At 44.0% G+C, this 144,179-nt stretch overlaps 1 protein-coding gene across 7 annotated transcripts; it reads left to right on the top strand.

Moving 5' to 3' along the window:
• The first annotated feature begins 18,262 nt into the window (after positions 1–18,262).
• Positions 18,263–109,712, top strand: LOC139280080 (golgin subfamily B member 1-like). 7 transcript variants are annotated; one of them, XM_070899569.1, is made up of 30 exons: positions 18,263–18,509; positions 24,790–24,856; positions 25,244–25,390; positions 26,513–26,659; positions 29,509–29,631; positions 29,724–29,891; positions 31,936–32,130; positions 33,571–33,693; positions 36,536–36,649; positions 38,243–38,570; positions 47,466–47,581; positions 48,292–48,409; positions 48,491–48,582; positions 54,090–54,234; positions 61,145–61,251; positions 62,021–62,144; positions 65,706–65,836; positions 66,445–66,492; positions 73,256–73,365; positions 75,680–75,848; positions 78,015–78,119; positions 79,189–89,598; positions 89,945–90,120; positions 93,975–94,134; positions 96,249–96,401; positions 96,603–96,767; positions 99,268–99,365; positions 103,268–103,402; positions 104,212–104,326; positions 108,746–109,712. In XM_070899569.1, the coding sequence occupies exons 2-30, from the start codon at positions 24,809–24,811 to the stop codon at positions 108,902–108,904; spliced, it is 14,229 nt and encodes a 4,742-aa protein (XP_070755670.1). In that variant the 5' UTR covers positions 18,263–18,509; positions 24,790–24,808; the 3' UTR covers positions 108,905–109,712. The 7 variants fall into 7 exon arrangements, with proteins under 7 accessions (XP_070755670.1, XP_070755671.1, XP_070755675.1 ...); XM_070899570.1 differs by having other exon boundaries at positions 62,021–62,111; XM_070899574.1 differs by lacking the exon at positions 96,603–96,767.
• The last annotated feature ends 34,467 nt before the right edge of the window (positions 109,713–144,179 follow it).

Genomic DNA, 144,179 nt, shown 5'->3' on the forward strand with positions numbered 1-144,179 from the left:
TCATTACAATAGACTTCTTGAGCTTCTGGTCACTAAAATATTTTCTTTGCTGAGCTCTTCTTTATGACAATTAGGCACTCTACAACCAAACTAACAAAAGCTAAAACAATTTGCATTTATACAGTACCTTTAATGTGGAAAAACATTGCACGGTGCTTCACAAAGGCATAAAATAGCTTAGTCAAACAGATGGGTTTTAAGGATGATCTTAAAGAAGGTAGGAAGGTGAAGGGGCCTCGGCAGGGAATTCCAGAGCATGGAACCTAAACGGTTCAAGGCATGGCTGGCAATGATGGGGGGAAAGAAGGGAACGATGCACAAGAGGCCAGATCAGAGGAACAAAGAATTCAGGCAAGTTGGAGGAGGTTACAGGGATAGGGAAGGGAAAGGCCATGAATAGATTTAAACACAAGAATGTGAATGTTAAATTTATGGTGTTGGGTTGGGGACGGGACTGGGAGCCAATGTAGTTCATTGAGAACAGAGGAGATGGGTGAGTGGGACTTGTTGCGGAATAGGTTACGAGTGGCAGAGTATTGGATGAGCTGAAGTTTACAGAAGGTAGAGAATGGGAGTCCGACCAGGAGAGAATTTGAAGTAGTCAAGGATGGAAGTGACGAAGGCTTGGATAAGGGTTTCAGCAGCAGATGGGGTGGAGATGGATGATGTTATGGAGGTGAAAGCAGGTGGTCCTTCTAATGGAGAGGATATGACGCAGGAAGCTCAACATAGGGTTGAGTTGGACGTTGAGATTGCAAACAGTGTGGTTCAGCCTGATGGAGGAGGATAGAAGTGACAGCAGGAATAACGAGTTTGTGGTAGGAAGTAAAATGTTTAGCTGAAAGAAATTGCAAGTCATCCAAAGCTGATGTCAGACAAGTAATCTGACAATTCAGAGGCAGCGGAGAGGTTGAGGTACCAGGTGGAGCTGGGTGTTGTCAGTATATATGTGGAACATGTGTGTTAAAAAGACAAGCCTGAAGGCACTATGCCTCAATGCGAGGAGTATTCGTAATAAGGTGATGAATTAACTGCACAGGCAGCAATTAATGAATATGATATAATTGGCATCACGGAAACATGGCTCCAGGGTGACCAAGGCTGGGAAGTAGAAAGAAATCAAAAGGTGACGTCACAGCCAACGTGGTAAGTGATTGGCTGCTGATTGGTGAGTAGTTTTTCTTTTTCTTTATTAGTCAGTAACTTTTAACATTGTTGTCGGCAATTTAAGTGTATCTAAGGGTTAAGTCATGGCAGGACAGCTCGGTCACGTGATATGCTCCTCCTGTACCATGTGGGAACACGGGGACAACACCAGTGTCCCTGACGACTACATGTGCGGGAAGTGTGTCCACCTCCGGATACTGACGGTCCGCGTTGCGGAGTTGGAGCTGAAGGTGGATTCACTCTGGAGCATCCACGATGCTGAGAATGACGTGAGTATCACGTGTAGCGAGTTGGTCTTACCGCAGGAGAAGGGTCCACAGCCAGCGAGGGAATGGAAGACCAGCAGGAAGAGTAGTGCAAGGAAGGTAGTGCAGGGGTCCCCTGTGGTCATCCCACTGCAAAACAGATACACTGCTTTGAGTACTGTTGAGGGGGATGACTCATCAGGGGAGGGCAGCAGCAGCCAAGTTCATGGCACCATGGCTGGCTCTGTTGCACAGGAGGGCAGGAAAAAGAGTGGGCGAGCGATAGTGATAGGGGATTCAATTGTAAGGGGAATAGATAGGCGTTTCTGCGGCCGCTACCGAGACTCCAGGATGGTATGTTGCCTCCCTGGTGCAAGGGTCAAGGATGTCTCGGAGCGGGTGCAGGACATTCTAAAAAGGGAGGGAGAACAGCCAGTTGTCGTGGTGCACGTTGGTACCAATGACATAGGTAAAAAAAGGGATGAGTTCCTACGAAATGAATTTAAGGAGCTAGGAGCTAAATTAAAAAGTAGGACCTCAAAAGTAGTAATCTCGGGATTGCTACCAGTGCCACGTGCTAGTCAGAGTAGGAATCGCAGGATAGCTCAGATGAATACGTGGCTTGAGCAATGGTGCAGCAGGGAGGGATTCAAATTCCTGGGGCATTGGAACCGGTTCTGGGGGAGGTGGGACCAGTACAATCCGGACGGTCTGCACCTGGGCAGAATCGGAACCAATGTCCTCGGGGGAGTGTTTGCTAGTGCTGTTGGGGAGGAGTTAAACTAATATGGCAGGGGGATGGGAACCAATGCAGGGAGATAGAGGGAAACAAAAAGGAGGCAAAAACAAAAGACAGAAAGGAGATGAGGAAAAGTGGAGGGCAGAGAAACCCAAGGCAAAGAACAAAAAGGGCCATTGTACAGCAAAATTCTAAAAGGACAGAGGGTGTTAAAAAAACAAGCCTAAAGGCTTTGTGTCTTAATGCAAGGAGTATCCGCAATAAGGTAGATGAATTAACTGTGCAAATAGATGTTAACAAATATGATGTGATTGGGATTATGGAGACGTGGCTCCAGGATGATCAGGGCTGGGAACTCAACATCCAGGGGTATTCAACATTCAGGAAGGATAGAATAAAAGGAAAAGGAGGTGGGGTAGCATTGCTGGTTAAGGAGGAGATTAAGGTAATAGTTAGGAAGGACATTAGCTTGGATGATGTGGAATCTATATGGGTAGAGCTGCAGAACACCAAAGGGCAAAAAACGTTAGTGGGAGTTGTGTACAGACCTCCAAACAGTAGTAGTGATGTTGGGGAGGGCATCAAACATGAAATTAGGGGTGCGTGCAATAAAGGTGCAGCAATTATAATGGGTGACTTTAATATGCACATAGATTGGGCTAACCAAACTGGAAGCAATACGGTGGAGGAGGATTTTCTGGAGTGCATAAGGGATGGTTTTTTAGACCAATATGTCGAGGAACCAACTAGGGGGGAGGCCATCTTAGACTGGGTGTTATGTAATGAGAGAGGATTAATTAGCAATCTCGTTGTGCGAGGCCCCTTGGAGAAGAGTGACCATAATATGGTGGAATTCTGCATTGGGATGGAGAATGAAACAGTTAATTCAGAGACCATGGTCCAGAACTTAAAGAAGGCTAACTTTGAAGGTATGAGGCGTGAATTGGCTGGGATGGATTGGCGAATGATACTTAAGGGGTTGACTGTGGATGGGCAATGGCAGACATTTAGAGACCGCATTGATGAACTACAACAATTGTACATTCCTGTCTGGCATAAAAATAAAAAAGGGAAGGTGGCTCAACCGTGGCTATCAAGGGAAATCAGGGATAGTATTAAAACCAAGGAAGTGGCATACAAATTGGCCAGAAATAACAGCGAACCTGGGGACTGGGAAAAATTTAGAACTCAGCAGAGGAGGACAAAGGGTTTGATTAGGGCAGGGAAAATGGAGTATGAGAAGAAGCTTGCAGGGAACATTAAGACGGATTGCAAAAGTTTCTATAGATATGTAAAGAGAAAAAGGTTAGTAAAGACAAACGTAGGTCCCCTGCAGTCAGAATCAGGGGAAGTCATAACGGGGAACAAAGAAATGGCGGACCAATTGAACAAGTACTTTGGTTCGGTATTCACGAAGGAGGACACGAACAACCTTCCGGATATAAAAGGGGTCGGGGGGTCTAGTAAGGAGGAGGAACTGAGGGAAATCCTTATTAGCCGGGAAATTGTGTTGGGGAAATTGATGGGATTGAAGGCCGATAAATCCCCAGGGCCTGAGGGACTGCATCCCAGAGTACTTAAGGAGGTGGCCTTAGAAATAGTGGATGCGTTGACAGTCATTTTCCAACATTCCATTGACTCTGGATCAGTTCCTGTGGAGTGGAGGGTAGCCAATGTAACCCCACTTTTTAAAAAAGGAGGGAGAGAGAAAACAGGGAATTATAGACCGGTCAGCCTGACATCGGTAGTGGGTAAAATGATGGAATCAATTATTAAGGATGTCATCGCAGTGCATTTGGAAAGAGGTGACATGATAGGTCCAAGTCAGCATGGATTTGTGAAAGGGAAATCGTGCTTGACAAATCTTCTGGAATTTTTTGAGGATGTTTCCAGTAGAGTGGATAAGGGAGAACCAGTTGATGTGGTATATTTGGACTTTCAGAAGGCGTTCGACAAGGTCCCACACAAGAGATTGATGTGCAAAGTTAGAGCACATGGGATTGGGGGTAGTGTACTGACATGGATTGAGAACTGGTTGTCAGACAGGAAGCAAAGAGTAGGAGTAAATGAGTACTTTTCAGAATGGCAGGCAGTGACTAGTGGGGTACCGCAAGGTTCTGTGCTGGGGCCCCAGCTGTTTACACTGTACATTAATGATTTAGATGAGGGGATTAAATGTAGTATCTCCAAATTTGCGGATGACACTAAGTTGGGTGGCAGTGTGAGCTGCGAGGAGGATGCTGTGAGGCTGCAGAGCGACTTGGATAGGTTAGGTGAGTGGGCAAATACATGGCAGATGAAGTATAATGTGGATAAATGTGAGGTTATCCACTTTGGTGGTAAAAACAGAGAGACAGACTATTATCTGAATGGTGACAGATTAGGAAAAGGGGAGGTGCAAAGAGACCTGGGTGTCATGGTACATCAGTCATTGAATGTTGGCATGCAGGTGCAGCAGGCGGTTAAGAAAGCAAATGGCATGTTGGCCTTCATAGCAAGGGGATTTGAGTACAGGGGCAGGGAGGTGTTGCTACAGTTGTACAGGGCATTGGTGAGGCCACACCTGGAGTATTGTGTACAGTTTTGTTCTCCTAACCTGAGGAAGGACATTCTTGCTATTGAGGGAGTGCAGCGAAGGTTCACCAGACTGATTCCCGGGATGGCGGGACTGACCTATCAAGAAAGACTGGATCAACTGGACTTGTATTCACTGGAGTTCAGAAGAATGTGTGGGGACCTCATAGAAACATTTAAAATTCTGACGGGGTTAGACCGGTTAGATGCAGGAAGAATGTTCCCAATGTTGGGGAAGTCCAGAACCAGAGGTCACAGTCTAAGGATAAGGGGTAAGCCATTTAGGACCGAGATGAGGAGAAACTTCTTCACCCAGAGAGTGGTGAACCTGTGGAATTCTCTACCACAGAAAGTTGTTGAGGCCAATTCACTAAATATATTCAAAAAGGAGTTAGATGAGGTCCTTACTACTTGGGGGATCAAGGGGTATGGCGAGAAAGCAGGAATGGGGTACTGAAGTTGAATGTTCAGCCATGAACTCATTGAATGGCGGTGCAGGCTAGAAGGGTCGAATGGCCTACTCCTGCACCTATTTTCTATGTTTCTATGTTTGTAACTCAACATCCAGGGGTATTCAACATTCAGGAAGGATAGACAGAAAGGAAAAGGAGGTGGGGTAGCGTTGCTGGTTAAAGAGGAAATTAACACAATAGTAAGGAAGGACATTAGTTTGAATGATGTGGAATCTGTATGGTTAGAGCTGCGGAATACCAAAGGGCAGAAAACGCTAGTGGGAGTTGTGTACATTCTACCAATAGTAGTGAGGTTGGGGACAGCATCAAACAAGAAATTAGGGATGCGTGCAATAAAGGTACAGCAGTTATCATGGGCGACTTTAATCTACATATAAATTGAGCTAACCAAAATCAGGTGAATTTATAATGGGGAACAAAGAAATGGCAGACCAATTGAACAAATATGGTGAAGGAGGATTTCCTGGAGTGGTTTTCGAGATCAATATGTCGAGGAACCAACTAGAGGGCTGGCCATCCTAGACTGGGTGATGTGTAATGAGAAAGGACTAATTAGCAATCTTGTTGTGCGAGGCCCCTTGGGGAAGTGTGACCATAATATGGTAGAATTCTTTATTAAGATGGAGAGTGACACAGTTAATTCAGAGACTAGGGTCCTGAACTTAAGGAAAGGTAACTTCAATGGTATGAGACGTGAATTGGCTAGAATAGACTGGTGAATGATACTTAAAGGGTTGACGGTGGATAGGCAATGGCAAATATTTAAAGATCACATGGATGAACTTCAACAATTGTACATCCCAGTCTGGAGTAAAAATAAAACGGGGAAGGTGGCTCAACCGTGGCTAATAAGGGAAATTAGGGATCGTGTTAAATCCAAGGAAGAGACATATAAATTGGCCAGAAAAAGCAGAAAACCTGAGGACTGGGAGAAATTTAGAATTTAGCAGAGGAGGACAAAGGGTTTAATTAGGAGGGGGAAAATAGGGTATGAGAGGGAGCTTGCAGGGAATATAAAAACTAACTGCAAAAGCTTCAATAGATATGTGAAGAGAAAAAGATTAGTGAAGACAAATGTAGGTCCCTTGCAGTCAAAATCAGGTGAATTTATAATGGGGAACAAAGAAATGGCAGACCAATTGAACAAATACTTTGGTTCTGTCTTCACTAAGGAAGTCACAAATAACCTTCCAGAAATATTAGGGGTCCGAGGGTCTAGCGAGAAGGAGGAACTGAAGGGAATCCTTATTAGTCAGGAAGTTGTGTTCGGGATATTGATGGGATTGAAGGCTGATAAATCCCCAGGACCTGATAAGCTGCATCCCAGAGTACTTAAGGAAGTGGTCCTAGAAAGAGTGATGCATTCGTGATCATTTTCCAACATTCTATTGACTCTGGATCAGTTCCTATGGATTGGAGGATAGCTAATGTAACACCACTTTTAAAAAAATGAGGGAGAGAGAAAACAGGGAATTATAGACCGGTTAGCATGACATCGGTGGTGGGGAAAATGTTGGAATCAATTATTAAAGATGAAATAGCAGAGCATTTGGAAAGCAGTGACAGGATTGGTCCAAGTCAGCATGGATTTATGAAAGGGAAATCCTGCTTGGCAAATCTTCGAGAATTTTTTGAGGATGTATCTAGTAGAGTGGACAAGGGAGAACCAGTGGATGTGGTGTATTTGGACTTTCAAAAGGCTTTTGACAAGGTTCCACTCAAGAGATTAGTGTACAAAATTAAAGCACATGGTATTGGGGGTAATGTATTGACATGTATAGAGAATTGGTTGGCAGACAGGAAGCAGATAGTCAGAAGAAATGGGTCCTTTTCAGAATAGCAGGCAGTGACTAGTGGGGTGCCGCAGGGTTCAGTGCTGGGACCCCAGCTATTTACAATATACATTAATGATTTAGATGAAAGAATTGAATATAATATTTCCAAGTTTGCAGATGACATTAAGCTGGGTGGCGGTGTGAGCTGTGAGGAGGATGTTAAGAGACTGCAGGGTGACTTGGACAGGTTAGGTGAGTGGGCAAATGCATGGCAGATGCAGTATAATGTGGATAAATGTGAGGTTATCCACTTTGGGGGCAAAAACAGGAAGGCAGAATATTATCTGAATGGTGACAGATTAGGAAAAGGGGAGGTGCTGGGATGGCGAGACTGACATATCAAGAAAGACTGGATCAACTGGGCTTGTATTCACTGGAGTTCAGAAGATTGAGAGGGGATCTCATAGAAATGTTTAAAATTCTGACGGGTTTAGACAGGTTAGATGCAGGAAGAATGTTCCCAATGTTGGGTAAGTCCAGAACCAGGGGTCACAGTCTAAGGATAAGTGGTAAGCCATTTTGGACCGAGATGAGGAGAAACCGCTTCACCATGAGAGTTGTTAACCTGTGGATTTCTCTACCGCAGAGAGTTGTTGAGGCCAATTCACTAAATATATTCAAAAAGGAGTTAGATGTCGTCCTTACTACTAGGGTGATCAAGGGGTATGGCGAGAAAGCAGGAATGGGGTACTGAAGTTGCATGTTCAGCCATGAACTCATTGAATGGTGGTGCAGGCTCAAAGGGCCGAATGGCCTACTCCTGCACCTATTTTCTATGTTTCTCTGGGCCCAAGTTTCCACATGATTTGCGCCTGATTTTTAGGAGCAACTGGTGGAGAACGGACTATCTTAGAAATCGCAATTCTCCACATTTTTTTTTCTGCAGTTCTAGTCAGGTGGAACAGTTCTACTTTGGAACAGAAATTTTCTTCAAAAGGGGGCGTGTCCGGCCACTGACGCCTGATTTCAAGGTTTCCACAGTGAAAACGTACTCCAAACTAAGTTAGAATGGAGCAAGTGAAGATTTTTGTAGAACTGAAAAAACCTCTTCTACACATTTAAAAATCAGGCGCAGGTTACAAATTAGGCGTCCAGAACGAGGTGGGGGGGGGAAGGGGGGGTGAAGGGAAGTCATTAAATTCTACAATAAATCCTTATTTATACTTCTACAAATATTATACAAATAAATCCAACCTGAATAAACATTTATAAGCAAAGAAAAGATTAAATAAACCATCTTCCTACCTGTGTGAAAGTGCTTCAGGCACAGAGAATGCTGCAGTCAGCCTGAGGCGCCCGTTCTTTCCCGCGGGGGGGGGGAAGCGCCCGTTTTTCCCACGGAGGGGGGGAGGCGTCCGTTCTTTCCCGCGGGGGGGGGGTAGGAGGCGCCCGTTCTTTCCCGCGCGGGGGGGGTAGGAGGCGCCCGTTCTTTCCCGCGGGGGGGGGGAGGCGCCCGTTCTTCCCGCGGGGGGGGGGGTAGGAGGCGCCCGTTCTTTCCCGCGGGGGAGGGGGGAGGCGCCCGTTCTTCCCACGGGGCAGGGGAGGGGAGAGGAGGCGCCCGTTCTTTCCCGCTGGGGGGGGGAGGAGGCGCCCGTTCTTCCCGCGGGGGAGGGGGGAAGGAGACAGTGAGAAGGCTGCAAGTGCTGATGTGCTGATGCCAATGTGCTTTTATTAAAAAAATGTTCAAAAATTAAACAGCTACAAAGAACTACAAAAATGGCCGAGTGCCAATGTTTTTTTCACACTGCGCGTGCGCGAACGCTCCAACGCATACGTGCAGCGTTGCCGGCAGGAAAAAAACTAATTTAAATAGTACCCGCCCCCTCCCACTTACAAAATCGGCGCGAGTGTAGGCTCCGCCCACCTGGGCGCCGCGCCAAACAGACAAGAAGCTGCAGACGCTCCAGAATCGAGATTTTTTTTTAGGTGCTGTTTTAGGCGTGAAAAACGGGCGCCCAGCTCAGAGGGGCGCCCGTTTTTTATTGTGTGGAAACTTGGACCCTATGTTTCTACATCAGACATTGAAAGTTGGCAAGCAGGTTCAGCAGGCGGTGAAGAAGGCAAATTGCATGTTGGCCTTCATAGCTAGAGGATTTGAGTACAGGAGCAGGGAGGTCTTACTGCAGTTGTACAGGACCTTGGTGAGGCCACACCTGGAATATTGTGTTCAGTTTTGGTCTCCTAAGCTGAGGAAGGACGTTCTTGCTATTGAGGGAGTGCAGCGAAGGTTCACCAGACTGATTCCCGGGATGGCAGGACTGACATATGAGGAGAGACTGGATCAACTGGGCTTGTATTCACTGGAGTTTAGAAGAATGAGAGGGAATCTCATAGAAACGTACAAAATTCTGACGAGGTTGGACTGGTTAGAGGCAGGAAGAATGTTCCCAATGTTGGGGAAGTCCAGAATCAGGGGTCACAGTCTAAGGATAAAGGGTAAGCCATTTGGGACCGAGATGAGGAGAAGCTTCTTCACCCAGAGAGTTGTTAACCTGTGGAATTCTCTACCGCAGAAAGTTGTTGAGGCCAGTTTGTTAGATATATTCAAAAGGGAGTTAGATATGGTCCTTACGGCTAAAGGGATCAAGGGTATGGAGAGAAAGCAGGAAAGGGGTAATGAGGTTGAATGATCAGCCATGATCTTATTGAATGGTGGTGCAGGCTCGAAGGGTCGAATGGCCTACTCCTGCACCTATTTTCTATGTTTCTATGTTTGTGCAAATCTGCAAATTTCTCAGTCGCCCATGGGCGAATGGAGAATAGTAAAGGTTATAAATTTGCAACATGCTATTTATAATTTAACTGTACCTGAATCTTGCCTTAGATAAGAACAGAAAACTGTTGTGTATATTGAAAATTTTAATGTTACGCTTGATTAGAAAGGTTCAGAAATCAACATGGAGCCACTTCAATGCAAGTGCACCCTTTTGTCATCACATGATTTCAAGTTCGGACAGAAGCACATAGATATATGGGATTAACTCATTTATTTAGTTTACAGAAATAGAACCTGCTTAATTTAATAGAAGAGTACTATGATACCTTGAGACACAGTAAACACACACATCAGCACAACATCGCTTCTGAATAAGAATTGTGCAAGCACATGACTTTATTGTTATTACATCAGTAGTCCACTAGGTGGAGTAGTCCACTAGGTGGCTCGACAACACTTCTCACTCCTTATTGAATACATTAATTATAACAAAAAATCATCGTACATGACTTGCATGGTATACAGAACTCTTGATATACATTTCTCAAATGGAAACCACTGTATGTTTCCAAATTCTGCTGTAAAATTCTGTAACACAAAGATATGAACTTATTTTCCATATTTACAGATTAAACTTAACCACTTGTTTTCTGTTTTGAAGAGGATACCTTATTCCTTGAACAGAACCTTCCAATCTTGTTGTAGGACATTGACTCATTCTAGGCTGAGCGTGAAGAGAGTTTTTCTCCCAGAGCTCACCTTGATCTACATTTGGACTCTCTACACTTTCAGACTGTTTGTCTGCCTAACATAGACTCAGACTTAAATTCTGACTTTCTTTTAGAAGTTTCTAATACAGCTTATGTAAGATTTGCTACTGGTACTCTACTTGTAACAAGACTATTTGACTCATCAGAATAAATTGAATCTTCCCAACTTTCAACTCCTTCCACATCTGTAGGCAAAATATGATCAATGTGAACAAACCTCACCTTTCCATGATCAAACAACTTGACCATATATAAGTGAGGGCCACTTATCTTCACCACTCTTCCTGGTAACCATTTTACCATTTATGGTGATGCTTCTTTACTCGAATCTTCTGATTCAACTTCACACTTCTCTCTCTTATCATGACTCTCTGGCTGCCTTGTTTCTCTTCTACTGTGTCAAATTTGGCTTCAACAATGAGAATCTGGTTTGTGGCTGTCGTTTAAGAAACAACTCTGCTTGTGTTCTACCAGAAGTTGTATGAGGAGTATCAGAAAATTTGCCAGTCTGTGATCCAATGACAACTGATGTTTCTTTGGATTCGGATCCAACACTTGCTTGATGAGGGCATGTTTTACATGTTTTACAGGTTTTACAAATGCACCATTTGAAGCAGGGTGGTACAGTGGATCTTTGGTATGTTTCACCTTATTTCTGCTCATGAACTGTGCAAATTCTTCTGAACAAAATTACAGCCTATTATCAGATACGATTTCTTCTGGGAGGCTGCATGAAGAAAACAACCTTCACAAAGTGTCTAGTGTTTTGCCTCTTGATATTATCTGCATCGGAAACACCTCGACCCACTTCGAATGACTATCACAGTTAACAATTGCTGTCCTTCTAACTCAGCAAAATCTACATATAACCTTTGCCACATCCTGGGAGGCCATTTCCATGGCTGTGATGGTCCTGATGGTGGTTTCTTGCTTACCGATTGACATGTTGTACACTGACTGACGATGTACTCTATCTCTTTATCTAAACCTGGCCACCATAAGTAACTGCGTGCAAAACTCCTGGCAAGCACATTGCCAGGTGCTTGTCATGAAAATCTCCTCACAGTTTAGATCTGAACATATTTGGGATGACCACTCTTGCTCCCCACATTATACAATCTTTAGTCACTGACAATTCATTCCTCCGAACGAAGTATGGATTAATATCTTCCTCGATTACCTGGTTTGGCCATCCATTTTCTATGTAATCATACAGCTTTGACATGGGTCACGTTTGGTTGCCCTACCAATCTGTTCCACTGTGACTGGCAGCTTATCAATAGATGAGAAATAGAAGATTTCTTTCCTATTAGGTGTAACTTGTGATGGGGATGGCAACCTGGACATAGCATCAACATTATTGTGATCAGCTGATCATCTGAACTCAATATCATATGTATATGCTGACAAAATCAAAGTCCATCTCTGCATTCAGGCTGCAGCTAAGGTTGGAATTGGGGACTCTGAATGGAGGATTGCTGTCAGGGGCTTATGGTCAGTAACTATGGTAAACTTAAGACCAAACAAGTATTTGTGAAAATTCTTGACCCTAAAAATAAATGCCAAAGCTTCCCTTTCGATCCGCGCATAATTCCACTCACTGGCACCGAGAGTGCATGAAGCAAAAGCAATTGGTCTATCCTCCCCACTACCAAGTACATGAGAGGTCACTGTTCCAACTCTGTACAGAGAGGCGTCACATGCTAGTGTGATCTCCTTAGATACGTCAGAGTGAACTAACATGCTATTCTCTAATAAGTGGCTTTTACACTCTTTGAATGCTGTGTCGCATTCTTTTGACCACTTCCAACGGACCTGTTTTATTAACAGCTCATTCAGTGGATGTAATACTGTAGCCAAATTTGGGAGGAAGTTTCCGTAACAATTCAAAAAACCCCAAAATGATCGAAGTTCAGAGACATTCTTGGGATTGGGTGCTTTTCTGATTGCATCCAGCTTTCCCTTGCTTGGATGTAAACCATCTTTGTCTACTCTGTGCCCTAAGTACTCCACTAAGTTTTTGAAGCATCTCACATTTGTGAGCAGTCACTCGTACTCTATGCTTCTCTAGCCATTTGAGCACCTCATTCAACACCTTTGCCTGTTTGGTGCTGAAATAAGTATGTAATCTAAATAACAAACTACTCCTTCAAACCCTTGCAAAATTTGGTTAATCACCCTCTGGAATATGTCGGGGTGGACGATACTGCAAATGATGGCCTATTGAACTGATGTCGGCCTAGGTGAGTATTTATAGTCAGGCATGACTTTGATTCTTCATTTAACTCATGTTGCAGGTAAGCATTTGTTAGATCTAACTTTGAAAAGATCTGGCCAGCTGTCAGCATTGTGAACAAATCTTCTACATTTAGTAACTTCTTAGGTAGGTTGCACACCAGAAACTAGTTTACGGTTACCTTGCAATCACCACACAACCTTACCTTACCATCTGACTTAGGTACAACATCAATGGGTGTCGCCCAATTACTCAGATCTAACTTCGAGATAATGTTTTCAGTTTCTAGTTTTTTTGAATTCTTGCTCAACTTTCTCGAGTACATATAGTACGGGACGTGACTTACAGTAAACTGGTTTTGCGTCCTTCTGCACTCTGATACTCGCCTTAAAGTCTTGGATCGGACTACCTGTCTCACAGAACACCTTCAGATACTGCTTGATGACATCATCTTTCAATGCAAATTTCGCTTCCACATGAAAAATCTCAGTCCAATCCAGCTTCAGTGATCCCAATGAGTTTCTACCCATCAAGGCAGGCTTGTCTCCTGCCTTTACTATGAGAGGCAAGCTCTGAAACTAATCCTTGTATTTCACCGGTACGGTGATACCATCCTACCGCAGGGATTTGCTCTCCTGAGTAGCCTTGCAGCTCTAGCTTTGATTTCTCTAATCGATAATCACGCAACTTGTCGCGATATAGCGATTCCGGTACTACACTCACGGATGCACCAGTGTCGATTTCCATGGGTATCCTGGTTCCTACGACGTCTACTTGGATGACGATATTTTGCGAATTGCTGTTCGATATTTTGTGCTCCTGATTACATGAATCTGCAGAACTTCCTTGTCCTGCTGCTTCTCTTCAATGCTATGTAATGTCTGCCGATTTCTACTTCTAACATTGCCAGTCGGTTTACTCTTCTGTTGGTAAGCCTTTTCAAGATGCCCAGTTTCCTTGCAGCAGAAACACTCTGCCTTGATATATGGAGTTTTGAGCAGTGTGTTGTTCCAGGCACCAATAGCATGACTTTAATGCACTTACCTTGGACAACTGCTGAGGGCTTGGGGCCCAATTGCCTTTACTTTGAGCCTGCAGCTGATTCACCTCAGTTGTCTGATGTCTGGAAATGGCGCAAAATTCTCGGTATTGGTCGGCCTTATCCATCGACATAGCTGTCTGACAAACTAAATCAAAAGTCAAGTTGGCGGTTGTCAACAATTTACCTCTGATTCCTTCATTTTTCATCCCACAAACAAAATGGTCACGCAATGCTCGTTCCTGAAAGTTTGAAATGACAGTCAATGGATAGTTTTTTTAAAGCTACAATGTACTCACTGATACCCTCGTCATTTGATTGGTCGTGTGTTCCAAAACAATAACCTTCAGAAATTTCCAGGTGCTCAGGACTGCAGTGCTGTTTCTCCTTCAATGGCGTGCCCTTTGGCTTGGTGGGAATATTGTGTCTTGTAAGCACTCTAGTAATGACTCCATGAGGTAAGGTGTTGTACTTGAACTGTTGTGACCTTAGTCCATTTATTGCAGCTCTGAGTGAGGGTACAGCATGGTGAGCACCCTTTTATACCTGATTACCTGTAGTGTACAGGTGACCCCTAGGTCTCCACCAGTTGCACCCTCTGGTGGTACAAGCATAGTATATACAGTGTGAAGTTACATGCAATAGGCTTTTGTAACTGTACATTGAGTGTACAGGGATTATACTTATACATACACAACAGGGAACAAGCACATTTTTCAGGGTTTCAGAAACCTTGGGGCCTGTTTCAGTCAAGAAAATAGCCCGTTCCTTTCTAAAACTACTTGTTATTATTTACATCATCGAGGACTTCGACAATACTACTCGCGGTGAAGAACATTTCTTGCCACTCCACATACACTCCGGAAGTCTCTTGGTCACGATGGAAATGACCCATGCGCCCTATTGTTCCCATAGGCGCAGATATCTGGACTCTGGCAACGTTGACCGTTCAGCCACATGTGCTCAAAATTTACCTTGCATTTTTAAGCTTTTCTGCAAAACGAAGAACCTCTAATAGTCCCTCCATTGGTTGACAGGATTATCCTGCAACAAAAGTTTCAGCTAGGGAATCCAAAAATCGCATCCTCATCACCAATCTGTGATATCTTGAGACACAGTGAACACACACAACAGCACAACATGGTTATTACATCAGTAGTCCACTAGGTGGAGCAGTCCACTAGGTGGCTCTGCAGCAATTACCAAACTGACATTTTCATGGGTGTACAATACAGTCAGTGCTCGACTGGTTTGGTCCTTCAAGTGAAGCCTTGGGTGAAACTTCCAATTGGTGTGACTTTATGACAAATTATGAGCAGCTTTGTACTGTGGACACAAGTTTATTATGCTCTGATTTGAGACACATGTTCACACAGGATCCTGACGAGCAATAGAGAGATTTGCAAGTTGCCATGCAATGGTGGGTTTGTTATGTTGTTTACCTCAAGTGGTAATGATTCTACCTTGCCAAATAAGCATTATAGACCTATCAAGCCTTATATGACTTTTCAGCATTCGACTTACGCACGTAATCTAGGCTGACATTCCAGTGCAATACAGAGGGAGCACTGCACTGTCGGAGGTGATCTTCTTCGGTTGAGACGTATAACAGAGGCCCCATCTGCCCTCTCAGCTGGGTGTAAAAGATTCCACGGCACTATTTTGAAGAAGAGCGGGTGAGTTCTCCCCGTGTCCCGGCCTACATTTATCCCTCAACCAACACCAAAAACAGTTGATATGGTCATTTATTTCATTGCTGCTTGTGGGAGCTTGCTGTGCATGAATTGGCTGCCATGCTTCCTTACTTTACAACAATGATTGCACTTCAAAGGTAATTCACTGGTTGTAAAGTGCTTTGGGACATCCTGAGGTCATAGAAAGGCACTATAAAATTGCTCGTTCTTTCTTTTTCAAGATAAGTTGCAAGTTCTGAGACTGGATAGTTCAATAAATAATATAGAATCATAGAAATTTACAGCATAGAAGGAGGCCATTCGGCCCATCATGTCTGTGCTGGCCAAAAATGAGCTATCCAGCCTAATCCCATTTTCCAGCTCTTGTTCCATAGCCCTGTATAGTGCAGCACTTAAAGTGCATATCCAAATGCTTTTTAAATGTGATGGGGTTTCTCCCTTTACTACCCTTTTGAGCAGTGAGTTCCAGACCCCCACCACCTTCTGGTTACACATCAGCCACCACATGGACTTAACAGAGCTAGGTCTTGGTCCAGTGTTAAGGATTAACCAGCACGACTGGAGACCAGCTCTGCTGCACGGACCTAGTGCGCACACATATTGCAGTGTGGGCTGGCCTATGCTGCCCCTGGACCTCACCTTTTCTGGGCCTGAACTCTCACCTCTCCTGGGCCCCGATCATGTCCCTCTACAATCTCTCGCCGCTCCTTCGCCCCAACATCGGCGCTCCTGCAGTACCTGCCCACGCTCCAATCACCGACATGGATCTTGGTGACGTCCCACTTCACTGCCGTTGCTTTCCTGCTCCAGCACATGCTGCTCCCTGGAGTGGTCCTTCCGCTCCCCGGCCTATTCCGATGATGCTCGCAGGCTGGGGGTGCTACCCACAGAGCCACAGCTGACACTGAGCTCCGTAAAGAATTTATATAGCTCCTTTATCAAACACCGGACATTCCAATGAAGTACTTTTTGAAATAAAACCAGAAAATGCTGGAAATACTCAGCAGGTCAGGCAGTATCTGTCAGCTGTGGCTCAGTGGACAGCACACTTGCCTCTGAGTTAGAAGGTTGTGGGTTCAAGTCCCACTCCAGAAACTTGAGCACATAAATCTAGGCTGACACTCCAGTGCAGTGCTGAGGGACTGCTGCACTGTCGGAGGTGTCGTCTTTCAGATGAAATGATAAACTGAGGCTCCGTCTGCCCTGTCAAGTGGATGTAAATGATCCCATGGCACTATTTTGAAGAAGAGCAGGGGAGTTCTCCCCGGTATCCTGAACAATATTTATCCATCAATCAACATAATTTAAAAAACAGATTATCTGGTCATTATCACATTGCTGTTCGTGGGAGTTTGCTGTGCGAAAGTTGGCTGCTGTGTTTCCCACATTACAACAGCAACTACACTCCAAAAGTACTTCATTGTCTGTAAAGCGCTTTGAGATGTCTGGCACTCGTGAAAGGCGCTATATAAATGCAAGTCTTTGTTTATCTGTGGAGAGAAAAACAGAGTTACCATTTCAGGTTGTTGACCTTTGTCCGATGAAAGGTCATCAACCTGAATCATTAACTCTATTTCTCTCTCCACTGCTGCCTGACCCACTGACTATTCCCAGCATATTCTGCTTTTTATTTCAGATTTACAGCATCCGCAGTATTTTGCTTTTGAAGCACTTTTTGAAGTGTAATACATAAGAACATAAGAAATAGGAGTAGGAGTAGGCCATTTGGCCCCTCGAGCCTGCTCCGCCATTGAAAAAGATCATGGCTCATCTGATCATGGACTCAGCTCCACTTCTTTGCATTGTCCTCTTAACCCTTTATTCCCTTATCATTCAAAAATCTGTCTAGTCACTGTAGCTCTGCTAAGGTCATCACCATCATAGGCAGTCCCCCGAAATCGAGAAAGACTTGATTCCGCTCCAAAAATTAGTTCACAGATGACTGTACAGTATAATACGGGAATTACAGTCTCTGTCACAGGTGGGACGAACAGTTATTGAAGGAAAGGGTGGGTGGGGAGTTTGGTTTGCCACACGCTCCTTCCGCTGTCTGTGCTTGCTTTCTGCATGCTCTCGGCAACAAGACTCGAGGCGCTCAGCGCCCTCCTGGATGCTCTTCCTCCACTTTGGGCGGTCTTTGGCCAGGGACTCCCAGGTATCGGTGGGGATGTTGCACTTTATCAAGGAGGCTTTGAGGGTGTCCTTGAAATGTTTCCTCTGCCCACCTGGGGCTTGCTTGCCGTGTAGGCGTTCCGAGTAGAGCGCTTGCTTTGGGAGACTCGTGTCGGGCATGCGGATGACGTGGCCTGCCCAACGGAGCTGGTCGAGTGTGGTCAGTGCTTCGATGCTGGGGATGTTGTCCTGGGCGAGAACACTGATGTTGGTGCGTCAGTCCTCCCAATGGATTTGCAGGATCTTGCGGAGACATCGTTGGTGGTACTTCTCCAGCGCTTTGAGGTGTCTGCTGTATATGGTCCATGTCTCTGAGCCATACAGGAGGGCGGGTGTCACTACAGCTTCGTAGGCCAAAGGCCTCTGGTAGGTGATATGCATCTCACTGTTGATATATAAAATCAAATAAACCAGCTTCCAATGTTTAGTGGGTTTGCTATCGATGCCATTCTTGCAGCAGTGGGATCATTTATCCCCATTGTGAAGGGTTCTGCTCCATGCTCCTCCTTGTGGCCAGGTGTCTGCAAACTATGCATGACGCAAGCTGCGTTTCCGTGCGTGCCACAACTGGTCGAACGTGCTTGCGTCACGCGTCGGCCAAGCTCAGCGCTTCGGAGCAGCGGTTCGTCGTTCGGTCGGTGACCGGAGAGGAAGGGGCGGCAGCGGCGGAGGGAGGAGGAGGTTTCAGCTGCCTGGCGGTAGCCCACCCTCCACTGGAGCAGGGAGGGCCGCGCACGGGTCCCGACGATAACAGCGACATGGCGCTGTGAGCCTTCCCCACCTCCCACCCCCCCCAGAGCCGCCGACACGAGTTGAAGCCAGGCCGCGCTCCGCCTGCAGCAGCCTCAGGTAGGGCTGGCAGAGCGCATGCGCAGCTTGGCCCAGGTGTGGGGCAGGGGCAACCTGTGCTCATTCCTGTTTAAGTGGCAGGGGCACTTGTATTCATGCAGCCCAGGTCAGCTTTCACCTTTGGATCTTTATGTTTTTTTCAATGGTTGCAGGAATGAGGGGGTTTCAGTTCCGTGGATAGACAGGAGACGCTGGGGTTGTTCTCCTGAGAGCAGAGAAGGTGGGAAGGAGATTTGACAGAGGTGTTCAAAATCTACTTATATGGCTTGGTGTCAATTTAAAAAAAAAATCTCATAACGCTCCTGTGAAGTGCCTTGGGACGTTTCACTACCTTGTCTGAACAGAGTAGATGGAGAGACACTGTTCCCATTGGCGGAAGGGTCGAGACCTAGAGGACACAGATTTAAGGTAATTGGCACAAGATCTAAAGGCCACATGAGGGTAAGGTTTTATTGCGCAGTGAGTAGTTAGGATCTGGAATGAACTGCCTGAGAGGATGGTGGAGGCACGCTCAATTGTGCCTTTCAAAAGGGAATTGGATAAGTACCTGAAGGAAAAATATTTGCAGGGCTATGGGGAAAGGGTGAAGGATTGGGACAGGGTGAAGGATTGGGACTAGCTGAAGCAGAGAGCCAACATGGGCTCGATGGGCAGAAATGGCTTCCTCCTGTGCTGTAAACATTCTATGATTTTGTGATCATGCCAGGACTGTGATCAGTGGGTAGCACTCTCGCCCCTGAATCAAGGTTTTGGGTTTGCACCCACTCCAGAGACTTTAGCACAAAAATCTAGGCTGTCACTCGTTTTAACAAGGAACTTGTTTATGAGTAAAAATAATCATCAATGCTTCTTCAGTTGTTAATCTGATCAACATGCTCATCATTCGTTAGGACAGTTAAATGAAATTATGCTGAGACTCTTTGAGTCTGAAGATCATGCGTTAATGTGGATAAATATGAGGTTATCCATTTTGGGGGCAAAAAGACAAAGGCAGAATATTATCTGAATGTTGGCAGACTAGAAAAAGGGGAGGTGCAACGAGACCTGGGTGTCATCATGGTTCATCAGTCACTGAAAGTGGGCACGCAGGTACAGCAGGCGGTAAAGAAGACAAATGGTATGTTGGCCTTCATAGCTAGGGGATTTGAATATAAGAGCAGGGAGGTCTTACTGCAGTTGTACAGGACCTTAGTGAGGCCTCACCTGGAATATTGTGTTCAGTTTTGATCTCTGAGTCTGAGGAAGGATGTTCTTGCTATTGAGGGAGTGCAGTGAAGGTTCACCAGACTGATTCCAGAGATGGCTGGGCTGTCATATGAGGAGAGACTAGATCAACTGGGCCTTTATTCACTGGAGTTTAGAAGGATGAGAGGGGATCTCATAGAAACATATAAGATTCTGATGGGACTGGACAGGTTAGATGCGGGAAGAATGTTCTCGATGTTGGGGAAGTCCAGAACCAGGAGACATAGTTTTAGGATAAGGGGTTGGCCATTTAGGACTGAGATGAGGAGATGTTGACTTGTGGAATTCCCTGCCGCAGAGAGTTGTTGATGCCAGTTCATTGGATATATTCAAGAGGGAGTTAGATATGGCCCTTACGGTTAAGGGGATCAAGGGGTATGGAGAGAAAGCAGGAAAGGGGTACTGAAGGAATGATCAGCCATGATCTTATTGAATGGCGGTGCAGGCTCGAATGGCCTACTCCTGCACCTATTTTCTATGTTTCTATGTTAAAGTCCCACTCCAGGGCACTATCTGGATTCGAGCACAAAAATCTAGGCTGACCCTCCAGTGCCGTACTGAGGGAGTGCTTCGCTGTCTGTCTGAGGAACTGTCTTTTGGATGAATCATCGTCTGCCCTCTCAGGTGGACGTAAAAGATCCCACGGCATTATTTCGAGGAAGAGCAGGGGAGTTATCCCCGGTGTCCTGGTCAATATTCATCTCTCAATGGACATCACTTAAACAGATTATTTGGCCATTATCACATTGCTGTTTGTAAGAGCTTGCTGTGTGCAAATTGGTTTCCTACATGACAACAGTGACTACACTTCAAAAGTACTTAATTGGCAGTAAAGTGCTTTTGGAACGGGGCTATATAGGTGCAAGTCTTTCCAAGTGCAAATATTTTAATGTAATGGTTCTGGCAGGATCACTGTTATTATTAAGTATGCATGAGCGTACTAGTTGGGTTTGACTGTGTTGCTGATTTCAAGGAGGATCTGACCTCCTGCCACCTGGGCTCCTGTCATCATGCCTGCACTCCTTTACGAGGCGAGATTATACAAACTAGAACTGTATTCCCTGGAATTTAGAAGGTTAATGGGTAATTTGATCCGAAGTTTTCAAGATATTAAGGGGGCCTGAGAGGGTAGATAGAGAGAAACTTATTTCCGCTGGTTGGGGAGTCTAGGACTAGGGGACATAGCCTAAAAGTTAGTAAACACCTTTATACGCAAGTGGTGGTAGGAGTTTGGAAAACTCATCCTCAAATGACAATTGATGCTAGATCAATTGTTAATTTTAAATCTGAGATTGATAATTTTTTGTTAACCAAAGATATTGAGGGATATGGGCCAAAGGTGGGTCGGTATATGGTATGGAGTTAAGTCACAGATCAGCCATGATCTCATTTAATGGCGGAACAAGCACGGGGGGCTAAATGGCCCAGGGTTGCCATTTCGCATAATTGGCAGAGCAGACTCGTTTCGTGTGAGCCCAGGCTGTTTGTGGGTACTATAAATTTAGTTACTGAGGCTGTCTCAGATACAATATGGAAGGAATTGGAATTGGCTAGATTAGCGGATCAGTTGTGTGTATACGATTAAATTGCTTTTGAAAACTGAGTAATTTTGCAGCCCAGAAGAGAATGAGTGTTATTGAGTTTGGCTCGAGTAGAACCTTTCTACGTGAATAATGCTGTCTGGATTTAGTCAGTGTTGGGCAAGACCATCTAATTTTTATATATTCATATTGTGATTTTGGGGGCGAAAGCAACGTTGCAAAGTTTCAGCAATGCACTATCCTTCAAAAAATATAAGAATACCATTTTTTTCTCCCAAATTCATTTTGTAGCTCATAATAATGTAATGTCTCCTGTAAATTATGTTCACTCTTGTACGTGCTTGGAAGTGCCGTGAGTCAGAAGTTACAAGGATTGTTTCACTGGCAAAAATTGACACAATATGGAAGATAATTTGCAAGTAATTTCCATTCCATTAGCTGAGGAACATCCATTTCCCGGCTCTTAATTGAACTAATTTTTAGTGCAAAACCAGTAGAGTACCAGCGATTCACTTTACAGTCATTTCAGTGTCTGTTTTGACTCCTGGGTCGGACACCTGCTTCTGAGTCAGGCCACAGGTTCATGTCCCACTCAGGGCTGACACTTCAGTGCAGTGGTGAGGAAGTGCTCCACTGTACGAGGTTCCATCATTTGGATGAGATGTTAAACTTCTCTCACGTGGACATAAAATATCCTATGGCATTATTCAAAGAAGAGCAGGAGATTGGCCAGCATTTATCCCTTAACCAACTCCATCAAAATTTGCGGAACCTTGCTGTGCACAAATTGCTGCTACGTTTCCCTACATTACAGCAGTGACTGGACTTCAGAAGTACTCCAGTGGCTTTGAAGTGCTTTGTAATGTCCTGTGGACATGAAAGGTGCTGAAGAATGCAAGTTCTTTCCTTACATCCTTAAGTTAAAATGGAAGCACCAATAATATGTATATAAGCATAGGAAATCTATAAATAATAACAGTGAATGTTGTTCACAGAATTAGATAACAGCTGTTCCGAGTGCATGCTGTAAAGCTGTGCCTGCGCTTGGATACCACGGTAACCCTACACCAGCTCTGCCCACTGCAGGATGGTTAACTTTATTCATACCGACTGAGCTGCAGTGAGGCTGAGCAATGGATTTGTTTGAAACTAGCTGATCAGCTGTGGCATTCTTCACTGGGCATCTTGGTTCTGGAACATGGTTGCGACGTTTAGCTGCGAAGATAGAGCTGTGCTTTAAACTTAGCCCATTTCTTCCATGCTGCTACTCAAGAATTCCCTTGTGGGGAGGGAGCCTAAACTGGCAAATGCAGCTAACTGCAGGTGCTTGGGAAGTCCTTGGAAATACAGATGCTGGTAAATTTCTGGCTTCAGGCCAGAAAAATACAGCTTTATTGTGAATTGGTTGACATTTATAACCAAGTGCGGAGTGTATTGGATACGTGATAGATGCACAACCTTGTGTGAACTTGCCCAGTTTCTGCTTCGCAGCTATCTTTCAATTGGGCTCAGAATCCAGTATTTACAGAACAGCAATCAGCATTATACTGTATTTACAGCACAGAGCTAGGCTATTCGGCCCAACCGGTCCGTGCCTCCTCTCACCCCTTTTCCTCTAATCCCATCACTCAGTCAATCCTTCTACTCCTTTCTCCCTCGTGCGCTTATCGAGCTTCCCCTTAAAGGCATCTCTGACTTGACCTAATAAAACCTCACTGCCTTAAAGGGACAAGCATTTAGACTTTACATCATATAAGTGCGCCATTCTTAGACTTGTCGTGAGCTGTGCTGCATGTGGTTTTGCTATTACAAAATAAGATACATGAGACATTTGTGAAAGATACAAAACAATCTTAAAATGCTTCTAACGTGCACTTCTAATCTCCAACCTGAGATTGACCAGCATGCAGTCGAACTACACTTAACGAATCTCCTCGGGACCAGTGGAAAGGATCATTCCATCAGGGCGTTCACAATTGTTTGGCAAGCGTTGCAATTGCCATGTCCCATTTGCATCAGAAAAATTACCGATTTGAATTGAGCATCACTTTATTCTGTTTTAAATTTTTAAAACTATACAGTGGAAATTGCTCCCTATTGTGCTTTTCTCATCGATCGTGGTTTCTATCTTGTTAACCCATCCAAAACGATCCGCAGTTCCAGGTAATGACTGTGTGAAGTTCCGCATAGTTGCTGTTGCCTTTCTGAACTCATCCAGTAAAGGGAACTGGTTCATAGAATCATAGAAATTTACAGCATGGAAGGAGGCAATTTTGGCTCATCGTGTCCGCGCCGGCTGACAAAGAGTTATCCAGCCGAAGCTCACTTTCCAGCTCTTGGTCCATAGCCCTGTAGGTTACTGCACTTCAAATGCACATCCAAGTATTTTTTAAAGGTGGTGAGGGAGTTCCAGACCCGGTGAAGAAATTTGCACTCAAAACCCCTCTAAACCTTCTACCAATTACTTTAAATCTATGTCCCTTGGTTGCTGACCCCTCTGCTAAGGGAAACAGATCCTTCCTATCCACTCGATCTCGGCCCCTCATAATGTTATACACCTCAATAAGGTCTCCCCTCAGCCTCCTCTGTTCCAAAGAAAACAGACCCAGTATCTCCAATCTTTCCTCATAGCTAAAATTCTCCAGTCCAGGCAACATCCTCGTAAATCTCCTCTGTACCCTCCAGTGCAATCACATCTTTCACATGGTTCTGTGCCTTCCACATCCTCGTTGCCAGAAGTTTCCTCACTGTCTCCCTGACTCAACGGCGCTCTTTGCTCAGTTGAGCTCTTTGCAAATAGTGGATTGCGATTTTCCTTCATGGTGCAGATCATCGATGATTGGAAGTTTTGTTTTCAGAGACAAAGGCGGCCTCTTCCTTGCCATCTTCACGCACGTTGCCGGATTGCGGTTTCCACATGCCAGTTTCTTTCTCGCGTTTCGTTGTGAGCAGACGGTGGACCGTCTTATCAGATAGCAAATGCACAAGCTGTGTGAGATTCGCGCAACAATAGGTTATCTTATAGTTCGCCTCAGCTTGAATTCCATCATCGTATCTGAGTCAGTCCGGGTATATCCTGTTTTAAGTGTTCCTTGTCGGACTGCTTTTGATTGGAAAAAAATCATGTCCTGACATTGGGAGCAATAAAACCGGGGGTTCATTACAAGCAGTGTTTGTTACAGTGAAGTTACACTGTATTTTAATATTCAACTTTCCCTGACCACTGAATGTTTGAAGCTGTGTTTACTAAACAAGAACATTTCCTGGTCTCTGCAGGTGCACGCTCCACTTTAGCAGAAAGATTTATTATGTATTACATCGTCGAATGCTTCCCATCCTTTATTCCAAACTTCTATCGCCATCTTGGAGCCACCTCAACCACAGAGCCTCTAGCCACTGCTTCCAATGAGGATAGTCACTCGTTGGCTGTTAAAATTATATTTAAATAAGCTGTGTTTTGGAAGGACCTAATTATTATTTTGGTTGATTTGCAGCCACTTATAAGAAAAAGCCATGTGGAAGTGGTACTCTCCAGACGAGCCGGCCCCTGCACCAGCAGGGGTAAGTATGTCTTAAACAACTGTGCCCTTTCCTGTAGCTCCATTTATGTTGACATAAAGATGATTTGTGATATATTTTGTTTGCTACAAAATGGTTTGTGGACTGCAATTGCATGCTTTTGATTACAGTTTTGAAAAACATGCCTATGAAAGTGCTTTTTGATGTATTTAACTTGTGGATGTGTCTTATAGTTTGTCTCCATTCTCTGGTCATTATCAACCCTCTTTCACTAAATTGCTCGTATCTTGTCTTTTGTAACTGACTTAAACACTATTGTTTTACAACTCAACTAATTTGGAAGGATTGTAGACATGTGATCGCTAATGCAGGATTCACATGCTGTTTATTACTGTGTCGATACTAATTGCGTCCAATCCACACAAACAGGCACCGAGCTCCCAGCAGAGTGTTGGCAATCATTCTGTAGCAGATTTAACCGAGCAGCTGGCCCAGAATGAACAACTGGTATTGCAACTGAAAGAACTAATTCGGGAGAAAGATAACCAGCTTCATGTGAAAGATCAGCAGCTGAAGGTAATATAGAATCCAAGTCATGTGCTTTTAGCCTTTTTTTTGAGTGAGTTGTTGCAATGCACTGTATACTTTACCTTCTGCGAGTTGAATTCCAATTTAAAACTTAAGCTCCAAGACTAAAATAGAGGGTACAAGACTGTTGCCTTGTACATTTTATCATTTGACCAAGAACCCGTTTGTGAGTAAAAATAATTAACAATGCTTCTTGTTCATTTGTTCACCTGATCAACACGCTCATGTTTAATTAACACAAGTGCACTGACACTCTCGCCTCTGAAGCAGAAGGTCATGGGTTCGACTCCCACTCCAGTGGCTTGAGCACAAAATTCAGGCCTGCAGTACAGTGCTGAGGGAGGACTGCACTGTCGAGGTGCCGTCTTTCGGATGAGACGTTAAACCGAGGCCCTGTCTGCCCCCTCAGGTGGACGTAAAAGATCCCACTGCATTATTTCAAAAAAGAGCAGGAAAGTTATCCCTGGTGTCCTGGGCCAATATTTATCCCTCAACCAACACAATAGATTATCCGCTGATTATTGCATTGCTTTGTGTGGGACTTTGCTGTGAGCAAATTGGCTGCCGCGTTTCCTACAATCAAACAGTAACTGCACTTCAAAAAGTACTTCATTGGTTGTAAAGTGCTTTGGGACGTCCTGGGGTCCGCTATATAAATGCAAGTCTTTCTTTACATCTAGAGATAAGGTCTGACTTGACCCCAAGACTCCCACCTCCAGAGAGTCTGCTTTGCTGTCGTTTCATGTTGGGCCCTGATACAGGCTGCAAGCCATGCTGCATTTGTAGTGTGAGTGCACCCTTATTCACGAGGCTGTATTTCTCCTGTAAACCTGCCTAATGTGAAACCTACAAGTCTCAAGAACAAGAGTAGGCCATTCAGTCCCTCGAGCCTGTTCTGCCATTCAGTTAGATCATGGCTGATCTGCATATGAACTCCATCTGCTCTACCTGCCTTGGTTCCGTAACCTTTAATACCCTTGCCTATCGAACATCTATCACCTGATGGTCCTGATAAAACATTCATTCAAATCCTTGTTCTGTAATACTGGATTTCAAAACAATAGAAAGATCATGTAGTCGCAATGTAACGTTTAATTTATTTGACTGTAGGAAGACAAGGATGCCTTTGAGGCAAAGGTTTCCAAAATGAAGCTCCAGTCAAAGGCAAAGGTCACATCACTTACTGCTCAGCTGGAAGATGTGAAGAAGCAACTTGGTGCTTCTGGATCGAAGGACCAGGCAACAGGGAAGCACAAGGTGTGGCACATTACTGACATTATCTGTACCTGGTAACTGATGCTAAGACAATGGCCTACTGATGAAGTACATCACAGGCATCACGCAAAGCAGAATTCTATGTTGAATATCATTGCTTTATAGTTGGCAACATATGTTTTATCCTCTCAAAGTTTTGACTGAGTTACAGTTTACATATTTGTATAAGTGTGTATAAGTATGTGCTATGTGATGTGTGTTCAAAGGCATGGCCTAGCAAAACAACCAAAGGTGCAATGAGAATTTCTTCTAAGTTGTTAGGATCTAGAATGCACTGCCTGAAAGGGTGGTGGAAGCAGATTCAACAGTTACTTTCAAAAGGGAATTGGATAAATACTTGAAGAGAAAAAAAATTACAGGGCTATGGGGAAAGCAGGTGAGTGAGACTAATTGGATAGCTCCTTCAGAGAGCCAGCACAGGCTCAATGGGTTGAATGGCCTTCTGTGTTGTATCATAGCGAGAAGGAGGAACTGAAGGAAATCCTTATTAATCAGGAAATTGTGTTAGGGAAATTGATGGGATTGAAGGCCGATAAATCCCCAGGGCTTGATAGTCTGCATCCCAGAGTACTTAAGGAAGTGGCCCTAGAAATAGTGGATGCATTAGTGGTCATTTTCCAACCTTCTATAAACTCTGGATCAGTTCCTATGGATTGGAGGGTAGCTAATGTAACACCACTTTTTAAAAAAGGAGGGAGAGAGAAAACACGGAATTATAGACTGGTTAGCCTGACATCGGTGGTGGGGAAAATGTTGGAATCAATTATTAAAGATGAAATAGCAACGTATTTGGAAAGCAGTGACAGGATCGGTCCAAGTCAGCATGGATTTATGAAAGGGTAATCATGCTTGACAAATCTTCTTGAATTTTTTGAGGATGTAACTAGTAGAGTGGACAAGGGAGAACTAGTGGATGTGGTGTATTTGGACTTTCAAAAGGCTTTTGACAAGGTCCCACACGAGATTAGTGCGCAAAATTAAAGCACATGGTATAGGGGGTAATGTATTGACGTGGATAGAGAACTGGTTGGCAGACGGGAAGTAAAGAGTAGGAATAAACGGGTCCTTTTCAGAATGGCAGGAAGTGACTGGTAGGGCACCGCAAGGTTCAGTGCTGGGACCCCAGCTATTTACAATATGCATTAATGATTTGGACGAAGGAATTGAATGTAATATCTTCAAGTTTGCAGATGACACTAAGCTGGGTGGCAGTGTGACGAGGGATGCTAAGAGGCTGCAGGGTGACTTGGATAGGTTAGGTGAATGGGCAAATGCATGGCAGATGCAGTATAATGTAGATAAATGTGAGGTTATATACTTTGGTGGCAAAAACAGGGAGGCGGAATATTATCTGAATGGTGACCGATTAGGAAAAGGGGAGGTGCAATGAGACCTGGGTGTCATGCTACATTAGTCATTGAAAGTTGGCATGCAGGTACAGCAGGCGGTGAAGAAGGCAAATGGCATTTTGGCCTTCATAGTGAGAGAATTTGAGTATAGGAGCAGGGAGGTCTTACTGCAGTTGCACAGGGCCTTGGTGAGGCCACACCTTGAATATTGTGTACAGTTTTGGTCTCCTAATCTGAGGAAGGACATTCTTGCTATTGAGGGAGTGCAGCGAAGGTTCACCAGACTGATTCCCAGGATGGCAGGACTGACATATGAAGAAAGACTGGATCGACTAGGCTTATATTCACTGGAATTTAGAAGAATGAGAGGGGCTCTCACAGAAACATATAAAATTCTGATGGGATTGGACAGGTTAGATGCAGGAAGAATGTTCCCGATGTTGGGGAAGTCCAGAACCAGGGGTCACAGTCTAAGGATAAGGGGTAAGCCATTTAGGACCGAGATGAGGAGAAACTTCTTCACTCAGAGAATTTTGAACCTGTGGAATTCTCTACCACAGAAAGTTGTTGAGGCCAGTTTGTTAGATATATTCAAAAGGGAGTTAGATGTGGCCTTTGGCTAAAGGGATCAAGGGGTATGGAGAGAAAGCAGGAATGGGATACTGAAGTTGCATGATCATATTGAATGGTGGTGCAGGCTTGAATGGCCTACTCCTGCACCTATTTTCTATATTTCTATAATTCTATGTTGTCATTTGTGATGTGTGAGCGGAAAAAATGCAATCGGCACCTTGGCTCGAATTTTCAGCAAAAACGGTAGCGTTGCGTGAAACTTACTGTTTTTGCTGCGTTACCGTTTTTAGGCCGAACTTTCGGGTTTTACGTCTGTGCCGGGGCGCATTGGTAAGGGTGGGGGTGTTACATGAGGATTTGCCGCTCAAAAATGTGAGTTTTGGCAACTTTATACCGGGGCCGGGAACGTTGCGAGAGAGGCCTTGGGAGGGGGGGAAAAAATCCAAAAAGTATTCAAAAGAACATTTACAAGACACTTATCTATTGAATTGCTGAAAAAAAAATTAAAACTTGAACTTAGCTTTTTTGCAGGTTTTCATACTTCCCGTTGCTGGCAGGGCTGCACCGACAGGTTTGACCTGTTGGTATTCTGGGCATGGCGCACGGTTCCGGAGAGAGCGGAAAGTCCGACACAAACGCAATCCGCGTCGTTGCACGCCGGCGCAGCTTTCCCCGGTGGTACGTCCCATTGCCACCGCCAGCAACGAGCCAAAGATCCTGCCCGAGCTTTACGACTGGGTTTTTGCTGTGGAGGGTCAAATCGTGGCGAAAACCCAGTCGTAAACTTTGCGAAAATCCAGCCCCAAGTGTTTAAGCAGTATTTAATAAAAGCCTACAGTAAATTGTTAATAATAAAATGTGGATATTTTAATGAGGACAGATGGATTGAACGTGTGATTTTAAATCCAGCAATCCAGTGATGGCGATCAGGAACATGCATCTGCAAATCGAGGTAAAATTTTGATGTTGAGGAAAAAGATTGAAGAGCTAGAATCTCAGGTTGGCAAAAAAGATTCAGAATTGAAGAATAAGGTAAGTTTTGTTTTTATATATCTGCTTAGTTTGCTTGTGCTGGGATATTTGACTTACAAATCATGACATGTCTCATTTTTAATAACGTGCAGCTTAAAGAGCTGGAAGCCCAGCTGCAGCGTGGCTCCGATATGGACATGATGCTTGCTGAGAAGGATAAGAAACTGGCTGAAAAAGAGGCCTATATTGTTGAGCTTCAGTTAGCTACAGCTTCAGATCATGCACCTCAAAAAACAATTCTGCCTAGTGAAGAAATTAAGGTGAGCTTTCAGGAAAATTCATTACAGCAATTTGCCTTTGCTTCCTCATTAGGTTTCATTCGAGTAAATTTGACTTCTCCATTCGCAACACAACTTTGCTATTCCAGTGTCTGCCACGATTAACATGGGCAAATGGGCTGCGCAGCATTTAAGGATTTTGCTTTTTTTCTGTGTCGAGATTTGAGAGCTAATTCAGTTTTCCTACACTCGTAGGCGGTTAATGTTGACTCATACAAAAGGAAAATACTGCGGATGTTAGAATCTTAAATAAAAACATAAAATGCTAGAAATACTCAGCAGGTCCCGACAGCATCTGTGGAGAGAAAAACAGAGTTAACGTTTCAGGTCGATGACCCTTTGTCAGAACTCATTGTTGACTCATGCCTTACATTAACCCTCTTGATTACCAATTGCCTAACCTGGCATTTAAATCATTCCATGTGGTCTGCAACAACAACAACCAACTTGCATTTATATAACGCCTTTAACTTAGTAAAACGTCCCGAGGCGCTTTACAGGAGCCAAAATTTGACACCGAGCCACATAAGGAGATATGAGGACAGATAAAGAAATCGTTTTTTTAAGGAGCATGTTAAACTTCTTTTCTGTAGATTTTAGGGATTGAGTTTTGTAGAGAAGAATTATTGAACTATGGTATACTCATTTGCTAAAGAAACTAAATGCATTGTATTCCTTGATGAAGTCATTAAAGGTTTAAATGTTATTGTTGCAGCTGAAGGGGAGGAGTCTGTGCTTTTATTACTGATTGCTGGTTGTAACCTGTCTGTGTCTATGAAATGCATGTTCAATCTCGTGTGGTGATGCCAATTCAGAAGCCGACATCACTAGGTGGACCTCTCAGCAAAAATTTAGAAGTTAAATTCACCAAGATGTTGGAAATAGTTAATACTGATTACTAAGATACAAGGCGGCAGAGCTAATTGTTTAAGGTTGCTGACTCAATAGGGGTATAAAATTGTTACAGCAGGTGTTTTAGCCATAGTGTCTGATAGACAGCTTCATGCTCTGAAAAAGTTGCCGGATAGAAATTAATATTGGAGCCTTTTCCCAGTTTGACAGTACTTTTGCTGCATTGATATATGGTGGGACGTTAACAAAGGATTCAAAGGGACTTTGGTTTCACAAAGCTTTTTCTATCAGATGTGTATCCCAAGCTGTGAGAACTACTAAGCCCTCGGGCTTTTATTATTTTGGAACAGTGGGTTAAAAGAATGCTCTTGTTATCTAGTGACATCTGCTGAGTTTGCTCCAGTTTCTGTTTCATTTTGCTTAATCAACCTCATTCGTAGTTTGAGATATGAATGTCTCTCAGTGTTATTAATCCCATCGTTTTGATCTGGGGCTTGTCCATGTCATCTCCAGTATATACCTCTTTGGTAAAAGGTTCCTTATTCAACCTTCTATCCCACATTACATCATGTATAGGGGACACCCTTTGGTTCATTTGGACCGTGGGCTTGTCTGTGGAAATGTACCTTTGTGTTGGGCATGAGAAGTATCTGGAGAACACCTGAATTGTAAGCAAGAGTACAGTACAAAAGCACAACTATCGACTTGACATCTGTTGGGCACAACATTTTCAGGCTAATGGCATTGTATTTGTTAGGTTACTTTTAAAGGCCTCTATCAGAGCATCCTTCAGCCATCCCTTTTCTAGTCAATCTTTCCTGATATAACCTTTCAGTTCTAATATCCTGTACTACTTGGTGAACTTGTGTGTGCATCGTTCTCTCTGATAAACTCAGAAAACCTTTAATACTCATAGGATTAACTTATTTGTACGTCCACTCCCATGTACATAATTATTCGTAATTTAGTCTATTTGCCCATACTTTCAAACTTACCTTTACTTCCATTCTGGTTTGGGGAGACTTATGATTGCAGACTGAATCTGGTATGCATGGACATTTACAGTAATGCATTTTTTTTAATTGCAAATGTAATCGTGATTGTAGGTGTGATCAGATGTAATCTGTGGATATTACTGTAAAAATCTCAAACTTGTTTTCATTCTCTTATTCAGACGGTGCAGGATCAGGTTGCAGGGAAGGATTCTTCTGTCAGTGACTTGCAGTCAATGGTTCACAGTCTGACCAGAAAGGTGGAGGAGAGTGAAGAAAGATTCAGCCTTCTCCAGGAACAAGCCGACAGTCTGAAGGACCAGCTCAACAAAGAGAAAACCCAATACCAAGAGAAGGAAGCAATGTACATGAAAAATGTAAGTACAAGTAAACTGCAATCAGGATAGCAGTTGTGTGAAGTGACCTACCTTCACAAAAGCACATAGATATGTCTGTGGTTTGCCTTTGTAGCTTAAAACAGACAGGTGACAACCTCCTCTATCTAGTTTTATGGTGCTAATGTTCTTTATGATCAAGTTTAACATTAAGTTTAACTTTGTGTTGAACAGTTTTGGAGTGGATATTTCAAGGTTTGATTGGTGCATGGTCCAGCTTTTTTTAAATGCTGTTAAAGGTGCATTATTGGTCAAATCTTTTTTTCAGTAAGATAGCTGTGTAGGCAAGCAGTCAAGAGCTTGTCAGGTTTCTTTTAAGTGTCAGCATTTGGTGTGTCGTGTTTTTTTCAAAGGAAAGGTGTCTTGCAGCGAGGCACCTTTTTAGATAAGTGCATTTGGGACCTAAGTGAACAGGGAAACCAACAGGGGTAGCTCCTTAACCAGTTAGATTTAAGAATTGGGAAATAAACAGAATGACTGGGAAGGAGGGTGAATTAAAGGGGGTGAATTCAATGTCAAATTAGGTAAAGAAAGAGAAATAAAGAGAGGGAAAGAAAAATTGGATTAAGAGAGAAAGAAAAGAGACAGAAAGGAAAAGTATGGAAAAAAAGATGTCAAATTTAAAATTTGACATTTTAAAATATCTCCTGAAACAATTCTCGACCTGAATGAAGGTTACTCCACACTTAGAATTACTTTTCAGTGCCAATCAACCTCTCCGACAGTCATTAACACTTACCACGCCATTAAAAGGGTGCTTACACTTGTAATTATGAGCCCTAAATATCTGCGGTGGGCTTAGTTCATATTTACCGCACAAATACAAGGTCTTCACGTCCTTCAATGCATTTCAATGGTGAGGCAGACAGCGAGACGCCGTTTTCGCAATGCTAACGACAGAGCTGCGCAACCCAGACAGCAACGTTTGGATAGTCGCATTTAATCCTGCATCTGCTCCTTGCCTGAAGTTGCTGTACCATTTATGCATAAGTAATGGCGAGCGCCATTAGTCTCATGGGTATTTAGGACACCCTCAAAGCCTCCTTGATAAAGTGCAACATCCCCACCGACACCTGGGAGTCCCTGGCCTAAGACTGCCCTAAGTGGAGGAAGAGCATCCGGGAGGGCGCTGAGCACCTCGAGCCTCGTCGCCGAGAGCATTCAGAAAACAAGCGCAGGCAGCGGAAGGAGCGTGTGGCAAACCAGACTCCTCACCCACCCTTTCCTCCGACCACTGTCTGTCCCACATGTGACCGAGACTGTAATTCCCGTATTGGACTGTCAGTCACCTGATAACTCACTTTTGGAGTGGAAGCAAGTCTTACTCGATTTCGAGGAACTATCTATGATGATGATGATTTTGACGGCACAATCTGGCCCATTAATCAGTATCCCCTTGTCATGGTGGAATGTTTGTTTCAGATTCGTGTGTTTCAGGAAATGATTCAAGCAAAGGAAAACAAACTTGCTGAGCAGGCACAGAAGCACGAACAGGAGCTCTTCATTGTGGCTGCAAAATCGGATGCCAGTGCAGATTTTGAACAGGTTAATATTTTTTCATATTTAAAAAAAATAAAATAAGTTATTGTATTTAACATGTGAATGAAGGAATCGGAGGTATCGATGTTCACGTTTAAAGGTACGAAGTGGATTCTGTGAGGAAGATTCTGTGAATGCTGCTAAAAGTCCACCAAAGTAAATTGCAGCTTTCAGTTGGTGAAAATTGTGTCGCATTCATTTTAAAATAACTTCCATGTTGCAGGTTTATCTGTCGTGTGTTTTTGTCACCTTAAGGCTTCCGACATTGCAGTTGACTGTTTCGGCTCCATAAAACATTTCATTTAAGCTTAAAGACAAATTGATTTTAAAAAAGTGGAATCATTTTTAAATGTCTGAAATAAGATTTGGAAAAAACGTAAGTTATACATGAAGTGTAATATAAACTTTCACAATGTCATTGCATGTGCGGACTGGGAGTTGTAGTTTCTCTTGCTCATTGTGATGTGTTTTATTCAATCACTGCACGACTGCAGGAGCTGAAATATTTTGTAGTAGGTTTTATTTTGAAACGGTGGATGTGCAGCAGAAAAATTGCTTTTTTAAAGTTATTTAAACAACAATGATTTACTTTCAAAAGTTAATCACTAACCATGGAATTCTAAGTCTCAAACACATACTGAGGACCACATTAGCAACTTGTCCAGTTCTGAGTTTAATGGTGTTTCCAAGACCTTTGACAAATTCATTGTACAGGAGAAAGATCTTTAGACTAGGTTCCCAAAGTCAACCAGTTGAAATAAGTCATCCATAATACAAATTCCTTGAGCTGCTGAAAGTTAGTTCAGGCAATTAAAAAAAAAATATGGCTTTGTGGAAAGAAACTTCAAAAACATTTTTTCCAGCGTCACTGCATATTGCCTGTTAAACTTAGTCTGTATTATGTAGACTGGAATAATAAAAACCTCTTAATTTACTGTATACTATCGTGTCTTCTTGTCTCCTTATTTCTGACCCTAATGTCACTAATCAATTTCCATTGACTTATCACATAGAACAGCTTTAATTTTACTTTGTCACAGATGCAAACCTGATTTATACCAGCAACACTTTCTTTAAAAGTAGGGAGATAAACCCTCACATTTCTGTGTTGATAAGCATAGTAACTGCAGAATAAGTGTTGGATCATCATACTGCTCGTGTATTATGGCTCTCATTCTCCAATATTGCAGAATCATCTCAAACACTCTCCCTTGTATGCCGACAGTTTGCTCTGCGCTTCGATATTGCCCTGATTTGTGCACTAGGCACCCATTACTGTTTTTCCAAATCATTTCATAGTTTCAGCGAATGCAAGGGCCAATTTCACCAGGTATCTGTCCTTGTTAAAGTGTCTCCTATTGGACAAAAAAAGACTTCTCGTTGGACAGAAACCATCATGCATGTAATCTCACGCACAATGCTGCGGATGCGGAAATGTGAAATAAAATGCTGGAAATACTCAGCAGGTCAGGCAACTTTGGCAGAGAGAAACAGAATTAACATTTCAGGTCGATATCCTTTGAGTTCTGACAAAAGGTCATCGACCTGAAACGTTAACTCTGTTTCTCTCTCCACCTATGCTGCCTGACCACCTGAGTGTTTCAATCATTTTCTGTTGTTATTGGATGTAATCTTGCTCGACTTTGATTTTTGTGTTGCTGATCAGTTTATTTGCCCCAAAATATCAAATGCAGCTAGTACAAACTACTAAATCACATCCCCTATTCACCTGGATTGCAATCAATTGTTCAATCCAAAGGTAGGGCATCTAAACCTTTTTCACCTATAACGAATGCAGTGCAATGTTTGTTAGTTTATCATGATTTCAGAGTAGTTAACAAAAAGGAGTTGCTGTGTTCAGTCAGACATCAGGAAAGCAAGTGTAATGGTTTCATTTTTTTGGAGAATAAAAACCAATGGGCAAAATCCTACCAAGTTCCAATTTATAAAAAAGGTTAAACATTTTAAGTGCATGCACCGATGCATTATCACATGCTGAAATTTATAATAAATATAGCGCATGCATTATTTATTAAACTGTTGCTACATCCAGGAATGAATCTAGAATCCATATAGCCCCTCCTGTCCTACACAATGTAGCGAGATTGTTGGGGGATCATTTTTATACCCAGTGTTGTGCTGCTTTCAAGGTAGCATGCCTGAGTCTAATGTGGGCACAGGTGTTAGAATTATTGCTGTGTTTATGCCCTAGATATGTCGAGGCCTTGGCTCTTGCTCTTTCCTTTCTTCCTGTTTCCCTTTCACCCCCTCCCCATCGGCTTTATCAGACCTGTTTATCTGCACTCCTCTAGTTCTGCCCTCCTGAGCATCCCTGATTATAATCGCTCAACCGTGGTGGCCGTGTCTTCAGCTGCCTGGGCTCCAAGCTCTGGAATTCCCTTCCTAAACCCCTCAACCTCTCTTTCCTCCTTTAAGACACTGCCGTAATTTCCTCTTGTGTGGCTCGGTGTTAAATTCATTTGTTTTGTCTTGTAACGCTCCTGTGAAGTGCCTTGGGACATTTTACTATGTTAAAGGTGCTCTATAAATACAAGTTGTTGTTGGAATTTCTTCCTTCCATTCCTTCTTCCAATTCTTGATCGTTTTCTCCCTTTCCGAGGCTTCAAACTTATTTCAGTCTTGGTTGCTACCTCTCCCTTACAGGAGGTACACATCTGGGAGATAGAGATTTTATGGAACACCATAAGAATAAGGTCAGAAGCAAGACCAAGTGGTTGCAGCATTCTGGTTACAAACCTTGTGGCTGGCACGAGATTTCTATTTTGTATTGCTGGTTTTTGTTGTTGTTAGGAATCTGTATTGCTCACTCTATTGTTCATTCCTTCAGTTGTTGAAAGCCCTCAAACAAAAACTGCATGAAAAGGAGGAAGTACTAATGGGAAGGACGCAAGTTGTAGATGTGCTGCAGAAAGAGCTTGACGGGAGAGACCAGCAGATAAAGGTGAGGAAAGCATTGCTTGCTGCTCTTGTCAATTGATGGTGAAGGAAACGATCACTGCAATTGACCATCTGAAGGATTCTCTTTCAGCCTGCAGTAATGACATTTAAAGTGACAGGCAGTATCTCCGAAACAAATCTATATATACTATAATTATAAAATCTTGTGTTTGTGCAACAAAACAAACTCCACTTGACACTTAACATTGAAGATGCCTATGTAATCAGATCCTGGTGGCACTAGTTTCAGTTTGTGGCCACTAGGTGGCACTGCAGATCTGTTGTGTCCTATGCTGCCACGTTGGCCCGGATTTTGCAGTGGCAATGTTGTCGAAATTCCGTGTTTGCCGTCATTACCTCTCTGAAATGGACCGTAACTTCAGGATTTAGCGCATACGCAGATAAACGCAGAAATCCTGAAGTTGAGGTCAGTTATTCCTTGCTTCGTCACAGGCTGTGCTGTGGAACCTGCCAAATAGCCGGCAATCACTGAAATCACCTCAACTGACAAAATCTTTGCCTTTTCCGCTCTAATATCGCTGTTAAAATCCTAATAAAAAAAGTTTTTAAGTTTCTCAATTAAATTTTGATATTTAAGCTTCTACCATAACCCCATGTGTATGCCCCAATCTTTACTTCGCTCTTTTTTAAAAAGTGAATGATAAAAGCTGCTTTTTAATTCCTGGTTTGCTGCCTGTGAGAATTCTTCAATGTGATTGGCTGCTTAGCCAGCTTGATGATATCACTGCTGCTGCATGCTGGAGATGCCCTAAAGACAGAACTACAATCAAATTAGCGTTGAGAAGGCTTAAAGTATTCGCCACAGAGATCACAAGATCTTTGTGGGCAGCTTTCTTCGCGATCAGCTGTGATTTCTATTGCTTTGCGGCTGGCAGTAAATTCTGGCCCATTCACTTAACATATCATGAGCAGCATTAAGGCAGATCTATTAGTAGATACTGAAAATATATAAACTCTTATGATTATAATGCAACAGAATCCCAATCCATCATCATGCTCTTCACTTTCCCATCAGCTACTTTAGTCAAGATGCATATTTGTTCTTTTAGATCTTGACAGCTTCAACTGCTCTCCTGCGTATTGCATTACAGGTGCATGTCCCGAATCCGGAAAACCGGAATTGTCCAAAAAACGGACATTTTGCGCACAGCTGATGGAGTCGTTTGGAATTATTGTCCGAAAACTGGACATTTTTGAGGCAAAACCCAAAATCCGGCATTAAATCGGTCGAGGATCTGGATTTCAGACAAGAAAATCAAGTCTGAAATCCCGAATCCTCGACCGAATGTGTGCCGGATTTTGGATTTTGTCGGATTTCGGATCTCGCCGCTCAAAACCCGGCAAGGATTCAGTCGAGGATTCCAGATTTCAGACTATTGATTTTCTTGTCTGAAATCCAGAAAAACCCAAAACCGGAACGGAGTCAGTCCCCGAGGATTCAGGATTTCGGACATTGTACCTGTATTGGCTCATTTCCTACATTTTGTATTTGTATTTCAACTGAAGTTTTGTAAAGGTCATTTTGGTTTACGCATTTCATTGAAGGAAAATTATTGTGGTATTTTGAATTTTTCAGGAAATGATTGAAAAAATGAAGTTCTTTCAATTAGAAAAGGACAATCTTGAAGCTAAACTTGATGCCGAAAAGCATGTAATGAGAGCCCAGGTGAGAGATCTGATGGAAAGACATGAGACGAACTTGAAAAATATCAAAGAAAAACACAGAGTTGAGTTGCGTGATGTCCGGGAGAAACACGAAGCTGAACTCTCTGAGAAGGAACAACGCCAGTTACAACTTCAGAAACAGTTGCAAGATCCACGACCCCACATCAATGCTTCTGCAGCACTCGAGACAACTGCGACTATAAATAATGTCACTAAACAGAAGATTGAAGAACTGGAAGGTAATTACGTGAGATTAACTAATGATGTTTTCAATGTGCCAGTGATTGTCCACTTTGTATAGTATTTTTTCACATTGCCCTAAATCGGTTATGATTTTAAATAATCCAGTGTTAGGTTATAAAATGCATTGCATAATCCTATTTCAGTCATATTGCCGAAAAACCAACCTATAAGACAGATTATCTAATCATTATCTCATTGCTGTTTGTGGGACTTTGCTGTTTGCAGATTGGTTGCCATATTTTCTACATTATATCAGTGATTACACTTCAAAAGTACTCCATTGGCTGTAAAGTGCTTTGGGATGCAAGTTTTCTATCAGAAGTCCGAGTCAGATCCTGTGATCAGTATATAGTAATGTTCTGTGACTTTAAAGGAAAATAATGATCCCAACGGAATTTAGTCTCTGTTTTATTGCTTCCATCTGTGGGAGTCTGAAATGGCCGATAGGAAATGTACAATAGTCGTCTGGGAGGATGGAGTGATTAATATCTTCGCTTATTGTTGTGCAAGTATCAATTCACTTTTTCCAGGGCGCTGATGTTTTTTGTATCACTTCCTTGCTGTGACATCAGGAAGGAATTTGGGGAATCCTTTCCTTTCATGGTGTCCCCGCAGGGAGAGTGATACACAAAATGCTTTTTTTAAATTGCCTCTAACCAGCAAATGTTAACACCTCTACAGACCACAGCACAACTGAGACTGTCAGTAACTCCACAGATATCTCCTTTTATGACACTTGAGGTTTGCATGATAGTTTGGGGAAGAGAGGATGTTACCAGGGATGAGATACTACAGTGAGGAAGTCAGACTATGGATCTATACTGGGACCGTGTCCACTGCAGCAGAGAAGATTAAAGAGGATTTTTAATTGGGGGTGTTTAAAATAATGAAGGGTTTTAATAGAGCAAATAGGAAATGACCATTTCCGCTGTTTTGGGATTAAGTAACAAAGGGTCTTTAATTAAAAATTGTCCCTGGGAAAGTAAGGCTAGACATTGGGAGACAATTCTTTCTGCATAGGGTTGTTGAAGCATGGGATGCTTTGCCATAGAGAATAGTTGAGGCAGATACAATTCTGTCTTTCAAGGTAAAATGGGTAAATATTTGAATTGGAGAGATTATGTCGGCCATAGTTCTGGATTAATCCAACAAAGCGCCAGATATGATGGCCAAATTGCTGTTGCCTTTTCTGTAAACTCCGATGGTCCTAGAATATAATTTTGGTTTAAATATACGCACGACATTAGAAATTGGGCAGTGTAACAACTGCATTTTCTCGTGTCTGCAAAGTGCATTTAATATGACTGTAAAGTTACTATTATCATAGAATTGTAGGTTACTCATCAGTGTTTAATTTCTGATCTTTCACTTCACATATAGCTTGTCTATTTTGTATTGTTACTTTGGTAATTTCTCAATAATTTATCAATTATTGGTTGCCCGATTGCTCTTCAAAACATCTTGTGAATTCTGGAATTGATTGGCAATTTATTGTTAAATTATCAGTTCAGCGATTTTTCCCCTTGTGAATAAGCCCTGGGCAGAATGTTATTTAATGTGTTCATACAAGTAGCTAGCCCTTGTGTCATTTGTGAAGTTAACACTGCGAATGAGAATGAAACTATAAATCGAGAAGAAATATAGGATAATCACACTGTTGCCGAAGTAAAAAGTTCAGAGGTAAAATTAAAAAGGATATTAGGTATGCTAAGAGCATGAAAAATTCTTGGCAAGTAAAATCAAGGAAAATCCAAAGATGTTCTATAAATATATTAAGAGCAAGAGGATAACTAAAGAAAGGGTAAGGCCTATTCGAAACCATGAGGGTAATCTGTGTGGAAGATGTCGGTATGATTCTTAATGAATACTTTGTCTGTTTTTACAGCGGAAAGGGGCAATACAGATACTGCTATCGAGGAGGAGTGTGAAATTCTGGATGAAATAAATAGAGAGAGAGGAGGAATTAAAGGGTTTAGCGGCTTTGAAAGTGGATAAGTCCCCAGTCCCGGATGAAATGTATCCCAGGCTGTTGAGCGAAGCAAAAGAGGAAATAGCAGAGGCCTTGACCATCATTTTTCAGTCCTCTTTGCATTCAGGCATGGTGCCAGAGAACTGCTAATATGGTACCCTTGTTTAAGAAGGGAGAAAGGGATAGGCCGAGTAATGACAGGTGGGAAAATTATTGGAACAAACCCTGAAGTACAGGATAAATCTACATTTAGAAAGGCAAGGATTAATCGGGGACAGTCAGCACGGATTTGTTAAGGGAAGATTGTATTTAACTAATACAAGAAACTAAAGCACTGGAAGGGGAGATTTGGCCGGTCAAACCTGCTCCTCTCAACAGATACATATAATTCTGACCTTCATGGATTCACCCCGATTTATTTACTTGTGATTATTTACCTCCCTTAGAAATAGTACAACTTCCAAGATGCACCATAAAACTTCTCCCCACTTTCGGCATTTTCTAGTTGGTGAAATCCGAGGCGCATGCTTAAAAAGTAACCACCCTTCTACGATCACTGGCAGACTGCTAGTGAAATATATTAATTCAACTTCCCCTCCCTCCCCCCCCCCCCCCCCCCCCCTCCCCTTTTCTGGAAGATGCTGATTCCTATTGGGGTAAAGTTGGACATGTTGTGGCAAATCTGTGCCTCCCCCATCTGTGCCTCCCCCACCCAAGAAGATATGCTTCGTGTGGCAGACTAATCAACAGCCAAGCCCATTCCTGTCTTCAACCAATGTCCTATGTCCTATGTGTAAAACAAGGCCACAGGACAGAGTCTCTTTTCAAATAGTAGGTTTGAACAAACCAGTCTTTCATTAGGGGTAAAGAGCAGGAGGTGTATGTGATTAAAATTTACAATTTTTGTTGAAGTTATCTGTAAAAGTGAGGGGGGGGAAACATATTCATGTGCGGCGAATAAGGGTACGGGGCCCAGAAGAGCCAAGGGCCCAGGGGCAGCATGGGCCTGCGCACACTGCGATATGTGTGCGCACTAGGTCTGTGCAGCAGAGCAGGTCTCCAGTCGTCCTGGTTAACCCTTGCCACTGGATAAAGACCTAGCTCTGTCAAGCCCGTGTGGTGGCTGATATGCAACGGTCATCACACGTTAAGAAAAAATCCACTCACAGGCATCTTCCATCCCCTCATTTAGAGTTCAGGACTGGAACATCGGGTTTTTTATTGAAACATCTGTGAACTCATGTGGAAGCAAGTCATCCTTGTTTGAGGGACTGCCTATGATGATGATGATTTAACTAATCTAATTGAATTTTTCGAGTAGGTAATCAGATGGATTGATGGGGGTAGTGCGTATGATGTAGTGTATATGGACTTCAGCAAAGCTTTTGATAAGTTCTCACATGGCAGACTGGCCACGAAGGTAGAAGCCCATGGGATTCAGGGCAAACTGGCAAGTTGGATCCAAAATTGGCTTGGAGGTAGGAAGCAAAGGGTAATGATTGATGGATGTTTTTGTGACTAGATGGTTGTTTCCAGTGGGGTTCCGCAGGACTCATACTGGGTCCCTTGCTTTTTGTGGTACACAATGATTTGAATATAGGGAGTATGATTAAGAAGTTTGCAGATGACAGTAAAATTGGCTGTGTGGTTGATACTGAAGAGGAAATGGACTGCAGGAGGATATTAATTTACTGGTCAGGCGGGCAGAACAGTGGCAAATGGAATTTAATTCGGAGAAGTGTGAAGTCATCACATCATCATCATAGGCAGTCCCTTGGAATCGAGGAGGACTTGCTTCCACTCCTGAAGTGAGTTCTTTGGTGGCTGAACAGACCAAAACGAGAGCCACAGACTCTATCACAGGTGGGACAGATAATCGTTGAGGGAAGGGGTGGGTGGGACTGGTTTGCCGCATGCTCTTTCCGCTGTCTGCGCTTGATTTCTGCATGCTCAGCGCCCTCTCTGATGCACTTCCTCCACTTAGAGCGGTCTTTGGCCAGGGACTCCCAGGTGTCAGTGGGGATGTTGCACTTTATCAGGGAGGCTTTGAGGGTGTCCTTGTAGCGTTTCCGCTGCCCACCTTTGGCTCGTTTGCCGTGAAGGAGCTCCGAGTAGAGTACTTGCTTTGGGAATCTCATATCTGGCATGCGGACTATGTGGCCTGCCCAGTGGAGCTGATCGACTGTGGTCAGTGCTTCAATGCTGGGGATGATGGCCTGAATGAGGACGCTGATGTTGGTGCGCCTGTCCTCCCTTGTAGGATCTTGCGGAGACATCGTTGGTGATATTTCTCCAGCAACTTAGTGTTTACTGTACATGGTCCATGTCTCTGAGCCATACAAGAGGGTAAGTATTACCGCAGCCCGATAGACCATGAACTTGGTGGCAGTTTTGAGGGCCTGGTCTTCAAACACTTTTCCTCAGGCAGCCAAAGGCTGCACTGGCACACTGGAGGCGGTGTTGGATCTCGTCATCGATGCCTGCTCTTGTTGATAGGAGGCTCCCGAGATAGGGGAAGTGGTCCACGGTGTCCAGGCCACGTGGTGGATCTTGATGACTGGGGGGCAGTGCTGTGCGGTGAGGGCATGCTGATGGAGAACCATTGTCTTACGGATGTTTAGCGGAAGGCCCTTGCTTTCGTATGCCTCAGTAAATATGTTGACTATGTCCTGGAGTGCAGCCTCTGTATGTGCGCAGACGCAGGCTTTGTCCGCGTACTGTAGCTCGACGACAGAGGTTGGGGTGGTCTTGGATCTGGCCTGGAGGCGGCGCAGGTTGAACAGGTTCCCACTGGTTCTGTAGTTTAGTTCCACTCCAGCGTGGAGCTTTTTGACTGTGAGGTGGAGCATGGCAGCGAGAAAGATTGAGAAGAGGGTTGGGGTGATGATGCAGCCTTGTTTGACCCTGGTCCGGACATTGATTGGGTCTGTGATGAATCTGTTGGTAAGGATCACGGCCTGCATGTCATTGTGGAGCAGGCGGAGGATGGTGACGAACCTTTGGGGGCATCTGAAACGGAGGAGGATGCTCCGTCGACCCTCGCGGTTGACAGTGTCAAAGGCCTTTGTAAGGTCGAAGAAGGCCATGTATAAGGGCTGGTAATGCACTTGGGGAGGGCTAATAAGGAAAGGGGATACACATTAAATGGTAGGTCACTTAGATGTACAGATGAACAAAGGGACCTTGGAGTGCTTGTCCACAGATCCCTGAAAGTAGCAGGCCAGGTGGATAAGATGGTTAAGAAGGCATACGAATGCTTGCTTTTATTGGCCGAGGCATAGAATACAAGAGCAAGGAGGTTATGCTTAAATTGTATGATACACTGGTTAGGCCACAGCTGGAATACTGCGTGCAGTTCTGGTTACTATTATAGGAAGGATGTGATTAGCACTGGAGAGGGTGTAGAGGAGATGTATGAGGATGCTGCCTGAAATGGAGAATCTTAGCTATGAGGACAGATTGGCTAGGCTGGATTTGCTCTCCTTGGCACAGAAAAGGTTGAGCGGAGACCTCATTGAAGTGTATAATATTTTGAGGGGCCTGGATATAGTGGCTAGCAAGGGCCTATTTTCCTTGGTGGAAGGGTCAATTACGAGGGGGCATAGATTTAAGGTGGTAAGTGGAAGGTTTAGAGGGGATTTGAGGGGAAACTTCTTCACGCAGAACGTTGTGGGAGTCTGGAACTCACTGCCTGGAAAGGTGGTAGAGGCAGAAACCCTCACCACATTTAAAAGGTGCTTGGATGGGCACTTGAAGTGTCGTAACCTGCAGGTTACGGACCTAGAGCTGGGAAGTGGGATTAGACTGGGTAACCGCTTGTTGGCTGGCGCAGATACAATGGTCAGTACTTCAGGGAATCGAATACAGCCAGAGTGATCTCCTGGACTAGTTTCGATCGCCTGGATGGGTCGGAGAGGAATTTTCCCAGATTTATTTCCCCAATTGGCCTGGGTTTTTATCTGTTTCTTTGCCTCTCCCAGGAGATCGTATGGCTCCGGGTGGGGTGGTGTGTAAAATGTTGCGATATATGGAGTATCGCAGTTGTGGGGGTCGGACTGGTTGGGTCGGATGCTCTTTACTTGTCCGCCATTGTTCAATGTTCATTAGGCTGAATTTTCGCCACCATTCTGTGCTGTTTTTTTGGCCTACACTTTTTTGGAGCAGACTAAAATCTGCAAGTTTCGCCAAAGTTTCTGTGCCATTCTAAAGTACTTGCGCCGTTTTTTTTAGTTCCCGATTTTTTGACATCACTGGGGGCAGAACCTGCAGGGTGCGCTATTTCTGGCCATTTAAGCGAGTTTGGCCAAGTCGGATTTTTAAAAAATCGGCGCACTGCACCCTTCTGCAAAACCTTACCTACACTTACGAAAATCGGCGCAGAGAAGACGCCATTGTTTTAGCGGAACTAAAGACACGGAACCGAGGGTGGGGGGCCTTTTGTCTCGGGATATGAGCGGCACCGGGGCTCTACAATTGCTTATGTCCTGCTGCATCTCATATGTTTCAGTTTCCAGTCTCAACCCTTCAGTGCGTCCCTCGTTACCCTGGCAACCTCAATTTTTGGCACAGATCTTAACCTCCACCCACAGCTTAAAGACAATCTGCACCGCTCCAAATTCAAAGTTTATTCCGGTGAAACTTGGAACTTTCTTTTTGGCACAGTTGACCACTAAAAAAAATCGGATGTACTTCTACAACTGCACCAAAAATCAGCCATGTGGAATTTTGGGCGCATTAACACTGCATCCCACTGCAATGTCGTCCAGCCCTGACCAAGATTGTACCACAGTAAACCACCCGTTTGAACTCGAGCATTATAACCCATTCTAGAAGTTGTCTGTAGCACTGCAGAATGACAGCATTGAACACACAAAAGGAGAGAAGGGACAAGCGCTACATTGTACAAGAACAATACTCATTTATTTGTTTTGCATCATATGGTGTTATATTTCAATTATTTTTCTTTCTAGATTTGCTTTTAACAAAATCCCAATGGAAAATAACATATAAAAAAAAAATGCAATATAACTGCTAGCAGCTTCCTTCACGAAGGAAGACAAATAACCTTCTGGAAATACAAGGGGACCGAGGGTCTAGTGAGAAGGAGGAACTGAAGGAAATCCTTATTAGGCGGGAAATTGTGTTAAGGAAATTGATGGGATTGAAGGCCGATAAATCCCCGGGACCTGATAGTCTGCATCCCAGAGTACTTAAGGAAGTGGCCCTAGAAATAGTGGATGCATTGGTGATCATTTTCCAACAGTCTATTGACTCCGGATCAGTTCCTATGGAGTGGAGAGTAGCTAATGTAACACCACTTTGTAAGAAAGGAAGGAGAGAGAAAATGGGTAATTATAGACTGGTTAGCCTGAGATCAGTAGTGGGAAAAATGTTGGAATCAATTATTAAAGATGAAATAGCAGTGCATTTGGAAAGCAGTGACAGATCGGTCTAAGTCTTTATGAAAGGGAAATCATGCTTGACAAATCTTCTAGAATTTTTTGAGGATGTAATTGGTAGAGTGTACAAGGGAGAACCAGTGGATGTGGTGTATTTGGACTTTCAAAAGGCTTTTGACAAGGTTCCACACAAGAGATTGGTGTGCAAAATTAAAGCACATGGTATTGGGGGTAATGTACTGATGTGGATAGAGAACTGGTTGGCAGACAGGAAGCAGAGAGTCGGGATAAACAGGTCCTTTTCAGAATGGCAGGCAGGCAGGACTCAGTGCTGGGACCCCAGCTATTGATGCTTTAGATGAAGGAATTGAGTGTAATATCTCCAAGTTCGCAGATGACACTAAACTGGGTGGTGGTGTGAGCTGTGAGGAGGACGCTAAGAGGCTGCAGGGTGACTTGGACAGGTTAGGTGAGTGGGCAAATGCATGGCAGATGTAGTATAATGTGGATAAATGTGAGGTTATCCACTTTGGTGGCAAAAACACGAAGGCAGAATATTATCTGAATGGCGGCAGAATATTATCTGAATGGCGACAGATTAGGAAGAGGGGATGTGCGACGAGACCTGGGTGTCATGGTGCATCTGAAAGTTGGCATGCAGGCGGTGAAGGCGGCAAATGGTATGTTGGCCTTCATAGCTAGGGGATTTGAGTATAGGAGCAGGGAGGTCTTGCTGCAGTTGTACAGGGCCTTAGTGAGGCCTCACCTGGAAAATTGTGTTGAGTTTTAGTCTCCTAATCTGAGGAAGGACATTCTTGCTATTGAGGGAGTGCAGCGAAGGTTCACCAGACTGATTCCGGGGATGGCAAGACTGACATATGAGGAGAGACTGGATCGACTGGGCCTGTATTCACTGTAGTTTAGAAGGATGAGAGGGGATCTCATCGAAACATATAAAATTCTGACGGGACTGGACAGGTTAGATGCAGGAAGAATGTTCCCGATGTTGAGGATGTCCAGAACCAGGGGACATAGTCCAAGGGTAAGGGGTAAGCCATTTAGGACTGAGATGAGGAGAAACTTCTTCATTCAGAGAGTTGTTAACCTGTGGAATTCCCTACCGCAGAGAGTTGTTGATGCCAGTTCATTGTATATATTCAAGAGGGAGCTAGATATGGCCCTTACGGCTAAAGGGATCAAAGGGTATGGAGAGAAAGCAGGAAAGGGATACGGAGGTGAATGATCAGCCATGATCTAATTGAATGGTGGTGCAGGCTCGAAGGGCCGAATGGCCGACTCCTGTATCTATTTTCTATGTTTCTATTATTTACCTGAGGACCGACATGAAACAGTATAACGAACCAAAAAAACACATTTTACATTGGAACAACAGAAATTGTCTGCTGCCAGGTTAAACAGTGAATTGAATCGTTTGTTCTCAAAGCAAATGTTTGTTCCGACGGTATTAGTAGAATTGTTGCGATGTGTGATCAATATGTTTACTTTCACTTTTTTTTAAAAAGAACAATTGAAACTTAAAACAGAAGATGCTGCTAAATCAGAGGCCAAATTCCTGAAAATGAAAGCTTGGTCCAAATCCAAAATCAGGCAGGCTGAAGAGGATCTGAGAAATGCACAGGTATGTGCAAATAAAAACCTCCAACATCTGGTACCTGCTAACTGAAGGGGACTGTCTTTTATTTAGATGGAATTAAAATGCAAGGATATAATCTTCTAATGAAAGTTGGATAGTTTGATGGTATATTTTGTTCTATGAACCATTGAATATTTGTTCCTTGCAGGACGGGGCATGAGAGCTTTCCTACTTTGAATTCTGTGTAGCATGAGCCTTCTGTCTCAGCTCAACCACGTAAAGGCGTGCTTCCCTGAGATGCAAATCTCCATGCACTACTGATCGCACTTTACACCGAATTACGAAGAATGTACAGCACAGCAACCAAGCCATTCGGTCCAACTGATCAATGCCAGTGTTTGTGCTCCACACAAGCCTCCTCCCACCCTTTCAGCATATCCTTCTCTTCGTCTTTCCCTTGTGTTGATTTAGCGTCTCCCTAAAATGTATCAAATCCACCATTTAGCTGGTTTGACAGAATTGTAGGTACTGACGAGTTCACTACCAGCCTTGTCTGACCAGGAAATGATGGGGAATTGACATGAGAATGCAGGAGAAAGTGAATTACGAAATAGAGGGAGCGGATAAAGTAAAAGGCACTGTGTTAAAATTATCTGCAAAATATTCCGGCTCCCTTTTAAATTTAAATTGCAGTTGTGTTACTGATCAATACAAATTATTTTGCTTTAATTCAAACCATTTTTATGTGCATTTAGACCGAAGCTCCTCACCAGGAGCAAATAGCTCTCAAAAAGCGACTTGCTGAACTGGAGGAGGAGAACATGGAACTTCAACAAAGAGCGAATCATCTTGAAATGCTGAGGGCCCAAAATGGTAGGTTGGGCGATTGCTTTTAATTGTATTGTGTTCTTTTGTTGTTCCACATATTGAAAGGGTGGTGCATTTTTCTTGCAGAGGAACTTCTGGCAAAATTGGAACTGTATGAAGAGCAACAGCAGAAAATGCAAGCGGATCTGGAACAGGTTACCAAACGGGCAACCTCTCAGGTTGGAAGAGTTCTTGGTGTTGCATTTGATTTAGTTGTGTACAGTCCTTTGCTCTGAGTATACATATTTTGCATGGTTTTAAGAAACTGTGCCGATGGATCTTTTAAATTGCTGAATTTAGTACTGGGCCCAAGTTTCGAGCCGCGCCTAGAACGGCGCAGTCCCGACCTGGACGCCCGTTTTTCGTGCCACAAAGTGCGCCTAAAAAAAACTCCAGATTCTCCAGCTCCCTGCAGATCCTCTGGCCCTTGGCGCAACGCAGCAGGAGCTGTAGGGGGCGGAGCCAGGTCCCTGCGCTGAAAACAATGCCGGGACCTCTGCACATGCGCGCTATAGTGGGCGCGCAAGTGCAGTAGCTCCAAGCGCCCGAAACTGTGGGAGGGGCCCGAAGCACGTGGCCCCTAGCCCTGGCCGAATGGCCTCACGGGTTGCGTGAATAAGGCTCCTCCCACGGCCGACCCGACTCTACTCCCGCTTACCGCCTCCGGGCCGGATCCGACACCGACCTGACTCCCGCTTTCCCCCGCCCCGCCCCCGGACCCGACCCCCCGGACTGGACCCGACCAGACTCCCGCTCCCCCGCCTCCGGACCGGACCCGACTCCCGCTTCCCCCCGGACCCGACCCGACTCCCGCTCCCCCCCCCCCCCCAGCCCCCGGACTGGATCCGACCTGACCTCCCTCTTCCTCCCTCTCCCCGACCCGAACCGAACCGACCTTCCTCCCAACACGCCCCCGACCCGACCTAACGCCACCTACCTGTAAATCTGCTGCTGGGGACGGGCCATGCCCGAAGTCTCGGGCCTAGCCCGTTCAGCCTCCCTCCCCCTTCTCCTTCCCCCCCCCCCCCCCCGAATCTCCTTCCCCCCCCCCCCCGAATCTCCTTCCCTCCCCCCCCCGAATCTCCTTCCCCCCCCCCCGAATCTCCTCTCTTTCCCCCCCCCCCCGAATCTCCTCTCTTCCCCCCCCCCCCCGAATCTCCTCTCTTCCCCCCCCCCCCGAATCTCCTCTCTTCCCCCCCCCCCGAATCTCCCCTCTTCTCCCCCCCCCCCCGAATCTCCTTCTCCCCCCCCCGAATCTCCTTCTCCCCCCCCCCCCCCGAATCTCCTTCTCCCCCCCCCCCCGAATCTCCTTCTCCCCCCCCCCCCCCGAATCTCCTTCTCCCCCCCCCCCCCGAATCTCCTTCTCCCCCCCCCCCCAGAATCTCCTTCTCCCCCCCCCCCCGAATCTCCTTCTCCCCCCCCCCCCCGAATCTCCTTCCCCCCCCCCCGAATCTCCTTCCCCCCCCCCCCCCGAATCTCCTTCCCCCCCCCCCCCGAATCTCCTTCCCCCCCCCCCCGAATCTCCTTCCCCCCCCCCCGAATCTCCTTCCCCCCCCCCCCGAATCTCCTTCCCCCCCCCCCCCGAATCTCCTTCCCCCCCCCGAATCTCCTTCCCCCCCCCCGAATCTCCTTCCCCCCCCCCGAATCTCCTTCCCCCCCCCGAATCTCCTTCCCCCCCCCGAATCTCCTTCCCCCCCCCGAATCTCCTTCCCCCCCCCGAATCTCCTTCCCCCCCCCGAATCTCCTTCCCCCCCCCGAATCTCCTTCCCCCCCCCGAATCTCCTTCCCCCCCCCGAATCTCCTTCCCCCCCCCGAATCTCCTTCCCCCCCCCGAATCTCCTTCCCCCCCCCGAATCTCCTTCCCCCCCCCGAATCTCCTTCCCCCCCCCCGAATCTCCTTCCCCCCCCCCGAATCTCCTTCCCCCCCCCCCGAATCTCCTTCCCCCCCCCCCCGAATCTCCTTCCCCCCCCCGAATCTCCTTCCCCCCCCCGAATCTCCTTCCCCCCCCCCCGAATCTCCTTTCCCCTACCCCATCTCCTTTGCCCCCCCCATCTCCTTTGCCCCCCCATCTCCTTTGCCCCCCCCATCTCCTTTGCCCCCCCCATCTCCTTTGCCCCCCCCCATCTCCTTCCCTCCACCCCCCATCTCCTTCCCTCCACCCCCCATCTCCTTCCCTCCACCCCCCATCTCCTTCCCTCCACCCCCCATCTCCTTCCCTCCACCCCCCATCTCCTTCCCTCCACCCCCCATCTCCTTCCCTCCACCCCCCATCTCCTTCCCTCCAGCCCCCATCTCCTTCCCTCCACCCCCCATCTCCTTCCCTCCACCCCCCATCTCCTTCCCTCCACCCCCCATCTCCTTCCCTCCACCCCCCATCTCCTTCCCTCCACCCCCCATCTCCTTCCCTCCACCCCCCATCTCCTTCCCTCCACCCCCATCTCCTTCCCTCCACCCCCCATCTCCTTCCCTCCACCCCCCATCTCCTTCCCTCCACCCCCCATCTCCTTCCCTCCACCCCCCATCTCCTTCCCTCCACCCCCCATCTCCTTCCCTCCACCCCCCATCTCCTTCCCTCCACCCCCCATCTCCTTCCCTCCACCCCCCATCTCCTTCCCTCCACCCCCCATCTCCTTCCCTCCACCCCCCATCTCCTTCCCTCCACCCCCCATCTCCTTCCCTCCACCCCCCATCTCCTTCCCTCCACCCCCCATCTCCTTCCCTCCACCCCCCATCTCCTTCCCTCCACCCCCCATCTCCTTCCCTCCACCCCCCATCTCCTTCCCTCCACCCCCCATCTCCTTCCCTCCCACCCCCCATCTCCTTCCCTCCACCCCCCATCTCCTTCCCTCCACCCCCCATCTCCTTCCCTCCACCCCCCATCTCCTTCCCTCCACCCCCCATCTCCTTCCCTCCACCCCCCATCTCCTTCCCTCCACCCCCCATCTCCTTCCCTCCACCCCCCATCTCCTTCCCTCCACCCCCCATCTCCTTCCTCCACCCCCCATCTCCTTCCCTCCACCCCCCATCTCCTTCCCTCCACCCCCCATCTCCTTCCCTCCACCCCCCATCTCCTTCCCTCCACCCCCCATCTCCTTCCCTCCACCCCCCATCTCCTTCCCTCCACCCCCCATCTCCTTCCCTCCACCCCCCATCTCCTTCCCTCCACCCCCCATCTCCTTCCCTCCACCCCCCATCTCCTTCCCTCCACCCCCCATCTCCTTCCCTCCACCCCCCATCTCCTTCCCTCCACCCCCCATCTCCTTCCCTCCACCCCCCATCTCCTTCCCTCCACCCCCCATCTCCTTCCCTCCACCCCCCATCTCCTTCCCTCCACCCCCCATCTCCTTCCCTCCACCCCCCATCTCCTTCCCTCCACCCCCCATCTCCTTCCCTCCACCCCCCAACTCCTTCCCTCCACCCCCCATCTCCTTCCCTCCACCCCCATCTCCTTCCCTCCACCCCCCATCTCCTTCCCTCCACCCCCCATCTCCTTCCCTCCACCCCCCATCTCCTTCCCTCCACCCCCCATCTCCTTCCCTCCACCCCCCATCTCCTTCCCTCCACCCCCCATCTCCTTCCCTCCACCCCCCATCTCCTTCCCTCCACCCCCCATCTCCTTCCCTCCACCCCCCATCTCCTTCCCTCCACCCCCCATCTCCTTCCCTCCACCCCCCATCTCCTTCCCTCCACCCCCCATCTCCTTCCCTCCACCCCCCATCTCCTTCCCTCCACCCCCCATCGCCTTCCCTCCACCCCCCATCGCCTTCCCTCCACCCCCCATCGCCTTCCCTCCACCCCCCATCTCCTTCCCTCCACCCCCCATCTCCCCCCCTCCACCCCCCATCTCCCCCCCTACCCTCCCTCCCCCTTCTCCCCCACCCCTTCCCTCGCTGTCAGAAACACAGACACTGACAGACAGAGAATGAGAGACACACACAGAGACACACTCGGGGGGTGGGGGGCATCCCAGCACGCTGTTGGAGGGCTCCCGGTGCTGCAGTCGGCAAGTAGAAAATGTTTTATTGATATTTTTAAAAAAAATTATTTCTTCTTAATTTTTTTTGATTAATTTATTGGTTGATTTATTGATGTATTTATCATTTATTATTGATGATGGCTCTTTATAAAACTGAAGTGTTTAATGTTTGTAAACTTCCCTTTTAAATCCCCCCCCGCCCCTCCCCCCCCCCCCCCCCCCCCATTCCCTACGCCTGATTTTCTAAAGTGTAGACAAGGTTTTTTCGAGCGTACAAAAATCTTCACTTACTCCATTCTAAGTTAGTTTGGAGTAAGTTTTCACTGACGAAACTTTGAAAACAGGCGTAAGTGGCCGGACACGCCCCCTTTTGAAAAAAAAATTCTGTTCCAAAGTGAAACTGTTCTACCTGACTAGAACTGGAGCAAACTAAATGACGAGAATTCCGATTTCTAAGATACTCCGTTCTACACCAGTTGCTCCTAAAAATCAGGAGCAAATCATGTGGAAACTTGGGGCCATTATTGCAGTTTTTTTTAATGGGGCATTTGACTACGTTTTCCTTTTTGTGTTTTGTTTTGTCCCCTTTGCCTACCTGGCTTGGTGCCTGCAATCGAAGTGCACAGCCTGCTTCGGTGAAAGATGGCTTCTGTATGCATTCTTCCCCCGCCCCGCCCGCACACTTAACTTGAAAAAGCCGACTGAATTGGCTTGCGCAATAGTGGATGCATCAGAGCATTTCCACAGTTTGGGTGTTTCAAAGAGCTCTGTGACCACTGTTGGAATGATAACCATAATATTGCCAAGAACTGTGGAGATCTATTAGCAAGACTGAGAAAAAATGGTGTGGCTGACATTAAATAACTCCATTTAAAGCTCCAAACAGCAAAAACTGTGTGTGAAAATCATGGAGCTAAACCCCGATGATCTTAATTGCAGCCACCTGGAATTCAAGTTTTAAAAAGTCCCTTATTTTTGGAGTCACAGGTCAACTTCGGATAGGGAGGACTTAAATTTCCCATTGTATTGTTGCCATAAAGACGTTCTGCAGAACTACGATGTCATTACTAATAAGGTTTTGAGACACACATCTACATAGTCCACAGTAATAATGACCTGCAACATTAGATTTTTTTGAAGTACTACATAAAATAGAACAAGCCAGTGTGCAAAAATAACCCATTGGTCTATTGGTTTTAAATGCCTATTTCAATCTGAAAATCACTGAATACCTGCTCATCACATCATTTCCACCGGCGGATAATTGAAGACGAGCATCTTTTAGGAATAAATTAACTTAAGGGAAAAAAGTTATTTTAATACCGTCATAAGCAATGTGCCCCCTCATTTTTCTTTTGGCCCGCGTGCCCCTTTTATGGGCTATGCGGGCCATTCAAAATTCCATTTAAAAGCCAGCTCACTGGCTGCGTGGGACTTGCAAAGCCCTGTGTGGCCGCGCAGCTTAAAGGGAGCATTGGTCATAAGTGACGGCACAGAAAGAGGTCGTTTGTCTCATCACACCTGCCCCAATCATGCTGCATTATTTTGAACCTCGGATACGCCCAAGAGGCACATGCACAGAGTTATTGCTCTGTTCTCTAATGACCACATGCACCTAATTCTAACGGCATCAATGAGAAAGTAATCAACAATGTAATTAGCCAATTAGACTTGTGGTTGACTGTACACTGCATGTAATGTCCCTGCAGACAAGTGAATCTGGCAGTGCCGAAGAACTGCAGAGCCGGCTGCTGGAGTGGCAAGAAATGGTTTCTGAATCGGCACGGGGCCAGGCCAAAGAGGAGAGGGCTGTCATGGAATTACGGATGACACAAATTGAAGAAGAAAGAGAAGGTAAATTATGGGGCTCTCTGGTTCTCGGTCTGAACAAATCAAGTGTTTTTTTTTATTCGCAAGTAATTTAATAGGTGAATGACTCGGATGAATGTGATGCTTTGGTTGCATTTAGGGCTCCAGTTTCTGCTGCTAATTCCAATTGAGGCACGGAATCTTAGTAGATATTTGAACCAGAATTTATATTGATCTTTGCACTTTGTTGAGGGGAGAGAGGGAAGGCTTCTTTTCCCACGAGTGGGATGTAGAGGGTCGACGCTCGCCCCAGCCCACGTAGCAATTCTCTAAGTTAGCAGACAGAGACGGATGGCAAAGTATAATGATCTTTATTACGAATGTCCGGGAACACCTCTCATCACAGCTGCCTGTGAGTGGAGATGCTCTCCGAACAGCACAATCATACAACTTTTATACATTTCAAAAACTCCTCTGTTCCCGGACAAGACCTCCCTAGATTTCTATTGGACTACCTTATCAATGCTACTTCTCTAATTGGACTACCTTATCAGTGCTACTCCGGATTGGCAGGTCATGAGCTCTGACTGACAGGCCATGATCTCGTGACCATCTTAGACCGTTCTCAGAATGGTATCATTAGGTTGGAATTTGTTATACATTTCCTTTGGTGCCATGAAGTCTATCTCAGGCCTCTTCTCACGGCCTTATCAGCGGTCTGTTTAGGTTCTCTCCTATTGACATTCCATGTTGGAATACTATCTGGTATCCCAACCCATAACAGTACCTTCTGGAGCCTTGGTGCTGGAATGTACAAGGCGTGAGAAGAAAGGCCTTTACCTCCTTATGGGTCAGTGCAGGAACCAGCACTTTAACCCTTGTCCCGCTGGTACCCCTAATGCCAAATTTTCCTCTTACACACTTGGGGATTACCAAAGTCTATTTTGGCAACTACAAGATGAAGTCTTCGGTAAATCAGCTATTTTGAGGCAAAGTTTTCCGACTGCTTCAATCTCCAAACAGGGTTGCCAACTCTAGTTGGACATATTCCTGGAGGTTTCGTCACTTGACACCCCGTATCCAACTGCCCCGCCCCCACACTCCCGCCATTGATCACCCGACATGCCAATCCTCACAGAGTAATGCCTTTCCTCACCAATTACAAAGTGAGCAGGCTCTTCTTACCCGATTGGATGATTCTTGAATGTCAGTCAAACACAGTATTTTTCCCCATCTCTAATATTTTTATAACTAATAAACATCAGTGTTCATGAAAAAAAAAATCACAATTTTTGAAATATCCCTATGATTTTTCTCCCGACTTGCTTGCAGCAGTGTGCTGGAGATTAAGCTTTAATTCCTGGAGAAGCCAGGACAATCCTGGAGGGTTGGCAAATCTATCCCAGAGGTGTATTGTCAGTGCCTGCTAATTCACAGCAGCGTTCCCTCTGAGCTGCAAGGTCACACAGCTATCTGGAGGTCCCGCGCAGGCTGCTCACCGCTTTTTCAATGGGAGATTTTGCGCATGCGTGAAATTTTGAATAGGCCGCGCAACCCGCTAAAGGAACCGTGCACCCCAAACAAAATTAGGGGTAATGTTAGTTGCACTGCCTCAAAAATGAAAAAAAACCACCCACTTATTAAACGTTAATTAGAGAAATTCTTCAATCAGACTTGTGTTCTGGAAAGCACATCAGCAGTGGCTGCAGGTGGCTCCATGTTATGTGACAGGAAGTGCACAACATAGTGACAAAACCCGTGCTGTAATCGGTGGGCTGACTGGGAAAGTTAGTTTTCCTGAGAATACATTTAATCCAGTCTATTTTAGATTTGTCACTTATAATACAATCACAGCCAGTTTGTAATTTTCAATTATTTAGGTAGTATAAAATGTGGATGCAGCGGCCTCCAGTTATAAATTTCAAAAGCCACCGTACATGGGTGAAACTTTAGTTACACAATTTAGACGGGTTCATTGCAGTTTATAGAAAATATATATATATATTTTTACAACTGTGGTTCTTTTTGCAAGTTCCAGAGTCCAATTTTAGGGCCAGGCTGCCAACCTGAAAAAAGCTGAGACAATCCAATCCAATACAATACAATACGCTAGTTGTTGAAAATGTAATTTCAAAGTGAGGTACTTTTGCCATTTCTTCAAACACCATTAATGCTCAGCCAGCCGGTTCCTAACTTAATGACATTGAGTTGTGGTAAGTAAGATTCCACTGTGTTAAATTGAAACAGAATAACACTTTTTAAAAAGCACGCAAAAACAATGTATTTGCGAGGACAGTTAGTTGAATTTTGATCACATTTATTTGTCATATTGGTATTGGCTGTGTTTGTGGATGAGAGTTTTCCAAGTGTTTATACTACTGGTGCAGCAGAATGTATTATGGAACAGTGATTTTACATTAACCCATTGGGGATTGGACAGCTTGCCAATCACGGATGCCATTTTTGACCAAAGAAAATGTACAGTAAGGATCTTCCATAAATCCGTAACGCTGAATATTAGAAAATTAAGTTGGTGCAATATTAAAGATGCAAAGAATATGTTGGCCCACATGCTTTGAATATACTCAAGTACTTCAAACTAAACCCAGATGTGCAGTCAAAAGACTAGCATATAATTTCCCCACAACTGTTTTGGACTGAAAAGTATTTATGGACAGAAATTTAGCTTGCCTCCTGCTTCTTTGTTTAACTTTTAAGTTCAGATTATTTTTTTTGCCAGTGTTTCAGTGGAGATGTGATTTTAAAAACTTTTGACTTTGTAGCTGCATTTATGAAATCAATATGAAAGCATTTGTGTTCTAAATTGTGGAGCACTAAATGAGTACAGGTTGAACCTCCTTTATCCGGAACCTTCGGGACCTGGCCTGTTCTGGATACGGGATTTTTCCGGACAAGGGGTGATCACGTTAAATTGGATGGTACAGCTACTGAGCAAGGGGATATTAGGGCTGGCTGACTTGGGGCTAGGAGTGCAGCAGAGAGATCATGGTGGTGGATCGCGGAGTCAGGCCAGCGATTGTGGGAGTCGGCAGCGAGGAAGGACTTCAATTTGTTCATGTCGGAGTTCTGCGCATGTGCCACCTGGTGGCTGGGAATGGCTCTGGACGAGGGGTGGTTCCGGATAAGGGAGTTGTGGATAAGGGAGGTTCAACCTGTAGCTCCCTTTCAGTTGAGCATGACTTTGTTGACGTTTCTTTTTCTCTACCATATCCCCGATGAGCACTCAGCGATTCCATCCACTTCCCCCTCCACTGCTATTGCAACTGCGATTTGGCCAGCCATAAAGAGCTTAGTTTCCCATCAGTTTTGTGCATGCAGGTTCCTGTCACCATGTCCCTTTGCAGTGCACTGCAGGTAATTTCCTGGCTTTGGACCTGCTCCCTGGAAATCATCAGCAGTGCACTCCAGAAGCTGTTGTGCTGTGACTTAGTTATTTCTAACTTGACACGTGACGCTCAGAAATGCCATTGAACATTCCCCTGTCGAAGACAGGTTGCTGCTGGATCCTTTCCACCTTCATCTGTTGGTCATTATCTTAGCATGATAAATGAATGTTTGGCCTAATTTGCATGAGGCCATCTTGAGTTATGTTAGCATCTTTAATCGTTCCCTTTGTTGCTTTGCATGTCGAGACAAATTTGTTTAATTTGAGTAGGACAACTTTGCAGTACTCATTCTAAAAATCACAAAACGGATGGGAATGTTCCTCTTGCCAGAATCCTTTTGCATTAATGTTTGCAAACGAGTCAGTTGGCAGGTGCATTAGTGTACATTTTATATCCTACTTTCCCAATAACTCTGCTATTCAGCTGATTACTACTCTCTGAAATATTCTTGCCTCTCATGAAGTCAAAAATCCCTTTGTTATTGACTGAAGTTAATGATTACTGTTCAAGTCTTATCTGTTTGTGTCTATATGCCAGTGACAGCTATCCTGAGTGGTTTCCCCAAGGTAGAATTAATCTTTTTCCAAATTGGATTATGTTCATTCTTAGCAAATTTCTAAAGGGGATAGTGCTGATATTAATAAATGATGACGTATTGAACTTTACACTTCATTTGTACGTTTTCGATGGAAAATACTTAGTAAAAACTTATTTCTTTCCTTTTATCACGTAATTTCACTATTTTCTACTTTAGGCGATGGGGGAATAACTTTTTGTTATGCGGACTGACTGTTTAAAAGTGCATTTGGCTAGAAAGTTTCTTTCTTCGACTAAGTCTGAGCAAGAGATAAAATGTTCAGCCCAAAATCATTTTCCCCATATTGTTTCAAGAGAATTGGTGTATGTTTTCATTTGAAACGACAACAATTCCCAATGCCTCACATCATTCCCTGAATAAATAGGTGTGGTGCGTAACCTGATGCCAGGTTTCTTTCAGTCGCAGTCTGTTACAGTGAGCCAAGTACCTGAGTGTCAGTGGATGGCTTGACCTGCAGTTCAGTCCCCTGGTTTAAGGCGATCATGAATGGTTTACTCCCTAGATTTATGATGATCGTGAATTGTTCACTGCTTTCATTACAGTCACAAATGACATCCTTTGTGACTGTGACAAAGGTAAACGATCCCTCCTCATCCTTCTCGACCTATCTGCAGCCTTTGACATGGTTGACCACTCCATCCTCTTCCAATGCCTCTCCACTGTCATCCAACTGGGTGAGACTGCACTCACCTGGTTCCATTTTTATCTATCTAATCGTAGCCAGAAACTCACCTGCAATGGCTTCTCTTCCTACTCCCTCATCATTACTTCTGCTCTTCCCCCAAGGATCTATCCTTGGCTCCCTCATATTTCTCATCTACATGCTGCGCCTTGGCGACATCATCCGAAAACACGGAGTCAATGACGACACCAAGCTCTATCTCACCACCACTTCTCTCGACCCCTCCACGGTCCCTAAATTGTCAGACTGCTTGTCCGATATCCAGTACTGGATGAGCAGAAATTTTCTCCAATTAAATATTGGGAAAACCGAAGCCATTGTCCTGCGTTCCCTAGCCATCGACTCAATCACTCTTCCAAGCATCTGTCTGAGGCTGAACCAAACTGTTTGAAACCTTGGTGTCATATTTGACCCTGAAATGAGCTTCTGACCACCACTGCATAACTAAAAATGCCTATTTCCACCTCCGTAATATTGCCTGCCTCTGCCCCTGCCTCGGCTCATCTGCTGTTGAAACCCTCATCCATGTCTTTGTTACCTCTAAACTTGACTCATCCAATGCACTCCTGGCTGGCCTCCCACATTCTACTCTACGTAAACTAGAGGTCATCCAAAACGCAGCTGCACGTGCCCTAACTCGCACCAAGTCCCGCTCACGCATCACCTCTGTGCTTGCTCCCAGTTAAGCAACGTCTCAATTTCAAAATTCTCATCCTTGTTTACAAATCCCTCCATGCTCTCGCCCCTCCCTAGCTCTGAAATCTCCTTCAGCCTCACAACCCCCCCCACCGAGATATCCACGCTCCTCAAATTCTGCCCTTTGAGCATCCTGGATTGTAACAGCTCAGCCTTCAGCTGCCTGGGCCCTAAGCTCTGGAACTCCCTCTCTACCTCTCTTTCTTCCTTTAAGATGCTCCTTAAAATCTTCCTCTTTGTCCAAGCTTTTGGCCACATGCCATAATTTCTTCTTATGCGGCTCGGTGTCAAATTTTTGTTTTATAACACTCTTGTGAAGCGCCTTGCAACGTTTTACTATGTTAAAGGCACTATATAAATACAGGTTGTTGTTGCTGTTGTTAAGCTCTACATATTTTGTAGTTAAAGTGGAATGTCTTACGCAACCAAAACATTGGAGATTGAATGTAGTAATAAATAGTAAAGCTGTTTTAATCCATAGTGACTAAATAGTCTGTTCCAAACGAGCCATTTAATTCACCAAAATTATGTTTTAACATAACTTTTCAGTGGGGGCGGGGGGGGGGGGCGGCGGGGTGGTGGAGGTGAAATGAATGTTTTTTGAACATAAGAAATAGGAGCAGGAGTAGGCCATTTGGCCCCTCGAACCTGCTCCGCCATTCAATAAGATCATGGCTGATCTGATCATGGCCTCAACTCCACTTCCCCGCCCATTCCCACATAACCCTTGACTCCCTTATCGTTTTCAAATCTGTCTTATCATCACATTAAATATATTTAATGACTCAGCCTCCACAACCCTCTGGGGTAGAGAATTTCAAAAGATTCACAACCCTTTGAGAGAATAAATTACTCCTCATTTCTGTTTTTAAATGGGCGTCCCCTTATTCTGAAACTATGCCCCCTAGTTCTAGACAACGGTTCACATCCTCTCGGCGTCTACCCTGTCAAGCCCCCGCAGAACCATGTACGTTTCAATAAGATCATCTCTCATTCTTCCAAACTCCAATGAGTATAGGTCCAACCTGCTCAACCTTTCTTCATAAGGCAGCCCTTTCAGCCCAGGGATCAACCTCGTGAACCTTTTCTGAACTGCCTCCAATGCAAGTATATCCCTCCTTTAATAAAGAGACCAAAACTATACACCAATGTCAATTTGGTAATTACAAAGATAGAATGCAGTGTCTTATGTTTTTGCTTCACCGAATTTAATGTAGGTTAAATGGCAAATATAACAGTGCTGCTACAATATTGAAACTTAAATCAGTTCATAAGTCAGATTTAATATTGGTTGTTCCTGGAATGCCAGTGTTGTGAATTTGGCTTTGTTATTAGAGACTATAAAAGTTAATATACCAGCCATCTATGTAGAATTTTAACTTGACTCAATCAGAAACAAACATTGTACTTTGGGGAAGTCACAAGGTAGCGAACAGTCACTGGGATCTTATCAGTGTGCGCTGTGTGTGTGCGCGCGCATCAGTGCTCATGCTGTCTGTCTGAATGACTTGTCTTCCTGTGGCACAAAACTGATTGAGGATGACTGGTTCTTTCCTGGCTGCTCTGATCCAGCTTTGGTCTCAGGACAGCAGGAGCTGGAGGAGGAACTGGTGCAACTTCGGAGACTAGGACAGCGACAAGGAAGGAGGAAACCGACCACAGGCAGCCAAAAGCTCGAGGTAAGTGATGAGGCTGGAAGTTATTTTGGGGATTTTAAATTCTATCTTTTATGTGAAGTTTTATGCACTAAATTTGCTTGGCATTTTGTACAACATGTTCATATTCTGTTATTAAGCTTTGCAAAGATTGACTAAAGGTTTTTTTAGATTTGATGCCTCTAGTAATTTTGAGTAAATAACTGATATTTGCTAATGTGAAAATGCCTTTAACTTTTACTCTGAATTTGCAGTGCTGTATTCTAAGTTAGAATTAGCTGATACCAGGGGAAAGAGTTGTATCGGGTTTGTGGTAATTTTTTAATGTATTTTAAGTATACTTTTGTAAATCCACTGCAGAACCTGAAATGTGGATCCACATTCGGTGGCAGTAATTCTGCCAGCCTTACTCTTCACTTATAAATATTTGGATAGCTCTACCAAAGAGCCGGCACAGGCGCAATGGTCTGAATGGCTTCCTGTGCTGTATCATTCTACGATTCTACGAAACCATCAGTTTTCAACCATAGTTGTCCTGCTTGCAGTGAAACCAGCAGTTGGTTTCAGATAAAGTGCAGATCATTTATTTCAAGTACAATATTCAGAAAAAAAATCAAAAGATCTGGTGCCACAATTTTGACGCATGAAATCTGTTTTGCTTGATGCTGACTTTGTTGAGCTGTAGTTGGAAGGTTTAAAATGCTGACTGCACTTGAGGAAGGAATATAGTGATCTAGACGACTGTATTGTAAACTGCATCTGCAAACAAGTAAATACAATATTTTTTTTTTAGGATGACTATGAATATGATGAGAAACAGCAGTTTGATGAATCCAGCATTAGTGTGGAAAGCGCTGATATAACCGAAGGGGAGAACATGGGAGGTTTGTGGCCAGAGTACAGTTCGCATCATACAGGTGTGATACCCACTAGACGGTTATTGAAAGCATGCACAGCACATGAATTTTGTGGTGCCTTTTTTGAAGTCTTCGCATTTTTTGTTCAAATAACCCATTTTGTTTATTGGCACATTCTAACCTCAGTCAGCATTATTTGGATTTTTGTTTTCTCCCCCTCTCAAAATTGTGCCGTTGAAATAATTTGATATTTATAATATAAAAAGCATGTGCGTGCTGGATGAACTGGCTAGTTTTCATTCCAAGGTATCATCTGACTCAGTGTTTTAATATTCAGATCAGGGTCGCAACTGGTTTCTTAACTGTGAAACTACAAGGCAGGGGAGTTGAGAATTAATCCAAAAACTGACTATTCCTGGCTTTCTTTTGTGCTGAGTTGGTGCAGAATTAGTCGTCTAAAATATATTGATGAACAATTGGAATAGATTGCTGTTGTGGTGTGCAAAATATACTGGCTAAAGGTTAAGGATTTGTCGCCAAATAGTTAAGTTGCAGCACGAGAAATGTTAGAAACAAGCTGCTTTTCGAGCGTCATCACTTTAGCTATGTATTATAAAGCAACTACTTGCAGATTGATATTAACTTCACCCAGGCAAGCCTGCGCATGGTCTGACCCAGGTATTATGCAAACCTGCACACAATCTGACCCGGGTATTATGACTGTTTGCAATCTAGGTGTCATATTTGACCCTGAAATGAGTTTCCAGCCACACATCCACAGCATAACTAAAACCGGCTATTTCCGCCTCCGTCCCTGCCTCAGCTCTTCTACTGCTAAAACCCTCATTCATGCCTTTGTTCCTCCAGACTTGACTACTCCATCTCACTCCTGACTGGCCTCCCAAATTTTACACCATGTAAACTTGAGGTCATCCAAAACTCAGCAGCCCGTGTCTTAACTTGCACCGAGTAACGATCACCCATCACCCCTGTGCTTTCTGACCAACATCGGCTCCCGGTTAAACAATGCCGCTATTTTAAAATTCTCATTCTTGTTTACAAATCACGCCATGGCCTTGCCCCTCCCTATCTCTAATCTTTTTCAGCCTCACAACCCACAAGATGTCTGCGCTTCTCAAATTCTGCCCTCTTCAGCATCCCTCATTATAACTGCTCAACCATCGGTGGCCGTGCCTTCAGCTGTTTGGGCCCTAAGCTCTGGAACTCCCTCCCTAAACTTCTCCGACTCTCGACCTCTCTTTCCTCCTCTAAGATGCTCCTTAAAACCTAGCTCTTTAACCAAGCTTTTGGTCGTTTGCCTTAATTTCTTCTTTTGTGGCTCGGTGTCAAATTTATCTGTTTTGTCTTGTAGCATTGCTGCAAAGCATCTTGAGACATTTTACTACATTAAAAGCGCTATATAAATAAAAGTTATTATTATTATGCAAATCTGCGCAAAGTCTGACTCGGGTATTATGCCAATCTACACACATTCTGAATTATTATGCAAATTTTCAGATCTAATGGAATTCAGCAATATTATTAGTTTTATTATTAGTTGTTTTCCTGTGGCAGTGTTCAGCCAAAACAAGTCTCTTGCTGTAAATTTATGCTTGTCTCATTTTTATCAGTTGCACTCTCCCTGTTTCAATGTCTTCGCCTGCCCGCTCGCTCGGTCACTCACTCACTCATACTTTATCTTTTTTTTGAGGTCAAAATGGTGCAGCAGAAGAAGGAGGTGTCAATAAGCGATTTCTCATTCTCCCATGATGGACGTCTTGCCATCTTTGACTCCTTTATTCCATGCGCCTCTTGCTCTCTCCGTGTCTTTTTTTTGCGTCTCATGTAATTTCTGAGTCCATCTATCCTTTTCTTCTGTCTGTCTTTCTTTACTCTTAAATGTTCTATGTCTCATACACCCCAATTCTTTGCTGAATGGGACTGACTCAGCAGCTGCTTTGCTTCTACCTTTGCCCTTCTTTCCTTGAAGTCCCATGGCCACACATTCCCTCCCCATTACGATTCACGTCTCTACGCTTAAAGTGGCGAGCCGCAGATTGGAGCACAATTGTTCACCTTCAGAGCTGCTTCAATCACCTAAAGCAATATTGTGCATTCCTTTCCTTATTCAAGTTATCCCATTATAACCTGGAGGGTAAGCACAACCCAAGGCTCCTCTTCTCAGTGAGAAACTCCCTTTTTCCTTCCCTACCCCACCCTCCCCATTTTCCGCAAAAGCCCAGTGTGAGCTCATAGATTTATTAGTCTCAACAGATCAACCCCATCTGCTTGGCTGCCTCGGCCCCTTCATTTCCTGCTCCCCCAGCCTCCCTCCTCATCCCCCTTTATTTCTGAGATCTGGTTATTTTCTGTCCTTTTTTTTTCTCATTTCTTTCTCCCCTCCTACACCACTTTTTCTCTTCTGTCTCCCTCATTTCTCTGTATACTCTGTCACTTCCTTCCATCTCTCTCGGCTCTTCCTCCGCTTTAAGAGCGGGAAGAGAAGGGTGTATTTGAAATCCAGGATTTTGAGAAGTTCTGCAAGTGGTCTGCAGTATGACACATCACTTAACACACATTTACACAGGCGCAAGACTTATAATATGGATAGTGCTGCATCAACATTTGCATCTAGTTTGGCTTACATATGTGTTCATGAAATGTGTGGCCAAGTTGAGGGCTGTTTAATATCTAGCTTAAAATAATTTAGCTCGTGAACATAATACAGAATAAGGAAAAACAAATGGCCAGATTTTGCTCTCCGTGGTAATCGAACAGCAACAGCTGTTCATTGCTCTTGCCCACAGACTTTCTATGGAATTTTGCACTGGGATTTATTCTATAGGGGATCTGAGACCTGTGTGAACAGGGAAAGCGACTGTGTAACCAATCAGATTGAAGAATCGTTAATGAGCAGCGCAGAGTCGAAACCAGGAAGTGTCAGTTAGAATATTTAATTCGCTGTTAAATCAGGTACAGAAAATGAAAGAGAGGAAAAGAAAGCTGGTATTGAGAGAGAAAAAAAAGTCAAAGAAAAATAAATTATTTTAATTTTTATATTTTAAAAATCTCCAACAATAATTAAAATCTGATGGAATGGGATTCTGCACTTGTAAAAGTTAATTTTCAGTGCCAGAAAGGTTGTTTGGCAGTAATTAAGACATATCACAGTGTAAAGATTAATTACACTGGAATGGACAAGCCATAACTTTTTTAGGCGTGTTTAGTGGGTATCTATCACAAAAGTACTGCAATTTCATGCCGTCCCATGGGTTTCAATGGCGAGTCTCTGGGCGAGATACCGGTATAGCGCAGCTTGTGAAGGAGCGGGGCCACTCGGACTGCAACTTCCTGATTTCTGGGATTAACTGCGCACGTGTGGTCGCCGGAAGTTGCAGTCCAATTTACACTTTTATAACAGTGAGTGCTATTGGCCTCGCCGTTAATTCCACAGCAAAATCCGGCCCAAAGCTTTTGACTCAATATAGCATGAGAAAAGTAACCTATTAGTATTTGATAGCATTTTTAAACAAGTGATTTATTCCTTAAGCCCCACAATAATTCCATTCAGTTTAATTTTCATTTCAACAGCTTTGTAATAATGCATGTATAATTATGCAGGACTAAGGGCAGTTGTCGAGGAGCTGGAACTGGAGCGGAACAGGCTACAAGAGCAAATCCTAATGTTGGAGGAGCGCTGTCAGGACTTAGAGGACAAAGCACAGCTCCGTGCCAAAATAGAGTTTCATCAGGTAAGGATGACTAGCAAGTGTGCATGTTCCAGTTTCGAGAGTAGCTTGATCTAATCCAATTATTGTAATGTAAAGGCCATGTATGCAATAGAAAGGTTGTTTGATAAATCGAGTTTTAAAAACTTTTAATTTCACTTGTGACTAATATTCTAAAATGTTAGGGATAAATGCTCATTATATGTTTGATAGTCATATTGGTAGCACTTTATATCAATCTTTATAATGAGAGCATGTGTGTGGTGTGTTTTAAAAAAATTCTATCACTTAGTTATGAAACTGTTGTTAAACTGTTGACCTAAACAATTATTTTTTCTTTCAATTCCATTTGCGGGATTAACCTATTCGGAAATTTGGCTCCCACGACCAGGAGAACAGTTGAATAATCCCTGTCTTCTGTTGACTTGCAGAGATGGCGTTGTAAATTTTATGCATGCCGTTTCCATTTTATATTGCCTTTATAATACGTTTCTCATCGGGATATAAAGCCCAGATCAAAACTTTTAGATTAATCCCCAAGGTTGAAGTGTTTGAACCGTGTGAAACCTTTTGATAATGACGTGTGAACATTCTTAAATTCAAGGATCTGGTAACGAAGCCTTTTAATGCAGGTGACCTTTGGTGTGTGTGAAGAGGGGCAGCTACTGAGGGTTCCCCAGGTGTGTGTTTGCCCATGATTCACTTTTGAGGTGATGAGCAACAGTTGCAGTGTACAGTTGGTCATGTACGATCCGGTTTGATTTCCATATTTGTGTTGATATTTTGCCTAAAATTGGCTTTTAATTTGTGTCACTGAGTTGTGGTTGTGTGACTGCATTAAGAAGGCCCAAGAATGATAGCACTTAGTGTTGGGAAATACACTGAACAATGGGATGGTGATAAAGATAACACAATGTGCGTCCAAAACTTCAAATACATTTGTAGAAAGAGTCCTATTAAAATGTTCATAGTAGATAACTGTAATGTATGTACAAAGCAAATAGAAAATAAGACAACTAGCATCATATTTTTAAACATTGATTTCAAATTCTTCCCTTATTTCTAAACGAAAATGTATAGTGTACAGATCAGCCATGATCTAATTGAATGACGGTTCAGGCTAGAGGGGTTGAGCGGCCAACTCTTGTTCCTGAATTCACAGACTTACCTTGGTGTTTACAGAGGCCAAACATAATTAAGTTTTTTTTTAATTGGAGATGTAAACGTTTTATCAAATGTTAAATTATTCATCCAAAGACATCTTTAAGGAATCTCATAAAGAAAAAAATGCTAAAAGTGGTAAAATTATATTGCAGAATTTTTTTTTTGCCATGAAGAATGCCAAGCTTAAAAAAAGACCCCATTTGTAAAATGCAGGCTGTTCACAAGAAAATCTTGCCGCAAAATTTAATCTATATACGAGAGTATTTTTTTGAAAGTTTTAACATCTCACTGAGAATTTTCAGTTTCTGTTACAATTTTGTTTGTTTTTGGTAAAGGTACATAGACCTTAATTCATATATTTACATAGTTATTTTTGAATGAATTTCCTTTTCAGTTTTTAGAATTTTTTTTATCAATAAGTATTTTGTCTCTCTTGCATGTTAAATGGCTGTACCAATTGTCCTGATTTTGGACCATTTTTAGTACAGAGCTGCATGTCCACTAGTTTTCTCTAAGGGTTGTCACAGAATTGGTTTATGTTGAAGAACCTGCAGTAAATATTGGCCACAGCAGGTGGAGCAAATGCTGCAGGATAAGTGTGTAAAGTACAGGATATTTCAAATGACAAGGTTTCACATCTCTGGGATATCAAATGATGATTTTCCATTTAACAACAATGGGTCCTTCCTTATATTTGTTACACATTGGATTGCAGAATGAATCAAGGTACACAATGAGAGCAGAACATTTCTTTAAAAGCTTATTGTTTTATAAATCAAACCTCCTAACCAGTTGTTTTGCCAAAATTGTTTCAATGCACATTAATAATTTGCAGGTAACAGCCTCATTCATAGAATTATACAGCGCAGAAGGAGGCCATTCGGCCCATCGTGCCTGTGCCGTCTCTTTGAAAAAGCTGCCCAATTAGTTCTACCTGCTCTTTCCCAATAGCCCTGCAAATTTATTTTTTATTAACTGTCTTAAGCTGCTTTTATATTGTGTCTAGTGAGGTGTTGGCTTTGTATCTTAATGCAAGGAGTATCCGCAATAAGGTGGATGAATTAACTGTGCAAATAGATGTTAACAAATATGATGTGATTGGGATTACGGAGACGTGGCTCCAGGATGATCAGGGCTGGGAACTCAACATTCAGGGGTATTCAACATTCAGGAAGGATAGAATAAAAGGAAAAGGAGGTGGGGTAGCATTGCTGGTTAAAGAGGAGATTAATGCAATAGTTAGGAAAGACATTAGCTTGGATGATGTGGAATCTATATGGGTAGAGCTGCAGAACACTAAAGGGCAAAAATCGTTGGTGGGAGTTGTGTACAGACCTCCAAACAGTAGTAGTGATGTTGGGGAGGGCATCAAACAGGAAATTAGGAGTGCATGCAATAAAGGTGCAGCAGTTATAATGGGTGACTTTAATATGCACATAGATTGGGCTAGCCAAACTGGAAGCAATACGGTGGAGGAGGATTTCCTGGAGTGCATAAGGGATGGTTTTCTAGACCAATATGTCGAGGAACCAACTAGGGGGGAGGCCATCTTAGACTGGGTGTTGTGTAATGAGAGAGGATTAATTAGCAATCTCATTGTGCGAGGCCCCTTGGGGAAGAGTGACCATAATATGGTGGAATTCTGCATTAGGATGGAGAATGAAAGAGTTAATTCAGAGACCATGGTCCAGAACTTAAAGAAGGGTAACTTTGAAGGTATGAGGCATGAATTGGCTAAGATAGATTGGCTAATGATACTTAAGGGGTTGACTGTGGATGGGCAATGGCAGACATTTAGAGACCGCATGGATGAATTACAACAATTGTACATCCCTGTCTGGCGTAAAAATAAAAAAGGGAAGGTGGCTCAACCGTGGCTATCAAGGGAAATCAGGGATAGTATTAAAGCCAAGGAAATGGCATACAAATTGGCCAGAAATAGCAGCGAACCTGGGGACTGGGAGAAATTTAGAACTCAGCAGAGGAGGACAAAGGGTTTGATTAGGGCAGGGAAAATGGAGTACGAGAAGAAGCTTGCAGGGAACATTAAGGCGGATTGCAAAAGTTTCTATAGGTATGTAAAGAGAAAAAGGTTAGTAAAGACAAACTTAGGTCCCCTGCAGTCAGAATCAGGGGAAGTCATAACGGGGAACAAAGAAATGGCAGACCAATTGAACAAGTACTTTGGTTCAGTATTCACTAAGGAGGACACAAACAACCTTCCGGATATAAAAGGGGTCAGAGGGTCTAGTAAGGAGGAGGAACTGAGGGAAATCTTTATTAGTCGGGAAATTGTGTTGGGGAAATTGATGGGATTGAAGGCCGATAAATCCCCAGGGCCTGATGGACTGAACCCAGAGTACTTAAGGAGGTGGCCTTGGAAATAGCGGATGCATTGACAGTCATTTTCCAACATTCCATTGACTCTGGATCAGTTCCTATCGAGTGGAGGGTAGCCAATGTAACCCCACTTTTTAAAAAAGGAGGGAGAGAGAAAGCAGGGAATTATTGACCGGTCAGCCTGACCTCAGTAGTGGGTAAAATGATGGAATCAATTATTTAGGATGTCATAGCAGCGCATTTGGAAAATGGTGACATGATAGGTCCAAGTCAGCATGGATTTGTGAAAGGGAGATCATGCTTGAAAAATCTTCTGGAATTTTTTGAGGATGTTTCCAATAAATTGGACAAAGGAGTATCAGTTGATGTGGTATATTTGGACTTTCAGAAGGCTTTCGACAAGGTCCCACACAAGAGATTAATGTGCAAAGTTAAAGCACATGGGATTGGGGGTAGTGTGCTGACGTGGATTGAGAACTTTTTGTCAGACAGGAAGCAAAGAATAGGAGTAAATGGGTACTTTTCGGAATGGCAGGCGGTGACTAGTGGTGTACCGCAAGGTTCTGTGCTGGGGCCCCAGCTGTTTACACTGTACATTAATGATTTAGACGAGGGGATTAAATGTAGTATCTCCAAATTTGCGGATGACACTAAGTTGGGTGGCAGTGTGAGCTGCGAGGAGGATGCTATGAGGCTGCAGTGACTTGGATAGGTTAGGTGAGTGGGCAAATGCGTGGCAGATGAAGTATAATGTGGATAAATGTGAGGTTATCCACTTTGGTGGTAAAAACAGAGAGACAGACTATTATCTGAATGGTGACAGATTAGGAAAAGGGGAGGTGCAACGAGACCTGGGTGTCATGGTACATCAGTCATTGAAGGTTGGCATGCAGGTACAGCAGGCGGTTAAGAAAGCAAATGGCATGTTGACCTTCATAGCGAGGGGATTTGAGTACAGGGGCAGGGAGGTGTTGCTACAGTTGTACAGGGCCTTGGTGAGGCCACACCTGGAGTATTGTGTACAGTTTTGGTCTCCTAACTTGAGGAAGGACATTCTTGCTATTGAGGGAGTGCAGCGAAGATTCACCAGACTGATTCCCGGGATGGTGGGACTGACCTATCAAGAAAGACTGCATCAACTGGGCTTGTATTCACTGGAGTTCAGAAGAGTGAGAGGGGACCTCATAGAAACGTTTAAAATTCTGACGGGTTTGGATAGGTTGGATGCAGGAAGAATGTTCCCAATGTTGGGGACATCCAGAACCAGGGGTCACAGTCTAAGGATAAGGGTTAAGCCATTTAGGACCGAGATAAGGAGAAACTTCTTCACCCAGAGAGTGGTGAATCTGTGGAATTCTCTACCACAGAAAGTAGTTGAGGCCAATTCACTAAATATATTCAAAAGGGAGTTAGATGAAGTCCTTACTACTCGGGGGATCAAGGGGTATGGCGTGAAAGCAGGAAGGGGGTACTGAAGTTTCATGTTCAGCCATGAACTCATTGAATGGCGGTGCAGGCTGGAAGGGCTGAATGGCCTGCTCCTGCACCTATTTTCTATGTTTCTATGTTTCTATGTTGGTGCTGCCATCTCCTGACACCAGAATGGTCTTGCTGGATTTACTAAAGCCGGCCGCTGGGAAAACATGCTGAAAAACCTCTCTTCTGGAGACTGGCCTCAACAGATCTGTCCAGCTTACACTTGGTTTACTGCTAGCTGCGTGAGACCTTTGTGCCGGGAGTTGGCAGCACAGACAGCCCACTAATCATATGTAAAGCCAGCTTTAGAATATGCTAACTGGGAGGATATACTTGAAATGTATAAAACACTAGTTCGGCCACAGCTCGAGTATTGCGTGCAGTTCTGGTCACTGCATTACAGGAAAGAGATGATTACACTAGAGACGGTACAGAGGAGATTTACGAGGATGTTGTCTGGACTGGAGAATTTTAGCTATGAGGAAAGATTGGATAAGCTGGGTTTGTTTTCTTTGGAACAGAAGAGGCAGAGAGGAGACCTTACTGAGTTATATAAAATTATGAGGGGCCTAGATAGAATGGATAGGAAGGACCTATTTCCCTCGGCAGAGAGGTCAACAACCAGGGGGCATAGATTTAAAGTATTTGATAGGAGGTTTAGGGGAGAGATTCTTCATCCAGAGGGTGGTGGGGATCTGGAACTCACTGAAATGGTGGTAGAGACAGAAACCCTCACTGCATTTAAGAAGCACTTGGATGTGCACTTGAAGTATTGTAACCTACAGAGCTACGGACCAAGAGCTGGCAAGTGGGATTAGGCTGGATAGCTCTTTGTCAGCCAGCGTGAACACAATGTGGGCAGAAATGGCCTCTTTCCATGCTGTAAATTTCTAGGATTCTATGATCTATGGCTACTGTGCAATCCTCTGCCTATAGTGGGATCAGTGGAACATTATGTAGACTGTCATGTTCATTCCCTACATGCAAATTAAGAACATAAGAAATAGGAGCAGGAGTCGGCCCCTCGAGCCATTTAATAAGATAATGGCTGATCTGATCATGGATTCAGCTCCACTTCCCTGCACGCTCCCCATAACCCTTTATCCCCTTATCGCTTAATAATCTGTCTATCTCTGCCTTAAATATAGTCAGTGACCCAGCCTGCACAGTTCTCTGGGGCAGTGAATTCCACAGATTTACAACTCCGAAGAAATTCCTTCTCAACTCAGTTTTAAATGGGCGGCCCCTTATTCTGAAGAGGCCACCCATTTATTTGTTCTCCTTTATATATGTATTTGCGAAAGTCACCATTAATTTCTCATTCTCTTAAGAATGTACCATTAAGTGGCCTCTTTTTCTTGTGCTTTGCGCAGTGTTCCTAAGTTCAGACTCCCTTCAAAAATCTAAATGCCTGAAACCTCTCACCAGGAAGTGAGTAAGCTCCTTTGATTCTAACTTAAAAAAAATGTTAGAGAGAAAAACCAAGATTGGGCCTCTCAAATGGGGTAAATGGTAAACGTGAAATAAAGATGAACAAACTTTTTAAAAGAAATTTTAATTTTTTTTAAATTTCTCAATTAATTTTTTATTAAAATGGATATATGTGACGCTCCACAAAATTAAAAGTTGTTTTTCAGGGCCATTACGTTTGTTTAGCCATCAATACGCTGTTAAAACCCCAGTTACACAAACTCCATTAAGTTAGACCTTGTTGGATTAGAACAGCGATATTGTTGCGGGAAAGTCAAAGTTTTTGTCAGTTTCACTGAGTTCACCGACTGCCGGCTATGGGGTGGGGGGGGCAGCCCACAGTGCAGCTAGTGTCGGAGCAGTGAATGACTGACTGCAACTTCAGGATTTCCATGTAAGGATGCGCCATGCGTTAAATCCTGAAGTTGCGGTCAGTTTCAAAGTGGTAATAACAGCTAATGCTGTACCCACAGCAAATTCCGGGCCCTTATTTTATATACAGACCATTTGCTGTGAAGATTGCTGTTATCTTTTGGGGGACAGGTCTTTGGTCAACACTCAAGGAACAGAGGATAAATAATACATTTAAAGTTCCACCATTACATTTCTTAAACCAGATATGTGAAACCATTGTCACAGGGGAGTGAACGATAACAATTCAAGATGTGACTGTCTATATGTTTGTTATCGTCTGTGTTTTATCTCTTAAAATATGTAGTTATGCATTTCTTTGGACTGTTGAAAAAATGATGCAGTACATCGGATTAAGCTTCAGTGATGTGCTGAGTAATTTCAAATGAGCTGATATACAAATTAATGAAGTTTGAACAGATTTGAATAATTCTATTTCATAGCCTCTGATTTTGTTACTTTTTCCAAAATAAAATGTATGTGAACAATTAAATTCTGAACCCATTACTGTGCTGCTAAGGTGTCATGAGAAACACAGAATATTGTCTCCAAGTCCGCTTAAACTTTTGCTTCCTGACGCAGAATGAAGCCGAACGCTTGCAGAATCAGCTGTCACTTCTGAGAAGCCAGCAAAGCCGCGATACCGAGAAACACCAGCATCTTGTTTCAAGTCTGAATGAACAATTGAAAGGGTGAGACATTAACCTCTGTTTTAGATTGATGTGGAATGCAGCAGTAATTAAGATTTGAATTTCCACGGTTTGAAATGGTTTTTTTCTTGACTGTGGGCATTAGTCATCATCACAGAAATTTACAGCAGGGAAGGAGGCCATTTCGACCCATTGTGTCCACGCCGTCGACAAAGAGCTATCCAGTCTAATCCCACTTTCCAGCTCTTGGTCCGTAGCCCTGTAGGTTACGATACTTCAAGTGCACATCCAAGCACTTCTTAAATGTGGTGCGGGTTTCTGCCTCTACCACCCTTTCAGGCGGTGAGTTCCAGATCCCCACCACCCTCTGGGTGAAGACATTTCCCCTCACATCTCCTTTAAACCACCTACCAATTACTTTAAATCTATGCCCCCTGGTTGTTGACCCCTCAGCTGTGGGAAACAGGTCCTTCCTGTCCACTCTATCTCGGCCCCTCATAATTTTATACACCTCAATAAGGTCTCCTTAGCCTCCTCTGTTCCAAAGAAAACAAACCCAGCCTATCCAATCTTTCCTCATAGCTAAAATTCTCCAATCCAGCCAACATCCTTGTAAATCTCCTCGGTACCCTCTCTCGTGCAATCACATCTTTCCTGTAACGTGGTGACCAGAACTGCATGTCATGGGTATCCTTCGCACCCAGTTGGGAGTGTAACCCACCTTGGTATGTTCTGGGGAAGCCCAACGTCAAATATTCACGCAGAAATGTTGTCATGACGTTGCAGATAAGTCTCCTGCTTGAATAAAGACCAAGGGGAAAGTCATTTTATTTTCTCCAGCTAAAGGTTCTTCACTCATCACGTCCAATCTCTTGTTGGCCAAATTTGGGACAAAATCGCCAGTCTTTTTAAATGGGTGACATTGGACAAAGGTTAGCGTGTTACATATTCCGAACCAGTGAGTATGGGTTATTGCTTTTTATTTTGTTTTATTTTTCTTGCTAATTATCTTAAATCTGTGTCCTCTGGTTACCGACCCACCGTCAGTAAATACAGTTTCTCCTTATTTCCGCTCATAATTTTGAACACGTTAATTTAATCTCCCCTTAAGTGGGACCTGGGGGTACTTGTGCATGAAACACACAAAGATAATATGCAGGTACAGCAAGTGATCAGGAAGGCCAATGGAATCTTGGCCTTTATTGCAAAGGGGATGGAGTATAAAAGCAGGGAAGTCTTGTTAGTTTTTGGTGAGGCCACACGTGGAATACTGCGTGCAGTTTTGGTTTCCTTATTTACGAAAGGATATACTTGCTGTGGAGGCAGTTCAGAGAAGGTTCACTATGTTGATTCCGGGGATGAGGGGGTTGACTTATGAGGAAAGGTTGAGTAAGTTGGGCCTCTACTCATTGGAATTTAGAAGAATGAGAGGTGATTTTATCGAAATGTATAAGATTATGAGGGGGCTTGACGAGGTGGATGCAGAGAGGATGTTTCCACTGGTGGGAGAGACTAGATCGAGAGGGCATAATCTTAGAATAAGGGGCCGCCCATTTAAAACTGAGATGAGAAGAAATTGCTTCTCTCGGAGGTTTGTGAATTTGTGGAATTCACTGCCTCAGAGAGCTGTGGAAGCTGGGACATTGAATAAATTTAAGACAGAAATCGACAGTTTCTTAAAACGACAAAGGGATAAGGGGTTATGGGGAGTAGGCAGTGAAGTGGAACTGAGTCTGTGATCAGATCGGTCATGATCTTATTGTATGGCGGAGCAGGCTTGAGGGGCCTTATGGCCTACTTCTGCTCCTATTTCTTATGTTCTTATGTCAGTGTGGCTCAGTGGGTAGCTCTCTCGCCTCTGAGTCAGAAGGGACAAGCACAAAAAACATCTGGGCTGATACTCCAGTGCAGTGCTGAGGGAGCGCTGCATTGTCGGAGGTGCCGTTTTTCGAATGAGACTTTAAGCAAGGCGTCTGCTCTCTCAAGTGGGCATAAAAGATTCCATGGCACTATTTCGTACAAGAGCAGGGGAGTTATCCCTGGTCAATATTTATCCCTCAATCAACATAACACAAAACCCGTGTTCGTGGGAGCTTGCTTGTGCGCAAATTGGCTGCCAACTTTCCCACATTACAACAGTGACTACACTCCAAAAGTACTTCATTGGCTGCAAAGCGCTTTGATATGTCTGGTGGTCGTGAAAGGCGCCATGTCTTTTTTAACCTGCTCTGCTTTAAGGAGAACCATCCCAACTTCTCACTGTCTTTACTGTTCTTTGCATGTGATGTGTAACGTAACAAAAGTTTAAGAAATAGAATCTGTTGTGAATTAATATGACATTGACATTAATTTCTAGAGTCAGTGATAAGAAAGACTTCTTGGAAACTTCACTTGTGGAAAAGGAACAGATGTTGGCTGAAGCCTTAGCAAAACCGCCACAGATGGATAAACTGAAGGAAACCCTGGAAGCCCAGGAAATAATCAACCAAGACCTCACTGAAAAGCTATTGTGTACTGAAGAAAATGTAAGTAATCTAACACGGTCATATACTGCTAAATGTTAGAGAGGAATCTGGTTTGATGAATTCACAAATGTAATTTGTTTGTGGTTTATACCTTCTGCAGAGAGATATAGACAGATTGACTAAGTGGGCAAGAATATGTCAAATGGAATACAATGTGGGGAAGTGTGAAATTATCCACTTTGGTAGGAAAAACAAAAAAGCAGAATATTTATTGAATGGTGAGAGACTGGGAAATGTTTGTATTCAGAGGGACCTTGGTGTCCTGTATCTGGATCACAGAAAGGTAACATGCAGGTACAGCAAGCGATTAGGAAAGCAAATGGTATGTTTGCTTTTGTTACAAAAGGTTTAGAGTATAAGAGTAAAGATGTCTTACTACAATTATACAGGACATTGGTGAGGCCACACCTGGAATACTGTGTACAGTTCTGGTCTCCTTACCTAAGGAAAGACATACTTGCCTCAGAGGGAGTGCAACAAAGGTTCACCAGACTGGTTCCTGGGATGAGGGGATTTCCTCATGAGGAGAGATTGAGTTGACTAGGCCTATATTCTCTAGAGTTTAGAAGAATGAGAGGTGATCTAATTGAAACATGTAAAATTGTTAAGGGGCTTGACATCATTAATGCTGAGAAAATGTTTCCCTTGGCTGGGGAATCTACAACACGGGGTCACAGTCTCAGAATAAAGGGTCAGCCATTTGAGACTGATAGGAGGGGAAATTTCTTCACTCACAGGTTTGTGAATCTTTGGAATTCTCTACCCCAGAGAGCTGTGGATGCTCAGTCTTGTGAGTATATTCAAGACAGAGATCAATACATTTTTGGGAGCGAAGGGAATTGAGGGATATAGGGATAGTGCAGGAAGGTGGTGTTGAGGTAGATGATCAGCCCCATGATCTTGTTAAATGACGGACCAGGCTCGAAGAGCCAAATGGCCTACTCCTGCTCCTATTTCTTATGTTCTTATGAAGCATAAATCTGTTTCAACTCGGCAAGCTGTTTGTAGTGTAAACAGAGAAAAAGACCTCTTTGACCCTTATCCTGGACTGTGCCTTCAATCTACTCTTTCTTTCCCTGATCAGTATCCGCCTCACAATCTTAAGCATTCTGCACCATTCTCTTATGTGGGAAGTGCTATATAATTACAAATTGTACTCTAAAATTACTTTTGCAGCGTAGTTCCTTCTGTTGCCTACAAAAGCCTCTCTCTATTTTCATATCCTCATGATAGAATCGCACGTTGTGTTATTTAAGACTCACAGCACAGAAAGTAATTTAATTGATTTGTAAATTTGGACAAATTCAGTATCCATTTTCCATTAAGTAATATAATTGTAACTCTAGAATTTGCCTCATTCCTAAATCTGATACCCAAATCAATTCTAAGATGAGTAGAGTAAATGACCAGCGTAGGTTTCACTTCTCAATCACACGTTCTACCCTCGGCAAACTCGAGGTGACCCAAAACTCGGCAGCCGGTGTCCTAACTCTCATCAAGTTCTGCTCACCCATCACCCCTGTGCTCGCTGACCTACATTGGCTCCTGGTTAAGCAACGCCTCAATTTGAAAATTCTCATCCTTGTTTTCAAATCATTCCATTTCCTTGCCCCTCCCTATCTCTGTAATCTCCTCCAGCCTCACAACCCCTCCCGAGATGTCTGCATTCCTCTAATTCTGCCCTCTTGGGCATCCCTGATTATAATTGCTCAATCATTCGTGGCTGTGCCTTCTGTTGCCTAGGCCCTAAGCTCTGGAATTCTCTGCCTAAACCTCTCCGCCTCTCTACCTATCTTTCCTCCTTTAAGACGCTCTTTAAAACCTACGTCTTTGGCCAAGCTTTTGTTCATCTGCTCTAATTTCTCCTTAAGTGGCTCGATGTCAATTTTTTTGTCTTATAATACTCCTGTGAAACGCCTTGGGATGTTTTACTACATTAAAGGCGCTATATAAATACAAGTTGTTGTACCATTTTTTTTTAATGAATCTGGTTCTCCTACTTTGTCTGCAGTAGGAGAAATCCCAAATCACCATTTTATTTTGCATATAGAGACAAGCGCGAATATTTTCTATATTAATTTCACAAATAATGCTTCTTGTTTCTACTTCCACACGGTGTTTAAAAATGATTGGTATCTAGGAATGCATTGTTCTCTTTTTTATTAGCTGGGAGACATTATGAAGAAATGCAGTGTTTTTGAAGTAGAGTGTACTGACCTGAAAAATATAGTCCTGGACCTCACAGAGAAACTTTCTTCAAACAAAGAAAAAGTATGTCCTTTTCAAAAACATGTAATCAGCTAAATTGTTAATGTTTCAAGAGTGGAGCTATGGGGAAGGAGCAGGGCAGTGGGACTAATTGGACAGCTCTTTCGAAGAGCTGGCACAGGCACGATGGGCCAAATGGACTCCTTCTGTGCTGTAAGATTCTATGATGCTATTTGTTGATGCACCTTGGTGGATGGCTGTATAGTTTCTATTCAATGATAGTATTTTGGGGGATTTTAAAATATAGGTTATCTTTTGTGGTAATATTTGTTTGAAAAATGCACATTATGTATTTGAATACAACCATGCACTGTGGTTCTTCACAGTATAGTGTCCGCGATTGGTGATATTTTTTGTAACGTGAAGTGATCTTCACAGCAATTTACTGGTGGTGTGATTTCAAGACACTTCAATATTTAAAAAATAAAATCACGAGAAAGGGACAGGTTAAAATTATCTTTGAAGTAATCATAATTCTTTGTAATAGTTTTTTTTTAAAAAAGAGCGGGGGTCCTGACGGTGTGTGACTCCCTGTTTAAGATGAATGAATATTCAAATAGAAATAAGTCAGAAATCTGGACTTGTGAATGTGGCACAGGATTACTTTCTGACCCATTGTGTTACCGCTCACTAGGTAAGAAAAATGTCTTTACTCCAAGAGTGATGAATGTTTAGAACAATCTACAAGGTGAGATAGTAGTGCAGAGCCATTAGAGATGTTCAGAAAGAGACTGCATGCTGCAATGGCAGAGTAGAGTTTTGGAGGTGTCTGTGTGTTTTGGAGGTCTGTGTGTTGACGGGACAAATGACCTTTTCTCATTTTTGATATTTCTGATGTTAATTATTGACTACTCTTGAGAACTTTCACTGATTTGGATTTGCGTTCTTTTTAAATGTTTGGAGATTGTATGGGCAAGTTTTTTAATCAGCGGTAATTTGTGCAAATTCAAACAAAACCTAATCTGTTTCTCATTCAGATTGTTGTAAAAAGCCCAGGCTGCCAAGCCTGTGTGTTTTTGTACTGTGATTGGCTACACTGAATATATAAAAAATCTTTCTTTGTGACATTCAGGTCCAGAAACAGGAAGTTGTGACGGAGGTGCTGCGTCAGGATCTGGAGCAGACAAATGATGAGCTTGAACGTCTTAATTTGAGCCACTTGCAGGAGAGAGCCCGCCTCATTGATGATTTGCAAAGCTGTGAAAGACAGATTGACACATTTAAAGAGGCCATTGTGGAGAAGGAGCATGAAATGACTGTTCTGTCTCGGAGCGGGATGGAATATTTAGAGCAGAATGAAACTTTGAAAGAGCAAAATAGATACAAGGAGCAGGAGACTGCAGAACTGCAAGCAGCCTTAGTTAAGGTTGAAAGGGAAGTTGTGTTACTGAAGAGTACCCGTTCTGTTGATGAGCAGGCTATGAATACCAGCCTTTCTACACTTGTAGAGCAACTTTCTTACATGGAGTTTGAGCTCAGTCATGCTCAGAGTGAAGGTGAAGCTAAGGGGAGAGAGATTGCAGCTTTAATGAAGCAGATTGGAGAAAATAATGACACAATTCAAAACCTACGTTCAGAAGTACAGAAGCAGAATATATCAAATGAAGCTCATCGCGTGGAATGTGGAGCTCGAATATCCTCACTTGAAAATAAGGTCACAATGGCCACTCAAGAACTTCAAGAAATAAATGCTGCCAACCAACAAGAAATCGAAAAACTCAAGGCCCGGTTGGTCGAAAGCGGCTCGGCAAAAGAAAGACTTGACAGCACACTCCAAGAGAAAGAGGAGAAAGAACAATGTTTAGAGAATGAGCTGAAAGCCTTGAAGAACCAGTGTAACAGCCTGATAACTGAGGCTGTTGGAAAAGAGGAAGAGCTGGTGAAATTATCCCAGCAACTCGCTGAACATACAGAAGCTGCTGAAGGCAGGTTGCAGCAGAAGCTGGGGACTGTGGCCTCTTTGGAGCAAAGGCTTCAAATTGTTGAACAAACCAATTCTCAACTGATGCAAGAAGTGCAGGCTAAAGAAACTGAAAGGGAAAACTTAAAAAGGCAGGCGGATGAGATGACCAGATTGGTGGCCGACTTGCAAAACCAAATACAAACACTTGCCGCAACAAATGCGCACCTACAGGCGACAGTGGGAAATCAGGCTCGGAGCCTTTCGGAGCAGGCGAAACTTGTATCGGAGTTAAATGAAAAAGCTGCCAATATCATGGAGGCCCAGTCCAGTTTGGAGAGCCAGGTGAAAGACCTGTCCATTGAAAATGAAAATCTCCAGAAGATCCTAAGTGATAAAGAAAATGTACTTTCAAAGAAAAATGATGCTGTGCAGCAGTTAGAAAATAGAATAGTGTCCGACGAAGAACAGATTTCACAGCACACGGACACAATTTCCCAACTTCAAAAAGAAAAAGAAGCATTCATCCCGAAATTAGAACTTCTAAAAACTTTGGAGCAGAAGGTGGAAGAGCAGTTGGCCGAAAAAAACAATGAGTGTACCCTGCTGAAAAATCACATTTTAGAGCATCAGAAAGCTGCTGAGCAACTTCAAGGGCAAGTGCAATCTATGACAGTGCAGCTCGAAGAACTTCGGCTTTTAAACGCTGAAAAGGAAGATGCGTTGAGCAACAAAAGTGATGAATGCACCTCACTCCAAAACCAACTTCGCAAAGGACAAGAGGCATTGTTGCAGTTACAGGATCAGATTCGGGCATTCAATGTTGAGCTTGGGGACAAGGATGCGGCTTTAAAAGAAAAGCTATCTGAATGGGATGGCCTGCAGAAAGCACTCAGTGAGCACCAGTTTACTGCTAAAACCTTCGAGAGTCAAGTACAAGCATTGACGGAAGAAAGAGAAAAACTCAGGCAGTGGCTGAACAATAGAGAATCTCTCCTAAGCAGTAAGTCCATTGAGAGCCATGATCTGCAGGGACAACTTGACCAGCAAACCGATACCATTGCGCTGTTGCAGAAACAAATGGAAGCGCTGAATGTTGACAGAGAATGGCTTCAGAACGAAAATAAAGAACTGCAAATGTCTTTAAGCAAGTGGACTACGGAGCACGATCAGCTGCAGAAAAAGATGAATGACTGTGAGTCTGCGGCAGCCCTTGTCCAGGATCAAGCACACATACTCGGCGCTGAAAATCACAAACTTAAAGAGGAACTGGAAGACGTGAACTCTGCAGTGCATAGCAAAGTAGAGGAGATTACGGCCCTTCAGTGTCTGCTGTCACAAAAGGTGGGAGTGATAACCTCACTGGCCGAAGAAGTTAGCACATTAAACGCTGCCGTCGCGAAACTTGCACTGGAACTTGGCGAGAAACAAGTCTCAGCGCATCAGCAGGCGACGCTGCTGCAGCAGCTGCAGGCCAAAATGTTGCAAGGGGAAGGGCAGTTGAGTCAAGACATGAGGATAATTTCACAGCTGCAGGATCAGCTGCAAATTGAGACGTGCGAAGCAGCTCAGCTTAAACTGACGCTGGAAGAGAAAGAAACGGCCCTTCAGCAGCAGGCCGAGGAACTCCAGAGAAAAGCCGCAGAGCACAGGGCGCTGGAATTGCAATCCATAGAAAACATGGGAAGCATTTCCAAACTTCAAAACCAAATCCAGGACATGACCGTTAAAGCTCATGAACTAAAGCGTGCCATCGAGGAAAGGGACACACTGCTGGCCTGTAAAGTTGAAGATTGTGTTAAAGTCAAAGCAGCGTTTTCCGAAACCGAGGATACGGTTTCTCAACTTAGAGTGCAACTGACTGCTGTCAGCTCTGAAGCTGATCTGCTGAAAATTATTATTCAGGAGAAAGAGTTGGCTCTGTCTCAGATCAAGGAGAGGTCTGCAGCTTGCAATGAAGAGTGGATGTTCAAGCTGCAGGCAAAGGAAGGTGAATACGCAGCACTTACTGAAAAGTTTATTCATCTTGAACATTTATTTTCACAATTGAAGAGTCAAATAAATCGACAGAATTCGGAAATAAACCAATTGAAAGAAGTTCTTACACAAAAGGAGGCTTCAATTTCAGAGCAGAGAAAGCTTGTGGGGAAATTGCAAGACAAAGCAAGTGAGAGTGATTTGATGAGATCGCAGTTTACCGAGAGCACTGAGCTGAACTCCCGACTGCAGAGTCAAGTGCAGAACATGCTTTCTGATTCCAAGAGACTTGAGCAGTCGCTGCAGGAAAAAGAAACCGCTTTTAGCCACCTGCAGGAAAGGTATGCTGAGCAGTCTGAACAGTTCAAAGAACTTCGTGCAACGCTTGATATGAAGGAGGAGGAAATAGCAGGACTTCAGTCAGTACTTTGCGAGAAGAATGTCAATATTCAAGTTACAGAGAGCAATGCAAATGCTTTGAAGATTGAAGTTGAGTCACTAAAAGAGGAATTGCAAAAGAGTCATGTGTCATTAAATGACTATGGGAATATTGTGCAGCAAAAGGATGAGATGTTTGCTATTAATCAAAAGAACATGAACAGCCAGATTTTAGCTCTAGATGCACAAAAAATCAAATATAAGGATGCTATAGAACAGCTTGAAATGGTGAATCAGGATTTGAAACAAAATGGTCTAACCCTTCAGAAGAAATGTTTGGACCAGGCACAGCGCATTGAGGTTCTGGAGTCAAATCTGAAGACTTTGAGTGAAAAATCATCTCAAGACCATCAAGAAGAGGCAGCGCTGATTGAAAATCTTCATCAGCAGTGTGATCAACTCGTTAAAGAAAATGCACAATTGGGTCACCACATTAACACAGTGAAAATGGAAAAGGCAGAAGTCAATGCCTCGTACCAGAAGCAGTTACAGCAGAAATCGGACGAATTGCAGGTGCTTGAAGAGAAGCTTGCAACGATGTGCGATGTTAGGGAGAAGTTGGACGTTACACAACGTATGGAGGGGGAAAATGAACATCTTCAGAAGCAGGTCAGTCTTAAATCAGAGGAAGTGTCGAAGCTGAAATTAGAGGTTCAAAAATTAGAGCAAAATCTGATGGAATCAGAAAGGAAATGGTTGGCGGAATTTGGCAGAGAAACTGAGCAGAATAGTCTGCTAACAGAAAAACTGAGGAATTTAGAGAATCAAACCGAGGCGAAAGATGTTAAAATAGACAGCTTGCAAAAGGCACTAGATAATTTGCAAGAAACCAGTGCAACTCGTCTAAAAGAACAGGAAGCACTGGCAACAAACGCTAGTCAGCAAGTTGTTGAAAAACAGTCTAGACTGGAGGAATTGTCAGCTTTGGTTTTAAGCAATGAAGCTGCAGTGAATGAGTTGAAGCAAATTCTATCTGAGAAAGAAAAAGAAATTGAAAATTTGCGAAACAGCGTTTCCGCAAGTGAGACATCAGAAATTACGGAAAGCATGGCTGCGAAATTGATGTCTTTGGAAGAAGAAAAGCTCTCGCTTCGTAATGAGCTCCAGCAAACTAAATTAAGTCATCATTTGGAACTGGAAGCTTTACAAAGACAAGTAGCTGATCGTAATGAGATGCTGGAGCAATCACAAGCTGAGCTAAGAGAAAGCCAAAACGTTTTAGATGAAAGTTTCCAACAAAACAGTTCAGTCCAGGAGCAAGTCAGGGCATTGGAGCAGGAACTTAGTGAGAAGTCCCAGCAGATGGAAGATGCAGTCGAGGAAGGAGCCCGACATTTTGATTCCCTGCAAAAGAAAGAACAAGCGACGCACGTACTGACTATGCAAGTAAACCAGCAGCAAGAGTTGGTGATGTCTCTTAGTCAGCAGCTGAGGGAGAAGGACGCTTCTACCCTGCTGCTCACAGAATCCATATCCAAGGAAATAGTTAAAGCAGCAGAAGAGGAAAAGCACTTGGCTGATCAAATACAAGCGCTTAAGGTGCAGCACCGTGTTTCTGATGAAAACATAGCCAGGCTTACGCGTGAGCTTGAGGAGTACAAGACACGGCTGGAGCAGCAAGAAATCCTTCTGTGTACAAAGGAGGTCCAATACCAAAGCACCGTTGCCAAAAATGAACAGATGCATTCACAAACCCAAATGCTGACCAAGGAAAGGGACCTGCTCAAGAAGAAGTTTCAAGCCGCACTGCTAACCCGACGGGACCTGATGAAGAAGGTTCAAGAGTTGCAACAAGCAGCTCTTGCTGGCGCAGAGAAGGAGCAGCAAATTGAAGAATTGCACTGCAATTGCAGAATGCTCGAGAGTCAGACACAAGAGTTGACCTCTGAACTGACAAGTGGTCAGAAGCAGATTGAAGAGCTTGAGTTGCACCTTGAACTCTTAAAACAGCAGCTGGTGGAAAAGGACAGCGATATAAATATTCTTAGCGAGACCCTTTCTGCAAAAGAAACCTTGATCGAACAATTGCAGAAGAATGTCAGTAAATGTGAAATGGAAAAAGAAACCCTGTCTCTGGAGTTGCTCCAAACTGCCCAGGAGAATGATTCTGCAATTGCACAACTGCAGTCTGTTTCAGCAGAAAAAGAGAGGGCATTTGAAGAGGAGCGCTGTCAGTTTAATTCAGAGCTTGAGAAACTTAACATTGCATTATCTAAAAATACTGATGATTCAAATACAGAATTGCCCGGTCGAAGCAAGGCTCCGATGTCTCCTGGAGATGGCAATGTTGATGCCATTGAGGTCGTCGACCAGCTCAATGTGCTCAAACAAGAAAAGGAACATTTACAAAAGAAACTTCAGGCAGCTCTACTGGCTCGAAAGGAAACCATCAAAAAGGCCCAGGAGAAGGATAAACACCATAAAGAGCAGTTGTCGCAACAGAGGGAGGAATACAGTCACGTTTCAGAAATGTATTTCATGCAAACCAAGGAGTTAGAAAATGTTAAAGCGGAACTAGCTGCACTCCAACATACATATCAAACAAAGCTAACAGAATTTGAGTGCAATAGAGAGTTGATAGGAACTCTGCAAAAGCAGCTGCATTCTGTTGATGTTTTGCTTCACGACAAAGAAAAGACACTGGAACAGCTTAAAGTTCAGCTTGAGGGACAGGAGAGCAGAATGCTTGCTGCCCTAGGTCAGCAAGATGAAGTTCAAATTCTTGAGATGAAATTAGCGAATATGGTTTCCACATTAGCAATTAAAGATGCTGGTATGAAAAGCCTTGAAGATGATAACGGTCAGCTTCAGCAAGAAAAAACAGAACTAATATCAGAGTTAGGAAGGGCGCAAGTTACGATTGTTGCCCAAGTGGAAGAGGTCCAAACGATACAGCATTCTACAAGCAGTCTAGAACGTCAGCACCAAGAGGAGAAGGAGCGCCAGGCTGCAGAGATTGGTCGGCTCCAAAATCAGTGGCAATCAATCCGAGCTGAAGCTGAAAACCTCAAAATTGCTCTGGAAGAAACAATAAAAGATAAGGAGAATTATTCTCGCACTCTTGAAAATTCAGCTGAAGATGTGGTTTGTCTCAAAACACAGCTGTTGGATTTGCACAGAGAGAAAGATCAGGTCCAAGCTCAGCTGACTGCCTTGCAGGGGGAGAACGCAGAACTCAAATCAGTATTGAAACAGGCTTCCCAGCCTCACAAAGTAGCTGAAGAGAAGAGCCTGCGCACAAAGCAAGTCGTGTCTGTGCAGTCGGAGCTAGCGAAGGTGCATGAGAATTTGCAAGAACGAGATAACACCATAAAGTCATTGGAATACACATTGTCTGAGAAAGAGAAGCTCGTCGAGGAACTGGAATTACAAGTACAAAAACAATCGCTATTTTACGAAACAGAAAAAGAAAGAACAAAGGCTTGTACCATCGAAGCTCAACTGAGGGCAGCGGATAATTCCGAGGAAAGCAAGCCCAAAGAGCTGATTCAGAGAAAGCTACAAGCGGCGCTGATATCCCGGAAAGAAGCCCTGAAGGAAAACAAAACGCTAAAGCATAACATTGATGCTTTAGCATCAGAAAAAGTCGAACTTTGTTCCAAGATTTCTGCCCTTGAAAAAAGCTTGGCTGAAGTGAAAAAACAGCTCGAGCCCTTGCAGCGAACAACTTCAACCCACCATGAAGAGAAGAGGAGGCTCCTTTCTGAAGTCGACAGAGTGTTCGCAGAAAAGCAGAACCTGAATGCCGCGTGCGAAAGTCTAAAGCATACACTGGAAACCGTAACCCGAGAGAAGCAAGCCTTTTCTCACCGACTGGATTCATTGAATGTTTCCCAGGCGGCAGAACTGTCCGAGTGGAAGGCGAAACACGACGAATTGAAGCATGAATACGAGTCGCTTTTGCAGTCCTACGAAAATATCGGCAACGAAATGGACAGGATGAGGCAGGTCGTGGAAACAGCCAGAAAGGAAAAACAAGAAGTCGTTTTCAAACTCCGCGCGGCCGAGGCTGAGCAGCAAAACATTGAGAAACAGCTTGAGGAGGCAAGTGAGCAAAGTGAGAAAACCAAGGACAAAATGAGAAAGTTTGCCAAATCCAAGCAGCAAAAAGTTCAGGAGCTTGAAGAAGAGATTGAAAGAATCAATAACGAGTTGCAAACCCTTTCTGCTGCAAAGCAGAGCCACACGAGCGAACTGTCAGTCCAATACAGTCAGCTCCAAGAGGAAAGCAAATTACTAAAGCAGAGCTATGAGAAGCTTAAGGCAGAGTTTGACAAAATTCAGGATGAAAAAGAGCATCTACTGAAGGAACTTAACTCATCTACGTCTATCCTAGAGGAGCTGCAGACCAAGAAGGCATTTTATCAGTCTGAATTACAGGTTCAAATTGATGACAAATCCCAAGTAAATGAGTCATTGTCTTCAGAAATACAATCCCTGGAGGCCAAGCTCGCAGTCCAGGCGGAAGAGATTCAGGTTTTGGAGCAAGCGAGACCATTGCTGTCCGAGAAGCTTCGACAGTCGGAGTTACGTCACAAATCGGAGGGTCGTGAAAAAAATGGTATGATTGTACAACTTCAACAAGAAGTTAAAGCTTACCAGCAAGAGACTGTGAACTTAAATGAAAAAGTCAAAATTTTAGAGGATGACAAATCTCTTCTCCAGGAAGAACTTGAAAATGTCCAAGAACTGTCTGACAAGGTCAAAAATGAGAGAAAGCATCTGGAGGCAGAATTACTTAAAAATGCTGACCAGATTGATCAGTTAACGGAAGCCTTGAAGGCACTTCATCTGCAAAACCATTCACTTGTCAACGAATTAGACTGCTTCAGAGAAGAGAAATGCCATTTGGTTAAAGAAAAAGAAGCCCAGGAAATAAAACTGGTCAAAGAATTTGAGGAGAAACTACGGTCTGCCCAGAGAGGCAAGACCAGGTCCAAGGGTGAAACCAAAGAGTTGCAAGAACTGTTGAAAGAAAAGCAACAGGAAATAAATCAGTTGCAGAAGGACTGCATCAAGTGCCAGGAGCTCATTTTGGACTTGGAGCGAGCAATCAAAACGTCGGAAGCTGCCCGCGAAGAAATGAGAAAGAAACTCGAATCTGCGACTGCAAAAGCCTCCAAGTCTGAAGAGCAAGCCAAACTTTTTCAAGAAGAGCTTGTTTCTTATAGAATCTTGCTCCGTGACACCAGAAACGAAGCCGATGGTGTGCGTGCACAGTGTTCAGGGCTGATGGAAGAACTACAAAAGAAAGAAGAGAAGACAAAAGCCCAGATGACTGAAAAAGAGAAAGAACTCCTTACGATTTTGGATCAACAGAAGACAGTTCATCAAAAAGAAATAATGAATTATCAGGACAAACTGGACTCGTTGGAACGGGACAAAGACAGGGTGGTCGCAGAACTCCTGGAATTGCAAGCTGAGCTAAATGGCCGGGACCTACTGATTAAAAAGCTGCGGGGCGAGTTAAATAACAATTTGGCTAAATTGGCAGCGTTCACAAAATGCATGTCCTCTCTTCAAGATGACCGAGACAGGATTATTGAAGAAACCAAGAAATGGGAAACTAGATTCCAAGAGACTATCCAAAGTAAGGAGAATCAAGTGCAAGTAAAGGAAGAAATGTTACAAAAACTTCAAGAGGAAATTAAGCTAAAATCATTCGACCTTCAAGAGCACCAATACAGAACTTTAAAGTTGGAGCAGACAATAAATGAACTCACCGTGAGCAGTAAAGATGCAGAGCTAAAGCATCAGAATGAAATGGTTAATGTGAAAGAGATTATTTGCCAACAGTCAGAAAAAATAGAAGAGCTGGAGGGGTCGTTAAAAGAAAAGGAAGCGGCCTTATGTAAGTTGTCACGGGAAAATAGTGATGTAAGCGCACAGCTTTCTGACATGAGCCACTCTGTGACCAAGTTGAAAATAACCGAGCAAACGCTGGAAAAAGATCTGACCGAAAAACAATCTGAAAGTCATCAGCTTCAGTCTGAAAATGAGACATTAAATGCTGATCTTCAGAAGCAGAGTGCCATTTCACAGCAGCTGAAATTAATGCTGAGCAATAAAGACGCAGAGATCTCGAAACTCGTGTCGTCGAAAGACGGTGAGATTTCGGAGTACGTAGCAGAAATGCAGGGACAATATAGAAAGCAAGTGGAGGACTATGAGAAAAAGTTGAAGATTCTCCAGCACGATAGCCATAAAGCAGCCAGCGACGCGAAGCAATTGCAGGTGCAGATGGATGAAAGCAGAGAAGAAAAAGACAAAGCTGTTGCCAAAATAGATGCTTTTACAAAGTCGATGGCCTCCCTTCAAGACGACCGGGACCGTATCTTATCAGAGTACACGCAACTGGAGCAGCGCCATCTCGATATGCTAAGTCAGAAGGATTGTATTATTCAGGAAAGTGCAACTGAAAACAATGAACTCAAGCAAGAGATCAGAAATTTACTCAACCAGATGGATGATCTTAATTCTGAGAATGCGATGCTAAAAGCACAATTGATTAAGTATAGGGAGGAGCTTAACCAAGTCTTGTCCTTGAAGGATAATCAGTTGAAGGAGCTACTGCAAAATCAGCTGCAGCAAATTAAGAATCTTGAGAATGAAAAGAGCGACTTTGAAGAACAGTGGAAAGAAGCACAGAGATCCCTTGAAAAACATAATGAAAGCATAAAGTCCTTGCAAGTGGAGAATGAGCGCATTACGGGACAGGTTACAGAGCTCAAGACCGTTGCCACACACACAAAGAAGGATAAATCCGAAATGAATGAGACAAAATTAATTCTGGAACTTCAGCAGCAACTTGAGACTAAAGCGTTGGAATGCGATGAGCTCAAAAAGGAAGTCAATATTAAAAGAGCCAATTTGAAAGAACTTGAAAGCAAACTTATTGATGTTGAGGGCCTGGCCAAGTCGGAGATCGAGGTTAAAATGTCTGAAAATGCTGTTGGAATGGACCGGGAGAGAACTGAAGAAGAATTGGTTGGATTGTCCAAAGCTTTGGCGACTGAGCGAAGGCTTTTGGATGTCATAAATGAGAATAAGGAGCTCACTTCTCGGACAGAATCTTTTGAGAAAGCAGTGATGGCTCTACAGAGCGAGAGAGACAGACTTATTGAGAGCGTCCGGCAACTCCAAATCAAGCATTCAGATGAACTCAAGGTAGATCACCATTGAGAGATCATTGTTTTGTGCAACTTCTATCTTAGAATTGATTTTAATATTTTAGTTACTGAAAAATGCATTTTTAAATGGAGCCATTGAATGACATACAATGAATGGGTCAAGAAGAGAACCATTGCAAGGTACTAAATTTGAAAAATAAATTGAGGATTAACCTAGTCATGAAATTGCTCTGTGACAGGATATGTATCTCAGGCTATACACTTGTTGAGTACATTTCTATGTTTAAATTACTTTTAAAGTCAGAGGAAGGGCGCAGAGTAGCTGCTGTAACCATTCATGTTTACATAAAAATTGAAGAATACTATTTTCCCTTCCCTTTCAGTTAAAAGGGACTGCTCGCCTCAAAGACCAGAATGTATGGACCGGTAGCGACCCCTCTGAGATAATGTGGTTCAGAAATAAAGTCCAAGAACTGGAAAAATTACTTCAGCAAGCAAAGTTGCAACAACACACTGAGCAGGATCTCTCTTCCTGTCAGAATGAATTGGCTGAGCTAAGGTTTGTTATTATTTACGTCAGAGTTTCAGTTCGAATAAAGAAGTTGCATTTATATAGTGCCCCATTATCTTCTCTGGACATCCCGACATGCTTTAGGCCCAATGAATTACTTTTGAAGTGTTGTTATGTTGGTAAATATGGCCATCAGTTTTCATGCAGTGTAGTCCCACAAGTAGAAAATGAATGAATGGCCAGATTTTTCTTTTGATGTTGGTCGAGGAAGGAATATTGGCCAGGACACGAGGAAGAATTCCCCTTATCATTTTTGAATAGTGCTGTGAGACGTCCTTTGTATCCACTTGAGCAAGAAGGAAGGGTTCTTGGCTGAATGCCTCATCCAAATAACAGCATCTCCAACAAAGCAGTGCTCCCGTTGCACTGCACTGGACTGTTGACCTAGAACCCACAAACTTCTGACTCGGAGGCGAGCGTGCTTTCAACAGACGCTTAATATCTGCTGTTGTAAGTTTTATGTGAGCAGTGTGTAGGAGTGATCAATGTAGGAATAACCTTGAATTATAAACAGTTGATTAACATAAATCAATTTTGTATAGAAGTGATTTTAGTACTTGATTTACTTTTGGGCTCAAGCCTACTGGTTTGTATCTCTATTTACAGAACCTGGCTTGTTTTTTCAACGATGCAGTTTTCCAAGGTCGCCGTTGATTGATTAACTGTTCGCTTCTCTGCGATGTTATGGTCCTGAAACACATGCTGTTGAAATGCAAACCAAATTTTCTAAGCAGGGGTACAAACAGTGGGCAATTTCTCTGAGCAGTAGCAATGCTCCCTGGTAGAAAATCATGGCTGACTGATCAGTTCATTAGCTGCAACGGTAGATGTAGGGATGATGCTTCCATGTACAGGCCATAAATATAAGATAGTCACCAATAAATAGAGATTTCAGGAGACTCTTATTTACCCAGTGTAATGTCTGCACCTGTGAGTATGCTCACAGGTTTGTAGAGCTGTGAGTGGCTTTGCCAGTCACGTGATGTTCACAAGACTCAATAAAACCCCAGCCAGTTGGGTTCAGGGGATCCACGATGAGGCAGGTGGTTGTGCGCCTGGTGCATGAACTTAGTAATGTGTAGTGTGATTGTTAAACCTTTGCTATTAAGAACTAGTTTATTAGCAATGTGTTACTATGAATTCTTAAGCAAAGAACCCATGATGCAAATACATTACACCCAGAGCGCGGTTGGAAAGTGAAACTCACTACTATAGGGGGTAGTTGAGGCGACTAGCATAGATGCATTTAGGAGAAGCTAGATAAGCACGCGAGCGAGAAAAGAATTGAATGATATGTTGATGGGGTTCGATGAAGTAGGGGTGGGAGGAGACTCGCATGGAGCATAAATACCAGCATGGACCAGTTGGGTCAAATGACCTGTTTCTGTGGTGTAAATACTATGTAATGTTGCAACTTTGGTTCTCGGGCAAAACGGAGTATCACCAGTTATCAGGTGAAGGGCTGACACAATGAAATGTGTTTTATGCCTATGCCCTATGTGTTAAAGGGCTTTCATTTGCATCTGTATACATGCACTGGAATTTCATTCATTTAAATGGGCTTCACTGTAGCCATATTGTTCACTAGTTTAAAATTATACTTGAGCTAGAGGTGACCGTGCAGACATTTTACATGGGCTGATTAAGTAGATTCAATAGTAATATTGAAAGGGGATAAATACTTGAAGGGATAAACATTGCAGGGCTATGAGGAAAGAGCAAGGGAATGGGACTAATTGGATAGCTCGACCAAAGAGCTAGCACAGGCACGATGGGCTGAATGCCCTCTTTCTGTGCTGATCATTCTGTGATTGTACAATATTTTGTTTAACTGTTGCAGCAGTGCTGTAATGCTGAACCTCATTCATCTGAACAAATACCCTCCAGTATATAGACTGGCATTAATCTTGGGTGGCACACAATAATTAATATCTCTTCTGAGAACCTGTCTCAGGACAAATCAGATGTTATACGCTTTGGGACGACACGCTTTTCTTTAATCCATTGAAATTATCCATCTTGTGAGAAGTTTTTGCAAACACTTCGATTGATTGATTCCTGGGATGAGAGGGTTGTCCTCTGAGGAGAGATTGAGTAGATTGGGCCTATACTCTCTGGAGTTTAGAAGAATGAGAGCTGATCCCATTAAAACATATAAGCTTCAGAGAGGGATTGACAGGGTCGATGCTGAGAGGCTGTGTCTCCTAGCTGGAATGACTAGAACTAGGCGTGTCACAGTCTCAGGATAAGGGGTAGGCCATTTAGGGCTGAGATGAGGAGGAATTTCTTCACTTAGAGGCTTGTAGATCTGTGGAATTCTCCGCTCCAAAGCTCATTTGTTGAGTATATTCAAAGCGAAGATAGATTTTTGGACTCGAGGGGAATCAAAGGATATGGGGATCGGTCGGGAAAGTGGAATTGAGGTAGAAGATCAGCCATGATCTTATTGAATGGCAGAACAGGCTCAAGAGCCCTATTGCCTGTTCCTAATTCTTGTGTTATGTTCTTAGGAACGTAACTAAAATTGTTTTATCTGCACTTAATTGTTATGACATTCCTCAACTAATTAAAGTGATTTAAAATGTTACATTTTCAATGATTTATATTGGCATTAAGTATATTGCAATACAATAACAGTTGTGCAATACAATAACAGTTGCAGCACAACAGAATGGATTAACGTTTTTGAGGTCAAGTAACCAGATGATAGCTAATTGTTACCAGGTGAAATTAACTTTGAGCCATTTTAGGGCCCTCTTTCCTTTCTACAGGTTTAATTTATTTGCTGATTAACCATCATAGATTATTGTTTTTAAACAGCTTGGCTTATGGTTTCTTTCATTTTCCAATTTTTCAAAAGGATGTTCATACCAGAGATAGGATGGTTGATGATGTATAAGTAATGATAAGGACATGAGTGCGAAAGCAATAGAAGGATATGAAAGAAAGAAAGTCTTGCATTTATCTAGCACCTTTCACGACCACCGGACGAATCGAAATGCTTTAGAGCCAAATGAAGTACTTTTTGAAGTGTAGTCACTGTTGCAATGTGGGAAACGCGGCAGCCAATTTGCGTGCAGCAAACTCCCACCCATGTGATGAGGACCAGATAAACTGTTTTTGTCATGTTGTCATAACGGCTAGGACACCGCGGGGAACTCCCCTGCTCGTCTTTGAAATAATGCCATGGGATCCTTTATGTCCATCTGAGAGGGCAGACGGGGCCTCGGTTTAATGTCTCATCCGAAAGACGGCATGTCCGACAGTGCAGAACTCCCTCAGCACTGCAGTGGAGTGACAGCCTAGATTTATTTTAATGTGTTCAAGTTCCTGGAGTGGGACATGAACCCACATATATACTGATAGGATTAGATGAAGTAAGATGGGAGGAGGCCCATGTGGAGCATAAACACCGGCATGGACCCGTTGGGCCGAATGGCTTGTAGCTGTGCTGTAAAATTCTATGTTATACAGGCCAGCTGGAAATCTATTCATATCTGGAATGCTTGTCTCCAAGTCTACAATACTGAAGTCTACAACCCTTCAATGCTATCAATTATATGTCCCTATAGTTATTTCACCAGTGTTTTGTAAGCAAATCTTGCTTGCAGCGATATCAATTTAGCACCATCCTCAACTCAGGTGCTCCATTATTGCATTGCATCTTCTGTTTTGTTGGTGACATTATTACATATTCAACATTACTTTCCTTCCCTTCCATCAATTGCATGTTCTTTCTCTTCATCAATAAACCATGCAATCAATAGTTCAATGTGCAAGGTCTGCCTTGTTTGATTTTCAGCATTAAAGACAAATGTCGTACACTGTTATTTACCTTTAAGGTCGGAGAAGAGCTTCCTGCTTTCAGAGTCTAGAACTATCAAGAAGCAATACCTCAATGCAGTGGCAGACAGGGATAGACAAATAGCAGAACTGAGGAAATTGCACCAGGAAGTGTGGCGTGGTGAATTGGGGAATGGAAATAGCATGTACCAAATAAAGGTAAGCATTTTAAAAACAGTTTCATATTTGTTTGGACGCATGACTCACTTTCGAGGTAACATCACCTTCCCAATGGTTGCCCCCCCCCCCCAATGATACTCCAGCTTCAGAATTTTTTCCCATCGCCAGAGACAATAAAATTAGTCAACCATGAGTCACCAACATTGAAGGAATCCCTCTTTTCTCCATATCAGACGTTAAAACAACCTCACTTTTTTAAAATTACATTTTATACTGATACAATTTTGAACACCAGCCATTGTCATAGGGTGGGAGCGGGACAGATTGGGTTTGTTGATCTCCAAAGAGGTCTGGGGGGATATTTACTTGGACTCGTGTCCGATCTCTTTCAGGGCCGTCAATTAAAATTACGCACTTTGCGTATTGAACTAATGTAGTTGAAATGTATATGCATGCTCATTCCCTTCTTTGTGGGACATGCCCATGGGTCCCACTGTTACGGGCTATTGGGAGGAATTGCCCATGATGAGTGACAAGCACCCTCAGTCTGCACCAGTGTGTCTTGGAGTTTGTAGGTAGAGATTCCCTTCAATCCTGAACAGGGTCATTGATTGACCAGTCCCTCCTCATGTCATGTGGGTTCATTCTGGCCTTGTGGTACCATGAACCAGTAATGATAAGGACATGAGCGCGAAAGCAATAGAAGGATATGCTGATAGGGTTAGATGAAGGAAAGTGGGAGGAGGCTCGTGTGGAGCATAAACACCGGCACAGACCAGTTGGGCCGAATGGTCTGTTTCCGTGCTGTAAAATTCTATGTATACAGGCCAGGTGGAAATCTATTCTTATCTGGAATGCTTGTCTCCAAGTCTACAATGCTGAATGGAACAACCCTTCAATGTTATCAATTATATGTCCCTATAGTTATCTAGGCAGTGTTTTACAAGTAAATCTTTCTTGCAGCGATATCAATTCAGCACCATCCTCAACTCAGGTACTCCATTATTACATTGTATCTCAGATAACTTCTGTTTTGTTGGTGACATTATTACATTTCCAACATTACTCCCCTTCCATCACTTGCACGTTCTTTCTCACAGTCAGAGAGGATTGTTTTGCATCTCCGGTTAAATCAGACCATGTAAATGACAATGTATTGTTTGTTGCTAAATGTATTGTGTAACAGCGTTTCTATTTAAGGCCACGAGGTGTAATTGCTGTGTCTTCCTGGAATAGTTAACGACTGAGGCCTAGAAATTCGATTACACTCCACCTGTTTTACAAGCAGGCCCGCACCATCTGAGCCTGAAGTGTGCCACCCGCCATGTTAGAACTCATTTTAGTGTGGCAGCAAGACATCGTGCCTGAAACAGGGGTTAGGCCATTTGCATATGCAAATAGGGGACTTACTGTCTGTTTTAGGCCCCCTTTGTAAAATTGGGGTTACATGCAGCCTAACCAGCAGTCCTTTAAGGAAAAGTTGCAAGCTACCCACAAAAAGCTAAATGTAAAAAAAACAATGCCCACCTAAATTTGTGGCCGAGCGGTGCAGGAGTGCTCCTGCTGGCTCCACGTGAAAAACAGAGGATGCTGCCGGCCACTGGTTGCTCCCTCCTGGCTGGCCCCACCCTACCTTCCCAGTTGCCCTGCTCACTTCCCATACTTGGTTGCCCCCCGATTGTCTCCCCCCCCCCCCCCCAATCGACCCCCCTCTCTTCCACTCCCAGTTCCAATGTTTCTCCACCCCACCACAACCACATTTCTCTGTACAGTCTGTTATGCGTAAATAGCTAATCTAGGTAAATAATTACCATGCAATGTGCCTCCCATTAAATAGAATTACTGATAATGAATAACTTGCCAGTTATTTGGATTTTAATGCTGATACATTAATTATCAATTGCCAGTTTCAGCCTAAAGACAGAACCCTAATTACTTTTGCATAAAATGTAGCCTTTATTCATTCAAAGTTTGATTCAAACATGATTAAAATCGACGATTGGCAGAAAGATTTGCAAATTAGTTCTAATCTGCAGTTTATGGAAAAATTATAGCAAACTCTTTTTGTTTTTTTGAGGGCTCAGTTGTGTGTGTGTCTGATGTGCTTCAAACGCATTTAAATTTAAATTATTTTAATTATGATTTTATTTTAGCCGTTAGAAACGGTATCTTTGCTGGGCAACGAGAATGTTGCTGAACAAGTGAAGTCTCTGTTAATAGAAAAGAAGCGACTGCAGAGTGAAGCCCAGGGTTACTTACAGGAGATTCACCAGAAAGAACTGCGATTCCAGCAGCTGAACAACAAGGTAACATCGTTTGGGAGGTTCATTCTACATAACATGCTTCACTGTAAACTCCACATGACTGAACATAACATAAGAATTAGGAGCAGAAGTAGACCATTTGGCCCCTCGAGCCTGCTCCACCAACTTAATTCTAAAGATACAGTTTGTGGGGGTCTATGAACGGATCAGCTCTGACACTTCTTCACTGTTTCGCTGGCACAGGTTATGCAGTGCATCGAAGAGAAGGCTGCGTTATCCAATCAGCTAAAAGCAGTGTCCCAGACCCTGCGTGACACCCAGTCACGTTACGGGGATCTGCAGGATCGCTACTACAGACTGGAAAGACAATACCAAGCTGTGCGCTCGTCTTTCCAGAATGAAGAACAAGTAAGTGGAATATAAAATGCAGTTGGCTGTCATGTAAAGTTACTTTCTTTCTCATTTCCTTCCCAATTTACAACGTTTTTTTTTAAAAAGAGAAGAAAGGGTTAAAATAGATTCACAAGATAGAAATGAGTACCTTTAAAATAGGATAGAGAGAATGGGAAAGAACTGGTAGGATGAGGAGAATGTTGGGCCGCAGTGCAAACACAAGTTTTGTTCTTAAATGTAAAAATATATTTTGTGTTATTGGTGTTGAGTAGTCGACATACTCTTAAAAGTGGTGAGTCATGCACCATTCAGTCGGTATTGCACCTGAAACGGGTGCTGTGAGGGTCACATCATTTGACCCATTAAATACAGTGGGACTCAACTAACTCAACCCCTGCTCCTAATTCTTATGTTCTTATGCCCCACTGTACTGACCTTGAATTCCACCTCAATCAAGCTTGCTGTTGGAACGTACCATATACAGCCCCCACCTAATTGCTGTCCGCTGCTCTCCTGTAACTTATGTGCACCATTCGGAAGTTAAGCGACTTCAGCCCTTGTCCATTTCCCCCTCCGTTTTTTTTTAAGATTGTCCTGAGCCAATTATCTCACCCATACGTTCGCTGCTGTTCCTACCAGCTGTGTGCCATGAATTTCAAAGCCACCTGTAAATGAAACTTCACCAAACTTCCAAGCCAATGGTCGGAACTGCTCGATTCTGCTACCCAACTCTGTCATTGTTTGGGCACTAACATTACCTGCACTTGTCAGCCCAAGCCGGAATGCTGGCCAAAGGAGTTCCGAGTAGAGCGCTTGCTTTGGGAGTCTTGTGTCTGGCATGCGAACTATGTGGCCTGCCCAGCGGAGCTGCTCAAGTGTGGTCAGTGCTTCAATGCTGGGGATGTTGGCCTGGTCGAGGACGCTAATGTTTGTGCGTCTGTCCTCCCAGGGGATTTGTAGGATCTTGCGGAGACATCATTGGTGGTATTTCTCCAACGACTTGAGGTGTCTACTATACATGGTCCATGTCTCTGAGCCATACAGGAGGGTGGGTATTACTACAGCCCTGTAGACCATGAGCTTGGTGGCAGTTTTGAGCGCCTGGTCTTCAAACACACTTTTCCTCAGGCGACCGAAGGCTGCACTGATGCACTGGAGGCTGTGTTGGATCTCGACGTCAATGCCTGCTCTTGTTGATACGAGGCTCCCGAGATATGGGAAGAGGTCCACATTGTCCAGGCCGCGCCGTGGATCTTGATGACTGGGGGGGCAGTGCTGTGCGGCGAGGACAGGCACAGACCGCCCTAAGTGGAGGAAGTGCATCCGGGAGGGCACTGAGCACCTCGAGTCTCATTGCCGAAAGCATGCAGAAATCAAGCGCAGGCAGCGGAAAGAGCGTGCGGCAAACCTGTCCCTCCCACCCACCTCTTCCCTCAACTACTACCTGTCCCACCTGTGACAGAGTCTGTGGCTCTCGTATTGAACTTTTCAGCTACCTAAGAACTCATTTTAAGAGTGGAAGCAAGTCTTCCTCAATTCCGTGGGACAGATAGTCGTTGAGGGAAAGGGTGGGTGGGACAGGTTTTCCGCACGCTCTTTCCGCTGCCTGCACTTGATTTCTGCATACTTTCGGCGATGAGACTCAAGGTGCTCAGCGCCCTCTATGATGATGATGTTGGCCAAACCATTGCTGCAGGCAGGATTTGTGAATGGAGCTGAAAACAACGGAATCGTCAGCAAACACCACCACCACTCCTGACCCTATGATGGAAGGGAGGTGGTTGAAGATGGTTGTGAAGAGGTGGTTGTGGACACTGCACTGAGGATGACAACAACTTGCACTTATATAGCATCTTTAATGTAGTAAAATGTTCCAAGGTGTTTCACAAGAGCCTTATCGAACAAAATTTGACATCTAATAAGGAGATATTAGGACAGATGACCAAAAACTTGATCAAAGAGATAGATTTTAAGGAGTGTCTTAAAGGAGGAGAAAGAGGTAGAGAGGCGGAGAGGTTTAGGGAGGGAATTCCAGAGCTTCGGACCTAGGTAGCTGATGGCAATTGGGTATGCGTAATCCTTGGAGGATTGCAGAGATCTCGGGGTTGGGGGAGGGGGAGTTGTAGGGCTGGAGGAGGTTACACAGATAGGGAGGGGCGAAGCCATGGAGGAATTTGAAAACGAGGATGAGAATTTTAAAATGGAAGTGTTGTCGGACCGGGAGCTAATGTAGGCCAGCACAGAGGTGATGGTGAGCGGGACTTGGCGTGTATTAGATATGAAGAGCAGAGTTTTGGATGTGCCCAAGTTTATGGAGTTGAAGTTTATGGACCTCTTGCAGTCATGTCCTGGGGCTGCGGCGATCAGACTTTGACACTCACGACTATGTTTCCAGCCACTGGGAGGGTTTTTCCTTCGACGCCCATGGATATCAGTTTTCCTCGGTACCCTAACTTTACAGCCAGTCCAAGGGTTAGTAAAATTGGAGTCTCATCATTTCTTGGTTATGTTGCAGGATGAAGCAAATGAAGAAGTCCCACCAGGGGCTCCGCAGGAGCGTGCCAGTGTCATTGTGGAAATTGACAACTTAGAGCTGAATGAGCTACGGAGGAGGTGAGTGCAGTTTGTTCTGCATTTTTACTGGAAGAAATGGCACAATTATTTAATCTATTGAAAACCCAAAGAGAAATTTCATCGATTTTGAAAAATATATATATTTTTTCAAATGGTTATAGGTTTGGTGGAGAAATGAATTGAAGTTTAGGAAGTTCTGCAGAGCTGGTTTTCTGGAGGTATCAATTTCTCAACTCCTTTACAGCAAATAGGTAATCGCAGCAAAAATAAAACTACGGTGGTTAAAGGGAAAAGAAGAATAAGATGCCAGAGATGCAGTGAAGACTGTAGATTAATGAATGAGAGGAGCTTAGAGGAATTGATGTAAGCAGAAATATTGTTATGGAGAAAATCATGGGACTAAGACAGTTTCTACCCGAGGGTGTGAGAAGAAATAGGTGAGGAAATTGGAGATGCCTTAGTGATAATCTCCCAAAGCTCACTGGTGCAGTGCTGGAGGATTGGAAAATAGTAGACCTTAGTTAAAAAGGCAGGCGGTTACCTACAACCCAAGGGTCACAATTTTAAGTTGCACAAGGCCAGATCTAAATTAGATGTTAGGTGGTTCTTTTCCCATAGAATAGTAGATCGATGGAATAGGCTGCCGGCTCGTGCAGTGGACGCCAATTCGCTGAATTCCATCAACGAGAGCTGCTCCTGTTTCTGGCTGGGGCAGAGATCACCTCGTGCAAAAGGTAGGTACAGTATAAAATTATCAGGGCCAGAGTGGTGATCTGGACCAGTTTTGATCGCCGAAGTGGGTCAGAGAGGAATTTCCCAGATCTTTTCCCCCCAAATTGGCCTGGGTTTTTAAATCTGTTTTTGCCTCTCCCAGCAGATCACATGGTTTTGAGTGGGGTGGGGAGCAATGATCCCTGTAAATTTTTTAGGGCAGCGTGGTCCATTCAAAATATCATGCATTGCGTGTTTTTTCTATTTAAAAGCTGGCTGCACTGGACCCCTGGAGCACTGTGTGGTCGTACAGCTTAAAGGGAACATCGGTGGGGAGTCTATATATTGTGATGCAGAGTGTACTGGAGTATTTAAAATAAACACTCAACACCAGGTCTGGGTTTGAAGATTCAAGCAGTCTTTATTTGCTCTGGTGGGGAGACCGCCTGCGCTCTCTCTGTAGCAATGCTTCTCCGATGATACAAAGTTCCAAGCAATCTTTTATACACTTAATGATGCATGTCAGCCTCGTGCGCGATCCCTTGGCATAATTGGATTCGCCTAAAGACGCGTGCACAGTGGTTGATTGGGTACTTCCTTTCCGCGTCACATAATCACTCACCTATATTTTATGCCTATCTCACGTAACATTAAGGTACCGCCTTCATTACGAAGAAGCGTATGACTGATGTGACCGCAATCTGTTGTTGCTACAATGACCCTTGCTCAGGCCATGGTATCCTGTTAATAGTTCCCTTCTGCCCCATTGATCTGCTTTCTGCCCTCCTAGGCCCCCGTGGTTCAATCTCCAAGTCACACAGCTTACATTCATTGGTCATTGCAAAGTCAGTATGTTATTCTTAGCGTTATTTCAACTGCCCATTAAGCCACCTGAAAAGCTGACCACTGCAAATGCCTATTGGCTCATTTGTGTCCCGAGACCCATTCTTAACCCTTTAATCATAGCAGAGCTCGAAAGCCCCACTTCACACAGCATATCAAAATTGTGTGGGACAAGCTGGATTGACCAGAGGGTATTTTCCCTCGTATGCTCGTAATGTCCTTAATGAGCAAATTGCTGGATTCATCATGAGGGGAACTCTCAGAAACAATTTGAGATATTTAAAATAGAAAAAGGTACCAGAAATAAGTGACACAATCAGGCACTTGCAGTAAGCGCTAGTTGAGAAATCATGAACCCCCTCCTGAATTTTCCATTTGGCAAATTTTAATAGATGAAAATTTAGGGGCTGTGAATCACTAATTCCTCAACCTGCGCACCCTGGTGGTGCCCATTCATGGAATCAGTCTTAAGACAGGCAATTCAGATCGAAACGACGGAGCTGCCATGGCTAACAAAAGAGCAGAGCAAGCTTGAGGGCTGAAGGGGCTACTCCTGTTTCTTTGATATTCATACTTATTTCCTCGTTAGACACGTTCAGTGCTAATCCAGCATAAGAGCATAAGAAATAGGAACAGGAGTAGGCCATACGGCCCCTTGAGTCTGCTCTGCCATTCAATAAGATCATGGCTGATCTGATAATGGACTCGGCTCCACTTCCCCGCCTGCTCTCCATAACCCCTTATCCCCTTATCGTTTAAGAAACTGTCTATTTCTGTCTTAAATTTATTCAATGTCCCAGCTTCCACAGCTCTCTGAGGCAGCGAATTCCACAGATTTACAGCCCTCCGAGAGAAGAAATTTCTCCTCATCTCTGTTTTAAATGAGCAGCCTCTTCTAAAATCATGCCCTCTAGTTCTAGTCTCCCCCATCAGTGGAAACATCCTCTCTGCATCCACCTTGTCAAGCCTACTCATAATCTTTTACGTTTCGATAAGATCACCCCTCATTCTTCTGAATTCCAATGAGTAGAGGCCCAACCTACTCAACCTTTCCTCATAAGTCAACCCCCTCATCTCCGGAATCAACCTCGTGAACCTTCTCTGAACTGCCTCCAAAGCAAGTATATCCTTTTGTAAATATGGAAACGAAAACTGCACACAGTATTCCAGGTGTGGCCTCACCAATACCCTGTACAACTGTAGCAAGACTTCCCTGCTTTTATACTCCATTCCCTTTTGCAATAAAGGCCAAGATTCCATTGGCCTTCCTGATCACTTGCTGTACCTGCATACTAACCTTTTGTGTTTCATGCACAAGTACCCCCAGGTCCCGCAGTATTGCGGCACTTTACAATCTTTCTCCATTTAAATAATAACTTGCTCTTCGATTTTTTTTCTGCCAAAGTGCATGACCTCACACTTTCCGACATTATACTCCATCTGCCAAATTTTTGCCCGCTCACTTAGCCTGTCTATATCCTTTTGCAGATTTTGTGTGTCCTCCTCACATACTGCTTTTCCTCCCATCTTTGTATCGTTAGCAAACTTGGCTACGTTACACTCAGTCCCCTCTTCCAAGTCGTTAAAATGAAGCATCACTTTGAATGTCCTTTCAACTGATACCTTGCAACATATTTGAAAGTTTAGGATTGTAGGTTGTAATGAAATCTGCAGAATAATTGAAAAATGTGCACATATCTCGAGAACCTGCAGAAATTCCAGGGACTTCAATGGTCCAGCTAATAAGGTGTTGTCTGATTGCGGAGATGCAGTTCTCAGTGATTTGAAATGTTGAGCACTACTTAATGTTCAACACTTGGAGAGAAAATTCCATTGCACAAAGACTTATGATACAACTGAACTTAAATCACGATTATCAACCAAATATTTTCAGTAAGTATCAGCGCTATTGGTAGCAGACTCTTAGCTCAATCAGTAGTTTTTGGATTCCAACCCCATTTCGGGGTTTGAGCACATAATTTAGGTTGATATTACTGTACTGAGGGAGTGCTGCACTGTTGGAGGTGCTGTCCTTTGGATGAGATGTTAAATGAGACTCCATCTGCCTGTTCAGGTGGATATAAAAGATTCCATGGCACTCTTCAAAGATGAGCAGGGACATTCTCATGATTACCGAGCCAAGATTTAGTCGACAATACCTTTTTTTAAAAAAAAGATTCATTGGTCATTTCTCTTGTGGCTGCTTATGTGACCTTGCTGACTGCAAATTGGCTGCCATGTTTGCTTACAAAACCACAGTGTCTATATTTCAAAAATTGGGGCTAAGGCACTTTGGGACGTCCCAAGGAGGTAAAAGGCACGATACAAAAGCAAGTTCTTTCTCTGTTGCCTGTCAGTCACAGATTTTTTTTCCGTTGTTGATCTAGGCTTGCAGAATCGGACCAGCGTAATGATTCTGCTCACCAGGAGCTGTCTCAGTTAGCAGAAATGCTGGCAGAGGAAGAGCTAAGAAGAAGTGCTGCAGAGGAAGCATTGATAGCGGCTGAAGAAAGGCTGAAGGGGTTAGTGTTAAAACTGAACCTCTTCCATTTTGAATTGTCCTGGAGCATCATGCAAGGATATTGCTATCCCGCCTGTCTGAATGTCATTTGCAGTTTTTTTAAAAAATGATTCTTCATTATCCAGTTGAAGAATGGATAAGCATATACGCATGGTCATCAATAAGAGGCGTGTCATTACTCTATTGACACCAGACGGCAAGAGCACTCTGCTTTCTAACAGACCAGGACTACCTCACAGCATCTGAGGATTTATCCAATGAAGAGAGATCTCTTGTGTTTGTGTGTAAAATCATAGAATCATACAGCACAGAAAGAGGCCATTCTGCCCATCGAGCCTGTGCCAGCTCTCTGAAAGAGCTATCCAATTCGACCCACTCCCCTGCTCTTTCCCCATAGCCTTGCACATTTTTCCCTTTTAAGTAGCAATCCAATTCCCCAAGCTATTGACTCTGCTTCCACCACCCTTTCAGGCAGTGCATTCAGATTCTAACTCACCGAGTAAAAAAACATTTCTCTTCATCTCCCGCACCCCCCCCCCCCCCCGGCTTTTTGCCAACAACTAAATCTGTGTCGTTTGGTTACCGAACCTCCTGCCAGTGGAAACGGTTTCTTCCTTTCTACTTTATCCAAACCCCTCGTGGAAAGCTCCGCAGAAAGTCCACTCCTTCGACACCTGATCCTAAATGTGAGGAAAGAGCTCCATGGAAGCACTGCTTTCTCTCCAGTCTTTGGTATCGGTGGATGTTTTAAAGAAATTGCATTGGTGCTAGAAGGTGTTTTTGGTTCATGTCGCTCTTTTTTGTTTCTAGTCTTGATATGCCTCCTGCCAGACTACCACCCAGAGAGTACACCATCCAACTGGAATCGGATGAAGAACGTGAAGCCTTGATCATTGATCCCAGTGAACATGTAGTGGTACGGAAGGTGTGTAACAACATTAATTTAATTAGATATTGACTTTGATCACCTCCCACTGCCAACTCACTGTAAAACCCCCCCCGAGTAATGATGCTAGATCAATTAATTTAAAATTTGATATTGCTAGATTTTTGTTAACCAAAGGATTAAGGGATATGGGGCAAAGTTCTGTCGCAGATTAGCCATGATCTCACTGAATAATGGAACAGGCTCAAGGGGCTAAATGTCCTACTCCTTCTCCTATGTTCCTATTTGAAGATTCTGACTGTAGCTCGGATACAATTCCACAGGCACCTGCAGCTCTCTTGTATCTTGTGCAAATGGCCATTCCTCAGTTGTGAACCTGGGCGGTCTGCGTAGGCCAAATAAGACATTACATTCTTTCCTTGCCCAACATCAATGCACGTGCACTTTCCCCCTCCCCTCCTTAGCTTGGGAGCCGCACAGCCCCTGTTACATTGCTGACAGTCAGCTGATAACCCAAGCCTCTAATATTACTCTTACCCAGAGAAAGGAGCACAATAACTACCAATCGGGGAAAAATTGTAACAGAAGAAAAATGTAAATCAAAATTGCGAGCCACATTTGAAATAACTTTGCTAATCTCATCACAAGCAAAAAAAAAAACCCTAAAATTGCAAAAAGCCTTTCAGTAGATACAAATAGTGGGGCAAAATTGCCCTTTTTCAATTAAAATGCATTTCACATACCTCTTTGGTCCACCTTCCCTTCACCGCCCCCACGCTACCTGTGCCATAAATTCATACATGTCCTCCTCCAGGCCTTTGTTAATGTACTTCTGTACCCGTCATTAAGAGATCACAAATAGAATCATGGAAAATTACAACACAGAATGCGGCCATTCAGCTCATCGTGTCCGTGTCGGTCGAAACACAGCTATCTAGCCTAATCCCACCTTCCAGCACTAGGTGCGTAGCTCTGTAAGAAAAAGATTCCAAAAATTCAATGACTTCCCTATCTTGGATGGGTTGACGGAAGATGGCGAGGCAGTTCCATAGCTAGCATAAGATATTTGGATAGGTTGGGGCTGTTTTCTTTAAGTGCACATCCAAGTACTTTTTAAATCTGATGAGGGTTTCTGTCTCTACCGCCCTTTCAGGCAGTGAGTTCCAGACTCCCACCATCCTTGGGTGAGAAGATAATTTCTCATCTCCCCTTTAATCCTTCGACCAACTACTTTAAATCTATGCCCCCTAGTTATTGTCCCCTCTGCTGAGGAAAATAGATCCTTACTATCTATTCTATCGAGGTCCCTCATAATTTTATACACCCTGATAAGGTCTCCTCTCAAACTCCTCTGTTCCAAAGAAAACAGCCCCAACCTATCCAAATATCCTATGCTAGCTATGGAACTGCCTCGCCATCTTCTGTCAACCCATCCAAGATAGGGAAGTCATTGAATTTTTGGAACCGATTTCCTTTTGCTCAATAGTACGGCAAATTGGTATCATAAGAATATAAGAAATAGGGGCAGGCCCCTCGAGCCTGCTCCGCCATTTAATAAGATCATGACTGATCTGATCATGGACTCAGCTCCACTTCCCTGCCCGCTTCCCATAACCCTTTATTCTCTTATCGCTCAAAAATCTGTCTATCTCCGCCTTAAATATATTCAGTGACCCAGCCTCCACAGCTCTCGGGGGCAGAGAATTCCACAGATTTATAACACTCTGAGAAAAAAAAATTCCTCCTAATCTCAGTTTTAAATGGGTGGCCTCTTATTCTGAGACTACGTCCCCGAGTTTTAGTTTCCCCTATGAGTGGAAATTCCTCTCTGCATCCACCTTGTCGAGCCCCCTCATTATCTTGTATGTTTCGATAAGATCACCTCTCATTCTTCTGAACTCCAATGAGCATAGGCCCAACCTACTCAACCTATCTTCATAAATCAACCCCCTCATCTCAGGAATCAACCTAGTGAACCTTCTCTGAACAGCCTCCAATGCAAGTATATCCTTCCTTAAATACGGAGACCAAAATTGTACGCAGTACTCCAGGTGTGGCCTCACCAATACCCTGTACAGTTGTAGCAGGACTTCCCTGCTTTTATACTCTCTCCCCCTTGCAATAAAGGCCAACATTCCATTTGCCTTCCTGATTACTTGCTGTACCTGCATACTCATTTTTTTGTGATTCATGCACAAGAATCCCCAGGTCTCTCTCTGTACTGCAGCACTTTGCAATTTTTCTCCATTTAAATTATAATTTGCTTTTCTATTTTTTCTGCCAAAGTGGATAACCTTACATTTTCCAACATTATATTCCATCTGCCAAATTTTTCCCCACTCACTTAGCCTGTCTATACCCCTTTGCAGATTTTTTGTGTCCTCCTCACAATTTGCTTTCCCACCCATCTTTGTATCATCAGCAAACTTGGCATCGTTACACTCGGTCCCTTCATTCAAGACATTAATATAAATTGTAAATAGTTGAGGACCCAGCACCAATCCCTGCGGCACCCCACTAGTCACTATTTGCCAACTGGAAAATGACCATTTATCCCAATTCTGTTTTCTGTTAGTTAGCCAATCCTCTATCCATGCTAATAACATATTACCCCCAACCCCACGAACTTTTATCTTGTGCAGTAATCTTTTATGTGACACCTTATCGAATGCCTTCTGGAAATCCAAATACACCACATCCACTGGTTCCCCCTTATCCACCCTGCTCGTTACATCCTCAAAGAACGCAAGAAAATTTGTCAAACATGATTTCCCTTTCATAAAACCATGTTGATTGCTTGATTTGAATTATGCTTTTCCAAATGTCCTGCTACTGCTTCCTTAATAATGGACTCCAGCATTTTCCCAACGACAGATGTTAGGCTAACTGGTCTATAGTTTCCTGCTTTTTGTCTGCCTCCTTTTTTAAATAGAGGCGTTACATTTACGGTTTCCAAACTGCTGGGACTGCCCCAGAATCCAGGGACTTTTTGTAGATTACAACCAATGCATCCACTATCTCTGCAACCACTTCTTTTAAGACCCTTGGATGTAAGCCAGAAGGTCCAGGGGACTTGTCCTCCTTTAGTCCCATTATTTTGTCAAGTCCTGCTTCATTCGTGATATTGATTGTATTAAGTTCCTCCTTCCCTCTAACCGCTTGATTATCCATTATTGGAATGTTTTTAGTGGTGTCTTCAACCGTGAAGACCGATACAAAATATTTGTTCAATGTCTCTGCCATTTCCCTGTTCTCCATTATTAATTCCCCAGTCTTGTTCTCTCGGGGAACCAACATTTACTTTAGCCACTCTTTTTTCCTTTTTATATACTTGTAGAAACTCTTACTATCTGTTATTATATTTCATGCTAGTTTACTTTCATAATCTATCTTCCCTCTCTTTATCATTTTTTTAGTCGTTCTTTGCTGGCTTTTAAAAGTTTCCCAATCCTCTTGCCTCCCACTAGTCTTAGCCACATTGTATGTCCTTGTTTTCAATTTGATGCCATCCCTTATTTCCTTCGTTAGCCACGGATGGTTATCCCTTCTCATTGGGATATATTTTTGTTGCGAGTTATGAAATATCACCTTAAATGTCAGCCACTGCTCATCAACCATCCCGTACTTTAATCTATTTTCCCCAGTCCACTTTCGCCAACTCTGCCCTCAAACCTTTTGTAGTCTTCTTTGTTTAAGCTCAGGATACTGGTTTGAGAACCAACATTCTCACCCTCCAACTGAATTTGAAATTCAACCATGTTATGGTCACTCATTCCTTGAGGATCTTTTACTGGGAGATTGTTTTATTAATCCTGTCTCATTACACAGTACCAGATCTAAGATAGCCTGCTGCCTGGTTGGTTCTGCAATGTAATGTTCAAGGAAACTATCCCGGATATACTCTGAGCTCTATCATGTGAATGTTCCTCTTAATTCTTTTGGGTGCACGGTCCCTTTAACGGACTGCGTGGCCGTTTCAGAGTTTTGCACATTTGCGGAATTTCACATTTGAAAAGTTGGTCGCGGTCTGCATGGGACCGGCAGATAGTTGCGGCAGCGCAACTTCGAGGGAATGTTGGTCATATATTCAGTGACCGGGGAACCTTAGCTAAGCTTCGCTGCTAATAGTCATAGAATAATACAGCACAAAAGGAGGCCATTCGGCCCATTGTGACTGTGCCGGCTCTTTGAAAGAGCTACACAATTAGTCCCACTCCCCTGCCCGTTCTCCATAACCCTGCAAATTCTTCCTTTTCAAGTATTTATCCAATTCCCCTTTGAAAGTTACTATTAAATCTTTCAGGCAGTGTGTTCCAGATCTTAACAGCTCTCTCTGTATATAAAAAAAAATTCACTTTATCCCCGTATTGGCTTTTTTGCCAATTATTTTAATTCTGAATGAAGTTAAATTTGTCGATGGATTTTAGTTAGCTTTGACTCTCTCTTTCTCTCTCGCAGGTAAAGAGAGGAGCTCTTTCCGTCAAGCGGTGGCTGCGTGGCCGAAGTTTGTACTGCTCAAAGCTAATGAGCTCGAGGGCCAGATCACGCTACTTGGTCTGTGCGTACTTTGTGACACTACATGTTCTCGTTTTCATGTGCTTGTCGGGACTTTTATAGATGCACTACATTGACCAGAGGGAAAAATAATTCTCGAAGAGGATATATGATCGAGGGGAGGGGGGCGGGTGGCGGGGGGAGGTTGAATTTAACCTGGCTCACCCGTCGGGAATCTGACGGGATGGGGTGAAAGGCAGGTTTTCTGCATTGCCAGATTTTATTCTCCATTGAAGTCGATGGACGAGCGGGATGTTAAACTGACATTCCACCCGATCCCATCAGCTTCCCAATGGACGGGATTAGGTTAAAATCATCGCCCCCTCCGCCCCCAGCCCCCCCAACCTCATGTGTTCATGAAAGCTGCTAACAGGTGGAGCACTGATTACAGTTGTATAAATTCTTTTCATATTAAAGTATTGGATGAAGTGTATTGTCGAGATGTGTTTATAACTGTCCAGTGGGATTGTGAACTGGGTTTAAATTGTAATTGTTGACCTGCTATTAAATTCCAAAGGTATTCTGCTATAAATGGTTATATAACAGCTGCATTATGTAAAATTGTGTATATTTTCTGTTGTGAAAAGCAATATTATTTAACTCTACCACATAAGAGGTAGAACATTGGTAACGGTTGAAAGATTATTTTTGTGCTTGGAAATGCCTTTGTAAATTGAAACGGTGTAGGTAGTTGAAGGAAAACACTGAGGGCGTTTGATGGTAAATTAAAATGCAGTGTTACTTTCATCTTGATTATGGCAAGATGCTGGTAACCAGGGTGCAATTTAGAAACACACAGGTTTTGAAAATACTGTATTTGCTGAATTCTTGTTGGAGAATAAATTTTTATTAAAAGTTGAAATGCATCACACTTCTCAGCTGTTTGATTGCATGAATTTTTCATTTGAGGCAAGGTTGGGCATGAAATCATATTCCAGTTTCAAAGCTGGATTTAAGCTGTGTTCCATCTTATTGCCACGGTCCTCAGTTTAGCTCTGCTTTGTGGTCATGGGTCCATTTTTATTAATGACTTGTTATTGTGTTAAATAAGATGTCTGTTCAGCATCCACTTTTGATGGTATCAATGTTGCAATTCTGATGAGGTTAAGGGCTCAATTCTCCCCTGTTATCTGCACCGTTGTTTTGGCGTAAATTAAAATATCCAAGTTTCCCCAAAGTTTCTGCGGCAGCATAACTCAGATAGTTACGATTTTTTTAGGTTCGTATTTTTTTGCATCATAGGCGTAACCTGATTGCGCCAGTTTTTCACATTTAAGCAAGTTTGGCCAACTTACATTTTTCCTAGGACGGCGTATGTGACCACTCCCAAAAAACTTTCTGGGCATTAAGAAAAAGCAGCGCACATTAAAAAATCGGCGCAGAAAGACGCCATTGTTTTTAGGCGAAGTTTTGGAGGGAGTCAAGAAGCTTAATTTTTTCAAAGTGAAAAAGGAGAAAATGGAAGTCTAGTGTTTGATTTTTTTCGAAGTACCACGCCACCACCGAACCTCTCCTCACTGGGCTCGAAGGTCGGAGTGTCAGGCGGCAGAAGAAGCCCAGGTGGGGTGGAAGCCGAACTGAAGGGATGAGAACCCTTAGACATACAGCAGCTTCAAAAAAAGCCCGGGCGGGGGGGATTGGACGCCAAGCCTCTGTGTCCGGGCGAGGGAGTGATTCTGCCGGCTGATCCTCGAGTCCGGTGAGGAGACGTTTGGCTGGTGGTGGGGTGATGCTTTGAAAAAAATCAAACGTTAAAGAATTGCATTCGGCTTTGTTGCCCCAAATGTCTTCATTGAATGCCTAGCTTCCCGTTCTAAGCAAGCCTATTGTGTATGTGCAGACCAGTCTGTGGTCTATACTACGACATCGACCTTGTGGGGGGGGTGTGGTGTGTGGGAGGGGGTGGGGGGGGGTGTGGTGGGGTGGGGGGGGGTGTGGTGGGGTGGGGGGGGTGGGAAGAGAGAGAAAGAGGAAAGAAGGTTTAAATCCTTTGTCTTCTTGCAAACCACAATTTAATTATGGGGGCAATATTGACAATGCTATGCCTCGTGCAAGCCTTCTGCATGATGGTGTTGCGGAGGAGACGATTGATTGGACATCATTGCATGAGGAAGCTCAGAGCACGTAGGATGATGGACAGGAGGCCTTATCCACAGCGGGAATATCGAGACAGGCGTTCATACCCTGCACCTGAGTGATGCAGACCGTGTCCGAAGGCTGCGTTTCCGCAAAGAAATTGTAACCGAGATCTGTGAGTTAGTAAAAAAAGACCTGCATCCTAGAAGTGTCGGGAGGACTACTTTGTCAGTTGAAGTAAAGGCGACAGTTGCACTTTCATTTTATGCATCTTGATCATTCCAGGCCACAACTGGGGATGTGTGCGCCATTTCTCAACATGCAATACACATTCCTGTACATTTCAGAATCCTCCAAAGGTGCTTGCAAGGTGATGTGGGTACAGTCAATGCAGCCCTGTACCTTTGGGAAGCCAGCAATCCTGGAGAAACCCACAGCCCTGTCACGCATTGCCTGGACGGTCATAGGGAACTTTATGTAGTCATTCCTCCGGGCATATAGTGCAGCATTCACCTGCCGAATGCAGATGTCGCACATTGCGACACGCAGCATAATAGAGAGGACCATTGGCAGCTTGAAGCAGCGTTTCTGATGCCTGCACCATTCCGGAGGCTACTTGCAATATTCCCCTGAAATTGTTGGTCAGTTCACTGTTGTGTGCTGCATGCTGCATAACTTAGCCATTATGAGGCAGCAGCAGCTGGTAGTAGAAGACCCACCTGAGGTGAGAGTGGCTGATGACGAGGAGGAGGAGGAAGCCATGCAACTACCTGAACCCGGAGCACGACGGCGGAGGAGGGCGGGCCATCGTGCCCTTTTAACGATTGCTCGAGCCTGTGCCAGCAACTCATCCGTGAACACTGCTGTCTGAAGGCTCAGCGGCAACTATTCAAAATGGACCATGTCTCCTGTTTGGACCTGTTTTGTAATGTGTTATGTTAATATTACAAATAATGGAAATGATTCTTTCGTTCAAAAGTTGTGTTAATAATGGAACAAATAATGGAAATTATTATTCTTCAGTTCAAAAAGTTGCTAATGGAACAAATAATGGAAATGATTCAGTTATAATTTTAAATATATTTTATTCAAAAGCTTAACAAATATTTGTTTGTACTTACAAGAATATTTTTATTAAAGTTATCAAACTTTAAAGTTTTCACTAACAAACTTTAAGATCACTTACAAACTTTTAAACTTGTAATTGAGAACAGTTACAACGGCAACAACAATAATATCAACAACAGCAGCAGCAAAGAAAGGCTGTACCTATCTCTCTCCCATCTTATTCTAAGACTGCCCACTGCACTTGGTCTTGGGTGACTTCACCCCTGCCCACAGGCAGTGGCATAGCGTTTCTCGGGTTGGTACCAAGCTTTTGAACATCTTGGGTAATGCGCATGTCTTGATGGGCGGTGTGGGCAGGTGGTCATGTGGAAGGCCTGGCTTGGGCATCTTCAGAGGCTGGTCTGGGGATTGGAGTGGGAGTGGCATTGGATTCTGTCAATAGGCGCAGGGTCTGGTCATGTTCCCTTATTGCAGCAGCTAACTCCGACATTCCCTCCCTCATCTGCCCTGACAGTGTTCCCATTTCTCGTGCGAGTGTTGTTACTTCTCCTGACAGTCCTGATATTTCATCACCCACTCCACTGATGGTGTCAAGGAGTGACCGCGTAAGGTCAATGCTCTCCGCACTCATTGCTATCGTCTGAACCACATCTGTTAGATCCTGCACCTCAGGAGAGCGCTGTGGATCTCTCCTTCCCCTCCTCACCCTGGGTGTGGCTCGCTGAATCCCACTGGGACCCGCAGCCTCAGATGGTGGGGCCTTGGGTGTGCCTCGCTGCATCCCACTGGGACCTGCAGCCTCGGACTGAGAAACCATGGAATGTCCCAACATTTGTGCCACTCAGGAAAAGGACTGGCACCTCAATGGGTGGCACCTGCACCTCCTCCAGAGTGAGTACAAGAGTGGGGACTTCATCCTCCCTCTCCACCTCACCCCCATGCTCTTGGTCTGGAAGGTGGGATTGGAAGATAGTCTCTTCAGACTCGCCCGCATCTGAATAATCTTCTGCATCGGCTTCATCCTCGTCAGGGTTGGCCTCAAGTTCTGCAAAATTTAACAGAACAGACAAATGGTTAGCAACAGAGGAGGGGGCAGGGTGGCATGAGTAAGTTGATGCAATCTGCTAACAGATATCCCCATGAACCGAAGCATGGCGAGCCCGCCCAGTACATAACATTTAGCAAAGCTAGGCTCTGGGATTTGCAGGACTTACCCTCTCCCTCGAGTGTGGGCCCAGCTTGTGCAGTGGTGGTTGCTTTTCCCCAGGCAGGACCCATCAAAGCAGCGACCCTGTCTTCCAAGTGTGTCAGTGGGTGAAGCTTTGCCGGGCCTCCTCCTGTTCGAGTTCTTTCCCTTTTGTTGTGTGCCACCTTCCTCTGCAAAGATGAAAATATAACTTTTTAGAGAGGGTGTCTTTCTGCTGGGTGGGACATACAGATGGTCACATTTACAATTGCAATTCCAGTGAATAAATGAAAATATTACTTACACTAATTATTTGACCAAGGTCCTGCCACTTCTTTTTGCACCGGCCTCCAGACCTCGGCGTGGTCACCATTGCACAGTAATCTTCTGCAAGTTGGTTCCAGCGTGTCTTCATTTCTTTTGGTGAAACTTTTATGTGACCTCTGCTGGAGTCCAGCTCGTGCCATCTGACCTCAAATACAGTAACCAGTGCCTCCACTTTGTCCTGTGAAAAATTCTTGGTCCTTGAGCCGCGTTGCATGTTGCAGCTCCGATTTTTCCACTGAGAATTAAAGTTCTCTCACACAACTGGCTGCGTGGCACCAATTTCAAAAATTAGAACGGGGAAACTTGCAAGTTTTTTTTTTAGTAGTCGTGGCCAAAAAAAATGGGCGGAACTCTTGCAATATGCAAAAAAACGGCATTGGGAAAAATTAAGCCCCTCTGAACGCTCACTGTGAGGTTGTTATTGCTCGTGGTTTCCTTTCCAGTTAATCTGTATAAGCCTTCATTTATGCTCCTGCTGTAATTTGGGTGTGAAGTGATATTGCTTTACAGGGTTCAGAAATTGTAGGATAGATCCAAAGTAGGGCCTGAGCTCCATCAGAACATCTCACGTCACGTCACTATCACTTCACTCAAGAGTTGGAGCAAGGCCTGATTCTGGATTTCTACCACAGTTACGCAACAAATGCACCTTGCATCTCCCCAATTCATCTCTGCCTACAACCTTGTTTTTAAGGCTCCTACACAAGCTTCCTTAAGAAAGGGTCATATTGCAGCATATCTTAAAATAGGAGCATTATTATATCCAGGACAAAGCAACCCGCTTGATTGCCACCCCATTCACCACCTTCAACATTCACTCCCTTCCCCACTGCCGCACCGTGGCTACAGTGTGTACCATCTACAAGATGCACTGCTGCAACTCACCAAGGCTTCTTCGGCAGCACCTCTCAAACCCGCGACCTTCACCACCTAGAACGACAAGGGCAGCAGGCGCATGGGAACACCATCACAAGTTCCCTTCCCGGTCACACGCCATCCTGACACAGAAGTATTTTGCCGTTCCTTCATTGTCACAGTCAAAATCCTGGCATTCCCTACCTAAGAGCACTGTGGGAGCACCTTCACCACACGGACTGCAGCGGTTCAAGAAGGTGGCTCACCACCAGCTTCTCGAGGGCAATTAAGGATGAGCAAGTAAGGGCAACAATTTTTAAAAATTGGTGTTTTGGCCAAGGGTTTAACAATTGCCCAACACACACGTCACTAGTAAAATCCACATCGCCTTATGGAAGAAAGTGTTGAGTACAGTAACTAGTTAAAACTGAGCAAGAATGGCTGATACAGTGAACTTCATTAAGGTGGGGTGTAGGAATGCACTTTTCCCACAATGTTCTTGCACAAAGTTCTGTCTGAAAGCCCAGTGTTAATGGATTTTTAATGAACAGGAATGGTTGGAAGCATTGTTGGAGCACTGTTGCAGAGTGACTGGCCTTTCAACAGTATTTACTTGGCCGTGAAGTGCTTTTGGACATCGTGATTGATTATTTTAATTAACTCGAACCTTTTTTTGGCTTTGTTATTGTTTTTATCACAAGAATAGATTTATTGTTGTTTTGTTCCTGAGACTGAAGGACATGGGAGCTGGCTTTGATCATTTTTGGAATGTAATTTAAAATGACTCTCCCTTGACTCTGTCATTAGCAGGCGCCCAAAATAGATGTTGGTGGTTTGACCCTTTGGTTTTCCCAAGATTGTCTGGCTGAAATTGCAGCAGCAGAACTGTAGGTAGAAACTGGATGCTGGGCGCGCCTTCGAGAAGCGCATTGAAAGTGCTTCCTGCTGTTGGCACATTGGCCACTTCCACAGTATTGCCTACCTCGCCCTTATTTCATCCCCTCTGCTGCTGATGCATGTCTTTGTCACCTCCAGACTCCGACTGTAAAACTCTTTCCTCGTTGGCCTCCCGTTCACCACCCTCCATAAATGACAACATGCCTAAAACACGATAAATATAAGCTGTCCGACACCAAGTCCCACTTTCCCATCACCCCTGTTCCCACTAACCCACAACACATTAAATTTGGCGTTGTCTATAAATCCCTACATATTCTTGCAATCGCCTCTCGCTCTGTAGAAAGGGTAATTGTCCCTATTTAAGCACCTTGGGATGTTTTACTACGTTAAAGGTGCTATATAAATGCAAAGTTGTTCCTGTGTACCTTCTGGAAGGAAACCTAGAGCTGCCTTGGTGGGGTGAGGAGGGGAGGTGGGGGGGGCATCTTTGCTGTATTAGCCCAGTGACCAGGGGAAAAAGTAGCTTGCAATAAAGATTATTTGCGTGGTGAAAGCTGGATATCTGAGTAATGTTAAATTATGTAATGAGATACCTACACAGGTATGGAGTCTACAGGTGTTCATGAAACCACTTCTAACAGCATGATGATATGTGAGATCAACATTTGCAAGGATTTGTATGCTAATACAGGTTGAACCTCCCTTATCCAGAACTCCCTTATCCTGACCCACCCCTCGTCCAGAACCATTCCCGGCCACCGGGTGGCACATGCACAGAACTGCGACATGAACAATTTGAATAAATTGATGTCCTTCCTCGCTACCGACTCCCACAATCGCTGGCCAGACCCCGCCATCCACTACGCCCTTCCCCCCCATGATCTCTCTGCCGCACTCCCAGCCCCAAGCCAGTCAGTCCCGATATCCCCTTGCTCAGTATCTGTGCCATCCAATTTAACGTGCCCACCCATTGTCCGGAAAAATCCATTATCCAGAACAGGCCAGGTCACGAGGGTGCCGGATGAGGAAAGTTCAACCTGTAATGTTCTTTCTAGTGGAACCACAATGTATCTAAGGATTGGTGATTGTATGCAGAAGGAAATCATTGCCTTGGCTCCACGGAAAATCAAAGTATGCTATCATCATTTTTATTTTCATTCCAAATTAGATTCTTAACAAAACCACAAAGAAGTCATTCTTTTGACATGGTTCTGAATATGAACGTTCCCCTTGATGTTCCCCACATGACCTTCGCTTCCCACATTGTATAACAGAATCTCCCTGAGTTGACCTGGCAACAGCAGAGTCATGGCTTCCTGATAGTTCTTGAGACGGAAGTTCGAATTTTTTATGACCGCATTTTAAAGTCCCTTTCTGTCATTTTACTTGTTTTGGACCAGATATTCTGGATCTGAACAAAGTGTTAAAAATTGTGAGGGAAGCTGCCCTGAAGATTCACTGGAAGTAATTCTGACAGTGGTCAACAGTGTAAAGTAGCTGCCTGTTGCATATCTCTCCCGATTTTCCTTTCCTAGTGAGTTCAATTGATTTGATACTGCCCAAAGTCAAACTTGTCATCACTGTCTTTATTAAGTTGGGTGAGAATAGAACTGATGGCTGTGATGTCCACACTGTTGAGCCAGCGTCCCAGGTTCGATTGTGGGTCTGTGTTGAGTTAGCTGATTTCTGCCAGTTGGCTGAAGGATTACAGTTGCCTTCAGTACTCCCCGTGTCAGAAAGGGGAAAATTGGCCGGGCCCTTTTTCTCCTGGTCACGATGCTGTGGCAGGATAGGCATAACAATGTCTGCGTTCTCTCTCGGGCCAACATCCCCAGCATCGAAACATTGACCACGCTCAACCAGCTCCGGTGGACGGGCCACATTGTCCGCATGCCCGATACTAGACTCCCAAAACAAGCACTCTACTCTCAGCTCCACCATGGCAAGCGAGCCCCAGGAGGACCGAGAAAACGCTTCAAGGACATCCTCAAAGCCTCCCTGAAAAAATATAACATCCCCAACCGACTCTTGGGAATCCCAGGCCCACGACCGCTCAAAGTGGAGGAGAAGCATCCGAGAAGGCGCCAAACACTTCGGGTCTCTTCGTTGGGAGCACACGGAAACCAAGTACAAACAGCGGAAGGAGCGATGACAAATCAAGCACCAAACCCATCCGTTCCTTTGACCACCACCTACCCCACCCGTGACAGAGTCTCTGGATCCTGCATCGGACTCATCAATCACCTTAGAACTCATCAGATAGTAAGAATTTCTGCAGGTATATAAAAAGAAAGAGAGTAGCTAAAGTAAACATTGGTCCCTTAGAGGATGAGACTGGGGAATTAATAAATGGGGAACAAGAAAATGGCAACGACTTTGAACAAATATTTTGATAGAAGATACTAAAAACATCCAAATAATGGATAAGAGGCTGTACGGAGGGAGGAACTTAAAACAATTACTATCACTGAAGAAAAAGTACTCGGTAAAATAATGGGACTAAAGGTGGACAAGTCTCCTGGACCTGATGGCTTGCATCCTAGGGTATTAAAAGAAGTGGCTGCAGAGATAGTGGATGCATTGGTTGTAATCTACCAAAATTCCCAGGATTCTGGAGAGGTCCCAGCGGATTGGAAAACTGCAAATGTAACGCCCCTATTTAAAAAAGGTTGGTCTTTATTGCAAAACCGATGGAGTATAAAAGCAGGGAAGTCCTGCTACAACTGTACAGGGTATTGGTGAGACCACACCTAGAGTACTGCTTACAGTTTTAGTCTCCTTATTTAAGGAGGGATATACTTGCATTAGAGGCAGTTCAGAGAAGGTTCACAAGGTTGATTCCTGAGATGAGGGGGTTGACTTATGAAGATAAGTTGAGCAGGTTGGGCCTATACACATTGGAGTTTAGAAGAATGAGAGGTGATCTTATTGAAATATATAAGACAATGAGTGGGCTCAACAAGGTAGATGCAGAGAGGATGTTTCCCCTCGTGGGGGAATCTAGAACCAAGGGGCATAATTTCAGAATCAAGTCACCCTCGTTCAACGGACCGCTATGATTCAGAATAAGGGGCCGGTCCATTTAAAACTGAGATAAGGAGAAATTCCTTCTCCAAGAGGGTTATAAATCTGGAATTCTCTGCCCCAGAGAGCTGTGGAGGCTGGGTCATTGAATATATTTAAGGTGGAGAAAGACAGATTTTTCAGCAATAAGGGAGTGAAAGGTTATGGGGAACAGGCAGGGAAGTGATCAGATCAGCCATGATCTTACTGAATAGCGGAGCAGGCTTGAGTGGCCAAATGGTCTATTTTTGCTCCTATTTCTTATGTCCTTATATTAGTGTGGAAGCAAGTCATCCTCGACTCCGGGGGATTGCCTAAGAAGAAGTAAATGTATGAACGTCGGGTGATACCCACCTCTCCTCTCTGTTGGAACGTATGAAATTGATGGTGTGCAAGAGTGCTAATAAAACAGTGAAAAGCACAGAAGGAATGAGCTATTTGGAAATTGCTGGATGCCTTGAAATGAGAGAATTTCTCAAGTGGCGGTTGTCTTGCCTTGCCGTGGCCTTGTGCTGCATCAGCCCATCTTGTTTTTTATTTCCTTATCACTTCTTTCGGCTTCCGAGTGCGTCTTTTAATTCTGACACAACAGGCGCATTTGTAGCATTGTCTGCACTCTCTCCAGATTCACATATTAATAAATGGCACGATAGTGCTCCCTGCCCCTGGAATCTTCACCAGCACGTAATCAACATCACTGGCAGAGAAAGGGACGGGAGAAAACTGTCAGGAATGCAATTGTGAAAGAAATCTCATCATCCAGTTACAACTTTTAAATGCTTTTCAGAGGGGATAAAAAATATTTTTGTTACTGATTGTTGGAGCAGGTACCTGAGATAGATTTCATTGAATCATAACATGAAGATCTCAGATCTGCATGGGATTCTTTCAGGCTATGCTGGGAAGCCGAAGTGGGTCTAGATTGTTACATCATTTGATGTGAGGGGCACTAGAACCTTTTATGGTGGAATAATACCTGAGCCTATGATAACTAGAACTTTGAAGAGCAAAACTGGAGGCCATCAATACAAGATAGTGATCAAGAAATAAAATAGACAATTCAGAAGAAATTTTGTTACCCAGAGAGTGGTGAGAATGTGGAACTCGCTGTGGCGAGTGGTTGAGGCGAATAGTATCGATGCATTTAAGGGGAGGTTAGACAAGCATATGAGGGAGAAGGGAATAGAGGGTTATGTTGATAAGAGTTAGATGAGGAAAGACGGGAGGAGGCTCGAGTGGAGCATAAATGCCGGCATGGACTGGTTGGGCCGAACGGCCTGTTTCTGTGCCGTATACCCGATGTAATAACTAACCCTTGTGCCAATTAGCATCAATAGGGCTTGACTTCATCCACTTTAAGGGAGCTTGGGAAGTCCAACGTGGAACTAGCTGGAGTCATACCCAAGCAATGTTCCCTTTAAGTTGTGCGGCCACACTGCGCTCTGGACCTCCTGCGGAGCCGGCTCACCGGCTTTTCAATGGGGAAAAATCGCCCATGCACGATAATTTGAATGGGCCATGCAGCCCAAAAATAATTAAAGGGAACTTTGTGGCCAAGTAGAAATTAGTATTTGCTCTTACAAAAAGTCTACTGGGATACCACCAGCGCTCATGGGCACTGACTGTAGTAGCTGTCTCCAATGACTACTTGCACTCCAAAACCCTAGAGAATGCGAGTCCTTTTCCAGTTCCTGGATTGGTAGCCATCAGCTCCATTTGGAAGCCAGTGGCGAATGTTGATGCTTTGACCATTGATAGATTGAAGAGTTGTTGTCAACCTCAACACAGGATTCAAGTATCATCTTGTGGTTTCCAGATGATTGATCCTCCTGATCGGAAAACAATCCGAGTGGCTCGGCAATTCCGTTTTGGCATCTGTGTCCGCAATTCAGCAGATGTGGATCAGCAAGGATGCGCGTGAGGAGGCTGCTTGTGGTTCAGTACAAGTGCTTCTATTGTTATTTGGAATCTTTTATTAAATATTGAAAGATCACAGACAGAGCATGTGACAGAGAATGTAACTGCGCCTGTATAGGAGTAATGGATCTGACTGAGCGCTGAATAGTTATCGTGTCTGTGTACACATAAGAAGTAGAAGATAATGTGACCATGCATTGTGTAACGGTGTGTCTCCGGTTACAGCAGACAGTCGTGCAAAAACTGCCTCAGTAGAGTGGAGTGAGAGGCAATGGGAATAAACACATGCGGTGAAATTAGTCTACACCAGTCAGGGTCACAGCCACAGGGTTAGAGCCAATCAGCAGCCCATTTACACCATGTCCGATTTTATTTTCTATTGACGTCATAATCGGGTGTCAAATGGGCTGCCAATTTGCTATGAGACTGTTTTATGATACTGATGTAGACCAATTTCGCCACTACAGAACTAAAGAATTTGCATTTATTTGCATTTGCATTTATCATGTCCTCAGCATGTCCCAAAGCACTTTACAACCAATTCAGCACAGCAATGGTTTAACTGAATAGCTCAAAAATTGCTCTGGCAGGCCGACAAATGGCGGCCAACATTCGTTAGACTTATCCTTGCCCATTTAATCTCCAGGAGATATTGGCCTGGGAATCTCACCCTCTCCGGGTCCATACGAAGTTTCTATGGACCCGGGATGACATCGGAAAAGCCGTTTTTTAGCGCATAATGCGCATGTGCTTAAAACCGGCTTTTCAGATGATCCGCCTCTCAGGAGCGAGGACATTCGCATGGGCAAGATTGCGAGATTTCCGCATATCTTGCCCAGCAAATGTCCTCAAAATTCTTGCGCTGAAAAAGAAGGCACATAGCCTACTTTTACAGATGTAAGTGTTTAAAAACACACATAAACATAATAAAATTAAATGAAGTAAACACATTTTATTGGTAAAAGCTCTGCCCACTAAGGTAAGTTTATTTTTAACCTGAATTACAAAACTTTAAAAAAATCGGAAAAATATTGTTTTTTTCTAAGGCATTTATTAACTTAAATGTCAATTAATTTTAATTATGTGAGGTCTGTTTTTAATTTTTTATTAGTGTTTGTTTTTTTACCCATTAATAGCAATGAGAACTCGTAGATACAGAGTTCTCATTGCTATTAATGGGAAAGCTGTGAAATACTGTACCTGATTGGCTGAGCAGTCACACGTGACTGCATCTTTTGCGCGGGAACCCTCCGGACGGAAGCGCCCTTCGCAGCGTGGGAAGAGAAGGCCTCCCCAACGGAATCCAGGGCGCCTCCGAGTCCACCAGGTAGATTTGTAAAAATTCTCTGGTAGGAGGCAATTGCCCGTGGGAAGCCTCCGACCGGAATTTAAGGGCCCTTGTGCTGCAAGTTGCTGTAAGTGGGAGATGGAAACAGCGAGGCGCCCTCTACAGGGCAGCTGGGATCGGAGTGGCCATGACGAGCAAGTGTGTATCTCCTTAACCAATCCGCTTGAAGGATTGTGAAATGAACAGCCAAGGTCTGAAGAAGGAAATATAAATTAATTAAATGTCAAATAAGGTACAGAAAGATTGGATAAAGAAAGAGACAGAAAGAAAAAGTAAAAAATAAATTTAAATTTAAATAAAAAATCTCCAACATCAATGAAAACCTGAAGGAATGACACTCCACTCTTTTAATAATTGATTTTCATACCAAAGCGATTGACCGGCAGTAATTAATGCTCACCACATCGTTAAAAGGGTACAGGTTGGACCTCTCTGGTCCGGCACCCTCGGGATCTAACCGGTGCCGGAACAGAGAATTTTCCAAATCACAGGAGGTCACGCTTATCTGTCGACAGCGCCCAGGCTCCTCTGTGTGTGTGGATGTGTGTGTGTGTGGCTGGCAGCCTGTGGGCAGCTCCGTCAGCCAATCACCAAACACACTCACTGACTGACAGCCGCTCCAGACAATCACCAAACATACGCACTGACTGACAGCCACTCCAGCCAATCACCAAACACATGCACTGACTGACAGCCACTCCAGCCAATCACCAAACGCACTCACTGACTGGCTGGGGCGGCTGTCAATCAAAACTTATTTTTTATAAACCCTCCTCTCCCTCAAGCCCAACTAATGCCGACCATGGATGTTTCCAGATGAGAGCGTCCAGGACTGGAGAGATACAACTTGTACCGAGACTTGAAATGACTTACTGCGTCGAGGTTCCTTCGTATAGATAGTGCAAGTACAGAAACTTCACACCACTTGATGCATTTGAATGGGAAGCCAGACGGCGAGATGCCGTTTACGCGGATCCAGTGGTGGAGTGCCGCATCTCCGACAGCAACTTACTGATTTCCGCGTTTAATTGCGCATTTGCGCATAAATAATGCTGACACCATCAACTTCACCATTATTTTGACAGCAACTTTTGGGCCAATATTATAACAGCTAATAACACAAATGTGGTCATTGCATGGATGCCAAGACCCTCTGTAAGGGGGTAAAGTGTAAAGTCGACAGACAGACACTGAAGGTAGTGAATTGATCTGACTCGTAAAATGGTTCAGATTAAAAGGGTTTATCAGTATTAGGAGGTTGTGAGGAGTCGGGAGTTCCTCCACCTCACCGTAGGGATTGTAATATATCGCCTATTGACAGATTGTATGTAAAACTCGCTTATAAATGATACAAAATGGCCCTATAACATAGAATGAAAACTTTACATATTCAGTACATTTAAGGGAATGAAAGGCAGAGTTGACAACACTAATAGATCTCCAAGGACAGTATGGAGCAAGCTGGCTGAAAACATAGATAGGATAATAATACTATTGTAGCAGCAGTTGAGCTCATGGGCCCCACATGCTATGGGAGATGGAGAGGTTGAGAAACCACTCAGCAGCCAGTCTGATAAGGTCAATGAATCAATGTAGCTCCGCTGATAAGCTTTAGGCCAACCGGTGGTCATAGAAGGTTTTGTAGGAAGGTCGCAGACCTTGAAAAACTGCATAACTGTGTATGTTCTTTGAAGGTTCATTCCTGAACTCTTCCCCTGCATATACTTGAATAAAGATTGGTTGAACCGAGGTTTCGTCTGAGTGATTCCGTGGTCGCTATACGGGCGAGTGTCGACTCTTTATTTCAGGGAGTCCACTTTGAAGTTTACCCCAACACCTTCCTTATTGGTTTATAATATCTTCAGGTTATACCCTTGAACATCCTCAAGTCAGCCTTTTGCTTTCTGTATAATGTATATGGGATTATTATAATCTGGTAAACAGAATATAATAATCCTCTTCCTGTCATACACAAGACCACCGACTTTAATTTCAAGTTACACTGTTGGCCAGGGAAATAAACAAGTAACCCATCCAGGACAAAATAGCCTGCTTGATTGGCACACCCTTATCCACCTTAAACATTCACTCCCTCCACCACCGGCGCACCGTGTCTGCAGTGTGCACTGCAGTAACTCGCCAAGGCTTCTTCAGCAGCACTTCCCAAACCCACGACCTCTACCACCTAGAAGGAACAGCATGTGAACACCTCCAAGTCACACACCATCTGGACTTGGAAATGTTCCTTGGTTGTCACTGGGTCGAAATCCTGAAACTCGCTCCCTAACAGCACCTTCACCACACGAAATGGAGGAGTTAAAGAAGGCGGCTCACCACCACCTTCTCAAGGGCAATTAGGAATGGGCAACAAATGCTGGCCTTGCCAGTGTTGCTCATGAATGAATAATCTGAAAAGGCCTAATTTCTTCCTATGTAATATTCAGTAGCTTCAACACAAGAAATAATGAAAAATAAATAGTGATGACTGAAGATACAAATACCACCCGCAGAATTTTAAATGAGAAAAATAATGATTACTATTATAATGAATCAAGGAGTGTTTGAGCAAGACTGCCAGAAACGTTCAGGCATTGGTTCACTAAATAAATGATAACCCTTATGGGTTATAATGGAATACCATTGTTCACTATTCATTACTGAATGATTCCTTGTGGCTTTTTCCATGTGTGCTGTGGGATCTGAAGCACAATTATGTTTAGCTGGTAATATGGTGATAGTCGGAATATAATAACAGGAGTAGGCCATTCAGCCCCTTGAACCTGTTCCGTCATTCAATCAGATCACGGTTGATCTGTACCTCAACTCCATTTATCCACGTTTAATCTATATACCTTGATACCCTTACCCAACTAAAATCTAGCTTAGTCCTGAAAACCTCAATTGATCCAATATCCACAGCCTTTTCAGGGAGAGAGTTCCAGATTTCTATTGCCTTTTTGGAAAAAGTGCTTCCTGATTTAATTCCTAAATGGCCTGGCTCTAATTTTAAGATTATGTCCTCTTGTTGTGGATTCCCCTACCGATGGAAATAGTTTCTCTGTATCTACCCTATCGGATCTCTTTAATCACTTTCAACACCTTAGATCACAATTCAACTTTCCAAACTCGAGGAAGTATCAGCCAAGTTTAGGCAACCTGTCTTCATAATTGAATCCTTTAAGCCCTGTCTTCATAATTGAACCCTTTAAGCCATCATATAATTCTGGCGAATCTGTGCTGCAGCCCGTCCAACGCGAATATATCAGTGTCCAAAACTGAAAGTAGTATCCAGCTGGGGCTGTGTACAACTGAAGCAGCACTTCCTCGCTGTTGATTTCCAACATTCCATTAGCCTTGATTACTTTTTGTATCTGTGCATTAGCTTTTAGTTATTTGTGTACCTGGACAACCTTTGCTACTCCAAAACTCCTTGTCTCTCACCATTAAGAAAATATTCCAATTTGTCTTTCTCAAATCCCAAGTGGATGAACCTCACACTTCCCCAGATTGAACTCCATCTGCCATAGTTTTGCCCGCTCACTCAGTCTGTCGATGATCCTTTGTAAAGAAGGGAAGACTTGCATCTATATAGCGCCTTTCACCACCACCGCACATCCCAAAGCACTTTACAGCCAATTAAGTACATTTGAAGTGTAGTCAATGTTGTAACTTCCTACTCCCAACCAAATAACTCCCATCCACATGAATTCTAACTTAGTGTCATCTGCAAACTTGGATATACAATTCTCTATTCTTTCATCAAAATCATTTATATATATATGGTGAAAAGCTGATCAGCACAGATCCCTGGGGAACACCATTTAACCCATCTCACCAACCAGAGAACAAATCCTCTACCCATGCTCTCTGTCTCCTACCGCCCAACCAATTACTGACCCATATCACACATATATGAGGTAATATTGGTCTTAAAAATAGCAACAATTATATGATTACAAAGTAAAAGGGAACATTAAAAATAAGGTTGTGATTGTAATGTTGCAGCATGGGTTCTTTGCTTTAGAATTCATAGCAACATATTGCTATTAAGAACTAGTTAGTTTGTTCGCAAAGGTTTAACAATCACACTGCACATTACCAGTTCATCCACTAGGCTCACAACCATCTGCCTCATTGTGGATCCCCTATACACAACTGGCTGGGGTTTTATTGAGTCTGACAAACATCACGTGATAAGCTAAGCCACTCCCAACTCAACAGCTCTACAACCATTTTAAAGTAATGTTAATACAAGTGACCCCTTATTAACGGGGCACTAAAACCAACAAATTAAACAAATTAAACTTTTAACATTAAACGGATCAAATTAGAATTTAGTTGCCGGGGGTGATGATGCACTCCAGTCCAACAACTTCAAAACTATATTAGTTGTATCAGTAATCAAGTGCCCTCCTGATTAAAGGGGGGGAGGGCACAATCCAAAAACTTTTCAACTGCTCCCTTGTTTTTTTTTGAGGGCACTAGAAACACAAATTATACAAGTGCCCCCCTGGCTTAAAGATGGGGGGGGGGGGCGGGGGGCACTAAAACCGATAACTTAAACAAATTAAACTTTAGACATTAAAATCAAATTAAAATTTGGTTGCCGGGGGTGATGATGCACTCCAGACCCTCTGGTGCCCACCTCTCGCAGAAGGCCACGAGCGTACCGGTGGACACCGCGTGCTCCATCTCCAGGGTCACCCTGGCTCGAATGTAACTGTGGAAGAGAGGCAGGCAGTCGGGCTGACAACAAACCTGTGAGCATACTCACAGGTGCATCCATTACACTGCTTCCCCTTTTCTAGAAGCAATGTATTTATACAATATTTCAAAAATATTACTTATGATTATAATTTTACAAATTCGACTGCTGAGCCTGAATATTTTGTTTTAAGCTTTTAGCTTCCTCCTGCTCTGACCTCCATTTCTTTGCAGTTGGCTGGCTATACCCATTTTCTACATTCTTATTTGACTCTGGAGACTGTCTTGGGGAACTTCTGTTTTCAGGGTGTGTAGCCCAGGATTCCTGACCTCTATCTTCCTGTGTCCTCTTAAGTTTCCTTAGAACCCTTACTCACAGGAGCATACTCACAGGTGCATATATTAGTGATGTACCAGTCGGGGAACTGTGTAGCCCTTTTAAGTAGGAGAGGAGACACCTGAATGATTATTTGATGGAAGCAGCTTTTCCTGAGTTTATTTGAGGGCTGATGAGATTGATTTTATTAGCAGTTGTCTATAGGGGCACATAGTTGGATGTAGAATTTCTGTAAGGTGTGTTAGTTTGCTTTCAGTAACTATGTAGGCAACCCATTGTCTTCACAGTTTGTTTTGCAGGATTTAGCACTGAGTTCTACAATGAGCTATAATTTTAGAAACTTAGAGCTAGACTTTTGTTGTGCGAGGCCTCTTGGGGAAGAGTGACCATAATATGTTAGAATTCTTCATTAAGGTGGAGAGTGACACAATTAATACAGAGATTAGAGTCCTGAACTTAAGGAAAGGTAACTTCAATAGTATGAGACGTGAATTGGCTAGAATAGACTGGCGAATGATACTTAAAGGGTTGACGTTGGATAGGCAATAGCAGACATTTAAAGATCGCATGGATGAACTTCAACAATTGTACATCCCTGTCTGGAGTAAAAATAAAACGGGGAAGGTGGCTCAACCGTGGCTAACAAGGGAAATTAGGGATAGTGTTAAATCCAAGGAAGAGGCATATAAATTGGCCAGAAAAAAAAGCAAACCTGAGGACTGGGACAAATTTAGAATTCAGCAGAGGAGGACAAAGCATTTAATTAGGAGGGGGAAAATAGAGTATGAGAGTAAGCTTGCAGGGAACATAAAAACTGATTGCAAAAGCTTCTATAGATATGTGAAGAGAAAAAGATTAGTGAAGGCAAATGTAGGTCCCTTGCAGTCAGAATCAGGTGAATTTATAATGGGGAACAAAGAAATGGCAGTCCATTTGAACAAATACTTTGGTTCTGTCCTCACTAAGGAAAACACAAATGACCTTCCAGAAATATTAGGGGACCAAGCATCTAGCGAGAAGGAGGAACTGAAGGAAATCCTTATTAGTCAGGAAATTGTGTTAGGGAAATTGATGGGACTGAAGATGATAAATCTCCAGGTCCTGATAGTCTGTATCCCAGAGTAATTAAGGAAGTGGCCCTCGAAATAGTGGAGGCATTGGTGGTCATTTTCCAGCATTCTATAGACTCTGGATCAGTTCCTATGGATTGGAGGGTAGCTAATATATCACCACTTTTTAAAAAAGGAGGGAGATAGAAAACAGGGAATTATAGACTGGTTAGCCTGACATCAGTAGTGGGGAAAATGTTGGAATCAATTACTAAAGATGTAATAGCAACGCAGTTGGGAAGCAGTGACAGGATCAGTCCAAGTCAGCATGGATTTATGAAAGGGAAATCATGCTTGACAAATCTTCCAGAATTTTTTGAGGATGTAACTAGTAGAGTGGACAAGGGAGAACCAGTGGCTATGGTGTATTTGGAATTTCAAAAGGCTTTTGACAAGGTCCCACACGAGATTAGTGCGCAAAATTAAAGCACATGGTATTAGGGGTAATGTATTGATATGGATAGAGAACTGGTTGGCAGACAGGAAGTAAAGAGTAGGAATAAACAGGTCCTTTTCAGAATGGCAGGCAGTGACTAGTGGGGTACCGCAAGGTTCAGTGCTGGGCTCCCAGCTATTTACAATATATATTAATGATTTAGACGAAGGAATTGAATGTAATATCTCCAAGTTTGCAGATGACACTAAGTTGGGTGGCAGTGTAAGCTGCGAGGAGGATTTTAAGAGGCTGCAGGGTGACTTGGACAGGTTAGGTGAGTGGGCAAGTACATGACAGATGCAGTATAATATAGATAAATGTGAGGTTATTCACTTTGATGGCAAAAACAGAAAGGCAGACTATTATTTGAATGGTGACCGATTAGGAAAAGGGGAGGTGTAATGAGACCTCAGTGTCATGGTACATCAGTCATTGAAAGTTGGCATGCAGGTACAGCAGGCGGTGAAGACGCAAATGGCATGTTGGCTTTCATAGCAAGAGGATTTGAGTATAGGAGCAGGGAGGTCTTACTGCAGTTGTACAGGGCCTTAATGAAGCCACACCTTGAATACTGTGTACAGTTTTGGTCTCCTAATCTGAGGAAGGACATTCTTGCTATTGAGGGAGTGCAGCGAAGGTTCACCAGACTGATTCCCGGGATGACAGAACTGACATATGAAGAAAGATTGGATCGACTAGGCTTATATTCACTGGAATTTAGAAAAATGAGAGGGGATCTCATAGAAACATATAAAATTCTGACGGGATTGGACAGGTTAGATGCAGGAAGAATGTTCCCGATGTTGGGGAAATCCAGAACCAGGGGTCACAGTCTAAGGGTAAGGGGTAAGCCATTTAGGACCGAGATGAGAAACTTCTTCACTCAGAGAATTGTGAACCTGTGGAATTCTCTACCACAGAAAGATGTTGATGCCAGTTTGTTAGATATATTCAAAAGGGAGTTAGATGTGGCTCTTACGGCTAAAGGGATCAAGGGGTATGGAGACAAAGCAGGAATGGGGTGCTAAAGTTGCAAAAATGATCAGCCATGATCATATTGAATGATGGTGGAGGCTCGAAGGGCCGAATGGCCTACTCCTGCACCTATTTTCTATGTTTCTATGTTTGCATTGTTGTCCAGATCACCCAAAAATGGACAATATTTCCGGCATTAGTGATAATTTTTTTTTCGTGATCGCTGGAATATCGCCCATTTTAAAACCCGCTAGTTTCCACTTTTTCATTTGGGCATTAGCCGTAGCAATGGGAAATGGGCATTAGCGATTTATTCCATCGTGCAAGGCCTGCTTCCATAGCAACGGGCTTTTCCTGCAATTTGGGAGGTCAGGGGTCATCTGCACATGCGCAGAAGAAAGTGAGAGAGGAGAGAGGAAGAGAGGAGGTGATTGTAGAAGCTGGTGTCGAGTATTGTTTGTATTAGTATTATTGAAGAAATGGAGAACATTAATACGTTGAGGAAGTTAATAAGAGTGATGTAGAGATGGAGGAGGTGGCCGAAGTGGGTGAGGTAGGAGAGGAGATGGGTGGATGAAGGCGTGCAAAGCGCTTCACCGAGAAGGCCAATGCTGCCCTAGTTGCCGAGGTAGAAAATCGATGGGCCCAATTGACCCATGGTAGTTGTGGGAAATCACCCCTCCCGTCCCCCCAGGGTTTACCAGAGGATCTGGTGCGAGATCACAGAAATGGTGCTCTCAACCACACACGAAGTTAAAGAGCCTAACCAGTGCCGCAAGCGCTGGAATTACCTCGTTGGTTCCGGCAGAGTAAGTATTAAATTTATTAAATAAATTGTAATGATGCAATGATTAATTTAAATGTAGATCTGCTGGATTGTAGTTAGGCTGGTAATCTTGGTGTCATGCATTTAATCCTAACCTCGATCTTATTAAAGTTATTCTCAGATGGTAGATATAACCATGCATTCAATTGCATATGAAGTGCATTTGCATGTAACTTTAACGATGAATAGCATGGGATGACTAATTGGGGATTGTCACTGTGTTCTGTGTGTTGTGCTGTGTGTGTTGTGTGTGTTGTATGTGTTATGTGTGCTGTGTAATAGTAATAATAATAAAATGATATCTTCAGTAATCTGATATGTATCATATTTGTAACAGTACCTCGGCAATGATCTTATGCTATGCTCTCGTCAGCTTTGCAGAAGAAGCTTTCTAAGAATCGATCAGAGCAGCGACGTACTGGTGGAGGACGAGCAGATGTGACCCCACTGACGGACCTCGAGGAGCGGGCGTTGGTCTTGGTGGGGGGCCACAACCGGTCGGCCACCCATAGTGGTGCTGAACCCATTCTTGCGCCACCTGAGTAATGTATAAACCATTGGTGATTTATAGTAAATTAATGCCATTTCAGCATAATATATGATTGATGTAATGTTATGTAATTAATGATGGGATAATGAAATATCATTGTAATGCAATGCAAATTCTGTACTATCATGATGTTAATTATATATGATGTCTGTCAGTATATTTATAGCAGTAGTGTTGTTCCTCGTACATATGCCTGCGTAGCGTAAGCATTCTCATGTGACCCTGGCATCCCCTTCTATTCTACTAACTTCATTTATGTTTTCTAGGTCACCAGGCCTCACAGGCTTTCCTGGTTCATCAGCCTTCGCAGGAACCCCAGGTTCCCATGGTTCCACCAGTTGTCTCCAGAGGTGAGGAGACAAGAGCCTCTTCTGTCCTTCTGCAGGTCCTCCTATCCACCAAGGATAGTGAGGAAGTGGAGGAGGAGCCTGCAGCGGTCTCATCGTCTGTTCCAGTGGCCACGTCCTCTTCCACCAAGGAGGTAGTGGGGCCAAGCTCCTTGCAGCAGGCCACACCGAGTGGTTCCATGCCTACGCCAACCCCGTGGAGGTGGGTTCGGCGAGGTCGGACTGCTCCAAGACCGGAAGATTTAAGTGTGGACATGGCGAATCTGTCCAGGACGAGCGTTGACATAGGTCGAGAGCTCCTCCAGGCAATGGGCGGGTTAACTGGCCACGTTGCCGCTCTGACCGCGATAGTCTCGTAGGAGATGTCGCGGATGGTAGCGGTGATGGAGAGAATAGCCAAGTCCATGGATGCAAGAGGGCAGCCAGTGGTCCCGGAATATGGCACTGCACCCCAAGGTGCCGTACCGCCATTGCCACCGACACATGCGAGTCAGGAGGAAACTCTTGGTCGGGAGGGTGAGGATTCTTATTGTTGTTGTTAAAAAATGTGTTGACTGTTGGGTGAGTGGGTGGTTGTGTGTTTGTTATATTTATCATTGTTTTTTAAAGTATGTCGTTGTTTTTATTGTTATTGTTATTTGTTATTTAAAACATTTTCACTGTTGGGGTGGCGGTGGGGGGTACATGGGTGTTAACTGTTAATGGTGTTTGATTTTTTTTTAAGTGTTTAAAACTTTTATAAACTTTTAAAATCTTTTACTTAACTTAACATTGTTGTACCATGTCTGCAAATAGCAGAAACGTTAAGCATATACAAAGTTTGCAAACACTGGCGAGGCCAGGCCAGGAAAGGCAAAGATGAAACATAACGGAACACAATTGTAACTGTCACCAATGTATCGCAAAGCGTTCATTTATGAACTGTGGACACAACAGTCTTGCAGCTGCGTAACTACCACCAATGTTAGTTCAAGCAAAGCGTTCATTTATGAACTGCTCATGCAACAGTCTTGCAGCTGCGTAACTACCTCAAGGCTTTTCCTGCAGTCTAGGGTGGGCTGGGGGCATGGTTTCAATGCCAACCTGATTGTCCTCCTCGAAGTGCAGCACATCACAATGAACTGAGCGACCTGCTCAAAGTGGTATTGTAAGTCATCTCTTTAGTGGTCCAGGCATCTGAAGCGCTGCTTAAGCACTCCAATTGTCTTTTCGGCGATATTGCGTGTGGCTAAGTGGCTTTCATTGTAGCGCTTCTCGGCTTCTATCTGGGTCTTACGCAGAGGGGTCATTAGCCAGCTGGCAAGGCCACATCCTTTATCCCCCAGCATCCAACCGTGACCTTGTGGCTGACTCTTAAACAGGTCAAAGACTGCTCTCAGGCAAGATGTGCGCATCATGGATGCTCCCCGGAAAATCTGCATTTACTGCCATGATTATTTGCTTGTGGTCGACAACGAGTTGTACATTCATGGAGTGGAATCCCTTTCGGTTCCGAAACAGCGCTGCATCCTGAAAACGTGCTCGCAGGGCGATGTGCGTACAGTCTATTGCCCCCTGCACCTTGGGGAAGTTTGCTATTCTTGAGAAACCCGAAGCCCTCTTAGACTGTGTCTCCCTGGTCATAGGGAAGCTTATAAAGTCCATCCTGCGTGCGTAAAGGGCTTCAGTCACCTATCGAATGCAGCAATGTGTGGCGTGCTGAGAGATACCGCAAATGTCACCAGCTGAGGCCTGAAAGGAGCACGATGCATAGAAGGAAAGTGCAGCAGTAACCTTGACCACAACAGGCAGTGTGGTCCTGATGGTGCTGTTAGGCTGCAGATCTCCCTTACTGAGCTGGCATCTCTCACTGATGACCTCCTTTTGGAAGTGCAGCCTCCTAAGGCACATGGTGTTGGACAAGTTCAGGTATGATTGCTTATCCCTGTAAGTCCATTGGGTGTAATGGTCTCCTCCTCCTCAGCAGTCTACCACCTCTTTGGGCACATAATGCTCTTCAATGAACGTTCTTCCATCACTAGTCTGCAGCTTGTGAGTAGTCATCAATACTGGCTGAGAAATTACAGTCCCCATTACAATTACTAAATGTCCTCAGAATTATTAAATTGTCTTCTAAAAACTCAATAAAAAATGAAAATTCACCACAATATGATTAGATGGTTGTCAAGAGATTTTACAACCACCTTAAAAGCACTCACACATTACTTCAAAGCTCCCACTTGAAGCAGCCTTTTATGAAAAGTTTTCTGAATTACAAAATGGTGTACATACCGCTGGGTTAAGGTCAGGTGAGTGCAGCTTTTTTTGAGTGTTTTTTTGGGCAAGAGATCATTTGGGCAGTATATAGGTGAGATGCCGAAAGTAACGCTCGGCGATATTCTGGGCAATATTTGGGCATTAGTTTCCATTATAAACAGTCTTCTGGGCGGTGCACGAGTGATGACATCAGAATGTTAAAAAAAAATATGGGCGGGCTGTTCAGCTAATTCTCGGCGTTAACTTTATGCCGAAACTTACGCCAACGATAAATGGCCGATAATTGGGCATTAGTTTCCATTTTTAATCAAATATGGGCGTTAGACTAAATCTTGGCGGTTAAATGGGCGGTAACGGGGTGAACCCGATGGAAAGTCTAGCCCTTAAACAAAATTCTAATGTTCTAAAAATCATGATCAGCTCCTACTGGAAACTGCTTTCAGAGAAAGGCAACCTTTTCCACTGGATGGTGCTATGTTCTCTTTGAAACTGTGCAACATTAATGAGTTTCAAAGACATTAAAAGATTTTATTTTCTTTTTTCCCCAGCTTAACAGATACATTGCACAGATGTGCAATGAAGATGTGTCGATGTGAATTAACTCTAGAAAAATAAATGAACCAAGGTAAATATCTAATTAAGAACTGAAGGTCTTAAGGATCAGTTTAGATATAAATGATCAAATGCTGTAGTGGAACCTGATGATTCCTGTGTTCTTTGGTCAATGGGAACATTCGGCAAATGCACTGGTCAGGGTTTAATGATTTTGGTTGTTATGTTGCACTGATATTGGCCAGATTACCTGAATGATTCAGGAGAAGTTTATCTTTCAAGTTTTATCTGCAGCTAGTCACCTCTATGAAAGTTCATTGGGACAGAACCCATGGCAGAGAGTCTGTGCAAGGAGAGGGGGTGGATGGGCTTTTACTCTTCCATTCTTCCTTGTGTTACTCCTTCAGGAAAAAATGTTCAGGTTATTCTCGGTAAGCAGAGAATTGGATCTAGGAATGCTGCCAAGGCATTTCCCCAAAGATGGGGTGAGACAATCCATTCAAGGTGCACTTGACCGATTAAGTGAATGGGCAAAACTGTGGCAGATGGAGTTCAATGTCGGGAAGTATGAGGTCATCCACTTTGGACCTAAGAAAGATAGATCAGAGTATTTTTCAAATGGTGAGAAGCTAGGAACTGCGAAGGACCAGAGAGATTTAGAGATCCAAGTACAGAAATCATTAAAAACGAGTGGATAATTACAAAAATTATTGAAAAGGTAAATGGCCTTAATCTCAAAGGGAGCTGGAATACAAAGAGGTGGAAGTTATGTTACAGTTATATAAAGTTTTGGTTAGACCGCACTTGGAGTAATGCGTTGAGGAGGTGTAGCATGGATTCACTAGAATATTACGGGGGCCAAAGTTTAAATTATGAGGGCAGGTTGGATAGACAGGCTTGTATTCTCTTGACTATAGAAGATTACGGGTGAACTAATTTAGCTGTTTAAGATGATTAAAGGAGTTGATCGGATAGATAGATAAAAACTATTTCCTTTGGTGGGGGAGTCCAGAATATGAGGGCATAGCCTTAAAATTAGAGCTAGGCTGTTCAGGGGTGATGTCAGGAAGCACTTCTTCACACAAAGAGTAGCAAAAATCTGAAACTCTCTCCCCAAAAAGCTGTTGAGGCTGGAGGTCAGTTGAAAATTTCAAAACTGATATTGATAGATTCTTGTTAGGCAAGGTATTGGGGGATACAGAACCAAGCTAGGTAGATGGAGTTTATAGATCAGCCACTGAATGGCAGAACAGGCTCGAGGGGCTGAATGGTTGACTCTATTCCCATTTACACTACAAGTTTAGTGTCGGTGTGAAACAGTTTGGTCTTTGGCTGACACTAAAGTTGTGCGATGGAGATCGAGTGTTGAAACCTGAACTGACTCTGTTCTGCATGCAACACCTTGTGACCAGCATTCTACCGCCACCAGAGGGCGCATCTGTTGGAGTCCCAAGGGATCCCAGCATCCCTTGGGAGCACTGATATAAGTTGGCCTCCCATGCTGTGCCGGCACTCTGGAGTCAGAATAAAGAGACTAAGGTCACACTTACTCAAGTCTACAGTACTCAGTCACATTGCCTTATTTGAGACATAACAACTGGCGACGAGTAATAGATAACGAACCATCATGCGAAAATGCAGAGAACTGTTGGTATCCTGGAGAAATTCTCAGAAGGGGATGATTCGGAAGCCTTCGTGGAGCGACTTGACCAATACTTCGTGGCCAATGAGCTGGAAGGGAATGAGAACACTGCCAAACGAAGGGCGATCCTTCTCACCGTCTGAGGGGCAACAACCTATGGCTTCATGAAGAATCTTCTTGCTCCGGTGAAACCAACAACCAAATCATATGAAGAACTGTGTACACTGGTCTGGGAGCACCTAAATCCGAAGAAGAGCATTCTGATGGCAAGGTATAGATTTTATACATGTCAACGGTCTGAAGGCCAGGAAGTGGCGAGCTACGTCGCCGAACTAAGGCACCTTGCAAGAAATTGCGAATTCGGTTGATTCTTGGAGCAAATGCTAAGAGACTTTTTTGTGCTTGGCATTGGCCATGAGGTTATCCTTCACAAACTATTGACTGTTGAAACACCGAATCTGAGCAAAGCCATAACGATAGCCCAGGCATTTATGTCCACCAGCGATAACACCAAACAAATTTTGCATCATAAAGATGCATCGGCAAGTACTGTACACAAAGTAACATCGTTTTCAGGCAGGAATGCATATGGCAGAACATACACGCCTGCAGCTGCACGACCTCAGATGACTTAGAGTCCGCCATTAAGTGTGAATGTGAGGCAATTAACACCTTGTTGGCGCTGCGGAGGTGATCATCGAGCCCATCAATGCCGCTTCAAACACTATGCGTGCAAAGGCTGTAGAACAATGGGGCACCTCCAGCGAATGTGCAGATGAGCTGCAAACCCTGCAAACCACTACGTTGCAGAGGAAGATCGATCCATGGTGGATCAAACTGAACTCGAGACTCAAACCGAGGAGGCAGAAGTGTAAGGGGTACACACCTTCACCACGAAATGTCCACCGATCATGTTAAAAGTTGAACTGAACGGAATTCCAGTATCCATGGAATTGGACAGTGGGGGGGAATCAGTCTATCATGAGCAAAAAGGCCTTCGAGAGGCTGTGGTGCAGCAAGGCACAAAGGCCGAAGCTGAGCCCTATTCATATCAAGCTGAGAACTTACACTAAAGAGCTGATCCCTGTAATTGGCAGTGCAGCAGTAAAAGTCTCCTATGATGGAGCGGTGCATGAACTACCACTATGGATTGTACCAGGAGATGGCCCCACACTCTTCGGCAGAAGCTGGCTGGGAAAAATCCGCTGGAACTGGGATGACATCTGAGCGCTTTCGTCCGTCAACCACGCCACATGTGCCCAGGTTTTGAGCAAGTACCCGTCGTTGTTTGAGCCAGGCATTGGAAATTTCTCTGGGGCAAAGGTGCAGATCCACTTGGTTCCCGGTACATGACCCATCCACCACAAGGCATGTGCAGTGCCATACATGACGTGAGAGAAAGTGGAGATCGAGCTGGACAGGCTGCAACGAGAGGACATCATCGCGCCGGTTGAGTTCAACGAGTGGGCCAGTCTGATTGTTCTGGTTCTCAAGGGTGATGGCACGGTCAGAATTTGTGGGACCTATAAAGTAACGATTAACCGTTTTTTGTTGCAGGAGCAGTACCCGCTACCCAAGGCAGACGATCTATTTGTGACGCTGGCAGGAGGGAAGACGTTCACCAAGTTGGACCTGACCTCGGCCTACATGATGCAGGAGCTGGCGGAATCTTCGAAAGGCCTCACCTGCATCAACACGCACAGAGGTCTGTTCATCTACAATAGATGCCCGTTTGGCATCTACAATCGGCCGTGGCTATTTTTCAAAGGAACATGGAGAGTCTGCTAAAGTAGGTTCCGCGCACTATGGTTTTCCAGAACGACATATTGATCACAGGTCGGGACACCATCGAACACTTGCAGAACCTGGAAGAGGTTCTAAGTCGGCTAGATCATGTGGGACTCAGGTCGAAGTGTATTTTCCTGGTGCCAGAGGTCGAGTTCTTAGGGAGAAGAATCGCGGCAGACGACATCAGACCCACCGACTCCAAGACGGAGGCCATCAAGAACGCGCCGAGACCACAGAAGGTGACGGAGCTGCAATCATTCCTGGGACTCCTCAATTATTTTGGTAATTTCCAACCCGGGTTAAGCACCTTGCTAAAACCTCTACATGTGTTGCTATGCAAGGGAGATGACTGGGTATGGGGGTAATCATAAGAGACTGGTTTTGAGAAAGACAGAGATCTGTTATGTTCCAACAAACTGCTTGTTCTGTATGACGTTTAGTGCTAGCTTGCGATGCGTCTTCGTACGAGGTCAGGTATGTGTTACAACAAGCAAACAAATCGGGAACATTGCAACCGGTCGCTTATGCATCCAGGAGTTTGTCCAAGGCCGAAAGGGCCTACAGCATGATTGAAAAAGAAGCTCTGGCATGCGTTTACGGGTTGGGAAAAATGCACCAGTATCTGTTTGTGCTTAAGTTCGAGTTAGAAACTGACCATAAGCCGCTCATATCGCAATTCTCAGAGAACAAAGGTATTAATACCAATGCTTCTGCTCGCATCCAAAGATGGGCACTCACGCTGTCTGCATATAACTATGTAATTCGCCACAGGCCAGGCACAGAGAACTGCGTTGATGCGTTCAGTCGGCTACCATTGCCCACCACCGGGGTGGAAATGGCACAGCCTGCAGACTTGCTCTTGGTGATGGATGCATTTGAAAACGAAAAATCACCCATTACGGCCCACCAGATCAGGACCTGGACCAGCCAGGATCCGTTACTGTTGCTTGTAAAAAACTGTGTCCTCCATGGGAGCTGGTCCAGCGTACCAGCAGAGATGCATGAAGAGATCAAGCCATTCCAGCGGCGCAAAGACGAAATGTCCATACAGGCGCACTGTCTTTTGTGGGGTAATCGCATGGTCGCATGGTTTTTCCAAAGAAAGGCAGGGAAGTGTTCATACGCAACCTACACAGTACCCACCCAGGCATAGTAATGATGAAAGCTATAGCCAGATCCCATGTGTGGTGGCCCGGCATCGACTCAGATTTGGAGTCTTGCGTGCGCCAATGCAACACTTGCTCTCAACTGAGCAATGCACCCAGGGAGGCACCGCTAAGTTTGTGGTCATGGCCCTCCAAACCATGGTCTAGGATCCATGTTGACTTCGCTGGCCCGTTTCTAGGAAAAATGTTTTTGGTTGTTGTTTATTCAAAATGGATTTAGTGTGTGATGATGTCTGTAAGCACGTCCACCGCCACCATCGAAAGCCTACGAGCCATGTCTGCCACGCACAGCCTGCCTGATGTCCTTGTCAGCGACAATGGGCCGTGCTTCACCAGCGCTGAATTCAAGGAATTCATGACCCGCAATGGGATCAAGCACATCACATCTGCCCCGTTCAAGCCTGCATCTAATGGCCAGGCAGAACGGGCAGTCCAAACATTAAGCAAAGCTTGAAACGCGTGTCGGAAGACTCCCTGCAGACCCGTCTGTCCCGAGTCCTGCTCAGCTACCGCACAAAACCCCACTCGCTCACCAGGGTTCCCCCTGCTGAACTACTCATGAAAAGGGTACTCAAAACAAGGCTCTTTCTAGGCCACCCTAATTTCCATGATCATGTCGAGGGCAGGCGGGAGCAACAAAGCATGTACCATGATCGCGCAAATTTGTCACACGATATTGAAGTCAATGACCCTGTAATTGTACTCAACTATGGACATGGTTCCAAATGGCTTGCTGGCACTGTCGTAGCCAAAGAAGGGAGTCTTGCAAATGGACTAACTTGCAGAAAGCATTTGGACCAAACCAAACTGCGATTCACAGACAGCCACGAGCAACCTCAAGAGGACACCACCAACTTCGACCCTCCGATACACACACAAGTGGCAACCAACGAAGCTGAACTCATCATCCCCAGCAGCCCAGCAAGGCCAGCTGCGCAACAGCCCAGCGAAGGCCCAGCCAACTCACCTGCACCTGTGTTTGTACTGAGACGATCGACTATGGAGCAGAAAGCCCCAGATCGTCTCACCCTGTAAATAAATGTACTATTGACTTTGGGGGGGAGTGATGTTATGTATGCAACACCTTGTAACCAGCATTCTACTGCCACCAGAGGGCACATCTGTTGGAGTCCCAAGGGATCCCAGCATCCCTTGGGAGCTCTGCATATAAGCAGGCCTCCCATGCTGTGCCAGCACTCTGGAGTCAGAATAAAGAGACTAAGGTCACACTTACTCAAGTCTACAGTACTCAGTCACATTGCCTTATTTGAGACATAACAGATTCCAAGAGGAAAGCAAAGTGTGGCTGCCTGCTTCAGTGAGACTCGGTCCACTTCGCTCAGAAATATCTGGCCTTGACCCCAGGTTCAGGCTGCAGTATCAGTGCAAAGGAAAACCATATCGCTGTGTGTGCGTGCGTGATGCTATCGAGTGTAGGTAATACTCAGTGCTGTAAAATGCTTTTTACTCAAAAGTAACTAAGCTGTGACTACTGTTGAATGGCTTGGAGACATGTAGACAAATAGCATGCCGTTTCCGACATTGCAGTTCCTACACTTTAGGGACTACGGTAGCATGGTGGTTCCTTTATGGGACTAGAAATTCAGAGGTCTGGACTAAGTATCCAGCGATGTGAGTTCAAATCCCACCATGGCAGCTGGGGGGGCTTCAATTTGGTTAATTAAATAAATCTAGAATAAAAAGCTAGTATCAGCAATGTTGACCATGAAACTACTGGATTGTCGTAAAAACCCATCTGGTTCACTAGTGTCCTTCAGGGAAGGAAATCTGCAGTGCTTACCTGGTCTGGCTTATATGTGACTCTAGACTCACAGCAATGTGGATGACTCTTAACTGCCTTCTGAAATGGCGACTCACCACCACCTTCTCGAGGGCAATTAGAGATGGGCAATAAATGCTGGCCTTGCCAGCGACGCCCACATCCCATGAACGAAGAAAAAAAAAGTACTTCATTGGCTGTAAAGCACTTTCGGATGTCCTGAAGTTGTGAAAGGCACTATATAAATGCAAGTCTTTTTTTTTGAATGTCTAACACTAATAACAAGACTGTAACCTAATCGCTAAGTGGGAAAGGGAGAGCTGAGTGCAAGCTGACGGTTGGGTTTAGATTTAGCCAAGATCTCACTTGGTTTATTTGGTTTAAGTTTTTCTTCTAGTAGTCCAAATTGTTCTATCTCTGTCTATATTCACAAGCTTTATGACATTATTATGGTTGATTTTGTGTTATTGGGGAACAATTTGTGTCAAATTGCAGCAAATGCTAAGATCATGTGTTTGTGCTCTGCCAAGTTTCAGAAGAGGCCAGAATTTGAGTGATGAGGTTGAAAATGTCTTCATGGTTCGCCTCATAAATACTCAACTATTGCGCAGGCTTCAACATTTGCAACCATACCAGAATACATTTCATTTAACTCTCTCCAAAACAAGAATCCTGATCTTGTTTAATTTTTATTCCAGTCAAATCCCGTTAAGATTATGTTTGAGATCAAGGCAAATTATGATCTTAATAGATGTGAGTGTAATGTAAAAACTAACACTTGGAGTGTGTTTAAACAACCACCTAAACAGTATGCTATTTGTACATTCATTGACAGTTACTTCAGCCACATTTTATTCAGTTTTATTGTACGCAACAAAATTAGATTCACGAGATTGATTACTGGAATGAGAGCGCTGTCCTATGAGGAGCTGGAATACAATGGGCCTTTACTCTCAGAAGAATGAGAGGTGATCACATTGAAACATATAACATTTTCGGAACTCCTTCATGGCAAATGAGCCAAAGGTGGACAGAGGAAACATTACAAGGACACCCTCAAAGCCTCCCTGATAAATGGCAAAACATCTCCACCGACACTGGGAGTCCCTGGCCAAAGACCACCCTAAGTGGAGGAAGTGCATCCGGGAGGGTGCTGAGCGCCTCGAGTCTCATCGCCGAGTGCATGCAGAAAACAATCGCAGGCAGCGGAAAGAACATGCGACAAACCTGTCCCACCCTCCCTTACCCTCAACAACTGTCTGTCCCACCTCTGGCAGGGACTGGGCTCTCGTATTGGACTGTTCAGCCACCTAAGGACTCATTCTAAGAGTGGAAGCAAGTGTTCCTCGATTCCGAGGGACTGCCTATGATGATGATAACATTCTTAGAGGTTGGATGCTGGGAGGCTGTTGCCCCTGGCTGGAGAGTCTAGAACTGGAGGTCATGGTCTTAAAGGGCCGGCTATTTAGGACTAAGATGGGGAAAAATGTCTTCACTCAGAGGGTTGTGAATCTTTGGAATTCTCTATCCCAGAGGGCTGATGATGCTCAGTCATTTGAGAATATTCAAGACTGAGATTGATACATTTTTGGGCAGTAAGGGAATGAAGGCATATGGGGATCTGTCGGGAAAGTGGAGTTGAGGTTGGTGATCAGCCATGATCTTATTGAATGGCGGAGCAGGCTTGGGGCGCCGTACTCCTGCTCCTATTTCTTATGTTCTTAATATTGCTGCTGCACTGACGTGGCTGATGGGCATTATAGTGCATGTGATATTCATGTTGAAGAAGTTATTATTTATATTCAACTTGGCTCAGTGGGTAGCACTCTCACCAGAGTCAGAAGATCATGGGTTCAAGTTCCACTCCAGTGGCTTGAGCACAAAAATCTAGGCTGACACTTCTGTGCGGTACTGGGGGCATGCTGCACTGTCGGAAGTGCCGTTTCTCGGCTGAGATGTTAAATCGAGGCCTCATTTGTCCTCTCAGGTGGACGTAAAAGATCCCACAGCACTATTTTGGAGAAAAAAAGCAGGTGAGTTATCCCTGGTATCCTGACCAATATTTATTTTTCAACCAACGCCACTAAACAGATTATTTGGTTATTATTACGTGGCTGTTTGTGCACAAATTGGCTGCCGTGTTTCCTACGTTACATTACAACAGTGATGCCACTTCAAAAAGTACTTCATTGGCTGTAAAGCACTTTGGGACATCCTGAAGCTGTGAAAGGTGCTATATAAATCCATGTTCATTCCTTTTTGTGGCAATATTTTCATTTCACTGGTGTGGTGTGGTGACGACCCTGATTTGCACACAGCGTTGCAGCCATGATTACAGACTACCCTGGTTCACTCAAAGCTGAGCAGCTGGACAAGAGAGCTGCAACTTTGGCTGTGCTGAAGTCTGTGGGATTCACTGCACTTGGCTGAGAAGGACCAGGAAGAGGAGAGCCCATGCTCTTGAGGATGAGAGAGTCCACCAATACCCAATGCAGCAGGTCTATAGTTTCAGCCAGTGGCTCAGTGGGTAGCACTCTTGCCTCTGAGTTAGAAGGTTGTGGGTTCACATCCACTCCATGGGACTTGAACACAAAAAAATCTAGGCTGAAACTCCAGTGCAGTGCTGAGAAAATGTTGCGCTGTCTTTCAGATGAGACATTAAACTGAGGTCCTGTCTGTTCTCTCAGGTGGATGTAAAGGATCCCATGGCGCTATTTTGAAGAAGAGCAGGGGAGTTCTCCCCGGTGTCCTGGCCAATATTTATCCCTCAATCAACATAGCAAAAACAGATTATCTGGTCATTATCACATTGCTGTTTGTGGGAGCTTGCTTGTGCGTAAATTGGCTGCCGCATTTTCCACATTACAACAGTGACTATATTCCAAAAGTACTTCATTGGCGTTCGCTGTCATTGCCCCTCTGAAACGGATGATAACTTCAGGATTTAACGCTTGCGCAGATAAATGCGGAAATGCAATGAAATTGTGGTCAGTAATTCCGTGCTCCGACACAGGCTGCACTGTGGCCCTTCCTCCCTCCCCAAGCCCCATAGCCACCAGTCAGTGAAATTGATGAAATCTTGTTCTTTTTCACAATAATATCGCTGCTAAATAACCCACTAAATGTTAAGTGTAATGTCTGTAAGGTTGTAATGTTTGTAGCGCCACACTGTGGATGTGGACATATTGTGTACTGCAAGTGCAGGGTTAATAATAAACAGAACCAGACAGATTTCTGGAGACTTCCAAGAGAGCTGCCTGCCATGTTAGGAAGCTGTGTGTGCTGTGCGCTGTGAATATATCACATTTGGCGATGGAAGATGGGATTTTTCGGATGATTTAAAGTTAAAATTTTGTTGATGAAGGATTCAGCCAGCCGACAGAGAGACTTTGGAAGTTTCTGTCTTTGGAAAAAGCTACAAAATCCGAGGTAAAATAGAGCACACGGGGTGAACAGGTAGAGATTAAAATGGCAGCACCCGCAGGTATATTGGGACATTTGGGGGAATATAGACACGACCGGGAATGTTTTAAATCATATGTGGATCGGCTAGAAATGTATTTCATTGCAAATAACATAATCGCAGTTCCAAACAATGCAGTCCAGAACCGGGCTGTGTTGGAACGTAAGAAAGTGATCTTCTTATCGGAGGCAGGTCTGGCATTATATGACACTCTTGTAAATCTGCTTGTGCCTGACGAGCCAAAAGACACAACGCTTAAAGAGATTTTAACGAAGCTGGAGCAGCATTATAACCCCAAACTGTTAGAAATTGCTGAAAGCTATTGTTTCGGGATTCGGAATCAAAAAACTGATGAAGTATCAGTGATTACATCATTGCATTAAAAAAGCTATCGATGCACTATAATTTTGGAAACTTTCAAATCCAAGCATTATGGGATCGTTTTGTTTGTGGGGTGAAAAATGATGTGATCAGAAGGAAGTTATTGACGACGGATGACTTGACTTTTGAGATTGCTTGTCAGACAGCAAGGTCAATGGGCATGGCCGAACAATATTCCCGAGAATTAAATAATAATTACGGTCGTCAGTCAACCGAGGTAAATCATCTGCAGGTTCAAGGTAAAAGACGGGCATGGCCGAAAGCCTCAGAAACTGAAAATTCTACC

The sequence above is a fragment of the Pristiophorus japonicus genome, chromosome 14 (assembly GCF_044704955.1).
Source record: "Pristiophorus japonicus isolate sPriJap1 chromosome 14, sPriJap1.hap1, whole genome shotgun sequence".
NCBI classification, from domain to species: Eukaryota; Metazoa; Chordata; class Chondrichthyes; family Pristiophoridae; genus Pristiophorus; species Pristiophorus japonicus.

Coding starts and splice junctions, on each gene's coding strand:
- LOC139280080 (XM_070899569.1), top strand. CDS start 24,809: ATGTGGAAGTGGTACTCTCCAGACGAGCCGGCCCCTGCACCAGCAGGG. Junction 90,121..93,974: donor AATGAATTGGCTGAGCTAAG/GTTTGTTATTAT, acceptor TTTACCTTTAAG/GTCGGAGAAGAGCTTCCTGC. Junction 104,327..108,745: donor AACATGTAGTGGTACGGAAG/GTGTGTAACAAC, acceptor TCTCTCTCGCAG/GTAAAGAGAGGAGCTCTTTC.